This window comes from Microcaecilia unicolor, chromosome 8 (assembly GCF_901765095.1).
Source record: "Microcaecilia unicolor chromosome 8, aMicUni1.1, whole genome shotgun sequence".
In the NCBI taxonomy this organism is placed as follows: domain Eukaryota; kingdom Metazoa; phylum Chordata; class Amphibia; order Gymnophiona; family Siphonopidae; genus Microcaecilia; species Microcaecilia unicolor.
The window spans coordinates 76,624,482-76,749,883 of NC_044038.1; the positions used below are offsets into that span (position 1 = coordinate 76,624,482).

The window sequence follows — 125,402 nt, forward strand, 5'->3', positions numbered from 1 at the left end:
GAAGTGGGAAAGAATTATACAAAAGGAGTTCAGAATGCCTGTCCATCGTATCTGTATACATCCATCTGTTGGTCTGGGGGCAAAATAACTCTCTAAAAACTTAACGGAATGGGAGGAAACTTGGCACATTAGAAAATCCAGCAAAAAGGTACACTGAGTTCAAAAATGGGCAAAACTGGACTAGGGGTTCCAGGAAAATAAGCTTCCCAAAACAATGGTCCCGTGCATTTCTGTTGTAGCAAATCTGGGGGGGGGGGGGGGGGGGTGGAATAGCTCTTCAAAACATTAACAGAATGGGATGAAACTTACCATTTGAGAAAATTTGGCAAAAAGACATATACTGAGGGACTCTATATATGGTGACTAAATTTGCATGCACAAATCAACGTGCATTGCCAATTTGCACGTGTAACTTAATTGATTAATGTGCCAAACAGTGCCAATAATTGGCTACTAACCAATTATTGCCTTAATTGGGATTTACTCACAGATTGTATTTTATAACACTCTGTGCATAAATCCTATAGCATGTAAATTCAAGGGGGCGTGGCCAGGGGCATTCCAGGGGCGTTTCCAGAACTACGTTACGGAATAGACCCCATAGGCGCTTTCAGCAGGTGTAATTGCCAGTGCCTTAAGTTAGGCACCATTTATGCACTTAGGATTAGATTCTATATATCACAACTAAAAAATCAGCACTGCTATGAAATACGCCTAAGCATATTCTATAAAGTACACTTTAATGAAGGCATACCTTATAGAATAAGCCTAAATTTCCATGTGGTGCATATAATACGCTGAGCTTCCAGCCACACAACTAAATTTAGTAAAACTTGGTGTAAATCCCAACACCTGAATTAAGCATGGACCAGGTGTATTCTATAACAAAATGCATAGAATGTAGAAATACCCAAGACCTGCCCATTCCACACCCATGGCCATGCCCCCTTTTCAACTATGTGGCTTAGAATTTACGCAAATCACATTATAACATACGCTTAGACAGTTCTATGTATAATTTTCTAATTAATGCCAATTTGTGTCAATAATTGCTCAAAATTTTCAGCACCAATTTTTGGTGCCACTTATAGAATCTAGTCCATTGAGTTACTATGTAAAAATGAGTCAGATTGCACTAAGGGTTCCATAGAAATAAGCCCCTCTTAAAATGTATCCAACACATTTCTGTAGGAGGAGTTCCAGCTTCTGTAATGTTGAAACTTACATACAGTGAAACATAATAGGGAATTCCTCCTTTCAAACTGCCTCACCACCTTCTCTACTCTTCCTAACCCTAACTCACCCTCCCCATACACAAAGCTGCCCCACCCCTAAAACCACTCTTTTTAACTACCTCAGTATACTGCAATCTGCCCCACTCCCAAAAACTAACATCACAACAACTATTCCGACACTGTTCAAACTGCCCAAACCCCCTAAAACTAAAACTACAACAGCTCCACAACCTGTCAACCTGACTCAACTCTAAATTTACCCATTCCAACTGCCCCATCATCCTGCACACTGTCCCACCCCAAAAAATTACCCCCCACAACTGTCCCCACCTTGCAAACTGCCCCAACTCCAAAAAACTAATGCTTGAAACTTGTCCAAAACCCTAAAAATTGCTCCCTGCAGCTTAGTCACTATCCTGCAAACTACCCCAGCTGCAAAAACTATTCCCACTAATGCCACATCACCCCACAAACTACCCCATCCCCAATATCTATCCCCATAACTGTCCCACCACCCTACAAACTGCCCCAAACCCATAAAATGTCATATCCCAACTGCCCCATCATCCCGCAAGCCACACCACCCATACAAATTACCCTACCACAATTGCACCATCACCATGCAAACTGCCCCACCCCAAAAATACCCCTCCTTGTCCTTCTACATCAAATTGCCCCATTCCAAAAATTACTCATCCCAAAAAATACCCCTCCCTTGCAAAGCTGCCCCACTTTCAAAAACTAGCCCCTGAATCTTTCCCAGCTCCCTGCTAACTACCTCACATTCAAAAATAATCCCATGCAACTGCCCAACCACTTTTATAATTGCATCTACCTCATAAAACTACCCCTGCAATAGCCACACCACTCCAAAAATCATCCCCACTCTCACAAACTACCCTCTGTAACTGCCCCACCCCAAAAAATAAGCTCCCTGCAACTGCTTCTCCATCACACAACCTGCCCCATCTCTCAAAATGACCTTCCATCAACTGCATCACCACCTCGCAAAGTGCCCCAGCATCCTGCAAAGTGCCCCACCCTGAAAAACTATCCCCTGCAACTGTTCCCTTCCCACAACCTGTGCCACCCTATAAACTACTACTTTGTAAACTGCCCCACCCCTAAAATTACCCCCTGCATCTGCCCCACCACCCTGCTAACTGCAACATCCAAAAAATATTTTGCTAACTGTTCCACCTCTAAAAACTAACCCCATATACAGTGGGGGAAATAAGTATTTGATCCCTTGCTGATTTTGTAAGTTTGCCCACTGACAAAGACATGAGCAGCCCATAATTGAAGGGTAGGTTATTGGTAACAGTGAGAGATAGCACATCACAAATTAAATCCGGAAAATCACATTGTGGAAAGTATATGAATTTATTTGCATTCTGCAGAGGGAAATAAGTATTTGATCCCTCTGGCAAACAAGACCTAATACTTGGTGGCAAAACCCTTGTTGGCAAGCACAGCGGTCAGACGTCTTCTGTAGTTGATGATGAGGTTTGCACACATGTCAGGAGGAATTTTGGTCCACTCCTCTTTGCAGATCATCTCTAAATCATTAAGAGTTCTGGGCTGTCGCTTGGCAACTCGCAGCTTCAGCTCCCTCCATAAGTTTTCAATGGGATTAAGGTCTGGTGACTGGCTAGGCCACTCCATGACCCTAATGTGCTTCTTCCTGAGCCACTCCTTTGTTGCCTTGGCTGTATGTTTTGGGTCATTGTCGTGCTGGAAGACCCAGCCACGACCCATTTTTAAGGCCCTGGCGGAGGGAAGGAGGTTGTCACTCAGAATTGTACGGTACATGGCCCCATCCATTCTCCCATTGATGCGGTGAAGTAGTCCTGTGCCCTTAGCAGAGAAACACCCCCAAAACATAACATTTCCACCTCCATGCTTGACAGTGGGGACGGTGTTCTTTGGGTCATAGGCAGCATTTCTCTTCCTCCAAACACGGCGAGTTGAGTTCATGCCAAAGAGCTCAATTTTTGTCTCATCTGACCACAGCACCTTCTCCCAATCACTCTCGGCATCATCCAGGTGTTCACTGGCAAACTTCAGACGGGCCGTCACATGTGCCTTCCGGAGCAGGGGGACCTTGCGGGCACTGCAGGATTGCAATCCGTTATGTCGTAATGTGTTACCAATGGTTTTCGTGGTGACAGTGGTCCCAGCTGCCTTGAGATCATTGACAAGTTCCCCCCTTGTAGTTGTAGGCTGATTTCTAACCTTCCTCATGATCAAGGATACCCCACGAGGTGAGATTTTGCGTGGAGCCCCAGATCTTTGTCGATTGACAGTCATTTTGTACTTCTTCCATTTTCTTACTATGGCACCAACAGTTGTCTCCTTCTCGCCCAGCGTCTTACTGATGGTTTTGTAGCCCATTCCAGCCTTGTGCAGGTGTATGATCTTGTCCCTGACATCCTTAGACAGCTCCTTGCTCTTGGCCATTTTGTAGAGGTTAGAGTCTGACTGATTCACTGAGTCTGTGGACAGGTGTCTTTCATACAGGTGACCATTGCCGACAGCTGTCTGTCATGCAGGTAACGAGTTGATTTGGAGCATCTACCTGGTCTGTAGGGGCCAGATCTCTTACTGGTTGGTGGGGGATCAAATACTTATTTCCCTCTGCAGAATGCAAATAAATTCATATACTTTCCACAATGTGATTTTCCGGATTTAATTTGTGATGTGCTATCTCTCACTGTTACCAATAACCTACCCTTCAATTATGGGCTGCTCATGTCTTTGTCAGTGGGCAAACTTACAAAATCAGCAAGGGATCAAATACTTATTTCCCCCACTGTAATTGTCCTAACCCGAGAAATAACCCACCACACTTTCAACTGCCCCAACCCCCAAACCCACTCCACTAGTACTCTACCATCCTGCAAACTGCCTCTCCTCCCAAAAATATCCCTTTCAACTGCCCCAACCACCAGTTAACACCCCTTGCAAACTGCACCACCCTCCTGAATACAACACATGCAGTGCACACACAGAACACACATTTGAGATACACACACACATGCACATGCAGAAGTATTGGAAAGAATATCATGAGCTATGCTCTGCATGCTTTTTCCACTTGTTATAAGTAATGTACTTTGATAATCCCTCAAGGATCAGAAATCAGGACATAGGCGGACTCATATATGGATGAGGTAAGCTGGAACATTCTCCCAGGGGAGCCTCAAACACAGATTCCAGGAGTCGACAGGCCAATCTCTCACCATTCTACTTTGCTTAATCTCTATTTAAAGTTGTTATTTATAGTGGTTATTTATAAAACATATATATATATTTTTTAATTTTATTTATTTATATATTTGGAAAATGGTAGCTCTACTCCTGCTGCCAGCTCTGCCGTCAAACTGGCTGCAGTGCCAGCAGGCCTGGCAAATTGAGCACAGAGTTTTGGGTAAAATATGAGTGGCAGGAACTAAGCAGGGATACTACACCCTCATCTACCCAATATGATGAAGTACAACTGAGGAAAACAAAATTGCTTGTCCTGGAAAAGGAGAGAGATCTTAAAACTGCCACACTCTGTGACTGGCAGCTATGATTGATCCTGAAATGGAGGAGTAACCTAATGGTCAGGGCAGTGGGCTGACAAACAGGAAAGCCTGGTTCAGATCCTGCTGCTCCTTGTGATTTTACCCTCCAGGTACAAACTTTCATTATGAGTCCTCCAGGACGGGGAAATACCTAGCGTACCTGAAAGTAACATGCCTCAAGCTACAATTGAAAAAGGTGTGAATCCAAATGAATAATCAAAGTCAACAGGAATAACTGTACAGACTAGATGGGATAATTGACCTTTTTCTGCTATCATTTATTATTTTATCATGTTTATTTATTTTATTTAATTATAAAGTATTGATCTTTAAACAAAATGAAGATACACTGCAACTAACTGATTTCTATACGTAGCATTAATCTCTTTTGATGACATCTGGGTGGAGTTTCAAGAGCTCTCCAGGCTTGAACATTTCTGAGTTGTTGGCAGCCATGAGGGCAGACAGGAAATGATTTTTGCCATTCTGTTCCTACATCCTCTTGCTTGACTGACTGCTAGGGATGAGCAGCTAGAAAATATTTGTTTTGTTTTTGTTTCAAGATGATTCTCATTAATATTGTGTGACCTATTTACATACAGGGCCAGATTCTACATATGTAGCCTAAAAATCCATGCGGTAAACCTTTCCGCTATTCTATAAGCTGCGCCTAGATTTAGGCACGGTATATAGAATATGGTTAGTGTATATCCCAGCACCTAAAACTACACGTGTCCACTTAAACCAACAAAAACATGGTGTAAATCCCTGTGTGTAGATTTATGCTCACTGGGCCGTATTCTATAACTATGTGTGTAAATTTTGGAATGCCCTTGAAACACCCATAACCTGCATGCATTAGAATTGTGCACACAAATTCTAATTATTGCCAATTAGTGCTCATTATTGCTTGTTAAGTGCTGTTAAAATCATTGATTAGCTTGTGAAGCCAATTAAGTTACACACATAGTTATAGAATATCCTTGGATTTCAGCGCAGATCTCTAGGCACGCTATATAGAATCTGGAAGTTAGTTCACACGTTTCTTAAAGAGTACACATCAGGGGCATAGCTACGTGGGGCCACAGGGGCCTGGGCCCCCGTAGATTTGGCCCTGGACCCCCCTGCCGATGACCCTCTCAACCCCCCCCCCCCCCCACCATCAACCCACCGTCGCCGTCTGCTACCTTTGCTGGCGGGGGACCCCAACCCCTGCCAGCCAAGGTCCTCTTCTTCTTTTGTTCCGTTTCTGAGTCTGACGTCCTGCACGTACAAAATGCAGAATGTCAGACTCACAGAAACAGAACGAAGCCCTGTAGATCGCAAGGCTTTGTTCTGTTTCTGTGAGTCTGGCGTCCTGCACGTACAACGTGCAAGACGTCAGACTCAGAAACAGAACGAAGGAAGAAAAGAGCCTCGGCTGGCGGGGGATGGGGTCCCCCGCCAGCAAAGGTAGGTGACGGCAATGGCAGGGGAGGGTTGGCGGCAGGAGGGGGGTCAAGAGGGTCGGCGGTGGGGGGGGTCAAAATTGTTGGTGGTGGTGGTGGTGGCAGTGGCGGCGGGGGGGTCAGCAATGGCGGGGGGGTCGCGGCACCGGGGGGGGCTAAAATGTGCCCCCTCACCTCGGGCTCTGGACCCCCCTCCCGCTGAAGTCTGGCTACGCCCCTGGTACACACTATCCCCAGAATCCTATAAATGGGCTAAAAATTGCGCACAAAATTTGGGCATGTGCTCAATTTGCATATGCAATTTAATTGAATAATGAGCCAGTTAGAACTGATAATTGGGTTCAAAGAAGAACAACCAAAATGATAAAGGGAATTGAACTCCTCCCATATGAGGAAAGGCTAAAGACGTTAAGGCTCTTCAGCTTGCAAAAGAGACGGCTGAGGAGAGATATGCCTCGCCTCCACCCACCCTCCTCTCTTCCTTCCCGTTCACATTAATTGATTTGATTTGCTTACTTTATTTATTTTTTGTCTATTAGATTGTAAGCTCTTTGAGCAGGGACTGTCTTTCTTCTATGTTTGTGCAGCGCTGCGTACGCCTTGTAGCACTATAGAAATGCTAAATAGTAGTAGTAGTAGTAGTAGATATGCTTGAGGTCTATAAAATCCTGAGTGGTGAAGAACGAATAGAAGTAAATCTATTTTTCACGCTTCCAAAAAGCACAAAGAGAAGAGGACACTCAATGAAATTACATGGAAATACTTTTAAAACAAATAGGAAGAAATATTTTTCCACTCAAAGAATAGTTAAGCTCTGGAACTCGTTGCCTGAGGATGTGGTAACAGCGATTAGTGTATCTAGGTTTAAAAAGTTCCTGGAGGAAAAGTCCATAGCCTGCTATTGAAACAGACATGGGGAAGCCACTGCTTGCCCTGGGATAGGTAGCATGGAATGGTGCTACTAATTGGGTTTCTGCCAGGTACTTCTGACCTGGATTGGCCACTGTTGGAAGCAGGATACTGGGCTAGATGGACCACTGGTCTGACCCAGTATGGCTACTCTTATGTTCTTATGGGCATTCATTCAAATTTACATGCATAAATTGATGCTGCCTAAAAGTAGTTGTAGATCCTGGCGCTAAGTGCTATTCTATAAATAGCACTTAATTTTCCTCCCGTTTACAAAGCCAAGTGGCAATGCTGACACAGTCCATTGAAAGTGAATGGGCTGTGTCAGCATTACCGTACCAGCAGCCGCTAGCACGGCTTTGTAAACAGGGGGGTTTGAGAGCTTTTATAGAATAGTGCTAAGTCCTATTTTTTGGCGATATTTATTGAATTTTGTCTTATATTCACAATGGAGGGAATTTTATAAATGGCGCTATTCTATAAAGAGTGTGCGCCATATATAGAATAACGTTTAATACAGATCCTGGACTTATGCCTGCTGAAACCTGGTGTAAATGCCGACTTAGGCGTGCTTAGGCAGCATTCAGTAATTGCGCATGTGTAATTTTTTGGAACACCCCTGACATGCTCCTAGCCATGCTCCTTTTCAGATACGCACTATGAGAGTTAGGCGCCAATTGTTATAGAATAGCACACAGCCAGATGTGCACGCAGATCCTAATTGATGCCAATTAACTGCAATAATCAGTTGTTAAGGGTTTGTTAATCAATTAAGATGTGCACACCCAAATTTAGATACACCACTTTGGGCGGCATATATAGAATCCGGGAGGTAATGTGCGTTATGCATCCACAAATCAGCACACCTGTGTGCACATTCAGGCACTATTGGAAAAAAGTGTGCTCTGTGTGCATAAAGTATAATGCACACTCTTTAAGAAAAGTATGCACTATCCCCTGGATTCTTCATAGCATAACCAACATTGCACATGCAAATCCGGTCGTATTGTGGATTTGTATGTACAATTTAATTACTTAACAAGCCAATCAGCTCTGATAATTGCTACTTAACAAGTAATTATTGATTCTAGTTATCATTATTTAGAATTTACATGCACTTGCTAGGTGTACTCTGTAAAGTGTTGACGTAAATTCTAATTTGCACTGCCAAAAAGGGGACGTGGCCATGGACGTCGAATGGGCGGACTGTGGGCATTCCGAAAGTCTACATGCATCGTTATAGAATACACCTGTTCCGCACCTAACTTAGGCGCTGGTATTTATGGAAGCGCCTAGAGTTAGGCGCAGGCATGGCTGCTGGGTGGTTTTCTATAAACCAGCTAGGCATATTCTATAAACCACACCTAAATCTAGGTGCAGTTTACAGAATACACCTAGGCGGAAATATTCTCGGCACTGATTTTTCAGGTGCCATATATAAAATCTAGTCCTATATGCAAATTATTTATTTATTTGTGTGGATTTTGCTCACACCTTTTTCAGTATTAGCTCAAGATGAGTTACATTTTGGTCTCCCATTTCCTCCAGCATAACTAGGTATTTCCCTGTCCCCGTCTACTACGCACTCTTATCAGAAAATGACATTTGTTTCAAATGACAGCCCATCCCTATTGACTGGCATAGGAATTTGTTGTGAATAGGCCACAGGAGAAGGCAGGATCAACAGCAAGAGAACTAGAGCTTTGCCATCAGATCTTTCTTTTTCAGTACTGCATTGCCACTAGTTGGAAGGAACATCAATGGCAGTCCATCCCCTCCCTTCCAAGGCCATCACCTTGGGAAGCAGCACTGTGGCAGACTAAAGAACATCCCATCTACTGTCCCACCTACACCACAGTTTGCAAACAGGAACCTTGATTTACTGATAAACTTTTCTTCCTTAAGCACCAAGTCAGACAGGTTGAACGCTTTGACAATTTAGCCAAATGGAAATCCTTTGCCTCATATTATAAGTTAGATATCTTAGCGGAAAATAAAATAATTTAACTTATCTCAAATTGCCATGCCCCTAACTCAGGCAAAGTTTATAGTATCATATGTGAACTGACATTAGACACTGCTGCATTCCTGACTGTCAGCCCTACTTTTACTGCTAATGACCTAGCAGCAGGGGTGTGCTGGTAAATTTTTAACAACAGGCTCTCTCTCCGGGCATAGCTGGCCCTGAAAGTTTTTTTTTTTTGGGGGGGGGGAATACATGCCTCTCTCTCCCCTCCCTAGTGCGGGCACGCTAGGCATACCTTTGCCGAGCCCCACCAGCCAATAAATGGACTGCCACCATTCTCTGCTGCTTGTTTCTGGCTCTGAGCAGCATGATGGAACCTTCTTGCGCTTGCATGAAAAGTCCCAGCCTGATGCTCAGAGTCAGAAACAAGGAGCAGGGAGCAGCAGCAGTCTGTTTACTTGGCTAGTGGGGCCAGCATCACTGCCAGCAAAGTAAAAGAGAATTCAGGAGGGGGCCCAAGCCCACATTTTGGGAGTCAGTTGTTAAAGTAGTCATGGGGAGGCCTACTTTAAAAACCGGCTCCCAAAATTCTTAAAAACTTAACAAACGGCTCTCGCGAGCCTGTGAGAGCCCGCTCCAGCACACCACTGCCTAGCAGGCCATTTTTCACAAAAGGTAGCTTTGCTTTGAGATACCCTACCATCTCTTCTCCTCCACACTTATCCTCACCCTTCTCCTCCACCGCTAACTCCAGACTCTGTTCCTTTTATCTTGCTGCACCATATGCCTGGAATAGACTCCCTGAGCCAGTACATCAAGCTCCATCTCTGGCCGTCTTCAAATCTAGGCTAAAGGCCCACCTTTTTGATGCTGCTTTTAACTCATATATGGACAAACAGACTCATATATGGAAAAACAAAATATGAAAGTGCAAAACCCTTAAGAGAGAAGCTCCATTGGCTCCCACTTAAGGAACGTACCGCATTCAAGATCTGCACGATTGTACACAAAATCATCCATAGTGATGCCCCAACCTACATGCAAAACCTCGTAGACCTGCCTCCCAGAAATGCCAAAAGATGTTCCCGTAAATTTCTTAATCTACACTTCCCCAGCTGTAAAGGACTAAAATACAAGTTTATACATGCGACCACCTTCTCTTACATGAGCACACAGATATGGAATGCACTACCAACTGATCTGAAAACAATCGACGACATATCTAACTTTCGTAAATCTCTGAAGATGTATCTCTTCAATCAGGCCTACAAAGGAAACCCTTAACTTAACTATGCCACCTCGCCAATACTACCCAGGCCGAAAGTCATCTTTCTATACCTACCTGCTCAGATCTCCCTTACCATCCCTAATCTATACCTACCTGCTTAGAACTTCCTTACCTTCCCTTATCTTTTGCACCACTAAATGTTTCTGAAATCCTGGCATGGCAATGCCATAACAGGGCTCTGTAAGCCACATTGAGCCTGCAAATAGGTGGGAAAATGTGGGGTACAAATGCAATAAATAAATAAATAAACTCCTAACCCTTACTCATTTGTTAAGTACCCGTATTTTATCATTCCCATCTTAGTTATTCCCTTATCTCTTATTTGTCCTGCTTGTCTGTCCTAATTAGATTGTAGAGCAGGGACTGTTTCTTCATGTTCAAGTGTACAGCACTGTGTACATCTTGTAGCGCTATAGAAATTATTAGAAGTAGTAGTAGTAGTATCTCTTCTGCCCCCCACAGACAACTGAACAGCATGCTCTCCTACTTCTGATATTATCAGGCTTATTTTTGAAAGAGAAGGACGCCCATCTTTTGACACAAATCGGAAGATGGGCGTCCTTCTCACAGGGTCGCCCAAATCAGCATAATCGAAAGCTGATTTTGGGTGTCCTCAACTGCTTTCCGTTGCGGAGACGACCAAAGTTCACAGGGGGGTGTCGTAGGCGTAGCAAAGGCAGGACTGGGGCGTGCCTAACACATGCGCGTCCTAGACCCATAATGGAAAAAATAAGGACGTCCCTGACGAACACTTGTACAACTTTACCTGATCTTTTTTTTCTTACTACCAAGCCACAAAAATGTGCCCTAAATGACCAGATGACCACCGGAGGGAATCAGGGATGAACCTCCCATTACTCCCCCAGTGGTCACTAACCCCCTCCCACCCTCATAAAATGTTTTAAAATATTTTTTCCAGCCTCTATGCCAGCCTCAAATATCATACCGAACTCCATGACAGCAGTATGCAGGTCCCTGGAGCAGTTTTAGTGGGTGCAGTGCACTTTAGGCAGGCGGAGCCAGGCCCATCCCCCCTTAGCTGTTACACTTGTGGTGGTAAATGTGAGCCCTTCAAATCCCACCAGAAACCCACTGTACCCACATGTAGGTGCCCCCTTCACCCATAAGGGCTATGGTAGTGGTGTACAGTTGTGGGGAGTGGGTTTGGGGGGCTCAGCACACAAGGTATGCACCTGGGAACAATTTCTGAAGTCCATTGCAGTGCCCCCTAAGTGCCTGGTTGGTGTCTTGGCATGTCAGGGGGACCAGTGTACTACGAATGCTGGCTCCTCCCATGACCAAATGGTTTGGATTTGGTCATTTCTGAGATGGTTTCCATTATCGTTGAAAATCAGGGATGACCATCTCTAAGGTCGACCTAAATTTCATGATTTGGGCGTCCCCGACCGTATTATTGAAATGAAAGATGGATGCCCATCTTGTTTCAATAATATGGGCTTCCCTGCCCCTTCCTGCAAGGACGTCCTCAGGAAAACTTGGGCACCCCTTTTGATTATGCCCCTCTACGTCTGCATTTTCCCCCAACCACCGCTGACATCTCTCATGCACTGCACACACTATGCTGAATCACTTCTCTCCATGATCCACTTCCCTCCTGCTTTGTCAAATGTCTTGTAGAGGTTTTGTTCCCCTTTCTTCACACCAAGTTGCTACCTCTCTGACCCAAGGTCTTTTTCCCTCTATATGGAAATCTTCTTACATACTTCTAAGACTCAAAGATCCAAATATGGGTCCACCTATGATATCTAATTTCTGTCTTATTATCCAATTACTGTATATATCAAAATTGACTGGAAAAAATAGTGCACACCCAATTAGAAGAACATTTAGATAAATCAAACACCCTTTATCCACACCAAATTGGTTTTAGGGGATCTCAGAGTACAGAGACTGTACTTCTAGGGCTCTGTACTAATATTCTGCACAACTTGGTCCAAGACAAGTTAGTTGTGCTCATCTCTTTGGTCCTTAATGCAGCCTTTGATCTAATTGATCCTGAACTTCTACTTGCTTGGCTACATTCTAAAGGTATTCTTGGCGCAGCCCATGCTTGGTTTACCTCTTATCTTGCAGACAGATTGTACACAGTGCGGTGACATGATATGGACTCTGACTCTTATACTCTCCTATGCAGTGTCTCCCAGGGATCAGTATTGGCTCCCACACTCCAAAACATCATCTTGTCACCCTTACTCACCCTTATACAATCTCTCAAGCTTACCCCATTTGCATATGTGGGTGACTTGCTACTCTGTCTGATGATAATGCTATAGAAATATGCTCTCCCAGTTCCAAACTTAACCAGATTGCCGACTGGCTCCGAAGTCATAGATTGAAACTAAACCCTGGAAAATATAGGGCTTTGCTTATGGGTCATGCGATATGCTCATCTTTTTCCTCCGCCATAACTATGGCTGGAATATGCATTCCTTTTGCCCAAACCACTTGGGAAGTGGTTCCAAAACCTGGTCCTGGAGGCACCCCATCCAGTCAAGTTTTCGGGATATCCACAATGAATATTCATGAGAGAGATCTGCATGCAGTGGACGCAGTGCATTCAAATCTCTCTCATGAATATTCATTGTGGATGTCCTGAAAACCTGACTGGTTAGGGGTGCCTCCAGGACCAGATTTGGGAACCACTGCACTAGGGTCTTAGGTGTGACATTTGACTGTAATATGTCCTTCTATCAGCACATATCTAGTATGGTTAAATGCTGTTTTCATAAGCTCAGGTTCATACATCCAATGAGAAATCTTTTTTCTCTGTCTGCTCTCAAAATCCTCATCCATTCTTTAATAACTTCATAATTAGACTACTGCAACTCCTTATTGCAAGACTCTCGATCCCAGGAGGTTTGTCACCTTAGTTAGTACAAAACTCAGCATTACACTTACTTACTTGTGCCCAGAGGTTTGAGTATATTATGTCCCTTTTCCAAGCAGAATAATGGTTACCCATATCTTACTGTATTACTTATAAACTTATGTCTTTTATGATACACCTTTCAGGCATTCCTAAGTACCTGTCATAGTTTCTGTACCTCTTAGATACCTCTGTTCATCACAACTCAGTTGTCTCACTGTCCCTTATCGTCATATGTCCTACAATACTATCTGTAAGAAATTTTAATGTATATCATGTATAAATACAATTGTAAACTTGAAACTTGGAGTGCAGTGGTTGGAGAGAATAAGACAATAAGGAAAGATGAGAGTGGGAGGAGTTGCAAGGAGAGAGGGAAAGGAATGGGTAGTAAGTAGAAGAGGAGGATGTGTGAATGGAATAGGAAAAGATGGAGAAGGGGAGAGGAGAAGAAGATGATAGTGGATGATGTCGAAAGAGAGTAGGGAAAGAAAAGTAAGGTAGGGGAGGAAGGGAGAAGTATATAATTGGGATACTATAGGAGATGGAGAAGGAGAAAAAGGAGGGAAATGGAGATAATGGAGGTAGAGAAAGAGGGGAGGATGTGATAAGCATTGTGAGAGAAGGGGAAGTGGTGATAGGTCAGAGGACAAGGGCATGGTTGAGCTGGAACAGTGGAAAGGGGGAAAAAGTCTTGAGAGAGTAAAACAAGGAAGCACAATGCATGAAGGAGAAGAAATGGAAATAGAAGTTTTAGGGGAGGGGACAGAGAATGTGGGAAGAAAACAGCATGAAGGGAGAGAGAAAAGAATATAGGAAACCAATAGGAGGAAGAGGATGAGGGAAAGAGTGGCATGAGCTGGAGAGAAGGAAGAGGCATAGAGGAAATGGAAAAAGAGGAAAGAGATAATAACAGGCTAGGCTGAGGGAGAGGGAAACAGTAAAAACATGAGCAGACCTAAAAAAAAAAAAAAGGAGGAGAATGGGCAAAAATAAAGGTGAAGAAATGAGGGAAAGACTGGAAAACAAGAACCGTTTGATAAAAAGGTGAGAGATAGAAACAGAGCTCAAAGATGAGCAAGAAAAGAAAGAATAAGCCAAGACAGCAGGAAATCAGACACAAAGGCTGTAAAAAAAAATTTAATTTTGCTGAGAATTGCCTACTTTTTTTTTCTCACACTAATTCAGTTCAGCTCCTGTTTGGCTGCTAGAGTCAAATCAGATTTTTTGGCTGCATTACTTGCCTATTTCTCACTATTGATGCTACCCAGACAAAAGAGAAGGGCCAAGGCAGGGTCAGTGTAAGGGTATTAGACACCTTAACCAAACTTCCAGCCCTGCAACCCTACCCCCAAATATAATTCATCTCTTAAACCCCTCCCTTGATATTTTTATAATCATGATTATCTCAGCATCACCCATTCCAGAATAATCCTGAAACAATTAATTGATGGACATCATGCTCTTAAATATTACACTTTGTTTTGTATGTACATGAGGCAAGGTAATGTAATGACGACAATTTATAAAAGCTATTTACCAGGTCAATGGCTATTTGTCCAGGTAAATGAGTAGTTGAAAATGGCTTCCCTCCATGAATGTAAAATTATGTGCTGATGGTTCTTGGATTGTCTGACTTTCAGGATTTACTGTTTTGCTTTGACTGCAGCAGCTTTTTGCCAGGCTAGGTGGCTGCCCAGTTTGTCTAATGGTTAAGCTGATCCTAGACAAAGTAGCTCATGAAATGGTGCAGAAAATGGCAAAGCTTGAAAAAGCCGTAGTAAACAACGAAGGCACTGCAGGATACTTCTTGATGGTTTTTACTGCAGTGTCCTGCGGTGCCTTTGATGTTTACTACGTCTTTTTCAAGCTTTGTCATTCTCTGCACCATTTTGTGAACTACGTTCGTCCACATTCACATGTGTCTTTCACTCCAGCATTATATGCTTGTACCATATCCTACGCCTGCAAGTGTTTCTACGACCCCTGAGGCAGGCGGGTTGTCCAGCTAAAACACGGTCTCATGTCAGGTCCATATTGGTGCCAATAAAGTTTGTTCCCTGGACAGTTACCTGTGTGGGATCTTCCTACATATACTTCCAGAGCTGTTATTTCTGTTGTCTTCTCTACTTTTTTTGTTGTTGCTGCTGGGATGTATGGCAACGGCGGTAGACATTTGGGATGTGTAGGCCATTATGCAGGGACCTGGAGGAGCTGTAATGGCATTGGGCATATCTGTGGAGGGCAAAATGCCTAGATGTGGTGAAGTGTTGGTGCAGAATGTTGGGGAACAAGACCGATTCTAAGAACAGAAGTCATATTATTACCCAAAGTCTGAGCTGTAGTATGCAATTTAAATCAAAGATTTCCTCTGGTGAAGCCTGCCACAATATCCCTGAAAAGAATATGAAGCATTTTAACATCACTTGAACAGTCTATTCTTTGTTAGTTGATGTAAATAAGGATATGCATAGTACAATGCAGGTCCAAGAGAACAGTTTGGTGACCCAGAGTGAGAATTGCTAAACTGGAAACAGATTATGTCTTAGAGAACAGAGAGGACTGGTTTGAAACAGAAGTGTGGTACATCATAAGAATGAGAGTTTGGAAAACTCAGTGAGGCCATTGAATTTAAGGGTTCTGAATGTTCCCAAAGCTTCTGTACTCTCCGAGACAAAGAAAATTCAGAGGAGGGCCTAACACCAAAAGTAAGGCCTATTTAATCCCCTCAAAAACAAATGAAGGGCCCATGGGAACTGGAGAGAGTGTTTATGTTCAGTCTATGGATAGGACCTAACAAAGATCTGGGTTTTCTAGCCCATTATAAAGCATAAAATTCTACTGCTTTGTCACCTTCTTATCACCATGCATCTCTCCCTGTCTCTCATCCACCCAGCTCTCCCTGTTTCTCACCCTCATCCTGTAAGACTGTCGTTGAAATGCTTTGATGTTTCACCTATATATACTGTTATTTTATCAACATTTGCTTATTTCTGATCTGATGAAGAAGGGTTACCTTTGAAAGCTAATCAAAAAATGTATAAAGTTAGTCCAATAGAAAAGGTATCATCTTATTTTCTTTTCTATGTTTTATTTTATTTCTATTGATTGCATATATTTTCAAAATAAGCAGTCTTTATTTATGGGGTTAAAATATTGATTTTTCCCTGACCAGTGTAAAGAAGCCCAGAACACGAGGAAAATATTCCTGAGTATGTGCCAGGAGCCTCAGTCTCTTAACAGTTACCTGATAGGTTTTCCCTCTAAAACCTTGGTCTTCAGTCCTAGACCTCAAGGGCTACCAACAGGTCAGGGTTTCATGATATACCTAATGAATATACATCGGAGAGATTTGCCTGCCCTACAATGGAGGGCACAGGCAGGAGCATCCTGGGCCGAATTGCACCGTGTGTGACACACCCCCTAATACGTCTGTCCCACCCACTGCACCAGACACTGCAGGGTGAACACTGGACAGGGAGCAATTTTTCTGCCCCTGTATCCCTTGTGCGGCTGCACCACCCATACAGCCCTGGGGATGGCCCTGGGCATAGGCATGCAAATCTTCATGCATTTCAATAGGAATATTCTGAAAACCTGACCAGTTGGTGGCCCTGGGAGTAATGACCAAGGCTCTGAAATGTTGGTGCGCTTTGTGGCCTTAGAGGGTGGTAAGAGTTTCAAGTTTATTAGGGGTTTATACCCCGCCCAACAAATAACAATGCCTGAGCGGCTTAAAAGTAAAAAAGAAAAAGGGAGGAGGTGCAGTATATAACAAGACCGTTGGAATAGGAGGAAGAACTACAATATTGAAAGAAAAGCAGGAAAGAGAATCTACAAAAGGGAGGGGTTGGTGGTTTCCAGGGTGCAACTAGTCCATAGCGTGCAGAAGATTTAGTCTATGTTAATTATAGGCATTATGAAATAAAGTTTCAAAATCAGTTTTAAATTTAGATAAAGAAGATGAGAGACGAAGATGAACCGGTAATTTATTCCAGAGTTTGGGGCCTAGAACTGAGAAAATGGACTGACGTGTACTATCATAACGGATTAATTGGAAAGACAGGACTATAGGCTGGTTTTGTTTTGTTTTGTTGATCGAAGAGTATGAGAAGGACAATATGGGGTGAGAAAACGAGATAAATAACCTGGTTTGCCTGAAGCAATGGTTTTGTAGACAAGATGCAACAGTTTATAGGTTATGTGATGTGACAGTGGAAACCAGAGTTCATGTGGGTTCCAGACTGGAGTAGGTGTAATCGGAGTTATTAGATAGGTTTGTACCTTTCTCTTTGAGGTTTCTGTTTCTGCTTAGGATTTTTTTTCACTACTTCTGTACTTGGCTCTCAAGGGTAGTAGCCAGGTTCAAATCCCACTGCTGCTCCTTGTGATCTTGGACAAGTTCCTTAACCTCCATTGCCTCATGTAGAAACTAAGGGGCCTTTTCACTAAGGTGTGCTAAGCCCTGAAGTGGGCTTAATGTGCCAAAAAGCGCTTACCATAGGACGTTCTAAACTGTCCTGTGGTAATTTATCTGTTTGCACGCAGTAATCGCATGGCAATAATTTTTTCTATTTATTTTTAGGAGGGAGCGTGGCATGGGCAGGGAATGGGTGAAGATTTGGCATTAACCAGCTAGCGCACAGACATTACTGTCACATTACACAGGGGCCCTTAGCACTTCCTAAACAGGAGGCAGTATTGGCTTCTGCATTCATTTTTTCATTAGCCATTCGCTAATGTTAACATTAGCCCATGAGGGTCACAAAAGAGAGGGTAACGGCATACAGAAATCAACAGAAACACAAGAAAAGCAAACACTGGGCCTTCAGGATCAAGAAAAATGTTATCCTTTTATTCAGAAAATGACCCGACACGGGCCGTGTTTCAGCATACAAACATCTGCCTCAGGGGTCAAAAAGATCCTATAGGTATACTCATAGACATATGAGATAAGTCAATCAGGATGTATTTCCCAGAAGCGCTGCGTACGACTGGTAGCGCTATAGAAATGATTTGTAGTAGTAGTAGTAGTAGCAGGGCTTTTTTTTGAGGGGGTACTTGGGGGTACTGAGTACCGGCACCTTTTCCATTGTCTGCTAAAACTGACCCATGGACCCCAAGTTTTAATGAAAGAGCTCAGACTCTACACACCAATTCTACCTTGTCATAGATTCTGTGGCTGGTTGCAGGGGGCCTGGCTATTGTGGGGTGGGTCCCTCAGTGATCACCCCACTTCTGAAGTGTGGCCTAGCATTTGAGTACTGGCACCTTTTTTGATAGAAAAAACTGCACTGAGTAGTAGTAATATGGTGATTGTCCGTACAAGCTCTGAAACGCCGTCTGTAAAAAAAATCCTCTGATAAGCACTCCCCCCCCCCTACATAAATTTCCATGAAGTGCTTTTATAATTAATGATTTTTCTAGAGACGTGAGTGGTGGCCAAGGGTCAGGGTAAGGAAGTGGAGAGGGGAGGGGAGGGGGTGCTCCCATCAAGGAGCTACAGCAAAAGTGTGGGCTGTCAGCTCCAAAGTCTGATTGGTTGTTTTCCAAGTTTTTGCCTTGTGCACTGTGAACCTGTCTATAACTAGGTCTCTCATGTGTCATCAGCTGCCTCATCTCTGAGTCATCCCTAAGCGTTTGTGACTGTGCAGTCATTGCCAGGGCTGGGTGGCACAACTAAGTGAATCATGCAGAAGCAGGAGGGGTTTCTCATTAAAACATTAGAAGCTTCTAGAGTCAGTGGGCAGACAAGGCACAGAAATTGAACATGATGTACCTGTTATCTAATGCTTGGGCACCAGCCAAGGAAGGCATCACTCGCTCAGCTCTGCATCCAGAAACTTGCATTGCTGCCTCGAGCTATTTAAATGTATAGCTGGAGACTGGAGGGAAATAAATCGGAAATGGGAGAGGACAAAGAGAAAATGAGAAATGTCGGTGAAGAGGACACTGTAGAGAAGAAGTGGTGAATGTACAGAGTAAGAAAGTTCTGTGTTTTCATTAAACTCCTTGGCACCAGCTGTTTGGGTGCCTCAAGTCCAAACTCTGTGGCCATATAGATTGTACACAGCCAGTATCAATGTCCTCTGTTGGTGAGATATAAGGATTATGGCACTCCGGACATGTGCCCCAGCATATGAAAGCTCTCAACCGGGGAGCTCCCAGGGCTGCGGCATTCCCTATGGACTAGTGGTACCTGTTCCTATGGAGGTGATCCGTTAGGTCCTCGTCTTGGAAAGTGTCAGTGGTCTGACTGATGTTGATAACTGTGGGCTTGATGAACTGGGAGTGAATCAGTATGTCCTTCTTCCTTCTTTCCCATTGTGGTCTGTTTACATATCAAGCAACTGAATATTGTTTGATGCCCATCATGTTCACCTCTGTGTCGTCCATCCCATTCCTTTATTATGTCAGTTCTCCCCCCTCTTTTATACCTGAATGATATAAACTGTTTAGACATTAATATGATTTGTGGTATATTAAATAAAAATAAAACTTGAAAAGCAAGGAGAATCTGTCACTTAGCTATAGGATTTGGGTTTAGCTGACTTGTATCTCACTGGTATGTTTAAATCATTTTTATTATAGTGAAAGAAGCCATACCAGTAACAGAGCAACATCATATAACATCTGAATATACAAACCAAAGATACAGTATGGTACAATACTCATCACAACTGCTAACATTGCCACTCTACATTCTCTTTTGGTCCCGTCCCCCCCACCTCCTACCATCCCTCCCATTCCAACCCCACCCAACGAAATCAGCATCCCCCCCCCCCCCCCATGCCAATTACATCCTGCTTCTGGCTTTTGAAGGAAGAGTAGGCCTGCACAGAAACTGAAGTCCTCATTTCAAGTCGCTCCACACAACTGAGACACCATATTGGACAGCCAGTGTATATTTTCCTATCCTCTGAGGATTTAGGAGTAACCTAATGGTTACAGCAGAAAGCTGGGAACCAGAGAGCCCAGGTTCAATCCCATGGCAGCTCCTTGTGACCTCAGGCACCAGCAACCTCACCACTTAGCCCCCATAAGCTATTGGGAGGCCTGTTACATGTGCACAGGGGACAGAGATGGGGGGGAGGGGTTACAATACAAGGGTTCCGTTTTCAAAATTACTTTTTGTTCAAGTAACAGGTGCTGCACTGACCAGGACCAATCATTAATTTTCAGCAGCATTAGGAACATAATGATGCTGAAAATTAGCACAGACCACGCTGGCATTATCTGGATAGTGCTGGAACAGTGCAGGAAGTAGCTGCCCTGGGCAGAATGGCAAATTATCCAGATAACAGCGATATTTAGCACCATTATCTAGGTAACTTTAGATCAGCAAAATAGTTACCTGCATGGGGGCCTGACTATTGCTATGGATAACCTCACATGTGGCAGTTTGAGCCAGATATTCAACATCAATAGCAGCCAGTGAAGTCTTTCCAATTAAGAATTCAAAGCTAGATATAAGAAAAAATTTCCCAGAAAGAGGCAAATCTATCTTCTCTATCATTGGCCCCAAACTTTGGAATGCGTTGCCATTTCAGCTTCAGCCAGAGCAAAACATGGAGTTGAAGATCCATTTTTTTCCATCAAATTTATAGGATGCAAGAGTGATTAAAATTACCTTTTTTGTGATTCAGATATGACATTTTGTGATATATTTTGTGTTGATTTTATAAGATTGATTATTGTTGCTTTTTGTCTATTATTATGTATATAAATTGTTCTCCACTTAGAATTTGCAGATAACACGGACTATAAATACATTTTTAATTATTATTTATTAAACCTTTACTTTGAGTGTGATGAGGTATTGGGATTTGATTGATTACAAGAGATGTATGGTTCGTGGTTTATTAGAGGCATCTTATTACAAATAGGGATATCCATCTTAGACAAAGTTATTGCCAGGCAATTAGTGGGCATCTAAACTTAGTAGATGATGGCAGATAGAGACCTGAATGGTCCATCCAGTCTGCCCAACAGTCACATTCATTATCAGTTCATGATTAAACCAAAAATAAATATATATACTTGATCCTAATCTTTCCTTGCCTTTTTCGGGAAACAGACCTTTGCCATGTAGGGGACAGAACTCCAGCTGTGAGGAACTAAGGCCAGTGCCAAGCACACTTCTACAGTCTGTGTCCCGTATATGGCAAGACAGACCAGGGTGGGCTGGAGTGGGGTTTGACGGCAATGCCAGGAGTTGGGATGTAAGGACAGCACCAGGCAGACTTCTATGGTCTGTATCCCAAAAATGGCAACAAAAATATCAGGATCAAGTATACCTATTTTATACCACATTCATTATTGGTTTAATCATGAACTGATATGAATGTGACTTTGGACAGAATGGATGAATTATTCAGATCTTTGCCTGTCATCATCTACTTTACTGTCTGATATTTAAGATCTTTCATAGTGCCAAAGTATATGCTTCAGCTTATCTGTAGACCAGCAGTCAACCGATATCACCTAATACATAATTCTATGTTTTTTTTCCCTTTCCAACTCCTAGAGATATTTCATCTGTAAAAGGGTTTTCCTCTTTATTTTCTTATCAAGCTGCTAGTGCTTGGTCTAATCTGCCTAGTGAGAAAAGGTTCTTACCTAGCTTTGCTATTTTTGAAAAACTATCACTTTTGTTTGGAAAATATCTTCTTCTAAGTCAGCCTTAGGGGCTCCTTTTATTAAACCACAGTAGTGATTCCCGTGTAGCAAATTCAACGAAGGCCATAGGAAATGAATGGGCTTTATTGCATTTGCTGTGCTCGTAAAAGGAGCCCTAGGTTTGCTACTCATATGTCTTTTATCTTGTATTAATCTGTAATTTGCTAGATATATAATCTAGTTTTCTTGTTTATAATTCACTTATAACCATTGAAAGGAATTAGTAGAATATAAAAGACATAACAGTAACTGTATATTACTGTGTTTAAATGTCCACTAACCGCTGAGCGATAAATTTGGCTAAAATGGAAAACTTGTTTGTAGTAAGATGCCTCTACTAAATTTTCTTTCATCTCTTCTAATTGATCAAATGTCAATACCTTGCCATAATCTAATTAGAAGTTTAGGAGTCATTTTGGATTTGTCACTTTCCATTAAACCTTTTCTTAAATATTTCATCTCAACATCTTATTTCAGGTTGCAACTGTGTAAATGACTAAAAATGATTTTTACACCAACTAATTTTAGAAGTTTTACAAGCCTTGATTTTGGTCAGATTAGTTGCTTGCAATTCATTATTCTTGGGCTTACCACCATTAACTACGTTTAAGGCGCTCTAAGCAGTGCAGAAGTTTGCCACCCAGCTCCTAACTGGCTTTTCTTGTTTTGTGCCTTCCCTGTGTTTTTCATTTGGGCGTTTTTGTTCCTTACCTCTATGTCATTTCATCATTTATGGACAGAATGTGCTACTTTTGATTAGTTACAGCTATCAATTTAAAATCTTTATGGTTTAGTCTTAACTGGGTAATTTATCTGTTTGTTGTTAAGATTTATTTAAAATATAAGTATTAGCAAAAATTTCTCTTTCCTTTTAGACATTACTTTTTATTCATATGTGTGCATTTGTATTTATATTCTGAGTCAGTTTTTAATTCATGCTAATGGTTTTTGTACATGTTTATGCATTTTTGTCACATATTCTTCATATATTTTATATTTTTTTATATTTCTCATCTAGGCCACTCCTCCACTCACTTAAACGGTTAGCCCAGACTTCTCCCACATGCTCGGTTTTCACAAGAACTGAGCATGCTAGGGAATCTGGATTCGGTGACTGGAGGCGCACACCACCAACTTAAGCATTACAGAAGCAGCACAAGGAGGAGGGGAGCAGCTTGGTCACTGCATTACTTTGGCTGGCAGAGCTTCAGCATCCCCACCAGCAAAGGTATGTTTAATGCACATGGTGGGGGGGGGGGGGGGGGGAGAATGCATTGCCTCCCCTGTCCACTGCTCCCCCCCCCAAAAAAAAAAAATTGGGAGGCTGGCTATGCCCATGGTTTCAACATATCAAGACAAGACCTATATCATTTTTCTGGGTGGTGCCTCCTACTGGGGAATCTTGTAGCACATGGCTATAGTTTGGGTTCCTTTTCCGTACATGCATCACTTTGCACTTGTTCACATTAACCCCGGATTCTATAGATTATGCCTGAATTTGTACATGGAAATCAAAGTGTATTCTATAACAATACACATAACTTAATTGGTTAACTAGCCAATCAGCACTGTCAATTGGATGATAACAAGCAATCAGCACTAATTGGCATTAATCAAGATTTATACACACAACTCGCTAAGCATATGCTGTAACATGGTGCACTTAAATTCTTAAGTTGCATAGTTAAAAAGGGGCATGGCCCATGGGTGGGCATGGGTGTTTCTAAAATCTATGCGCATTATTATAAAATACACCCACTCTGCATCCAATTTAGGCATCAGGATTTACACCAAGTAAAACATGGTCTAAAAGGCTGTGACTAAATTTGATCGCATGGAGAAATGCTCAGCGTATTCTATTTACCGTGTGGAAATTTAAGCCTCTTCTTTAAAATATAGGCATACTTGATAATACACCTAGGTGTATTTTTTTCCGCACAGCATTTTCAAGCGCCATATATAGAATCTAGCCCTAAATGTCATCTGCCCTTTGGCTGCCTAGTCTCCCAGTCTCAATTGCAATTTTGCACAATCCTCTTGCGATTAAACAACTTTGAATAATTTTCTGTGTTATCAGCAAATTTAATCATTTCACTCATTATTCCTGTTTCCAGATAATTTATAATATGTGAAAAAGCAGCAGTCCTATCACAGATCCCTGGGGAACCCCACTATCTACCCTTCTCCATTGAGAATACTGATCATTTAACCCTACTCTTTAGCTCCCTACTCTTTAGTACATTATCTCCTATTCAAGGACATTTTAAATTTCCTTGTGTCATTCATGAGGTACTTTGTCAACTGTCTTCTGAAAATCCAGATACACTGTATCAGCCGGCTGACATTTAACCATATGTTTAATCACCCCTTCAAATAAATTGTAGCAGATTGGTGAGGTAAGATTGCCCTTGAGTAATCCATGTTGGCTTTGTATTAATCCACATTTAGACAGATACTATTATAAAGCACAAAGTTATTGAGCATATATCATGTTGCTGGCACTGATGTCAGGCTCACTGGTTTATAATTTCTCAGGTCATCTCTGGAACCCTTTTTAAGAATTGGTGTTACATATATTAGGGTACATGTGCTGAACATAGAGTTTAAATATTACTGTCATTTTGTGCCTGAGGCACAACCCAGTGGTGGGTAAGGTGACTTGCCCAAGGTCACAAGGAGCAGCAGTGGGATTTGAACCCATTTCCCTAATTCTCAGCCTGTTGCTCTAACCCTCGGGGTAGTAAGAAGCAGCTCCTTTCTTTTCTTTGTGACATTCCAATGCAAGGTAAAAATGTAATGGATGAATGTTCATATCCCTTGAAAATCTACAGGACAGTAAATGGCAATTTCAGGGTTGAGTAATGTGAATATTTACCACTCATGAACATCTTTAGGACAACAATGGTCAAACACACACTCAGCACATAAAAAAAACTTGCCTGTAATGAAAAAAATCCCAGGAAAATGCTCATTGCAAGATTTGCTGCAGTTTTTTAATTGCATGTGAGATGGTGCTTTATTCAGTTCCTTTACCATTTTCAGCTATGCTGCCTAAGCCTCGTCTCCTCTACTGTACTCACATGGACAGGGCTCCTAGCTCACCATCATGAGGTTTATTTTCAAAGCATTTAGACTTACAAAGTCCCATAGGTTACTATAGGGCTCATTTTCGAAAGAGAAAAAGTCCAAAAAGTGTAATAAAGCAGCATTTGGATGAATTTCTACTCAAAACATCCAAATCAGTATTTTTGAAACCTATTTTGCAGGTGTTTTATCTATCAGTGTGTCCAAATCACAAGGGGGCATTTTGAAGATGAGTTTAGGATGTGCCTAACACAGCCACAATGGAACAAAGCCAAAACGTCTAGGGTGAAAACTTCAATGTTTTGGTCTAGACCTGTTTTTCTACTAAGACACAAAAAGGTGCCCTAAATGACCAGTGGAGTGATTCAGGGATAACCCCCATATTCCCCCAGTGGTCACTGAACTCCTTCCACCCCCCCCCCCCCCCCCAAATGTGAATAAAAATAGTACTCACCAGCCTCTCTGACAGCCTCAGATGTCATAAGCAACTAGCCAGGTCCATTAGAGCAGCATGCAGGTCCCTGGAGTAGCCTAGTGGCAAGCTGCAGTGCACTGTAGGCAGGTGGGCCCAAGCCCATACCTCCCCCTACCTATTACATTTGCTGTGGAAACTGTGCCCCCCCCCTTCCAAAACTCACTAAAAACCAACTCTACTCACATATTGGTGCCCACTTCACCATAAGGGCTAGTCTAGTGGTGTACAATTGGGGGGTAGCAGGTTTTGCAGGGCTCAGCAATCAAGATAAGGGAATAACGGTGAGATATGTACCTGGGAGTCTTTATATAAAGGCCACAGAATGTCCCCTAGGGTGCCCCATTGCTCACCTGTGATGTCTAGGGGACCAGTCTGCTAAAAAATGCTGGCCCCTCCTATATCCCCAATGGCTTTGTGTGTGTGTGTTTTTAAAGTGTGCATTTTTTTTAATGGCCTGAAAAGAAACACACAAAGCACAAAACCTTGTTCAAAATGGTATTTTTGAAGAAAAAAAAAAAAGAGAGACTTTTTTTTTTTAATGGTTACATTTGCTATTTGGATTTGGGGTGTTTAGCGCAAAGTCCAAAGTCTGACTTGGACATCATGTTGAAAATGCCCCTCCATTTTGAAATGTGCCCAGCAGGAGGAGGGACTAGGCCCACATCCCTCCTCTAAGGTAGCAGGGGTTTGGAGGGTTTGCTGCTAGGCCACTAGGGTGATGGAAGGGCCTTGACAGGTTGTTTGTATTTGTGGGGATCCGGGGGTTCACTGGACCCCCAGGGCTGACAGTGACAGCCGGTGTACTAGGCATGCATTCAAAAGTTGTGATTAATGCACAACTTTTGAATTAATGCACCAGGCCCCATCTGCCTGCTTTGTGTTCCCTCATGATCAAAATTAATAGTGTGCATATAATTTGCATGCTATTAACTTCGATCATGAGGGAGTTAGTTTTGGGTGCTGCTGTGGCAGTAAATTGCAGCACTGTTCCATACAGCGCCGGAATTTTGATCAATCGAGGCACAAGTGCTTTAAAAATACACATACATGTCACTCTGGTGAGGAAGGGGTTGCTACAAGATAACATCATATCTTACTTTCTCTAAATAGAGTTCTAAATACATGGGTCCCACCAGATGATCAAAGAAAATCTTAAATCATTAAAATTATTATCGATCTATTTATTTATTTGTATCCCACATTTTCCCACCTATTTGCAGGCTCAATGTGGCTTACATAATACCGTTAAGGCGTTTGCCAGTTCTGGTATGAACAAATACAAGGTGATATTGTGGTAGAATAAGGTTCATGTATGGTAAATACAATGGGGGAATTTAGAAGAAGAGTTAGAAATGTCCATTTCGGTCTTTGGTTTCGTTATGCTGCAGGTGTCCAGGTTTTTATGTTGGGTCGGTGAGGTATGCCTTTCTGAACTAAGCGACATCATACTTTGTCTAAATGGGAGGCTATTTTGGGTGCCTTTTGTAGATCATTGTTTGTTTTAAGCTATGGGTATGGATTAGGAAAGGAGGTGGAATTTTTTTTCCTTCCCCAAGGAAATTGGTTGGGCTTCTGTACTCAAAATTTATGATAAAATAATGAAGTAACGTTTGGGTATTCTTGGGTATTTTAAAGAGAATTACAGCTGTTACTTCTGTTGCATTTGATTATGATGTTGTATTTGACTTTCTTTATCACCTATTTTTTGTTGTCTTTTTATTTAATAAAAACTTCTAAAAAATGAAAAAAAAATGAAAAAAAAAAAGCAGAGGGTGGTGTTGAGAGAGACAAATTGTCCGCCACTAAAGATATCATCCTTTTGCTTTTTTAATCAGCCAGTGTACTGTCCTCCACAATTCGGCAGTTTGTTCCACAACGCTATATTAGTGGCAGAGTTATGTTTTAAAAAGGGCCCTAAGTGTTGGAAAGCAGGAGGCTGGTAAGTGATGTTGGTTTAATTCTAGGAAAGCACTGACAGCCTCCAAGTACCTTCCTTGCTATAGGCTACATGGGATAAAGGATCTAGGTCAGTGACAGCAGAGTGCTACCATGGCTTAGGTGATGCAGGGATATCATTACCTATGTCATTCTAGTATCTGTTTCACCTCTGTTAATCATGGCAGGACTGGGTGTTGTTTTTCTCAGTCATTAGCATCACCTTCTGGACTCAGCTTCTCACTGAGCTGGAATACTGCTACAGCTTAATTCACAGCCCTGGGATAAAAGAGCTTTTCCATAGTATTTCAGCATATGCTGGCCTAGCTCCATGGGTCTCACATTCTCATTCTTTTCTTTTAATAGCTGACCATAGTAACATAGTAAATGATGGCACATAAAGACCTGTACGGTCCATCCAGTCTGCCCAACAAGATAAACTCATTTTACATGGTATGCGATAATTTATATGTATACCCGAGTTTGATTTGTCCTTGCCATTCTCAGGGCTCAGACCATAGAAGTCTGCCCAGCACTCTTCTTGTACTAAAACTTCTGAAGTTAATGTCGAAGCCCCTTAAAATTTGCACTCAAGCCCATCCATTTCTATTCAGTCACAATCAGGGCGTAGACCGTAGAAGTCTGCCCAGCACCGTTTTGGTTCCCAATTACTGGCGTTGCCACCCAATCTTCGGATCCATTCCTTCTAAACAGGATTCCTTTGCATTTATCCCACGCATGTTTGAATTCCATCACCATTTTCATCTCCACCACCTCCCGCGGGAGGGCATTCCATGTATCCTGACATTATTCTAGAGTCTGCCCCCTTCAACCTCAATTCATGTCCTCTAGTTCTACCGCCTTCTCGTCTCCGTAAAAGGTTTGTGGATTAATACCTTTCAAATATTTAAATGTCTGTATCATGTCACCCCTGTTTATCCTTTCCTCCAAGGTATACATGTTCAGGTTGGCAAGTCTCTCCTCATACAGTTTGCAATGCAAATCCCATACCATTTTTGTAACTTTTCTTTGCACCGCTTCCAGTCTTTTTACATCTTTAGCAAGAACCGGCCTCCAAAACAACACAGTACTCCACGTGAGGCCTCACCAATGACTTGTAGAGGGGCATCAACACCTCCTTTCTTCTGCTGGTTATACCCCTCTCCATGCAGCCTAGCATCCTTACTGCCATGGCCGTTGCCTTGTCACATTGTTTCTTCAACTTCATATCCTCGGACACCAACACACCCCAAGGTCTCTCTCCTGAGTCGAGCTTACTAATCTCTTCCCTCCTATCCAGTATCTCTCTTTTGGGTTTCTGCACCCCAAGAGCATCACTCTACACTTCTTAGCATTAAATTTTAACTTAGACTAACACACATACTCAAATATTAATGTCAGTGATAATAATGTGCTCAAGTTCATACCCATTCCTACCATTATATCCCCAAGGGAACATGTGGCAGTGTCACAGATGGAACCATCATCACACATTAGGCGTTCCAAACCCCATACCAGGTATGTACATACACTGTTGCCTTCCACGGCACTATAGTATACCGCTTATGCCTGAAATCACTTACACAGTCTACTAATGCTGTACTATGTTCTTATACAAATGTAACCAGATCAAATAAACATTACGTGATTGGTGATGAAATACGTACTGCGTCTAGGAAGGGTGTAGCCCTGTGGAAGCCTGTTCTGGGTTTGTGACCGTGAGTGAGGATCAAATGTTTGTTTAGTAAGTATTGTGAAACATTTTTTTAGTATTCATGTAAGGGCTCAATGTGAAAGATATATTCTAGCTGTGTGAGGTTTGTTTATAGATTCCCCTTCTGAAGAAGCAATGCGAAACTCGGTCAGGGTTAAGGGCAGTGGTGTGCTGGAGCAGGCGCTCACCGGCTCGCAAGAGCCGGTTGTTACGTTTTTAAGAATTTGGGGAGCCGGTTGTTAAAGTAGGGCCTTCCATGGCTACTTTAACAACTGGCTCCTAAAATGTGGGCTTGGGCCCCCTGCTGAATTATCTTTTACTTTGCTGGTGGGGATGCTGAGCCCTGCCAGCCAAGTAAATAGACTGCTGCTGCTCCCCACTCCTTGTTTCCAGCTCTGAGCAGCAGGCTGGGACTTCTCCAGCATGTGTGAGAAGTTTCAGCATGCTGCTCAGAGCAAGACGTTGGGAGTGGTGGCAGTCCATTTATTGGCTGCAAGCAAAGGTATGCCTAGCGTGCCCGCACAAAGGGAGGGAGGAGAGAGAGGCAAGTGTTGCTCCCCCCCCCCCCCCCCGGCCGGCCACCCCTGGCCCTTCCAACTGCAGAGCTGGCTACGTCCAGAGAAAGAGCCTGTTGTTAAAAATTTACCAGCACACCCCTGGTTAAGGGGATTGTGTGGTATGGAGTAAGTTTGTAAGAGTGATTGAATAAGAAGAGTGTTCACAAGAGGGAGGGAGTGGAGAAGTGACCTAGTGGTTAGGGTGATGGACTCTGGTCCTGGGGAACTGAGTTCAATTCCCACTTCAGGCACAGGCAGCTCCTTGTGACTCTGGGCAAGTCACTTAACCTCCATTGCCTCAGGTACAAATAAGTACCTGTATATAATATCTAAGCTACATTGAGCCTGCCATGAGTGGGTAAGTGCAGGGTACAAATGTAACAAAAAAAAAGTTGCCTCAATATTTATATATACTACTAAGATTATTTAGCACTGAGCAGGTTGTCTCAGCTTATGTTAGTTTCCAAACTTCTATATGGTATACATACAGTGGGGGAAATAAGTATTTGATCCCTTGCTGATTTTGTAAGTTTGCCCACTGACAAAGACATGAGCAGCCCATAATTGAAGGGTAGGTTATTGGTAACAGTGAGAGATAGCACATCACAAATTAAATCCGGAAAATCACATTGTGGAAAGTATATGAATTTATTTGCATTCTGCAGAGGGAAATAAGTATTTGATCCCCCACCAACCAGTAAGAGATCTGGCCCCTACAGACCAGGTAGATGCTCCAAATCAACTCATTACCTGCATGACAGACAGCTGTCGGCAATGGTCACCTGTATGAAAGACACCTGTCCACAGACTCAGTGAATCAGTCAGACTCTAACCTCTACAAAATGGCCAAGAGCAAGGAGCTGTCTAAGGATGTCAGGGACAAGATCATACACCTGCACAAGGCTGGAATGGGCTACAAAACCATCAGTAAGACGCTGGGCGAGAAGGAGACAACTGTTGGTGCCATAGTAAGAAAATGGAAGAAGTACAAAATGACTGTCAATCGACAAAGATCTGGGGCTCCACGCAAAATCTCACCTCGTGGGGTATCCTTGATCATGAGGAAGGTTAGAAATCAGCCTACAACTACAAGGGGGGAACTTGTCAATGATCTCAAGGCAGCTGGGACCACTGTCACCACGAAAACCATTGGTAACACATTACGACATAACGGATTGCAATCCTGCAGTGCCCGCAAGGTCCCCCTGCTCCGGAAGGCACATGTGACGGCCCGTCTGAAGTTTGCCAGTGAACACCTGGATGATGCCGAGAGTGATTGGGAGAAGGTGCTGTGGTCAGATGAGACAAAAATTGAGCTCTATGGCATGAACTCAACTCGCCGTGTTTGGAGGAAGAGAAATGCTGCCTATGACCCAAAGAACACCGTCCCCACTGTCAAGCATGGAGGTGGAAATGTTATGTTTTGGGGGTGTTTCTCTGCTAAGGGCACAGGACTACTTCACCGCATCAATGGGAGAATGGATGGGGCCATGTACCGTACAATTCTGAGTGACAACCTCCTTCCCTCCGCCAGGGCCTTAAAAATGGGTCGTGGCTGGGTCTTCCAGCACGACAATGACCCAAAACATACAGCCAAGGCAACAAAGGAGTGGCTCAGGAAGAAGCACATTAGGGTCATGGAGTGGCCTAGCCAGTCACCAGACCTTAATCCCATTGAAAACTTATGGAGGGAGCTGAAGATGCGAGTTGCCAAGCGACAGCCCAGAACTCTTAATGATTTAGAGATGATCTGCAAAGAGGAGTGGACCAAAATTCCTCCTGACATGTGTGCAAACCTCATCATCAACTACAGAAGACGTCTGACCGCTGTGCTTGCCAACAAGGGTTTTGCCACCAAGTATTAGGTCTTGTTTGCCAGAGGGATTAAATACTTATTTCCCTCTGCAGAATGCAAATAAATTCATATACTTTCCACAATGTGATTTTCCGGATTTAATTTGTGATGTGCTATCTCTCACTGTTACCAATAACCTACCCTTCAATTATGGGCTGCTCATGTCTTTGTCAGTGGGCAAACTTACAAAATCAGCAAGGGATCAAATACTTATTTCCCCCACTGTAGGTATGGGGAGATCTGTTGGGGTGGGTCACAGATAACTCATGAATTAGGTTCAAGTCAACATTAGGTACAATCATTAAAAGCATTTAGGCATTATGTTACATATGTGAATTTATTGATGAACTGTTGAACCACTGTTATTATCTGCAAACTCTTTTTTTTATTTGGGAGCTATCAATCAATCAAATGTTTATTTGATCTGCTTACATTTGTATAAGAACATAGCACAGCATTAGTAGACTGTAAGTGATTGCAGGCATAAGCGGTATACTATAGTGCCGTGGAAGGCAACAGTGTATGTACATACCTGATATGGGATTTGGAACGCCTAATGTGCGATGATGGTTCCATCTGTGACACTGCCACCTGTTCCCTTGGGGATATAATATAATGGTAGGAATGGGTATGAACTGAGCACATTATTAGCACTGACATTAATATTTGAGTATGTGTGTTAGTCTAATTTAAGACTGAGGTAATTTTTGGTGATCATTAAGGAATTGACTCAGTAGTATTATAATTAACTAGTAAAAAAGGCCCGTTTCTCACACAAATGAAACGGGTGCTAGCAAGGTTTTCCTCGGAGTGTGTATGTTTGAGAGAGAGTGTGTACGTGAGAAAGAGAGAGAAAGTGTGTGTGAGAGATGAAGTGTGTGTGAGAAAGAGAATGAGTGAGAAAGGCTACAGAGGAAATTGGAGGGTCATGGGATAGGAGGAAAATTCCTATTGTGGATTAAAAACTGGTTGAAGGATAGGAAACAGAGAGTGGGCTTAAATGGGCAGTATTCACAATGGAGAAGGGTAGTTAGTGGGGTTCCTCAGGGGTCTGTGCTAGGACCGCTGCTTTTTAATATATTTATAAATGATTTAGGGGATGGGAGTAACTAGCGAGGTAATTAAATTTGCTGATGACACAAATTTAAGTTATTCAAAGTCATTAACTCGCGACAGGATTGTGAAAAATTACAGAAGGACCTTACGAGACTGGGAGACTGGGCGGCTAAATGGCAGATGATGTTTAATGTGAGCAAGTGCAAGGTGATGCATGTGGGAAAAAAGAACCCAAATTATAGCTACGTCATGCAAGGTTCCACGTTAGGAGTTACGGACCAAGAAAGGGATCTGGGTGTTGTCGTCGATAATACGCTGAAACCTTCTGCTCAGTGTGTTGCTGCGGCTCGGAAAGCGAATAGAATGTTGGGTATTATTAGGAAAGGTATGGAAAACAGGTGTGAGGATGTTATAATGCCGTTATATCGCTCCATGGTGCGAATGCACCTTGAGTATTGTGTTCAATTCTGGTCCCCGCATCTCAAGAAAGATATAGTGGAATTGGAAAAGGTGCAGCGAAGGGCGACTAAAATGATAGCGGGGATGGGACGACTTCCCTATGAAGAAAGACTAAGGAGGCTAGGGCTTTTCAGCTTGGAGAAGAGACGGCTGAGGGGAGACATGATCGAGGTATATAAAATAACGAGTGGAGTGGAACAGGTGGATGTGAAGCATCTGTTCACGCTTTCCAAAAATACTAGGACTAGGGGGCATGCGATGAAACTACAGTGTAGTACATTTAAAACAAATAGGAGAAATGTTTTCTTCACCCAACGCGTAATTAAACTCTTGAATTCGTTGCCAGACAATGTGGTGAAGGCGGTTGGCTTGGCAGAGTTTAAAAAGGGGTTGGACGGTTTCCTAAAGGACAAGTCCATAAACCGCTACTAAATGGACTTGGGAAAAATCCACAGTTCCAGGAATAACATGCATAGAATGTTTGTACGTTTGGGAAGCTTGCCAGGTGCCCTTGGCCTGGATTGGCCGCTGTTGTGGACAGGATGCTGGGCTCGATTGACCCTTGGTCTTTTCCCAGTGTGGCATTACTTATGTATTTATGTAGAGTGTGTGTGTTAGTGTGAAAGAGAGTGTGTGAGAGACAAAGTGTATGTGTGTGTGAGAGAGAAAAAGAGTGTGTGTGAGACAGAGAGCGAGACTGCATGTGTGAGAGTGTGTGAGACAGAGAGAGAGAGACTGCGTGTGAGACAGAGAGAGACTGTGTGTGTGTGTGTGACAGAGAAATAGAGTGTGATAGAGTGTGTCAGAGAGAGTGTATGTGAGAGACAGAGTGAGTGTGTGTGATAGAGTGTGTCTGTGAGTGTCTGTGACAGAGAGAGAAAGAGTGTGAGACAGAAAGAGAGAGTGTGTGTGTGTGTGAGAGAGAGTGTTATAGATAGAGACACAGAGAGTGTGTCAGAGAGAGAAAGAGTGTGAGACAGAGTGTGTATGTTTTAGAGAGAGTATATGTGTGAGAGTGTGTGTGTTTGATAGAGAACGTTTGTGTGAGAGATAGTGTGTGTGAGAGAGAGAGAGTGTATGTGTGACACAGAGAGTGTGTGTGAGAGAGAAAGAGAGACCCCTATTTTTCAGTTGATAGAGTCTGAGAAACTATATCAGAACATGACTGCAGCCTGTCGACATCTGTTCAATAGTCTTGTAAACCCTGCGAGCTGTATTGGGACGTCAGCGGCGAGTTCTCTTGCGAGATCAGCACTTGCCCGATGTATTTTGAGCAGCACAGTATTCGGAACATCAACGGATAGTTGTGGCGCGAGTTGCTGCCTCGCGGCCATTCTTAGTTTTACTTAGCGCTCATTATCACCTACGGGGTCCGAGTTCCATGACCCCCTCCTTCCCTCCCAGTTCTAGGCCCCCCATCCCTCCGAGTTCCATGCCACCCTCCCTCCCATGTGAATTCCATGCCCCCCTATCTTCGGAGTTCCACACCCCCGTGCCTCCCTCCCTCTCTCTCAGTGGCAGCCCGACCTGCGTTGGCCGCCCTCTTCTTGCAGTCCTGCACCTGCCCCTCGCCTTCCTGGGTGCTGGCTGTAATTTAAAAGTTGTTACACTAAGTCGAGCAGGCAGGGCGCTTCAGCCTGCCTTCCCTTCTGTCTCAGCTGTGCCTCTGGACCCGCCCTCATTTCCTTTTTCCGGAAGGGCGGGACCAGAGCCAGAGCTGAGACAGAAGGGAAGGCAGGCTGAAGCGCCGTGCCTGCTCTACTTTCACTGCTGCTGGTGTACACTGAGGTAAGAACTTTTAAATTACAGCTGGCACGCAGGAAGGCGAGGGGCAGGCACAGGACTGCAAGAAGAGGGCAGCCAACGCAGGTCGGGCTACCACTGAGAGAGAAGGAGGGAGGTGCGGGGGTGTGAAACTCTGAAGACAGGAGGGCATGGAACTCGCATGGGAGGGGAGGGAGGGAGGGGGCGGGCCTGGAACTCAGAGGACAGGGGGCCTGGAATTCAGAGGACAGGGGGGGAGGGAGGGAGCAATTTTCTGTCAATTGACTCCTCACCTCCAACGTTCTTTTGCTGGCTGGTGCTGGTTTTGCTTTCCTCTCATTGATCCGCCCTCTGACGTCATCACGTTCCAATGCGAGCGTGGACCAATGAGAATTGTGTTACGAACTCAGGCATCCAGACGTAGAACATTGGAGGTGCAAATTATTATATAGGATAGTCTTCCAGAAAGATTTCATTGATTAAATTTTAACTGCCAGACCCTCGACCATTCTTCTAACTTTCGCAGATCCCTTCTCATTGTTTCTACTCCCTCCAGGGTATCCACTCTAATGGCTATTTTTGTGTCATCCACAAAAAGGCAAGCCTTTCCTTCCAACCCTTCAGCAATATCTCCCACAAATATATTAAACAGAATAGGCCCCAGAACTGACCCCCAAGGAACACCACTGCTCACCTTCCTTTCCTCCGAGCGGATTCCATTTACCACTACCCTCTGCCACCTGTCGGTCAACCAGTTTCCTATCCAGTTCACCACTTTCGGTCCTAAGTAGAACCCTTTCAGCTTATTCACGAGTCTTCTGTGGGGGACCATATCAAAGGCTTTGCTGAAATCCATGTAGATTACATCTAGCGCACGTCCTTCATCCAGTTCTTTGGTCATCCAGTCAAAGAAGTCAATAAGATTTGTTTGGCAGGATTTTCCTTTGGTAAAACTATGTTGCCTTGGGTCCTGTAACCTGTTGGCCATCTTATACTTCTGTGCTACTGTAAATACAATTGTACAATTGGTAGCCATATTTAAATCAGATCCCTCAAAACATGTAAGAATCCCTTCGGGACCCTCGTTAGCCTCATATGCTCTTAACAGGACCATATCAGCCAGTATACCTGAATGTATCTCACCTTGAGCTACTACTGAAAAAGGAGTGAGCTAAATCCAAATAAAGTATAACATAACAGAACCACGATTAGAACCTTTAAGGAAAGATTAAAAACTTACTGTTTTAAGGTGGCCTTTTTAGAGGACATGAAAGGCCTGAAGCAGCACAGGTCTACGTTTGAAATAACACATCACATCATTTAATTAATTGTTGTCCTGGGTCTTTTAGGGGTCCACTTTACTAAGGTGTGCTGAAATCTGTACTTAGCATGTTCTAAACCAGGATTTTCCCACACGCTAAGCCCAGATTTAACACAGTACTTTTTAAGAGCATTTTCCATTTTTTGAATTTCAGGTCCTGCGCTAATGTTTGGTAATATATAAAGTTAACACAGGAGTCCTTACGCCCTAGCTGGTTAACACTTCCATACCCATTCTCCACCTATGCCATGCTCCTCCAAAAATATTTTTTTAAATAGCTAATGTGCCAGTTAGTGCATCCAAATACTGCAAACATTTTAATGTGCAGTAGCCTGTTTTTCCCACACTACGCATGCGTTAGGGCTTAACACCTCTTTAGTAAAAGGGCCCCTTAATTATTTATGTCATGTTTTATACTATAGTTTCTTAGCTGAATCAGTTGATTTGGTAACTAGCAGGAAGGGTGGTATAAAGTAATTAATAATAAAGTAGTACAGTATAGTAAGTTGGTATAAACCACTTTGGTACAGAATACCCTGCTAGGATGGCTGCAATGATTCTATCCAACCCTATATAAGGTAGAGACCCCTAAGATATGGTATGATTTTAGTGAGGAATTCTTTGTGCTTTCTGTAAGAAGAAGTATTTTTGAGTAGGGACCAGCCCTTAAAGTTATTAGCTTATATTGAATATAGAAGCTTCCCTTGAGTCAACAAGCCAAAGGAGGGGGAAGTACCAAATCAGAGCATGATCAAAGGAGAAAAGATACTGTGGGGAAGTCTTTGTAAAAGAGGGTCTCATAGAGGACTGGTAAAACTCTTACTGAGCTCAGTTGATGAAAATAAATGTACCAGCATGCAGGAAACTACTGACCCTACAAAAGAATCGTGAAAAGGGATCACAGACCCAAATGAAAAGGATGTGTGGTGTATTACAATAGTGGAACCATGTTTTTAGCAGTTTCTGTTTTCAGTAAAATTAAGTTGGAGTACCCCATAACAGTCTTTGAATATTTGTGGTGAAAAGTGAAATCTAAACCTTGGAGGGAAATTTATTCCCCCATAGAGAACCTCCTCCTGGAAAAGTGTGCATGTGTTGAATATAAGCAAAGAAATATTTTGTATACCCTTGGGGCCTACCCTCCAGAAGGGGAATTATAAATGGCACCCAGCAGTGTGGGAGACTTGAGATGTAGCAAGTGTACTGGAGTCTATCGGGGTGTTGAGTTTTGGAGTTGCAGCTGAAGTTCAGGGAAAACCTGCAAAAAAAAAAAATAGTAAACTGTTTTGACTTTTATCTACAGGAAGACAATAGATCAAGTATTGCAAAATAACTGTACAGTCACAGAAAACTGTCACCATTCCTACGTGAGGGAAAAGATGGAGGACAGAGCATATGAAACTGCTAGGAAGAAGAGACTAACTACATGTACCTGATGTCAAGTGTGAGTGACCTCACTGCACCTGAACAAATCTGAAGACGCCAGTGACATGGAATGGGACATGCCAGCAAGAGAGTATGAGGAAACTGTGTAGACATACACAGAAGTTCTCCGCTGGCTTATAATGCCTCTATCGCTTTATGGTGCAATATTGTCTGCAATTCTGGTTGCTGTATCTAAAAAAAAAAATAAATACAGTGGAATTAGAAGTTCAAAGAAGGACGAGTAAAATGATTAAGGGGATGGAACTCCTCATATGGGGACAGGAGGGCTCTTCAGCTTGGGGGAAAAAAAGAGAGTTGAGGGGGGCATTGTGCATGTTTTGGAGGGATTTATATCTATCTATCTATCTATCTATCTATCTATCTATCTATCTATATATATACATATAAAGCCCTAGCTAATGAAATGCTGAGAGGAGAGCCTGGGTTTTGAGCTCAGTGCTGAACCACAGCAGAAAACTGTATCTCTTCATGGCCATCTAGGCCTTGAACCAGGAGAGGAATTGATGTAGGCCAGCTCTGCCACAGGACAAGGAATTTGTCTGGAAGTGCAGATCAGAAAGGGTCTGGCTGCCTTGCAGCCCAGTTGTAACAGTACTTGTAAGTACAGCAACTTTCCAGTTTATTTATTATATTTTATTGTTATTGAAATTTTAAAATTATAATCACATACCAACCACATTGTGATTTTAGAAACAAAAACAGTACAGGAAGTGTAAACTTCCCCACATAAGTTTATTATTTCTTGTTATACCGCCCCTCAGGAAAAGGATCTGGGCAGTTTACAATAAATTAACATTTAAAGCAAGACTTATGTCCATAAACCACTACTAAATGGACTTGGGAAAAATCCACAATTCCAAGATTAAAATGTATAGAATGTACGTTTGGGAAGCTCACCAGGTGCCCTTGGCCTGGATTGGCCGCTGTTGTGGACAGGATGCTGGGCTCGATGGACCCTTAGTCTTTTCCCAGTGTGGCATTACTTATGTACGGTAAGAAAAGGAAAATGGAAAGATAATTACATTAATCAATAGATTAGAGATAGTCTAGATTAGCATGAGGTCATCTACTGTGCAAAGTTCAAATCTGGGACCCTGGCTCCGTCACTTTAGGGTTCTTTTACAAAGGCACACTAGCATTATTAGCACATGCTAAAAATAAGACTGCACTAAATGCTAGAGCTGCCCATATAGTCCTATGAGTGTCTCTAGCATTTAGTGCATGCTAATCCTTAGCTTGCACTAATGCTACTGCACCTTTGTAAAAGACCCCCTTTATGACTAGTCAAATAAAAGCAAAGCCATCTAACATAGGACTTTTAAAAAAATAGGTTTTTAGGTCTATATTTGAATTTCTGGTATGATGTCCTGAAATGCAATTAGCTCAGAAAGTTATTCCACGAGGGTGCTGTAACATGGGAATGGATCTTATCAAATCAAATTTAGTAAAAGGAAGGGTCCATTGAGATATTCAGCTGGGGGCGAGTAGTGCATAAAAGGGACAGTAGGGTTATTAAACATGATAAAAATAAGGGAAAACAGGAATTATATATTTTTATGGACCAGAATTTTATATGGAATTCTAACTGAAATGGGTAACCTGTCTTTCAGCTTTTGACAGAAGCCCAGGGTTTTGCTCCTGAAATTGGTTTAAGAGCTGTGCAAAAGCCCTGAAATAGGCCAGCTGCATTATATAACACTACAGCATGAAGGTACAGAGCACTGGTTTATTGGGGGGGGGGGGGGGGGGGGGGGACATAGAAGGAAACATATCTTTTTAAACCTAAAGGAACACTTTTGGACAATTGATATTATGTGGCTGGAACCCTAATTGATCATCAATAATTACCGCCAAGATCTTTAAAGAATGAACAACCTGATACCTATGTTTACTAAGGTGAGCTATGGGCATGTTTGCATTTAACACATGTAAATGGTTTACACACGTTAAATGCTAATGCGCCCATAGAAATGTATAAGTGCGTTAGCGTTTTAACGTGCCTTAAATTTAAAGGCACATTAGAAACGCTAACACACCTTAGTAAACAAACCCCTGAATTTGTATGCCAGTAATTGAGAGAGGATCTTGCAGTAGAGTTCCTACTTTCTGTGAAATAGAAGGGCCTTGGACATATCGGGGTTAAGTTTTAATTTCTGTGAATTTAGCCAAGTAGCTATGGTATGAAATTTCCTAGTCAATAATGACATGGCATGTGGTAATGAAAGATCAATGATGCACTGTAACTGAATGTCATAAGCATAGAAGAACAAGGTTAACTCCAATGATTGTATTAATGTGGCAAAGGCACTAGGAAGATATTGAATAAAGTTCATGCAAAAAAGTTGAGCCCTATAGTACACCACAAGTGTTAGAACAGGATGGAGATAAAGATTGCCCCAGAATAATAAGGGGCCATTTTTACTAAGGTGCATTAGCGTTTTTAGCACAGGCTAAATGCTAGAAACACCCATAGGAATATATGTCTCTAGCATTTAGCGCACGCTAAAATCTTAGCACGCACTAAAAACGCCAGCGTGCCTTTGTAAAAGACCTCCTACGTAAGTAGGAACAGAATGAAGTAAGAACTGTGCCTATATCTTATAATCTGCTAAATAGCATGATCTACAAAACAGATGAAATATCTTAAGAGATCAGGATCACTACCTTATTTTGGTCTAGATTGGTTGGGATAAAAGGTGACGATACCTATGAGTGGTCTTAGTGCAGTGATTTTGTGAAATCCTGATTGATACGAGTGCACAATGTTGATCTGATAAAAGGAACTGTGAAAGTTCATTCAATACAAAACTAATTTCAGTCAGTAAGTCAGTGACTGACCAATAGTTACTTTCCGCCAAACCTTTCTTGGTATCTGACACTGGGGCAGCTGTTTGCTAATTTTCAGGTATCAGAAATAATGACTAGTTCTAGAGATGATACAAGCAGATTGTGGAGGTATGAAAGAAATAATTGAATAGCTTGCTTAGAATAGATGGAATAGAATTCGCTGGCACAGTAGTAACACCGACAGTTTTTGTGGTTCTTTGAAGATCTGTACAACTACAGATATTAAATAAAGAAAATGTGCTACGAGAAAGCCAGAGGTTTGAAACTAAGTTGCTTAAGGATGAGGAAGGTGTTTTAGAAAATACAATTGAGTGCTGTAACCTATCTTCCGCTCAAAGTAAGACTCTAAAGTCAACAGCTTGAAGGGGCATTGTAGTCTACCAGTGGTATAGGAGCATCTGTTATGGACAGAAGAATACAGAGAGTCTTGCAGAGTTAGGTAGCATGATGATCAGTTTAGATAAATAAGTACTCCTAACAAACTGAAGTATCACTTTGTACATTGAGGCTAATTATTTGGATAGTATTAGGGGATCTGCTCTATAATATTTCCCCACCAACCTTCTTTGTGGCATAATTGAGTCTAGGACAAGTTCATAAAGGAAAAGGCCATAGTCTGCCATCGGTAGCATGAAATCTTACTACTATTTGGGATTCTGTCAGGTACTTGTAACTTGGATTGACCACTGCTTGAAGCAGGATACTGGACTAGATGGACCATCGGTCTGCCCAAGTCTGGCAATTCTCAGTGGTGTGCTGTAGCCGTTTGTTAAGTTTTTATGAATGTTGGGAGGCATTTGTTACAGGAGGCTCCCTGTGGCTCCTTTAACAACCGGCTCCCAACTCCCTTTTACTTTGCTAGGGGGATGCTGAGCCCCCACCAGCCAAACAGGAGTACCACCACTCCCCACTGCTTGTTGCTGGCTCTGAACATGTGCAAGAAGTCCCGGCCTGCCACTCAGAGCCAGAAACAGCAAGGGGTAGCAGTCCATTTATTTGGTTGTCAGGACTTGGCCTCCTTGCCAGCAAAGGTATGCCTAGTGTGCCCGCACTGCGGGAGGGGGGAGAGGAGAGAGAAATGCATTGCCCCTCCTAGTTCAGCCCTGGGCCCTCTCCCCAACATTGCAGGGCTGGCTGTGCCCAGAGAGAGATCCCATCTGGCTATTCTTACATATACATAAGTATTAGCATACTAGGGCTACAAGTCCAGTATCCTGTTTCCAACAGTGGCTAATCCAGATCACAATCCCACAAGAGTAAAAATAGATTTTATGCTGCTTATCCCAGGAAATGAGTAGTGAGTTTTTCCCAAGTTCACCATAAGAATGGTTCACGGACGTTTTAGGAAATATTTTCACCGATTTGTTCTTAAATACGCATCTTAGTAACTTCATTGCATGTCCCCTAGTCTTTGTAGTTTTAGAAAGCGTAACAAGCTATTCAGATCTCTCACTCCACTCATGATTTCATAGAATGCTATCATAGCTCCCCTCTCTCTAACATGAAAAGCTCTAACTTCAAGCCTGATGGTCTATCTAGCCTGCCCAACAATTTAGCCACAACAGCTTTAAATCATGTTATGTCAAGTCAACATATAAAACAGTGTGCCATTATCCCTATCCCTACACTACACCTAAGTGAGCTGACATCATTAACAGTCAAAAAAAAAGGCGGAGGATCCACAAGATCCAATGTGGTAAAACACAAAGACACACTTCTGAACAAAATCATATTAAAAAGGATTTCATTCACTACAATACATAAAAGAGCAAGATGACTAAAACATTTAATGTCCTTAGGCAGATATAGGGCCTCACCCATGACCTCTGCAGGGGCATTAATACCTCCTTTCTTCTGCTGGATATCTCTTTGGTCACAAACTTGTCACACTGTTTTGCCATCTTGAGATCCTCACATTTTCACCCCAAAGTCCCTCTCCTATCAGCTTCTCACCTCTTCATACATTTCTTGGATTTCTACACCCCAAAGCATGTCTGCATTATTAAAATGTGCACTGCCAGGCCTTAGACCATTCTTCTAACGTTTGTAGAACACTTCTTGTGTTGTCCACTCTGTTGCAACTCATCCCAGCCACAAAATGAAAACATATTGAATAGAATCAGATCCAGTACCAATACCTGAAAGTCAGTACTCACCTTTAACTGAGTGAATTCCATTTACCACCACCTTTTGTCATTATGTCTGTCAGCCAGTTTCCAATCCACTTATTCATGAGTCTCCATCTACCTGGCATGCCCCAGGTGCTTCTGCATTGCCCACATCTGTGTCCAACCCTCAGGGCTGGCTCAAGGCATGAGTCAGGAGAGCCACTAGCTCAGGGCACCAAAAGCTTGACTCAGCAGCTCACCTTTCACAGCTATGTGTGTTCTATCACCACTGTGATCTTCTCTGCACCGCCACTGCAGGCTTAAATACGAGACCAGGTAAAGGAGAATTGAGCAACATTCTTGCTGCTGTTCAAGATAGAGCCATACCAGCAGGTGGGCACCAGTTTTAACAGCTGACTCAGAACACCACAATCCCGCAAAGCCAACACTGTTAATCAGGGCTTTTTTTGAGGGGGTACTGAGTAATGGCACCTTTTCCATCATCTGCTAAAATTAACCCATGGACCTCAACTTTTAATGAAAGAGCTTAGGCTCTATACACCAATTCAGCCTTGTCACAGATTCTGTGACTGGTTGCAGGGAGCCTGGCTATTGTGGGGTGGGCCCCTCAGTGATCACCTCACCCCTGAAGGGTGGCCTGGCATTTGAGTACCGGCACCTTTTTCTCTAGAAAAAAATGCACTGCTGTTATTCCTCCCCCCACCCCCACATCATGTCCAGCTTCTACCATCTGTGTCCCTATTCACTTTTCAGGTGCTCAAGCATCTATGCCACCGGCACCCTTATTCTCCTTCCCATACTCCCTAACCTTCCCATAATCCCTAACCTCCCCACCCCAAATCCAGCATCTCCCCATCTGCATCCTTACTCTCCCCTCCCTAATGTCCAGCACACCCCTCCGAATTCTTCAAGTCTAGAATCTCCTTTACCCACCATCTATCAGCAACCCAATACCAAACCTGTAGTTCCCTCACAGCTACCACAGACACAACACAGGAACTGCCTTCAAACACATGCGCTGAAAGCAACACCAAGTCCTTCCCTCCTCTACCACAGACTTCCTATACTATGGGGGGCAGGACCTATCTTTCAGCCTGCATGTCAAAGACAGTCCCTGCATATCGTTTCAGTATTGCAGCTGCTGTACATTCAGGCCCATGATGGGTCACACCTTGAAACCTGTCTGTGAGGTGGGGGTTGAGTACTCTAAGAGGGCTCCGAACATGAAGTGGCGGCTGCTACCACCCTTGCTGGACCCAGAGACCCATTCCAACATTGTTGGTCAATCAGCTTTTCAATTACTGGTTTAAAAAGTCTACTGGCCTAGTCATATAAAAACTGCCTAGCTGCAACCCTCCGACACGCTTCTGCTGTTGTGTAGCTACCCATGTGTCAACTCTATGATTGCCCACTCACTCCAGCACTGCTGCATATGTCTAACCCTTTACCTCAGCCTGCAGCAACCCCTTGACACTTCACCCCCATTCCTACACCTTCTGTACACTGGTTCTCCACAAGATTCACCATTTCCACAGGGCAGGATTAAACCTTCAGTGGGCCCTAGACAAATGAGTTGAGTCCATCACTGTATAGAACTCCCCCAACCAGGCCCACATCAGTGGAGAAGTAGCCGGCTGTTATAGCACTGGACTAAGAATCAGGGTAACCCAGAACAAAGCCCACTGCACCTCCTTTGCCTCATATACAAAAGGATTATGAACCCTCCAGAGATTTAAAAAAAATAAAATAAAAAAGGTACCGTGTCTGAATGTATACTGCTTGGATAGCTTTCAAGCAGTAAAGAAGAATTAAATGAATGTGGTTCTAACTGCAGATCAAAAACAGAAAGAACCGCAGGCTAAGAAGCACTGCTCAGCAACTCCTCCTGCTGACTACAAGATAGCACAAAGGGGAGTGGGGGTGAAGCATAGATCTCTGAATGGCAGTGACACAGGTTCCCCTCCCTACACCCACATACTTTCTCACAGCAGCTAACCTATCAGGGCAAAAAAAAACCTGTCTTCTGGAGCTTCTGAATTAGCACATATGACAGCACTCCTCCTAAATATGTAGACATGTTTATTTTCTCTATTATTTAATCCCTGACCCCCCCTACACACACACACACACACATACAATATCCACTGCCCTTTCAGAAGTCCATCTCAAAAAAGCTTCAGTAGCAGGACACAGAACTTCCTACTGCCTCATCTCTTCCAATGTATAATTTGCTTTCTACTGCTCCTATCTCCACCATTTTCCCAGTGGCTGCATTCAAGTCGACCTGCTTACTTCTGGACCCTTCCTACATGGACTGATTATGGAGACACAAGCGTCATCAGAAACGCTAAAAGGGGCTGACTAATGCTTCAGGACAACTCCATCAGCATGACAACAGATGCATGAGGGCATAAGGCAGCCTCCAATAACCAAAGAGTGACATGTCTACCACGTACACTGAAACCTTACATTTTTCCAGGGAAGCCTGCAAGAATTCAGGCATTAAAAAGTTATTGGGGGAGGCATTCCTCCTAACCAGATAACTTCCACAGACAGGGTCAAACCTGAATAGTGCTGCTAAATCTGGGCAGACTGCCTTGGCACTATCCAGGTTAAGTGGGGCAGTCCAGGGCCAAAATTGGGAGTTACACACTTAGTAAAAGTGGGCAGCAGTTAACTAATTTCTTACGCACAGACATTCAATACATGCCCATATATTTGTACCAAAGAAATAAGGCAGTGATTTCATGTTTGAATGTATGCTTGCTTTCTTACTCATTTACTGGAGCCTGTGTTCTAAGTTGAGGGTGTGTCCTGTTTTCCACAGCTATTGCCATTAATTGCCTTCCTTGCACACAGGCTCTTCCATTCTTACTATCAGCTGTACAAACACATTCCATCTTCTGATTAGTATTGTGTGGAACAATTTTTAACACAAACTAGGGCAAATCAGAGCTGGAAGATATACACAGCAGCCACACCCACAGGCTTTGCCTGAAGTTTTGTCATCCTTACAGCAGGGGTGTAGCCAGACCTCAACTTTTGGGGTCTGGAGCCCCAAAGAAGGGGGGGAGCCACAATTTGTCCCACCTCCCTGTTGCAACCCCCGCCCCACCTCAACCCCACACACCTTGGATGGTGGGGGTCCCCAACCCCCGGCTGCTGAAGCTTTTCTCCAGTGCTGTTCTCCGTGCATTGCCTGCCCTGCTATCTCTCACGTCGTGTGCATGCTCGGTTTTTGTGATGAGAGAGGAAGCAGGGCAGGCAATGCAAGGAAAACAGAGCTAGAGAAAGATTTCAGATGGTGGGGGATTGGGGAACCCCTGCCAGCCAAACCAGGGGCCTCGGATCCAATTTTGGGGGGCCCAGGCCTCCCATAGTTACACCACTGCCTTACAGTACTCCTCCTCGGTGGCTTTCCACCGCAGAAATCATATTCAGAGCCAGGTGTTGGCCTGTGTTAGAATACAGTTAGTTCACAGTTGTGACCAGCAGTACAACACTGCAAAAATGACCATTCCTGGCTACTCCCATGTAAGGCCTGACTCATTGAGGTTTCACGCCTATTCTGCATTTATAGGAAAAGGCCTGTATGAATCAGGCCCTACAGAATCTCAAAACAGTCAAAATGTCTGCAAGGCATCCTTCAGTGTTTTCAGAAGCCAGCTGTAGAGTCCCATAACCCCTGTTTCCAAGAAAACACATTAGACAAAAGATTTCTGTAGATGGATTTTATAGATTTGGTATGTTTATGGAAAATGAGAAATTCTTATCCATTTCCATACTGTAACTGAATCATGTATTTCATGTTTTGTGTGAAATTTCACTTTTTTGTTGAGATGGACAGGGTATGCCTGTGATACTAGCTGCACCTGCTTGTACTAATGAAACACTCCATTCAAATTGAAGCAAAGAGCACCATCTGCTGGTGAAAGTGTAAAGGGCCAAGCTCAGCCTTGAAAACTTCTGGAATGACCAATTCATTGTTGTAGTGGGGACCTGGAATTTGTACAGTTTCTTTGATGGTAAGTTGGCACCACACTACCTAGGTAGTTTTGGCAAATTTTTCACTGCATTCTTTTGAAGTCTTGTACGTTTATTTTTGTTGTTTTTTTTTTAAATTTAAATAGACCCAGCTACAGGTGACAGCAGCTATACCGACTACCTTGTCCATCTCTGTTGTCCCTCATATCGGTGAGCCTGATTTAATCCACCTCTTCAATGGTGGGGCCAGATGATCCTCCCCCCGTGCCACTGCCTGCACCGGGGAAGCCACCAGGCATACCACCAGGCATGCCACCGGGCATACCACCAGGCATTCCACCTGCACCAGCACTCTGGTAGAGTTTGGTGATGATGGGGTTGCAGATGTTCTGAAGTTCCTTCTGCTGATGCTCATATTCATCCTTCTCAGCCATCTGAGGGAGAAAGAGACAACAGTGAGGTCTCCCATAAGGTCTCAGCTTAAAATTCAGCCAGCCATTTAGTACTTGTCATGCCTAGCCCAAGGGTATCCAACAGTCTAAGCAAACTTCAGCCGTGTCTGCCAAACCACCCCATGGGCAGCTCGAGGTCTTACAGATAATTTGCATGTACTGCCTCCGTTGTATGAAAATCCATAATGAATATGGAGGAGTGAAGGAGTAGTGAAGGAGTGGTTAGTGCAGCAGACTTTGATCCTGGGGAACTGGGTTCAATTCCCACTGCAGCTCCTTGCGACTCTGGGCAAGTCACTTAACCCTCCATTGCTCCAGGTACAAATAAGTACCTATATATATTATGTAAATCACTTTGAATGTAGTTGCAAAAACTACAGAAAGCCTCTCTTATGGGAATGGGACTATCTTGAAAAGCCGATTGGCTGGATGTGTCCTGAAGACTGGATTGAAAACCCCTTGTCCAGCTACTCCTGCAATACACTAGTACCTGTCATGCTCAGAATTGCACACCATTTCCTTTTTCACTCCTCACCTGGTTCCTGTCAAGCCAGGAAATGACCTCGTTGCACTTGTCCAGGATTTTCTGTTTGTCCTCAGGGCTGATCTTGTCCTTCAACTTTTCATCCTCCACAGTGGATTTCATGTTAAATGCCAGCGACTCCAGCGAGTTCTTGGCCCCAACTTTCTCCCTCTGGGCATCATCCTCAGCCTTGTAGCGATCAGCTTCCTGCACCATACGCTCAATCTCCTCCTTACTGAGTCGGCCTGTGCAGACAGAAGGATCAACAGGGGAAAGGGGTAGAAAAATGGAAGAGCACAGGAAAGAGGAGAAAGTTGATGGAAGAAATGAACAGACCATATATCAGTTCATGAGCACTAACTCAACTAAGGGTGGCCACAATGTTCTTTAAGGAGGGGGGGGGGGGGGGGGGGGGAATAAGTGTTCTACATTCTAGAATACAAAATTGTCCTGTTTATCAATTTACCCATACCTAGAAAAAAAGTTTCCTTTTCTTACAACATACATGGGAAGATCTTGGATTTTAAAGAGATGTGGTCCAGTACCATCACCTCAATCACTTCTGCTCTCTCCCCTGTACCTTTGGTTTCATCCTCAGTTATTTCTCCAGTTTTATGGAGCCTCCTCCTGACAGGCTGACGGTTTCCTTTTCATCTCCCCTTGGCATAGGTAGATTCCTGTTGGTCTCTCCCATGCCTTGCAATTTCTCTCTTCCTCCAAATTCCTATATTACACCCCCCTCCCCAACCTTCCCCTCCAGGAACTTCTGTGGCCATCTTCATTTAAAACCATCTCCTCTGCCCTCCTGCAAAGGTTTACTTCCCCATGTCCATAGCTTCCTTTCTCATTTCCCTTACCCCCCCCCCCCCCCAAACTACCTTTCCTTTAATTTAAAGACAACCACCTTAATACTTTATCCCCCTCTTCTCACCTGGGACCAGATGCACTAAACTTAATGAGCCAGCAACGTGGTTTTTAAACTGGTTCTAGCCAGTTTAGCGTGCAAGTAGTAAACCGGGACACGCACAAAAAAGGGTTCTCTGAGCCATTTTCCTGTCACAGTAGCAGCTAACGAAAACGGAACTCAAATGAGCTAATTACTATTCTAATGTGAATGTGATGCGATGCACTATCGTTTCCGACCCCATGCACTGTGGAAAACCTAATGGGAGGTCTGACTCTGCACCTCTCACTGGGGCTGCTGTGAGCAGGACCCATGCAGAGCAGGATGCCCATTGCAAAAATCGGAAGAAAAAAAAAACGTCGAAGTGCTCATCAGGGACGTCCTTTACTCAAAAAAAAAAAAAAAAAAAGATACGTCCCTGACGAACACTTCAGCGTTTATTTTTTCCTCCGATTTTGTGATGGTCGTCCTTTTTGGATGTGTTTTTCTTACGTGCCCAAAATGACCACCGCTGGATAGAATTGGAGATCGGGACGTGCGAGGATGTCCAAAGCAAAACTATTTGGATGTCCCTTTCGATTATGCCCCTCCACCAGGTCTCTCAGCCAATTACAGCGCGTTTAGCTGTCACTGGTGTCAGCTAAACGCGCTGTAATTGGCTGAGAGACCTGGTGGAGGGGCATAATCGAAAGGGACGTCCAAATAGTTTTGCTTTGGACGTCCTCGCACGTCCCGATCTCCGATTCTATCCAGCGGTGGTCATTTTGGGCACGTAAGAAAAACACATCCAAAAAGGACGACCATCACAAAATCGGAGGAAAAAATAAACGCTGAAGTGTTCGTCAGGGACATCCTTTTTTCTTTTGAGAGTGACATGTATGAAGCCATCTTTGGCATGCGCAGAGCAGCCAGCATAAGGATTGTGTAAACCCCCTAGTCGTGGAGCGGGTAATTACAATAATTAAAGAAATAAATATATAGGAATGTCACAGTTTCAAATAGGGTTCCCAAATAAACTCCACGCAACCAAGGGATTTGACAAGAAAAAAAAAATTAAATATTTTATTAAATGATAAAATAAATAGAAACACTTGTTGGTTATGTTCCTTAATGTTGGTACCAATTATTAAAGTTTGCTAGTATTGCACAAAAATAGTGCAAGGTGTTAAATACTTTGTGATAGGTTACAAAGGCAATAAGATGTTCAAAACTACAATTACAGTTACCAAGACCCCAACCCCACTGCTGCAATAACATAAAACATCCCAAACATGTACACAACCCCAATTATTGTATTCAGATCTGATATATATATATATTTTTTTTTCAATTTGTCTGCACACAATAATGTTACCAGTGTATCAAATCTTTGCATCGCTGCTCTCTTGCGTTGGGTACCTTGGTCTTCTCCACATTACAATTGGCTGCTCTGCGCATGCTTGGCTGGCCAACTGGCTTCCCCTCCTTAGGAAGGAAATCGCGTGCAAATGAGCTAACAGCGAGCAGCTCATTTGCATGTGATTTTCTTCATGCATGCCCGTTTACCAATTCGCTAAGGGATCGGTAAGGGAAGGGCTCTTTCTGTGGAGTTAGTGCATCTGGCTGCTGGTTGCTTTCAATTTCTTAGGGACAGCTATACTAGCAGAACAGTGGTAAAATGGCATGGTTAAGATATGGTGAAAAAGAGGCAAGCTTCCTTTATAGTCAGGGGGCACAGGAGAGGGGAGGATATCACAGGGAACCTAAAGGAAGGCCATGTATGTGCATAAAGGCAACATGTGCCTCTAAATGCTTTAGGAGCAACCTGTCCTAACATTCCTCAACAAAGCTACTGCCTGCTCTGAGCCCACAAGGAGGAATAAAGGGTCAACTTAATTGTACTTTGTTTCCAAAGTTTGCACTTTTTTTTTTGTCTGGCTACACCTGGCTAGAGGGCAATTTCAGGCACCTAGAGGGGTTAATTTTATGAGGTATGTTTTCCACACAAAAAAAGGAGTTATAACTAAGCACTTGTATACATGTATAAAGAGTAGGTGCACCTCAAGATTGTGCCTAATTTTACCTGATCTGTACATAGATGTTATGGAATAGAATAGTGACATGTATGTTTTATACAGTATCAACCTGTTGCATGAAGTAAATATTCACTGAAATATAAAAAATTGTAACCCCCTGGGGGAAACTGGTATGTAAAAAGTCTGAGCGAGTTTCCCCCAGGGATTATTAGAACATAATTTGATGTTGAATAGAGCTTGAGAGGCATTATGGGAGTGTGTCAGCTTTGTAGGGGGGAGGGGGAGAACAAACCCAACCGATTCATATGTGGTGTCTGTAGTAGTATAACTCTATTGACATATGAGAGAAAAAGTTATACTGTAATGACAGACAGTGGAATGTAACTGGGGGATAGGGCTAGTGCATAATAAAAACATTTGAAATACTGAACACAGGGTCTTTGTTTGCACTAACCCCCCCCCCCCCAACAAGACCCATGGATCTGAGGGGCATCCTGACAGGCATCAGAAACTGACTGCCACAAGTTGATCTCTGCCGAGTAACAGAGGTTGCAGGGCAGGGAGAACGAGCAAGAGAGCAAGTGAGATTTCCCACCCCCAAGGGGGGGGGGGGGGGAATAAAGATAAGGACAGGGACCAGGAATCAGTCCAGTAGCTGGGGAAAAGCTCAGCAGGATGCATACCTGGCAAAGGAGCAGGCAAGCCGCAGCCTTGGATTGTCTTGCTGGGTGGGCTGGGCTTGAGACTGAAGAGCCATCTAATGAGACTGAATTAGAGACATTAATGACCTATCAGTGCCCTGGTCAAAGTCCGAATTGCTGGGTGATATTTATGATACAGTGCTAACATATACAAGACTACTGCCAGCAGTTGTATATTGCTTTTGTAAGGGCTAAGCCTCCACCCCACCCCCTTTATATCCTGTGGCCTCACCCTTGTCATTTGTGATGGTGATCTTGTTCTCCTTGCCAGTGCTCTTGTCCACAGCAGACACATTCAGAATCCCGTTGGCATCAATGTCAAAAGTGACTTCAATCTGGGGCACACCCCGGGGGGCTGGTGGGATCCCTATCAGCTCAAACTTTCCCAGCAGATTATTGTCTTTAGTCATGGCTCTCTCGCCTTCAAAGACCTGTATAAACGTTGGGGGATAGAGGAGGGAGTAGACAGGTTGTTAAGTGAAAGGGTTGAATAGTATCTTCAGATTTCCTTCTTTCCCTGTTCCCCTTTACCTTTTCTTCCACCCTCTCCCCTCAAACTCTTACCTTTACTTCCACCCTCTCCCCCCAAACTCTTACCTGAATGAGCACACCTGGTTGGTTATCAGAGTAGGTGGTGAAGGTCTGGGTTTGCTTGGTGGGAATGGTGGTGTTACGTTTAATGAGGGCTGTCATCACCCCACCAGCCGTCTCAATCCCCAGCGACAGTGGGGTCACGTCCAGGAGCAGGAGGTCCTTCACGTTCTCAGATTTATCTCCAGACAGGATGGCTGCCTGAACAGCTAGAATTAATCACAAGACAGACTCATCAGGGCCTGGATAAAACAAACTCATTGCAGGAGGATTTGGTTAAAAAGAGTTAATGCAGCTGGGTTCAAAAATGTTTTGGCAACTTCCTGGAGGAGAGTCCATAATCCATTAAGGTAGGCTTCGCAGAAGTTGATGCTTATCCAAAGCAACATAGAACCTACAGTTTACAAAGCACATAAAGATCTTACTGTTTTAATAACCATGCTAACAATGATGCAGGATTACTTCTGTATGACGACAGTTTATAGATGTTTATTTTTGCTTCAGTACTCTTGTATTTGTTTATGATTGTTTGCTTTGTTGTAATCCATTTAGGCGGAATGCATATACATTTTGGGAATCTGCAAGGTTCTTGTGACCTAGATTTGCCAGTGTGACAAAGTGGCTAGGCTCAACAGACCTTTCTTCCAATCCAGTATGGAAAATTGTGTTCTTCTGTTCTTATTTGGAGGCCGTTATCACATAGCCAATTGCCTAGGTACATGACCACATAATACACAAGGAAGTGGGAACGGAGAAGGCTAGACAAACCTGAGGAACAATACAATTGAAATGACTTAAAATATGTATAAAAATAACGTAAAAGCCCCCAAAATTGTATAAAACAACACATAATGAAATATACTAAAAATTCAGTACTATACGTTGAAAGTAATGTCAATACTCAAGACTCAATTCAATAATGTACATTAGAAGTATTGAGTATTAACATTACTTTTAATGTATAGTACCTAATTTTTAGTATATTTCATTATGTATTGTTTTATACAATTTTTGGGTATTAATTTTATGTTATTTTATACATATTTTAAGTAATAAATTTCAATTGTATTGTTCCTGAGATTTGTCTAGCCTTCCTCCGTTCCGACTTCCTTGTGTATTATTACTTGTCCTGTGGGACTTTTTTGTTCAGTTACCTTCTGGTTTAAGGTACATGACCACACCAGATCAGGGCTGGACAACCAGGGCAATTACCCTGGGCCCCCATGTCACAAGGGACCCCAAACTTGCAGAAGTTGAAAGAGCCACAGCCTGTAAGCAAGCTAACATCTGCCCTGGGCCCCATCATGTCCAACACCAACCCTGCCCCAGATATTGTCAGCACTCTACAAGATTGCTGTGTAAAGTGATGTTATAATTATCATACACCCTGTTCTTTTGTCTGGATTCCATGTTTACTCAAGGGAAGAGGTATTCCAAGGCAACTTAAGATGTGCATAAAATTAAACGTTTAAGTTTGTTATGTCTCAATTCTAACTCACCCAAGAACATATATAAGAAGGTAGTAACAGAGCCAGGGATTAAAATTTCTGAACAAGGGGAGAAATGGCTTGCCAGGCAGTCCACTGGATATAGATCCATTGGCCAATTCAAAATTCAGGATTTCTACTCTACTATTCCAAAGCTGCCTACTAATAATTTACAAACTCTACAATGACTTCCTGCAGTGGAGAGTAACCAGCATTAGAACATATACATACCAGCCCCATAGGCCACGGCCTCATCTGGGTTGATGCTCTTATTGAGTTCACGGCCATTGAAGAAGTCTTGCAGCAGCTTCTGGATTTTGGGAATGCGGGTGGAGCCTCCCACAAGGACAATGTCATGGACTTGTGATTTGTCCAGCTTGGCATCACGCAGGGACTTCTCCACTGGCTCCAGTGTCCCACGGAAGAGGTCAGCATTGAGTTCCTCGAAACGGGCCCGGGTAATGGAGGTGTAGAAATCTGTGCCTTCATAAAGCGAGTCGATTTCGATGCTTGCCTGGGTGCTGGAGGACAAGGTGCGTTTGGCACGTTCACAGGCTGTGCGTAGTCGCCGCACTGCTCTTTTGTTATCTGTTATGTCCTTTTTGAATTTGCGCTTGAACTCACTCACAAAGTGGTTCACCATGCGGTTATCAAAGTCCTCACCACCCAGGTGAGTGTCCCCAGCAGTGGCCTTCACCTCAAAGATCCCATCCTCAATGGTCAGGATGGAGACATCGAAGGTACCGCCACCCAGGTCAAATATCAGGACATTCCTCTCCCCACCCACCTAAGGGAAGAGAAAGTGGGAAAGGGTAAGATGTAAGCGCAAACAATACTTTATTACACAGAAGGAATGGCTAGGTAGTCTCAGGTGATTCAGAAATGTTACACATGGATATAGTGCTATAAATACACTGCTACCCACCTGCTAAGAGGCTAGCTTTTTAAACTAAAGGTTAATTTTCTGATTAGTTCCTCACTATCCTTCCTCCCCTCTCCTCCATTGGAGTTGGGAATATATTTACCACAGAGAAAGGAAAATAAGTTTCTACTGAAGTCTATTATGTATTCAGGCACAGTAGGTATAAGATACTTGCAGCCTGAGGGCCATTGAATGGGTGTATATTCAGGTCTAGTATGTATTTTTTCTGTTCCTGGAGGGCTCACAATTAAAAAATCATAAACGGTGAAGTGGGATTTGAACATTGGTACCCTGATTCTCAACCTGCTACTCCAAATGTTAAGCAACCTCCCTGCTCTGCATGGAGGTCTGTGGACATTTTATAAGATGGCTTTGATGAAACCAAAGAGGTATTAATCCACAAAAGTCTTATGTATAAACAAAATCGATACTGCAACGTGCAATATTTTTTTTCTTGTAAATAATATCAGAGCACGTTACAATCCCGATGAAGCCGTGGGTGAAATGGGTCCTTATTGGGATTCTGTTAAAAGATAAGTGCTTTTTTTTGCTTGTCTATAAAGAAATGAAGGTAGTCCCTGTTTGCATGAAAGTTTTGCATGTTATATTTTGCACAATAAGGTTTGGGGTTTTTTGGAAGATTATTAGACTTGTCTGTTGGTAATAATTATTCAATTTCTCAGTTCCATTCTAATTGTTATTATACATGGATGACTACAAAATATTACCTTTTTTTCTCGCCTCTCAGTGGCGTCTAAGCGGCACTACTTCTTCAAATTCAATGGTCTTTTTAAAGACCAGTTATGATCATATTTTAAAGACACAATTGCCGATTATGTGTGACACTTGTCAAGACTCCTGAAGCAGGCACGCCTGTGCCGAAACATGGTACCGTGTCAATCACTATCACAAAGTTCTTACTCGTACATTGAGAGTCCTTGGTCTGTTTGGAAGAGCCTGATCCCATTCACATTGCTTGTTTAGACTGACCTTGTTGCATCTAGCATTCATTTCCATATTACATATTGTAATTACTCAATCCTCACTTATTTTATTACTACTTAATGTGTACTATCCTGCATCACTTTTTGTACCATTAGTCACAATAAGTTGTTAGCCACATCAAACCTGATCTATTGGGATAATGTGGGGTATAAATTAAATAAATAAATAAATGATAAAGATTTGTTACAAACCACAGACTGCTAAGGTCTTTTCCTTCATTTTTGTACTTTATAGTACTTACAGCACGTTGATCAAAGGTAAACTCAGTTGGTAGAGGCCACTAGCGCCCGCATTTACCTGTGCAGAATGATCAGAGGGCTCAAGAGCGACAAACAAGCATTCCAGGGAATACCGTAGAGCTCATTTAAATTACATTACAACTCAAAGCTGGCATTAGAGTTAAGCGGAGATCCTCCCTCCTACTCTGACAAGGCAGCCCAGGCTGTCAGTATCAGCTCTGGTGGTCCAGTAGACCCCACATCCAAAACTCAGCCTGGTGGTTCAGTGGGACCCTTGTTCTCACTCCCCCACCCCCACCATGGGTCCAGTGTGACCCGTGACAGGGGGCCCTACATGTTCCCCCCCTCCCCAAAAAAATGTTTTCCCTGGTGGGCTAGTGGTGGAGGGAATTTCTCCATCATATGAAGTTAAACCCTGCCCTGTGTGTTAGTCCCTCCTCCTCCATTGTCAAAGGTACAGGCAAGGGGGTTGGGTTACGGAGGTTCCCTCCACCACTAGTTCATGAGGGAAAACAAGTCGGGCCCCCTGTTGCTGGTCACACTGCCACTGGACCACAAGGCTGATTTTCTGGGGGTGGGGTCCGGGGTCCACTGGACCCCCGGGGCTGTCGATGTCAGCCTGGCTCATCGACAGCCCTGTGCATGTGTTCAAAAGTTGTGCTTAATGCACACCTTTTGAATGCATGTGCCTGCTTTGCTCCCTCATGATGAAAGCAAATAGTGCGCATATCATTTGCATACAATTAGGTTTGATCTTGAGGGAGTTAGGTCAGGGTACTCCTGTGGCAGTAAAACTCCAGCGCGGATCCATGAAGCACTGGAGTTTTGATCACCGGGACATTACTGCTGAAATCAATTGTCCACAATTTGTTAGCATTTTATAAGATAAACATTCCTATGCTGCAACACAGACAACAGTGTCCCTTGTTTTCCCCCGTTCATAATTTGGATATTTCAGCTTGTAAAACAGATGTTCATGCTGGACATTTCCAGCGAATGTCCATCTCAATTATATTAGAACAGGCTGTATCCTAGTCTAAGATACATGCATGTCCATCTGTGACATTGAAATCTTCTCAGTAGCATTTAAGAAAGAATGTCAAGTTCCAGAAACCTGTAGCAGCAACACTAGGACAGGGCTCAACTTGAGATTTTGGTGCCCATTGGCAAGACTGGAGAGTGAGGGTACGGATAAACTGAAGCCCAGGGAATGGGGAGTTTACTTCCCAAAGGTTGGGAAAAGGAGAGTTGATGCTGGGTCAGAGTACTAGGGCAATGTCTGAGCTGGAACTGGTGCACAGCTTTGAAGTTAATAGGATGAAGTTTTTTTTTTTCTTTCCAAGTATTTGGCACCTTCAAAAATATGGTGCCCTGGGCCATTTGTACCTAAATTTGGGTCTGCTGTTGGAGAATTAACAGAAAATGTGGCAATAAAGGACCTCCCTCCCCCCTCCCCCCACCCAACTTCTTATAAGAGAAAAGGCAAAGAAATGTAGTCCCTTATTTAGATCAGTTTCCCAAGTCAGTCCTGGCATACCCCCCTTGTCAGGTACTCAGGATATCCACAATGGATATGCATGAAAGATTTACACATAATGGAGGCAGTGTATGCAAATCAATTATATGTATATTCACTGTGGATATCCCAAGTATCTGACTGGCAAGGGGGTAACTCTAGGACAAACTTAAGGAACGGTTTACACTATTTTTTGATAATTTGAGATTCAGACCAAAAAGAGGAAAAAAAAATTTTGAGTCTCAATTATTGTGGGCTACGACATTAGCCCTCACTTTAATATAATGCTGAAAAACTATCACTTACCCAGATAGTGCTAGCTGAGCTCGTTTAGCTTGTACAAATGTAAGGTGGGGGTGTTCATAGGGTAGATGCATGGGCAAGAACATTTACATACACACAAAATATTGTTACATTTCATGCTTAAATTACTGCAATGAAGCGCACTCACGTCTGCTTTGACTTGGTGTTAACTCGGTGTGCCTAAATGTAGGCATGTTGATGCAAATTTGATATGATTCTTAGTGTTCAAATTTCATTTTAGAATTAGTGTGCAGCCATCTAGGCACCTAAATTGTTATAGGCGTGTTAATCATTTACGTGCCTACAATATCCTTATAGGTGCCTACATGGTTAGCGTGCACTCTAAGTGTAGGCACGCTAAAAACACTAATGCACCTTAGTAAACAGGGCTCCTAAATTGTAGCACCTAGTTACAGAATTGCCCCCCCCCCCAGATTAAAAAAATATATATATTTTCATATTCAAATTGCATTATCAATTTAAAATGTATAAGAACCAGATTTGTTCAAAAATGGAATTGCCTCCTATGCTTTAGCAATGATAGTACTAAGTAAAACTTTAGAAAAGTGTTTTTTTTTTTTTTTATTGTAAGTTTTTCTTCAGTTGGAGCACTCAACAGTGGTAGCAGAAGGTGTTTCAAGCAATGTTGAAAGCTATTAAAGAGTATTCTAAGTGAGGTCTCCTGACAAAGAAACGTTACAACACGGCCAGTGTTGAGACCGAGAGACAGTTCATAAAGCAGGAGGGTTAATTCCAAACTAAAAGCACAGGAAGATTTTAATTTGTCTAAGAGACTAAATGATTTTCAAGCAAAAGGGATTTGACAAGTCCTTTGAGACAGGGAATTAACAGAGATCTGAGCAGTACAAATAAGCGGAACTTTTTTTTCAGCAGAAGATGGAAGTGTACTGTCTGCAAGAGAGAGACAACTAGCGTTCTGCATAATTGATCTCGATACAGAGGGAAAGGCTTTTTACTCAGTCCAAAACCAAGCCAAATGACCCTTTATTGCTTCTATTGTTGAGAGGAGAAACTTCAGAGTTTCAAAAGGCTATCAGAAAAAAGCCCAGATCTATGAAACAGGAGGTTCCCCCTCCCTCCCCACAAGCAAGAGGCTGGAAGACCAGTGGATCTCCAGACCCCACTAACAAGTTTCGCTTGTGGACTCCCCCCTCCCCCCCGACACAGGGGCATGGGGGGCTGGAGGTCTGGTGGAGTAGCACATCCTTCCAATGCTGCCTCCAAAAATGTCCTCCTGTGTCTCCGAGGAGGAGGGAAGGGGGGGAAAGAAGGCCACTAGGCAAATTTACTTTGGGGGGGGGGGGGGGTTAAGGGGGCTGGAGGTCCACCAGACCTCCAGCCCCTTGTGTGCAGGTGGGGTGCAGGAACCTGCAAGCAAATGCATGCTGGACAGGGCTCCCCATTCCTCCTCAATGTTTGGCAAACCCCAACACAAGCTCTGACCTGGCGAAGAGTTTGCTGCGGGAGCAGCCCCAATATTTGGCAATCTGCCCACTGAGCATTGGGGAGGAATAGTAAATGCTCTGTTTAGCATGCATTTGCATGCTACTTGAAGTCAAAGCCAGCAAGCCCGTTGTTTCACCGCTCACAGGCTCTGACCATAGGGTGGGAGCAAATGCAGGCGCTAGTGTGGTGCAACTAGCCTCTAGCACCCACATTTGCTTCTGATTATCAGCCCCTTAAAATGCAGTTGAACCAGCACATTCTATTTGTTGAAGCCATAGAGTTGATTAAAGTGGTTTGTACCTGTAAGGCCCGACAGTACTACTGACATTTCTAGGGTATAGAAGCGAGCCTTGCAGTAGTGCGAGCTCCTTGTTTCAGTATTTGGAAGACGCAGATGTGCTTGCTTATTTTTCACTTTTCATTTTGTACTTGCTGAAAAATAAACAGTATGCCTATAGAAACCTCTTCCATTATCTCTACTGCAATAGCTGAATAAGTGAATTAGCTGCAGTTAATCATCTGCTGGATTTTTGCCAGAAAGAATTGTGGTAAGGATTTTGTGTTTGTGCTTCTAAAACCCTGTACTGCTCTCTCTGAACTCTGTGGTCACCTGTAGCAGCTCAGCAGTTAGCAACACAGTGTTTTATTTAATAAAATTGGAAGTTTTTGGAATCATCAATTGGTTTGGAGGATGAATAAGGAGGTTGCCAGCAAAATGGTGCATCTGTGGAGAAAGTCATTCATGTAGCTGAAAGTCTGTTCCATCTAGACAGTAAGCTATCCCTGTCCAGCAAAGACAGAATAGAGCGGTTAACAAGTTTTCAGAAAGGAGAGGTGAATAGTTTAACAATAAACTGTTATATTTCTCCATGACCAATCAAACCCAGTTGTCTTGGATGTGCTTGGAATCCAACTGGGTTCTATTAGTCTTATATACCACCTCTACCCTTAAAAAGGGGTCCCAAAGTGGCTTACAACAAAAAGTAGATGCAATACCTGGAGAACCAAAGAGAACTCTTGCAACATTCAGGTATCTGTGAAATACATAGTAACATAATAAGTGACAGCAGATAAAGACCTGAACGGTCCATCCAGTCTGTCCACCAGTCTCATTCATTCTCAATTCAAGATTAAAATCAACAATGATCGTGATATTACATACGTGATCATGTGTCTTCCTTTGTTGTTTCAGGGACATAAACAGTAGAAGTCTGTCCGGCTCTTTATGATCCAACTACCGGAATTGCCGTCAAGCCCACTCCAGCCTTTCCAAATCAGTCTTGTCATTTGTAGGACAGACTGTAAAAGTCTGCCCCACACTGTCCTCATGTTTCACATTACTGGAGTTTGTCAAAGCTCTCTACAGCCCATCCTAATCCAGATTTCTATATGTGGGACTCAGACCGTACAAGCCAACCCAGCCCAGCACCAGCCTTAGTTGATACAGAGTTGCCATCTAAAAACCACTTCCCATGCAAACATATATGCAACCCTTAAGTTTTTTTTTAATACAATTAATTCATTTTCTAATTAGATATCCCCCGTGTTCATCCCACGCCATCTTGAATTCCACCACACAGTTTTCTTCACCGCCTCCCTCAGGAGGGCATTCCGGGCAACCACCCTCTCCATGAAAAAGAATTTGACATTAAGTCTACCACCCCACAACCCCTAGTTAAAAATATTTTTAAAACATAAAAAACATGAATCGGCAAATCTAATAACCGGAGTATTCCAAAGTGAAGCCACCTTATAAGAAAAAGGAATACTGTAACATTCTCTTTTATCAAACACCTTTAAAAGAAGGAAACAAGCTTAAAAATTCTTGATCGTCTAGCAGGAAAAGCTTACCATTAGTAAGCTACAATGGTCAAAAAAATCTTCAGAATATCCTCGCAAAAAATTTTAAAAACAGAACATGAAATGTTTTTAATCTATTCTTTTGTTAACTGGGAGCCCATGTAGCGGTGAGACATGATCAAATCTATATTTCTGAAAGATCATGCAGGCAGCTGTGTTCTGGTCTAACTAATCTTTTTTGCAAGCCCAATGAAATGCGAGCATACGAGTTGAGGTAGTGCAGATATGACAGGAAGAACTAGTTACATTTTATGTGCCTCAAACTGGCATTACAATAATCTTTACTTAGAAAAGAATATTTATCTTTATCTACCTATGCTTATTATACGTTGAGCCTGTGTACTAAGCTTTCCATCCCCGTCTTCCAACACACAAAAAGGAGGGTCATTTGCAAGGGGATTTCTGCAGGTAAAGGAGCCCTTTACCAGTAAAAATAGCCAGTTATAAAAATGCCACCTCCCCCTACCAGAAATGTAGGTGAACTACTAAAAAGCACTATAGCTTGTACCTGTTTGAGATGTTAAAGGCAGGTTGGAGAGGTTTACATTTATGTGCACACTGGTGAAAATAAGTGTGGTGTGGTGTGTAATTTAATCCAGACATTTGTGCACCTCCAAACACAGATGTAAACACATTAATAGTTTTCCTGGAGTAGCAGTAGAATTCCAAAATTTGTAAAAGTCAACACCAAGGCCAGTGCAAGGTGACATCCCCCTCCCCCCCCCCCATCCCTGCAACCTATAAATTGGCATCCTCTTCCCTCATTCTTAATAGGTTATACACACCATTGTTCACATGATGTACCCTTGTACAAATCTCCAATCAAAATAGTAGCAACCATGTTTATAAAGTTATTGTAATTTGTTGATTGTCTAGCCACATACACTCAAATGTCATTTTTAGACAGATTCTTATATCATGCACCCCAAACATTTCCATGCTTCCCACACCTATACTGCACACTTTCCATAGATGCATGCCCTTCCCACACCTCTGCAACTATAACATCCACAAACCTTTACTCCTCTCTAGTGTACTTACCAAATCCACATGCACACATTCAACTTCTCCCCACTAATAACACTTCTGTTCCCAAACATTCTGATTCTCATAGTCTCACGTCCCTCACACACTTCTGCCAACACTCACTAGCTAATTTCCACATTCCCCCACGCCCAGTCATCTTCAGTAGTTTTAAGTTGGGCTGCTTTGGGTACAAAGAGCAAAAGGTCATCTGGCATTTTCCTACATGGGGGCCACAATACTGTCCATTGTGTGCCAATATCCACCCCCACCAGAACACCTGGCTTTGGCCACAAGTACGGAACAGATATTTTCCTCTTCAGATGAAAATATGTGACCACAAACTAGAAGTGCTAATGGAGACAAAAATTAAGTTGAAATCCTAAAAAAGGTGTCAGGCTCAGCATTCAGGGCAACAGAGAAATAAGAAATGCATTTCCTTCTGTACGGTACAAAATATGGATAGATGGGAGGTGCCACAGTGAGGTGCTCAAATTTACATCTCCTGTAGCTCATTGTTTCACTCTGTTCTTGAGAGCCAGAGCCATGTGAGAAGCCTGAATGTGTTCAGAAGTGCTTCATTCTCCTGTATACGGCAACACAAAATGAAGACAAGACAAAACTTCTAAAATATCTTAAGGTCAAAAGAAGTGGGGAAAGCATATACAGCTTGGCTTGAATTGCTTCTAACCTGTGTCTGTTCTCTGTAGTTAAGGACTAAGTTGTGTGTGGGGGTGTGGTTATGGTCATGTACATAGATACATGTACACACCATTGTTCAATTCCTTATATAGCACCTGCAAGACTAAAAGGTAATCAAAACAATGTAAATTCAAGTACAATGGATATACATTTCCATCCCTCGAGGGCTCACAATCTAAGATGCATAATAACATAGCAGATGACAGCAGATAAAGACCTATATGGTCCATCCAGCCTGCCCAACAAGATATAAACTCATTACATATGGTATGAAGTGATGCGATATTTCATACGTATACTTGATCTTGGATCTGTCCTTGCCATTTTCAGGGCACAGACCGTAGAAGTCTGCCGAACTCTGGCCTTGTTCTAAATTTCTGAAGTTGAAGCCCATGAAAAGCTCCACTGCAGCCCATCTAAATATATTCAGCTATGATCAAAGCACAAACTGTAAAAGTCTCACCCAGCACTGCCTTTGCTTCCCAATTAGTGGTGTTGCTACCTAACCTCCACTAAGCTTCTTCAGATCCATTCCTTCAAGACTCCTTCGTTTTTATCCCATGCATTTTTGAATTCCATTATTATTTGCATCTCCACCACTTCCCGCAGAAGGGCATTCCAGGTACCTACCACCTTCTCAGTGGGGAAAAAAATACTTCTTGACATTATTTCTGAGTCAGCCCCCTTTCAAACTCAATTCATGTCCTCTAGTTTTACCACCTTCCAGTCTCTGGAAAATGTTTTGTCTATGGATTTATACCTTTCAAATATTTTGAACATCTATATCATATCACCCTGGTTTCTCCTTTCCTCCAAGTTATACATGTTTAGGTCAGCACATCTCTCCTCATACGTCTTGCTATGCAAACCCTATACCATTTTTGTCACTTTTCTTAAAACCGCTTTACATCCTTAGCATCCTTAGCATGATATGGCCTCCAAAACTGAACACAATACACCAAGTGAGGCCTCACCAATGACTCATACAGGGGCATCAACACCTCCTTTCTTCTGCTGGTTATACCTCTTTATGCAGCCTAGCATCCTTCTGGCCGCAGCCTCCTTGTTGCAATGTTGCGTCACCCTGATATCCTTGGACACCATCACCCCCAGGTCTCTCCTGAGACAAGCTTACCAACTCTCCCCTCTATCTTGTACATCTGTTTTGTATTTCTGCACTTCCTGGCATTAAATTTAACTGCCAGACACTTGACCATTCTTCCAATGTTTGGAGATCCCTTCTCATGGCGTCCACTCCCTCCAGGATATCCCTCTATTGACTATCTTTGTGTCATCTGCAAAAAGGCAAACGTTTCCTTCTAACCCTTCAGCAATGTCACTCACAAATATACTAAACAGAATCAGACCCAGAACTAACCCCTGAGGCACTCCACTACTCACTTTCCTTTCCTCCGAGAGGATTCCATTTACCACCACCCTCTATCACCTGTCAACCAGTTTCCAATCCAGTTCACCACTTTGGATCCTAAGTTCAGCCCTCTCAGCTTATTCATCAGTCTTCTGTGAAGGACCGTATCAAAGGCTTTGGTGAAATTCAAGTAAATTATATCTAGCGCGTGTCGTTCATCCAGTTCTTTGGTCACCCATTCAATCAAATTATTTTGGCAGGGTTTTCTTTGATGAAAACTTGGTGCCTCAGATCCTGCAATCTGTTGGCTTCTAGAAAGTCAACTATCCTTTCCTTCAGCAACTACTCCATTGTTTTTCCTACCACCGACGTGAGGCTTACCACTTCCTCCCAGTCTCCTCTTTTGTTAAGAGGGTCCATATCAGCTCATCTCCAATCCCATGGAACCACTGTTTCTACAGATCTATTGAATAAATACTTAAGAGATCCTGCCAGAACATCTGAGCTCTCTCAGTACCCTGGGATGAATCTCATCTGGCCACACAGCTTTGTTTATGAACACTTTCTTCTGTGAATGGTCAATATCCACTCCATTCCCAGATATTCCCTCAGCAGCAGACTGCAGTCCTTCTACAAGACTTTCTTCCATGAACACCAAAGTGAAGTATCTGTTTAGCACCTTTGCTTTATCCTCATCACTCTCCACATAGCTATTCTCACCATCTTTCAGTCTTACAATTCCATTTCTATCTTTTCTCCTTTCCCCAATATACCTGAAAAAGTTATTTTCACCTCTTTGCATCTTTAGGAGTAGCCTAGTGGTTAGTGCAGTGGATTTTGATCCTGGGGAACTGAGTTCGATTCCCACTGCAGCTCCTTGTGACTGTGGGCAAGTCACTTAACCCTCCATTGCCCCTGGTACAAATAAGTACCTGAATATATGTAAACCGCTTTGAATGTAGTTGCAAAAACCTCAGAAAGGTGGTATATCAAGTCCCATTTCCCCTTTCACCATTTTTTCTTCTGCCGGCACTTTCATTAGCCATATTTCTCTTTCTCTCTTTGCTTCTTTGAGTTTAATCTCTACTCTTTTCCGTGATCCCCTCGTTTCTTCTGTATTTCATGAACGAACCTCTTTTGCCCTTATTTTTTCAGCCACTTGTTTGGAGAACCATACAGGCTTCTTGTTTTTCTCGGGTTTTATGTATTTTATTTTTATTTTCCTTGTGTAAAGATCAATTGCCATATTTATAGCAGTTTTCAGCTTGTACCACTGTGCTTCCATTTCTGCGATGCTTACCCCTACCATCAGCTCCTTCTTTAGGTATTCCCCCATGTTACCAAAATTAGTACTTTTGAGTTTTGTGCGTCCACGCTCCGCTTTTGCTCTTATAATCAAACCATATCGTGTGATGATCATAATTACCTAGGTGGGCATCCACACAGACATTGGAAACACTTACTCCATTTGTGAGCACTAGATCCATCGTCAACCCTTCCCTCGTGAGTTCTGTCACTATTTGTCTGAGCAAGGCACTTTGACAGGCATCCACAATCTTTCTGCTTTTTCCGATTCTGCTGACAGGACGTTCCAATCCACATCAGGCAAGTTGAAATCTCCCAACAACCCTTTCATACCAAACTTATGAATATCTTCTATCCAATCCTTGTCCAACTTCTCTATTTGAGCGGAGTCTGTAGATAACACCCGTATAGATATTGGTTCCATCTTTTCTTTCCAGGATGATGGATATAGCCTCTTCCTTTCCCCAGGCTCTATGCATTTCAGCCGCTCTGATTGTTTTTCGCATACAGTGCCACTCCACCTCTTCATTCCTCCCTATCCTTCCTAAAAAGATTGTATCCCAGAATGGTCTCATCCCATTCATGGGAATCACTTAACCATGTCTCCGCCTGTAATAGCAACAATATCCCAATTTCTCCTCAAACATCAGGGTTTGCAAATCTTGAAGCTTTTTAGACTACAAGCATTTGTGATTGTTGCTTTCCATGTGCTATGTGAGTTTGGATGGTTTTCTATATTTAGATGACCTTTGCCTCTGCCATCATGTTTTTTTCTGGGTGTTACAGTTCATTACCCTGTCTGAATTTGTCCAAGGATCGTTTTTCCTGTCACAGAAAGATGTAGCCCATCATTACAGTACAGCCTATTTTTCCATGTACTACCCCATCCTCCTATGTACGTAAAACCTTCCAAGCTACATCCATTCACTTCTCAGACAATTATTTTGTTCCAGACATTTGCCCCCTTATGTATAGTTCTTTCAAAACCAAGGAACCACTTATCTCCTGCCAGTCCAGACTGATCTATGGTAAGAATGGTGGATCATCATGGAAGAATGGAGAGGACATAAGAGAAGAGAAAGAGAAAAAAAAAAGAGAAGGGGGAACATGTAACAGGGCATTTAGGACTGGGTGGGTGAGAGAAAAAGGTTGAGGTGTGACAGCAAGCAGGGATAAGCACACCTCCTATTCCGCTATTACCTCCCTTGGAGGAACCTAATAAAAAGGACATTGACTTAGATTTATCTGTTATTTTGTAAGTTAGATAAGTCACCTGACTACTGTAGGAAGTGCAAGAGTACTCTAAATAGGGGCAATTTTACATAGTGGAAAGCCTATGCAGGAAGTCCAAGAAGGCCACTATTTAAGCCTATTTTAAATAAGGACATGTGAACAAGCAATTCTACAAGTGAAGTAATCAAAAGTATAACAAAAGCAGCTACAATTTTATAATAGCTTTTGGACCAACAGTGTATATAAGCTCATAAAAACAAACCCCCCATTTACTAAGCTGTGCTAGCAACTGAAACGCAGCATTAGCGCACAGAAGCCACTCGGTTAGTAAATGGGGGGGGGAGGGGGGAAGTGTTCAAGCTCCTTAGCTACTTTAATCATAGGTTCATAACACATAGAGGAAAGAAAAAAGCCCTTTTTGTTCTATGTGCACTCAAACAGAAAATTTCACTTGTCTTCACAATAGGGAAATCTCTTCTGTTAAGAAATGTCCAGTGTATAAATGCCAGATACTGTTTTGAGCTGTGTGCTTGGAAGCTCGAAAGATTTTCCCTGAAGCAAAGCTTACAGCTCAAAACACAGTATTGTATTAGGCACTTTTACACAGGACACTGTTGCAACAGAGGCAATTTCCCTGTGAAAGCTAGAAAGGTTATACTGGAGAAATATCTGCTTAAGAAGGTGGCTTCACAGACATGCAGTGGTCTTCCCTGAAAATGTACAAATTTTGTGAAAGGACCAAATGCAAACTCCAACTAAATGGAATCCCACCAATCCTGGGCACCTTTTTAGGCCTTACAAATAGAGTTGGGGCTTTAGTCACTTAGCACAATATTCAGCATTAGTGAGCTTTATTTGGACACTTAAGTACCCACACAAATTGCTAATCTAAATCTGACCAGGCCCAAGTTGTGGGGTCAGATTTAAATAGATCCTCAGTCATTTTGCTGCTTAGGCATGGCCAAATATTCAAAAAAATAAAAAAAGTTGTCCAGTTTTATTTGGCTGCCAACATCAACCCATCCTCTCTACATTAAAGAGCACCAAATCAATAATCTGTGTAAGAGATGCACATTTAGACCTTTAGCCCCTGCCCTGCTGGGGTAATTGCCCGGAGAGAGCAGAATTGTCACCTTTTTATCCAGTCCATAGGCTATAGCAGCTGCTGTAGGTTCATTGATAATACGGAGCACATTGAGGCCAGAAATGGTCCCTGCATCCTTGGTGGCCTGGCGTTGGGAGTCATTGAAGTAGGCTGGCACTGTTACAACAGCATTGGTGATGGTCTGAGAGAAGGGAAGAAAGTGAGGCATGAGAAAAAGCCAGAAGCTTGTACACCCCCTGATCTAACAATGATTCTAAGTCTTACTCTTATCAAGGATCCTTTGAAATGAAGGTAATACAGAGCCTGTTGACAAACTAGGTTATCTACATCAATGATTCTCAACCCTTTTCTGGGAGGCATACCTAGTCAGTCAGATTTTCAGAATACAGTAAATGTGCATAAAGAGTATGCAAGTCTCTCATGCATATTTCTTTTACTTGAAAATGTTGAAAAAAACCAAATGGCTAAGAGTGCTTCCAGGACAGGAATAAGAAGCACCAATCTATGTAACAGACTCTAAGTCAAACTCACTCATTGGTCTTCCAGTGCTGCTGTTTCTGGCCACTAGGGGTCATCATAACAGTGGCTGTGGGAGCTAGCTTAAAAACCTGATGTAGTATTCGACTGACTCCCAGGGCCTAAGAATGCCTGAGGCTCCAGCCAAGTGCAGAACACAGAAAACACAACCACTGGAGAAGAAATTCTGAGTATCCAAACATTCTCTTCCACTCCTGTCCTCACCTTCCCCAGGTAGGCCTCAGAGCACTCTTTCATCTTGGTAAGCACCATAGAGGAAATCTCCTCTGCATAGAAGGTCTTGGTCTCTCCTTTGTACTCCACCTGGACCTTGGGTCGCCCACCATCGTTAATGACACAGAACGGCCAATGCTTCATGTCAGTTTGGACAACAGGATCGTCAAAGCGTCGGCCAATGAGCCGCTTGGCATCTGTGGAAATATGGTTCAGGTCTCATGGACTACCCATATGTGATCACATAGGCCCAGTCTCTATTGCCATGTGAAAGTCTGGGCAAGCATCGAAAAAGGTATGCATTGGTTCAGACACAGAATATAAAAATGGAGGAATAGCTAAGGATTAAAGATTTCATTCTAGATAATGTTCAATAAGCTATGGCAGTGGTTCCCAAACCTGGCCCTGGAGGCATCCCAGCCAGTCAGGATTTTGGGATATCCACAATGAATATTCATGACAGATATCTGCATGTACTGTCTCCATTGCATGCAAATCTCTCATGAATATTCATTGTGGATATCCCAAAAACCTGACTGGCTGGGATACCTCCAGGACCAGGTTTGGGAACCAATGAGCTATGCTATCAAAGAAAGTTAGAAAGCCAATGTTCAACTCTTGCAGATTTCTTTTCTAAAATACCACCTTAGAAGTTTTTGCCGCAGACCTGTATTGTCAATGACTGGTTGATTTTTCCATGGAAATTTACCTCTAATTTCAGTTTTTAACCACACCGAGGCACTGCATTCATATTTCACCTTGTTACACAAAACCTTTGCTAGAGATTGCAATTCCCTATACAGAAAAACTATTTGAAAATTCTGGGTAGAAACTATTTATAGCAAAAAGGTCACTTTTTTCATGCATGCTTAAACTGGGTAGAAGGTGTCTGGAGAAGTGTAGCTGACCCTGGAGCTAGATTCTGCCTTGGATGCATACGAGCAATACCAGACTCACCGAACACAGTGTTAACAGGGTTCATGGCCACCTGGTTCTTGGCAGCATCTCCAATCAGCCGCTCTGTGTCAGTGAAGGCCACATAGCTGGGTGTGGTCCTGTTGCCTTGGTCATTGGCAATGATCTCCACTTTGCCATGTTGGAAGACCCCAACACAAGAGTAGGTGGTGCCTAGGTCAATCCCTACTGCTGGACCTTTCGACATGGTGTCTGGAACAGAGATATATAATGGAATAGACGTTTTCACAGTGCAAGGGCAAAGTGCTAAGCTAATAGTCACACACATGCATATATACTTCCATACCCATGTAATAACACAGGCACTCACATATTCTATAAGTGATGCCCAAAGTTAGGTATGCAGTTTATAGAATAGGGTCAGTTACACATTGCGTAAACTAATTGGCCTAGTTGGCAATAACTCAATAATTGACCTTGAGTGCTAATTGGCACAAATTAGCAATTGTGTGTAATCTATGCCCTATTCTATAAAACAGCGTGCAATCCCAAAGAAGGCATGCCTAGCATTTAGTCGCCACTTTATAGAATATTTACATTTACACAAGTAACAGCACGAGCATTTACGCCAGCTAGGCACGAAAATGTTGACTCAAGCAACTCTGCGCAGAACTGCAGTTACAGAATTCACACTTAGCCCCCTGTATCCCAGTGCCTAAAAAAAGGGCACTATTCACTGAATCTACCACAATGTATACTGATACATTAGCACACAGGTGCAGGCTCACCTTAGGGGTGTGTAGCTCAAAAATTTGTTTTTTTTTTTTTTTTTTTGGGGGGGGGTTGTCTCATTTAGGAGGGCACACTTTCCAACACGGGGAGAAAAGCCCAAATATGTTTGTTTCCTCTTATCTGAGGCAAAACACAACAAGAGAAGTGTTACCAACATATCCCATGTCATTTCAAACAAGTGCACCTCCCTAATATTTATACTTACTCCAAGGACAAAATCTATTCAGCATTTTCCTCAGATACATATTTACAGCAGCACATATTTACACCAAGTCGTGTCACGTGTTAAACAAGCATGCAGAAATGTAATAATCCCACACCCTACCTCTGCATTGTATGCACTCAGCTGTTTCACTGGGTGATTTCTTATAAAGTTGTGTCTGCCAGACCCTGGAATTTTCCTCCCTTCTCTCCCCACTGTGTCCCATATTTCCAGTCAAATTATCAATGGCTGACAGAGCTATGTTGCAAAAATCACCTTTTCCTTTGCCAAATTAAAACATGCCCTTAAGGCGATCCCATGCCATGGAGTAAGATGTTAGGAACACAAATTGGCTGTAGCCTCTTTTCTAGAAGCAACTGAAACTGGCTCCCCTTCAAAGGGTGTGGCTTTCTACATCCACCCTTTGCAGAAGATATGTCAACAAGTCCTTGACTGCAATGTGGCTCACTGCTCTGCTCTAATTTGCTGAATTTACTGTAGGGTGACAGTGATGCACAAAGTACAGGCTGTGCTCTGGCTGTTACTTATGTCAACGAGTATTCCAATAGCTGACCAGCTCCAGAAAGAACACTTTGAGTTTCCTATTCCACATGATTTCTGCAGCAGCCAAGCAAACAAAGTCATGATCTGTAAGATGATCAGGTGTAAAATGTGGATTACAAACTTGGCCTAAAAAGTTCTAAAAATAAAGCTAGATATTTAGAAGTTTTTTCCACTAGTTGCTGAAATGAGACATGGTCATCTGATAGAATATGTGATTACAAACACATAGTTACCAAGTTATCCAGTCTCAAGAGATGATAGTTTTGCTAGCCCTGGCATTGATATCATATCCCCAAAGCAATATAGAATTTTTAGTCCCCAATTATGCCCATGAAATCAATGCACAAAGTCCCATAATACAGTGCTTCTAAAACCTAGCCAGTCAGTTTTTCAGATTACCACAATATGCACAAGATAGATCTGTAATATATGTACAGAGTGGGGTATCTGCATCTCATCTCATCGTTATTCATTCTGGTAATCTTGGAAACCCGACTGGCTGGGTGTGCATCCAGGAGGTTGACAACACATGCCATAATACCATGATTGAGATGTTTAGAGATCCAGGACTGGGCTACAATTTCCTTCCTGGATCTGGGTAATGGCAGCTCTGTACACCAGTGCCTGCATTAACCACCCTGTAAGTGTTAACCTGTCATTAGATTCCTATGGTGATATATCAGTGTTTGCTTTGTACCATGTTTACACTGGCAGCACTATATTGAAAAAAATAAAAGCGCACTGATGCTACTAGTGGAAAGGTTTAACATCTGTTTCACCTGAAGGCTCAGGTGGTGCTCCGCCTTTTTAAAAATGACCACTGACATACTTTTTGTGCTGATTTACTCTTGCTGTTTTCCCCTAGTTTTGTTCCCTGGTGTTGTATATTAAACAACTGTATTTCTATAGCACTACTGGACATGCAGTTCTCTACATTGCGTAGACAGGTGCATATTTAAATACCTCAGTGGCACATACAGGAGGTGAGCCTTTTTCAAATGATGGAAAAACACGGGAACGAGAGGGCACAAGATGAAATTAAAAGGAAACAGCCTTAGGAAGAATCTAAGAAAATACTCTTTCATGGAAAGGGTGGTGAACACATGGAATGGCCTCCCAGTGGAGGTAGTGGAGACAAGCATTGTCAGAATTTTATAAAAATGTAGGACAGGCAAGTGAGATCCCTTAGGAAAAGGAGTTAGTGGTTACTGAGGATGGGCCAAGTTGGCCCTCATCTGCCATCATGTTTTTAGGTTTCAATCTTAATACTTATTACCAATGTCCCTCCCCTCAAAGGGTTTACAATCCTAGGGACTGATAAAGAAACCTAGCATTAGAACCATGCGCCGATGCCTTAGCACATGATATCCTAATGCAAGAACAATGGCAAAGTTTGCTCCCCGCTAGAGTAACAAAGTTTTGCACACTGGACCCGTTTGCATAGTATCCAGCTTATAATCGAACGAGAAAAACGCCCAAGTTCCGACCTAAATCGGGAGATGGACGATTATCTCACAAAAACGAATAAAGCGGTATAATCGAAAGCCGATTTTTGGGCGTTTTCAACTGCACTCCGTCGCGGATGCGGACAAAGTTTATGGGGGCGTGTCAGAGGTGTGGCGAAGGCGGAACTGGGGCGTGGTTATCTGCCGAACAAAGATGGGCGCATTTCAGCGATAATGGGAAGAAAGTATGCGTTTTTAGCTAGAATTTAGGACACTTTTCCTGGACCCTGTTTTTTCACGCATAAGGCCCCAAAAAGTGCCCTAAATGACCAGATGACCACTGGAGGGAATCGGGGATGACCTCCCCTGACTCCCCCAGTGGTACCTAACCCCCTCCCACCACAAAAAAATGATGTTTAACACATTTTTATTTTCACCCTCAAATGTCATACCCAGCTCCCTGGCAGCAGTATGCAGGTCACTGGAGGAGTTGTTAGGGGGTGCAGTGGACTTCAGGCAGGTGGATCCAGGCCCATCCCCCCCTACCTGTTACAATTGTGCTGCTTAATGCTTATTAGTCGTCCAACCCCCCCAAACCCACTATACCCACATGTAGGTGCCCCCCTTCACCCCTTAGGGCTATAGTAATGGTGTAGACTTGTGGGCAGTGGGTTTTGAGGGGGATTTGGGGGGCTCAACACACAAGGGAAGGGTGCTATGCACCTGGGAGCTCTTTGACCTTTTTTTTTGTTTTTGTAAAAGTGCCCCCTAGGGTGCCCGGTTGATGTCCTGGCATGTGAGGGGGACCAGTGCACTACGAATCCTGGCCCCTCCCACGAATAAATGTCTTGGATTTATTCGTTTTTGAGCTGGGAGCTTTCATTTTCTATTATCGCTGAAAAACAAAAACGCCCAGCTCACACATTGTTGAATAAAACATGGGCGTCTATTTTTTTCGAAAATACGGTTCTGTCCGCCCCTTCACTGACCCGTTCTCGGAGATAAACGCCCATGGAGATAGGCGTTTTCGTTCAATTATGCCCCTCTATGTGTGCTAGGTTCAATTCCCACTGCAGCTCCTTGTGAGACTGGGCAAGTCACTTTGCTGTATCTTTACATTAATACGTAAACCACTTTGATTGAAACCACAGATCAAGTCTCATCCCTTTTCCCTTTATGGGAGGATGCACCAATGTGTGTATATAGGTCTGAGCTAGTAGCTGCTATATCTTACATACAAATTAGTATCTGGTGTTATATGTGCTAGAGTGTTTATTTTGTGCATAAAAAAGGTTCCATGCATGTGTATTTCAGCATATGTGTTTTATTTTTTTTTTTGTTACATTCGTACCCGTGCTTTCCCACTCATGGCAGGCTCAATGTGGCTTACATGGGGCAATGGAGGGTTAAGTAACTTGCCCAGAGTCACAAGGAGCTGCCAGTGCCTGAAGTGGGAATTGAACTCAGTTCCTCAGCACCAAAGTCTACCACCCTAACCACTAGGCCACTCCATGCACATGGCACTCAGTGATGCAATTTTTTGTGTTCAGACCTGTGTGCGCATGCAACTCTCAGTCCAGCACTGTGCTCTTTGTTCTAGTACGCCTCCCCCTCAGCTCTTTCACCTATGCATTTTATGAAATCCAAAAAATGGTTGTGAGTCTTGTATGCACTCAGTAAAGAGAAACAGGCATGAAATCCTTATTAAAACTGACCACAGAACAAGCTAACCTTTTATTCCACCTTAGACCTTGAGCCAAGGGCCACAGTGCTTAGGTCAGCTTTTTAATCTTCTGTGCACTTAGCTGCTCAATTTAGATACAAATAGCTTCATTAGCATGGATTTAAATGTGTTGTGCATAAAGCCTTACATAGACACATTTGTACATTGTGTGCTAAAAAAAACAAGCACACAACTGCACTGACCACTAAGTGGCTATATGAAGCAATGGAGAGAAGGCAACATGCCCTCACTGGACAGGAAAAACTGTTCCTGGCACAAGATGATTGGAATATACACAAAATAATGGGAGCTTATCTACTGATGACAACCAGTCACTGTCAGTGCAGGAGGAAAAAGCCTCAAGAAGCTCACTGATGTTAGAAACACTTGGAGCAGGGCTGCTTCATCATTGGCTAGAAAAGACAAAAAAAGCTCCTATAGTGCAGTTTGACAACAAAAATGCCACTTACAAAACTATCTAAGCTCTAGTGTATTAAAGATATTTAGACTTAGCTTAGGTGTGTCTTCCTCAGTTCCTCTCTTCCACTGAGCTAGCTAGGCAAGCTGATTGGAACCCATGTCTCTATTTCTCACATCATTTAAAATAAAGTTAAAGTATACCTTTTACACTTAAAATTTTATTCCCTCCCCTCCCAAGTCACTCCACAGTTTTTATAAGTCATTTTGTTTTCCAAGCAGGGGGTTCTCTATTTCCACCACAATCTGCTTTCTTCTGCTGCATTAACATCAATGAGCTCCATCCAACATATCATTTAAACAACAAATACATTTTTAATGTTCACTACACCACTCCTGCAAGTAGATAACTAATATCAGAGTAAGGGCTCTACCCCATCCGATTGCCCTGTTGCATCTTTAAAGCATTAACCTGGGAAAAAAATTTAGTTCTAGCTTAGAAAAAGCCAAAAGCTGATAGGCATCTCATTATGCCCGTTTACAGGACAAACCCTTAATTTCTTCACAGAGATGTGTTACAATAAACTTGTTCCTAATTATCTTCAATCATTTATCTTAACATAGTTTTATAATTCATGGAACCTGCTACATGCATTATAATGCAACAGATGAGAATCAATACAATGCATTAAAAAATATACACAGCATTGTTGTCAGCTTCATCATTGCTCAACTGTCTCCCAGATGGTTCTACCAACATGGTTTACAAAAGACATCTCCTGTCCTGTAACACAGCACAAAGACCTGTTGCATCCATTCAGTCTGCTCTGCTGTTTGTCTCCATTGCTCTAAGCTGATGACTGCATGACTTCCCAGCTACCAGGCCTGTTTTGTCTTCCTCCCTTTTTGGTCCTGTACCATTCTGTGTTCATTAGGCACTAGTTACCAAAACTTAACAAATACCCATCATCAGCCACTGTGCAGGGCCACAGCAAGGATGCTGTAGACAAATTGCCCTGTGCCCCTCCATTGAGATTTGATGGTATGATCATGGAGTGAGTGTGACTATCACCATGCCTCCCAGAAAAATCCTGTAAATATCTGGACACTAGTCCAACATTCAAAGCTTCTGTTGTCAAGTGTAAATCCCACAGCAATGTCTTGATGCAGTCTGTTGGGAGTTAAAACTAAATAAAAGGTGTTTTTTTTAAATAAGTTCCAACAGTAATAAGTAATAAGTTCCACTCTCTATCTCTGTTGATAACACCCTCATCGTCCCCGTCTCATCTGCCCGCAACCTCGGGGTCATCTTTGACTCCTCCCTCTCCTTCTCTGCGCATATCCAGCAGATAGCCAAGACCTGTCGCTTCTTCCTCTATAACATCAGCAAAATTCGCCCCTTCCTGTCTGAGCACACCACCCGAACTCTCATCCATTCTCTCATTACCTCTCGCCTTGACTACTGCAACCTACTCCTCACTGGCCTCCCATTTTGCCACCTATCCCCCCTTCAGTCCATTCAAAACTCTGCTGCATGTCTTATCTTCCGCCTGAACCGGCACACTCATATCACCCCTCTCCTCAAGTCACTTCACTGGCTTCCGATCAGGTACCACATACAGTTCAAGCTTCTCCTTTTAACCTACAAATGCACTCGATCTACAGCCCCTCCCTACCTCTCTAACCTCATCTCCCCTTACATTCCTACCTGTAACCTCCGTTCTCAAGACAAATCCCTCCTGTCAGTACCCTTCTCCACCACCGCCAACTCCAGGCTCCGCCCTTTCTGCCTCACCTCACCCCATGCCATGCCTGGAATAATCTCCCTGAGCCCATATGCCAGGCCCCCTTCCTGCCCATCTTCAAAGCCTTGCTCAAAGCCCACCTCTTCAATGTCACCTTCGGCACCTAACCTTCATACCTCTATTCAGGAAACCTGGAATGCCCCTACTTGACATTTCGCCCTTTAGATTGTAAGCTCCTTGGAGCAGGGACTGTCCTTTATGTCAATTTATGTTAATCTTACAGCGCTGCATAACCCTAGTAGCGCTCTAGAAATGTTAAGTAGTAGTAGTAATATAGTGTGGATCTAAACATCACATTTGGACATTCAGCGAAATGATATATCAGCTATAAAAGACTACACGACAGATGAATATACAAAGAAAGTATGTATAACCATTATTTTGGTCTTGAAAAAAAGTTATGTCCTGTGTTTATGTAACTGTTGAATTATTTTGAAGATTTGAATTTGACCTATGCTTGTACTTAGGACAGTTTATGAACACTGAATAGTATGAGCACCATCACTTCAGTCTGAGGTGTTTTATCTCCCATTTATGATCAATATCTTTCCAAATTATTAGGACTTGAACCAATTAGGTATCACTAACTACACTTTATGATGGCAGAATTTGACCTTCTAAATATTATCCATCCTTTGTGTGCAGAGCTGGCTGTAACTAGCCAACTGCCTAGGGCAGCAGAATGTTGTGACAAAACAGCCAGGTGCAGCATGACAGAGACCCCCCCCCCCAGTGGGGGAGAATGAAGTTGGTCGAGTGGGGCAGTAGGAACCTGGACTATAGCTTCTCACTGCTCTTATCTCAAGCACATCACGAGCATACTCAAAAATGTATGGTCATGAGGTGACCCTGTAACCATGCATTTTGAATGTTTACATGTTGCCAGCCTTAAGGAAGAGCAGCAAATTAAGTTAGGGTAAACGATGCAGGCACAAGCCTAGGAGGTGCCAAGTACCCTTGCACCAACCCTATCCTTATGGGTAAAATGCATGCCAAATGGCTGTTTCATAGTGTTTTGCTTCATCAGAAACTGTCACTTAGGCAACTGCCTGCCTAGTGATTAAACCAGTCCTCCTAGCTGCCTTTTACTCAATCTTACTATTATCATCCCAGCACATGCTTAAGTTATCAACTGTGGTTTTCTACCCTCTCCCCTAGTAAGCGAGTATGGCAGACTTAAGTCTCTTTATACTTTGAGTCCCCTCTAATGATAGTGTGGCCCTGAATTTCTTTTGAATTTTTCTTTCAATTAAGTATTGGAAAGATCCTGTTATATGCCCCATCCCCAACTTTGCTCCTGGGCAAACATTTTGAGTGAAATCATTTATTTAAAGAAGTTTGTTTTGCAGGTCATATGTAATTTTGTTAGCTTAAATTCGATTTTCATTTGGAAGCTCAGTTTCTGAATCACTCATTGTCCTTTTGAAGGTACAGGTCTCCAGAACCATAGGTGGGGTCTCTAGTATTCTACAGAAGAGCAGTTAGCACCAGAAGCGGAGGCAGGTTGATGGTGCGGGGGGAGCGAGAGTGGACTTCCGCCGGCACACATTTTCAATGCAACACGTTGAGAAAAAAAATAGGTGCCAGCAGAACTCCAATTTGGGGAAGTGGCTGCTCCCCTGACACCCAACCCTAGCTATGCCACTGAGTACCTCCTTTTTGCTGGATCTGCAAATGAGAAGATTAATAAATATATGAAATGGGTGCGATAGCTTTGCCAGTTCACCCCCCCCCCCCCCTCCTTCCAAAAAAACAACCCATACAGAGTTTGGAGCCTCTGTTCCAACATTTCAGAATGAAGCAGAAGTGTGAAACCTTAAAATAGAAGTGAAATGTATCAGTGAGTTCTAGATATGTGCATGGAACAATGGTTACAGTTGAAGCCTTGACTGGCACTAGTGCTATGTTTTGAACTTGTGTGCAATTTTGACTAGCAACCTTTAGGTTATCATTACTCCTAGACCCTTTGTTTAAAGCTACCAGCTTGTCCTCCTACTGATGTGTTGCCAACAGATTTCTGTGCCTGAGCTGCAGATTTTCACTGGAATCAGACGGACATCACTTACCCATGTCCCTGATCTACCACTTGTTACTTCTTTGTAGATATAACCTTTGTGAAAGCATGTTCTGTGATCTACTTGTGCTCAAACTCTTCAGCAGCATTTTCACAGCTTTAGCCACTTTTTTTTTAAACTGACAAGTCAGTTAGCCCCCTGCCTGTCCCCATTCTTGTAAAATGAAGGTGCACCCACTCTCCTTCACTTGGAACCTCTGTCGATCCGTTGTCTTGGAGAAAAACTAACTTGTCCTATATGGGGAATAGTTAGCACTTGCTTACTGGCTGTATCTTACATCAGGGCTCGTTTTAGAATAAATATTAGCACCCCTCCTCCGTTGATGTGACCACTGCATCACATCCCTCCTCTCCTATCCTTATCCATATCCCACCCCTCTTCTCATTTTACCTCTACCCCAATGAAATGGCACAATGAAAGCAGGGTACTCTATGAATCCAGTCACGCCACCCAGCTGTCCCTGCCTCAGATACACCATAAGAAGTTCCCATTGTCATCTATTTTTTTTTAATTTAAGGTACTACCTCCTCTTACTTGCAGATGTACATAGTACTGTACAGGGAACAGTTACTGCGCCTTGGAGCTTACAATGTATCAAGACATAGGAGACAATTCTGTCATATGGACACCTCCTTTCAGGTGCTCTGATGCCACACAGTGGGCCTTCTTTATAATATCTGGACATCCCAATTATTATAGAATACTGCATAACCCAGTATCATCATTCCTAATATTTAGGCACCCACACTTAAAGCAGCCTCTGAGCTGGGTGTCTAAATGTGGCAAGGGCATGAGTTAAGTTACTGTATTCTATAACTTGTGCATGACAGCCCCCCCCCCCCCCCCCCTTGCAATTAGATGCACCTTTACAGAATAGCCCGTACTCTGCTGCCACTTCCACACCTAAGTGGCATGGAAATGTGGGTGCCCTGTTACAACAGAATTAGGGGGACAATTAAACAAAGGGGTTTTACCAATTTGATATCTTCTCCTCAGCTTGGGGTTCTGCCCATCTACCAGCCCATGGTTTTTTGTTTCCTGTTAGTTCTACCTGCATTTTTTTTTTTTACTTGAAAAATAATTACTCCTTTGCTCTTACAGTCTCATTCTCGTTCCTTAGTTAATTTACCTGACAGAGGCACGTGTTACCCTGTAAGGCAGCAGTAAGACAGTACGGAAGAGGCATCTATACCCTTCATATCTACAATTCTTGACAGGGCATCAACACCATTGCTCATCCGTTTGAGGTCAACTCTCAAGTCTAGGACGGCAGTCTTACGCCCCTGTTTACTAAGCTGCGCTAGCAGCTGTTACATGGCAATGCAGACACAGTGAATGGGCTGTATCAGCATTAGCATGCAGCTTAGTAAATTGTGTGTGGGAGGGGGTTAATTTGGGTCAGAGTTAATATTGAAACTTTCATGATCACTAGTCCCTAACATTTACCTTGCCTACAAGTCATTTGGCCTCTTCTACTAACCTAAAGGCATCATCATTCACCTTTAATTCTGTATACCCAAGTGGACTAAGATGGCATACACACTACAGCCATTTGTCACTTCCAAATCCAATGTACACTCTCCTTCCGTCTCCCCCCTCCCAAGATGGGATTTACCACCATTCCTGAGAAACATCTAAGACACCCAGGACTTTGTTTCACAAATAACAGATGTGAAAGTCTCTCAACATCAGCTTGCAGTGGCAATCACCTACAAGTGGCATTTCCAAAAACTTGATATACCGCCATTCACAAACTAATAGCAAGGTGGTTTACAAAAGCAAGACTCAGAGGAGTCAAGGTAAAAACAAAACAAAAAGCAAAGAATCAGAGTCTTAAGTATTAAATGCCTGTTATAAAAGCTGGGTTTTAAGGGGTATATATATATTTTTTTTTTTTAAACATGGTATATGAAGGTTCAGACTAATTGCAGATGTAACATGTTCAAGTGTTGGTGCTCCATACAAGAATGTTGCCCCTCTAGTAATGTTTAAGCATAAAACAGAGGGAGGAGGGAGACATAATAGTACTTATTGATAGAAACAAGAGGGTACGAGATGGGCAAAGTGCCTGTAATAAATTTCAAATGCAATCAGAGGCAGGGGATTGTAAACCTTCATTTACCGATGTTAACCATTTAAAGTGAATATACTCAAAGATGGGTAACCAATGTTCAGCTTTCAGGAAAGGTGTCACACAGTCAAATTGGTGTTATGTAGGAATTTGACCACAGTGGACTGTTCAAATTCATTTAAGAGACGTTAGTACAGACCTCAGAGAATTACAGAAATCTAAATGAGCAATAACCAATGACAAAATAAGTCAACTAATACAGGGTCCAAGGAGATAAGGTTTGCATGACCAAATGCATTGAAGAGCAAAAGAGGAGGCTTGAACTATCAATATGCTGCTTTAAGGTTAATTGACCATCCTGATGCCTATGTCTGAATCCACTTCTTCCCTGTGCTGAAAGTCTGCAAATTTTCCCCTCTAGAGGCCTTCCTTCCAGAACAACTAACAGTAATATTCTCCCTGTTTCTTTGAAATCTTAGTAGCCACTATTGTGTCCCTAGTGCCTAGTTACAGCTCTGCATTGATACCCATGGTGGGAAAGCTGTCTATGCCATCTCCCCCCCCCCCCCCCTACACACACTCCTGAATTTTTGCTCCCCTCTGATCACCAGTCCCTTCTCCCTAAAGCTCAGCTGTTAGAAAAAGGAGAAAAGTTGCACACTTCCTGTCCAAGACATTTTTACAAAGAGTTTTCCATACTCCTTGAAAGCACACCCTTAGTCATTTTTTGTCCTCAAGAGCTTCACACCCTGTGTAGCTTCACCTCTCACCCTTACCTGCCCCAATATAAATAGCTACTCCCCTTTCTCCCACTCTCCCCACCCTGTCCCAATTCTGTAGAAGACTTGGAGGTGGCTACCCAGAGCATCAAGCATCCAGTCTTCATGTCAACAACTACAGTTACACCTGCTTCTGATATGTGGAGGAGCAGCCTAGTGGTTAGGGTGGTGGACTTTGGTCCTGGGGAACTGAGGAACTGAGTTCAATTCCCACTTCAGGCACAGGCAGCTTCTTGTGACTCTGAGCAAGTCACTTAACCCTCCATTGCCCCATGTAAGCCACATTGTGCCTGCCATGAGTGGGAAAGTGCAGGGTACAAATGTAACAAAAAAAAAAAAAAGTCAGCAATTCTGTTAGTAAGATTCCTGTTGCGTTTCCTAAAGCCTCAGTTCTCTCTGCCCACAACCATCTTGTAACTAAAGGTTTTTTTTGTCTCCACCACCTCCCCTGGAAGGCTGTTCCATATTCACCACCAGGATGCTAAAGTTATATCACCCCTTGTTCTAGGATACTTGCCTCTTGTGCAAAAGGATTTGAATCCCTCTAATCTAAACCCTACCTGCCTCTTAAAATGATGTTTGGGTCCTTAAAGTCTTCTCATAAGGCCTGAGGCAGATCCTGCATCATTTTAGTAACTCCTCCCTAAGCTGCTGCTTCCACATTAATACTTTCCAAGATGCTCTACCACCCTCCTGCTCTTGTCATTAAATGTGATTATAAGCCTCAAATCAGGAGACAAAAATAACTTCAGATTTAAAGCATACAACTGTTGGGAGAAGTGATATGTGCATTAACCCTAAGCTCAACAGTTATAGTGAAAGGTAAAGTCCACACCCATTTCCTCAGGAGCCACAGAATACTTGTTTATAAGGAGCTTAAACCAATTCTCCGGCCATACCCTGAAGCTCTATTTACTGGGCAAAATATTGACAGGGCCATGGCTTCAATATCATCCCCCACCCCATCGAACAAGCTATGCAGTTAGCTAATTAATTTGTGCATACTGTCAAGTCACTGCAGTAATTGCTCCTACACTTGTGTGTAAATTCACAGTCACTGCTTAGCACATTTTTAGGTCTATTACCTGTCCAAGATCCCTGCCCAGCTCACTGTTACGATTTGATTTTATACTACAAACTGATTTGAATGATTGTCAGGTATAGCAGTACACATTTTTTAAGAATAAAAGGTTTTCTGACCCTTTTGCAACTGGTCCATAGCCAATTCATTGGCTCCTAGGAATACCCCAAGGTGACATGAATGAGAGATGAATAGATTAGTTAGTCACTACAAGCTGGAACAGTAGGAAGGCACCAAACTTCCCACTGCTTTCTCTACCTATCCCTATAAGCTGGGACACCAGGAAGGCAAAGTTCCCCTCCCCTAACCCTGGAGTTTCAAGAGTTTTTCCTCTCTTGTAGATGACTGCCATCTCTAAAAATTTCTTACTACAAAGGCCTCTGGTGTCTTCAATCGGTATGGGTGCTCTCCTTAATAAGTGGAGAAGGCATTTTGCAGAGAGAAGCAGGACATGGCAGGTATGCTTTTCAGTTCTTTAACTCACTCCAGAGTGTCTGCAAGTCTGGCATTTTCTCATTACCCCAGAGGGCTGAACACAAAGCTTTCAGAAACTGTCATTCCCCATAAACTCTGCACCTACTTCACTTGACTACCCCCAAAATACATGATGCGACAAAAGGAACTTATCTGTTCCATATTATGTAGGCAGAAATAGAGAATCTTAAAAAGATGGAATGGAGGAGTGGCCTGTTAGGGTGGTGGACTTTGGTCCTGAGGAACTGAGTTCGATTCCCACTTCAGACACAGGCAGCTCCTTGTGACTCTGGGCAAGTCACTTAACCCTCCATTGCCCCACATAAGCCGCATTGAGCCTGCCATGAGTGGGAAAGCGCGGGGTACAAATGTAACATATATCATAAAACAAGGCAGACAGGCGCTAAAAGTCACACAACACAAAATATTAACCAAGACTCAACAAAGAGGAAGGAAAGAAGGCCAGAGGGGGATTAAAGGAAAGAATGAGGCGCGCTACGGGAGAAAAAGTGCAGGTCGCGTCCTTCGCCAGGTCAACCTTAACAGGTTGGTCCATTCCTTGTTTTGCTCTTTAGTATGCAAGAAGTTTGGCGTTCTGATTTTACCTTCGCGACCCCCCCCCCCCCCCCCCAAAAAAAAAAAGTGTGTTTCCATACATGGAACGCGTCACAACAGGACTGGTATCAGAATGTTGACTAGCAAAAAGAAATAGTTAAACTTTGATGGGGGAGGGGGGGAAGAGAGACGGTAGTAAGAGAAGCGTCAAGGCAAGAAAAAGCAACTTCTTTATTTCCAGGTTCCTACACCCCACATACATTCTACATGCAACTATTGCCTCAGTGTATTTGATTAGCATGGGGGGGGGGGGGGTACCTCCTTAGAAGAGTACCATTATTAGCACATCCCTTATAAGGAAGCACCCAACACAGCCAGCCGTGGCTCAAGCTATACCCAGTGTTTGCAAGGCTCTCACCTCCTTTCCCAACCCCCCTACCAACGACACTACTGTCTCCCCCCAGTCAGAACTTCCCACAGCTAAGAAGCTCCCATCTCACGCACTAGCTAGTAGTTGCGCACACACACACACAAAACAGCTGGCAGTCCCTTCCAGCCTGTAAGAACTAATGCCATCTCCCCCCCCCCCCCCCGTTCCTAACTATGACAAATACAGGCAAATGAGCAAAAGGCAAGCAGTCCCTTCCTGCCTGTAAGAACTAATGCCACCCCCCGCCCCAATTCAGAACTATAGCAAACGCGGGCAAATGAGCAAAAGGCAAGCTAGTAAACGCCAGTACCTTTCCCGCAGACAGAAAGTACTACCTAAGGGGCTACGTTGAAAAGCCCAATGTGCGAGTCTTTTGCACCCCTCCCACTCACCCGCTCCTGGCAAGCAAGAGGTACCCTCGCGCTCTCTCTTTAAATATATGGCGAGAGAGAGAAGCGCGCGCAGCCGCCGCACAGCTGGAGCGTGACAGTTTGCAGAAGGTTCTGGATCTGGCACCCAGCCTCTGCTCCCAGTCCCAGCCGCTACTCGTCCAATCGCGCGCGGCCGAGGCGGACTGTCAGCGCCTGGCACGGGCTCAGGGAGCTGTCTCCACCCCACTCCGCTTCCTAGATTACGAGATGTTCTGGGGTTTTCTAAATGTAAACCCAAACTGGGGAAGTGTGATTTCAGCTGCTAATTATATATAGGGGAAGGGGAGGTCATTTTAAAACTTTCAAAATGTCAAATGCTGTGCTGGTGAAAGACTCAGTAATTAATACGGTACAGGTTTCTAACTTGAAAACAGGGTGTGGACTTGGAGAGGTAGGATGACTCCAGAAAGAAGCAGCAACCACAGCTCCCCAGTATTTTGCGTACACTTCGCACTCACTTGTAAATATCAGGAAACGTAGGGGGTCTTTTACTAAAGCTTAGTTCAAGTTATCTGCAGCAGGGCCCATTTTATTCTTATGGGCCCTGCTGCAGATAACTTGAGCTAAGCTTTAGTAAAAGACCCCATTATTGAGTTAGCTACCCGGTTCTAGGAGGGAGATTTTGGATTGGTCCTAGTTTCTGACACCCCCCCCCCCCCCCCCCCCCATGTAGCATTATAAGACCTGCAGCGCTGATTTCAATAGGTAGAATTAAGAGACTAGAAAACCCACACTGCATTGTGCTGCAACTTCAAAATCAGGACTGCTGGCAAAAAAAAGTTCTCACCTGGCACTAGGCAAATTGGCAGCCTTGACCCCCTTCTCCCCTTTTCTGGTCTTTGGCGTGTTCTTCTTACACGTTTGTACCAACTGCTTACATGTTTTCATATAAGGTAATAGAAATAGACAAAAACAGGAGAATTATACTTTTTTTCTATTAGACTGATAATATTTTATGAAACATTAAAGTCCAATAAAAAGTGTCTTATTTTCCTGTTGTGCTTATTTCTGTTTATTGCCTTTAAAATGAAGCGCAGCAGCTACACTACTTTATCCATATTCACATGTAGCAATTTTGTTTGGGGAAATCTTGAAAATGAAAACTCTCATTAATGCCCTTGCCCCGCTTTAAAAGCATCGCCTTCCCTACAGCCATGTCTCAGAAAGCACACTATACAGCCTGAGGGAAAAGGCAGCTCTCTTCTTTAATATTGCTCAATTCCAGAGTAGGGCTGCTGCTAGCCCGTGCCCGTAATCTGTGTGCCAGGATTCAGAATGGCACTCTTTTCTTGCAGGCACTACTCCCAGAAAGGCTGACACTTTCCTATGTTTGAGCTGCAGGGCGTCCCGTACATTACTGTTGTTTTTAGATCACAGGACTGTGAAAAAATGTGCAAGAGTTAACACTGCAGTGCACAAATTCGTTGCAAGCAGTGTTGAAGGGCACCAGGCACCAGCAAGGAAAGCAGGGAGGAGGTGTAGGGGTTGTCATAGTCAGACTTAATGTGGTGTGTGGTGATTATAGGAGGAAGGGCTGGACATGGGCACAAGTGCAGGCTGGGATTGGGGAAGGAGGATGTTAAGAGGCTGGGGAAGAGGACGGAGGTGTTTGGGTAGGACGTGTTTGTTGAGTTTATTTTAGGGCTGGGAAACAAAAGCGGAGACTGCTCTGTCTGGGGTACTGTGTTTGTCAGGGTGCTGCTGCTCAGCTGACCTGACGTAGGGCTCCCTTTAATGGAAGGAGAGAAGGGAAGAGATTGTACCGTACAGCTGAGCAACTGGTGTGGTTGGGCAGATTGGATACACAATATTGTTTATATATCTGCCATCAGGTTTGAAGCCAACCCACATTTTCGGAAAGATGGGTGCCCCCTTTGCAGCTTCTTCTTAAGTGATCTCCTCCCCAGTGGCCTACTTCATTTGATTAGGGATGGCTCCACCTATAGCCCCGAACTCCTAAATCTTCTGAGCAGCAAACCCTGCTTCTGGTCTGGAGTGGACACTGAGCATTTGTGATTATTGTCCCCCCCCCCCCCCCCCCACACACACACACACACACACACACACACACACACTGTCAGTGCCAGCCTGCTCAATGGTGCTGATCTGAGTGCCAGGGAGGAGGAACGCGGGGCGCGGAGGTCCTTTTAACGTGGGAGGGGAGGGATGATCAGTCTTCTCAACATTGACAAGCTGCTCTCCACTGTATAATACACTTTAAGCCTTGTGCTGGCTGGCTGGTTGTTCTCCTTTAACGGACAGAATGTGGGAGGAGTAAGAGGAAGGCAGGCCTTGTATGTATTCGTAGCAAAAACATCACTTTCCGCCTTTCCGGTTGAATGTTGCAAACCAGAGACAGGGGTACCGCGCTGGAATCCCCCAGGTAATTGCCCATATTATAGAAACTATTGACAGTAGCTCCCTCCCCCCCCCCCCCCCCCCCCCATTAATGTGCCAGGAGGTGCATCGCTTTTCCAGATGTTAATGATATTATGTTTACCAGTATCCTGCTATTGTTTTTTGACGATGTAGCTTTTTTGTATATGTTTTACAATGATATAAACTTTGTAACTGTCTAAATAAACTGGAATTATCCAGAGACACAGAGAGGCATTTTCGAAAGAAGTCCAAGTCAGAATTGGGAAGTCCTCGTAACATCCAAAAAGGTCTATCAGCCATTTTTGAACACGAAAAACGTTGGAATTTTCAGTTTGAAAATGAGTGGGACTTTCTTGGCTGTTCATTTTGGATGTTTTCAGCACACTTCCCAAAATGAAGGGCCCTGTTTACTAAGCCGCGCTGTAGGCGCACTATCGTTTTTAGCATGCACTAAAAATTAGCACCCTTAGGAACATATGGGTGTCTCTAACAGCAAACGCAAAAAACGCTAGCGAGCCTTAGTAAACAGGGCCTGAAATGGCCAAAATATGAGCGCCAGGTGTCGCTGCAAAGCAGAGGAGCAGTCTAGTGGTCAGTGCAGTGGACTTTAACGGGACCCAGGTACAAATCTCACCTTTATTCATTTACTAGTAAAAAAGGCCCGTTTCTGGATCAAATGAAACGGGCGCTAGCAAGGTTTTCCTCCCCAACACCCCCTCCCTCCCTACCCACCAGTTCGTCGTTCTGAAGCCACTGACGCCATAGGTCCGCACCTCGTGAACGCACTTTCATCAGCTTTTTGGTTGTGAAGACACTGACGCCATTGCCCCGCCCTCGATGCGTGACGCCATTGCTCCGCCCTTGATGTCATCACGTTTGACGTGAGGGCGGGGCCCAGCGACATGGTGCTTTTGGTGGCTTCACCACCACGAACCCTTCGTTACGGAAATGACGTCAATGTTCTCAGAACGTTGAGGGTGAGTTTTATATACGGAAGTGACGACCATGTCCTCAGAACGTTGAGGGTGAGTTTTATTATATTAGATATGTTATTGTGAGCCACGCAGGAACAGATAAAAACCTACTGTACCTATAGGTACACCACTTCAATAGCCATCACACTTGCAGGTCTATCTTATAAATTCAGGTACAGTAGGTACTCCCAGGAGGGCTCACATGTAACCCCGGGCACACCTCCAGCTCAGCTTCCGCCAGGGTTTCGCTCATCTCTGGGGACTGGTGTCACACAAACGATACTTCTGCACACACACAGCTCCCACGGGCTGGATCACTCGAGCTAGGCGCAGGCCAGAGCTGGAATAAATCTGGTAGGCTGAACGTTCTCTTTTTTTGCGCGCACTCACTCAAAAGATTAGTCTGCAGTCTCAATGTTGAACTTCAGCTTGCTTTACTAATAGTAACTTGGAAAAACAGTTCATAAACTTGTCAACTTGGTTTGTACAATTCAGGATATTTTTCTTAGATGGTCAGCTTCCATTTGATTCAAACTCACAGTTCAGCTCTAATTTTTCTATCTTAAATCTCCTCTATTTGCAAATCAGAACATAGTTAATAATCTCCTCTTCATTAAACTCTCAGTCCACGATCATCTCCGCATAGTCTCTTCAGGTACTCTGTCCCATCCTGGAACAGGGATCATTCACACTTGCAAAGGAAGTCCTGCACGCCTGCTCCCATTTCTCCTACCTGGGGTGTATTGTTCCCCCCAAGCCTTCCTTGTCATGGCCACGTTGAGAACACTCTGCAGGCAGGGGCTACCAATCACCACACACTGCAGACTTCTCCTGCCTTGGTAACCAGGACTTCCTCCTCAGTGCTGCAAGTCTTGGCAGGGGTGGACAATCAAAGACCAGAATCTTCTGCATTCAATGTCTTTTATTACTCCTTGGATTATACATATTGCTGCTCTATTAGGAGTAACCATAATACCTGAAGCTGTCATACAGCCTAGTATCCACTGTCACTTTCACTTCTTAGGGGGAGTGGAGGGGGTCAGTAACCACCGGTAGATTAAAGAGGGGTTAGGCTTTAATCCCTCCAGGTGTCAAATAGGGCACATATTAATATGTACCCTGGATGGGATTGAAACAGGTCTAGATAAAAACGTCCTTTTTTTTAAGCCTTTTATGTTTCTTCCCTTTCCATTACCACTGAAAGACGTTCTAATTTTGTGCCCTCCCTAGTCCTGCCCAAAATATGCTTCCAAACATTTCCCCTTGCTATTTGGATGAACTGTAGTGTAAAACATCCAAAATCTGTCTTTTGAAAATCGTGATTTGGACGTTTCTGACAGATGGACTTTTCTTTTTTGGGCCATTTTGAGATGTCCATCTGCTTTGAAAATGAGCACCAAAGGCAACTGAAGTCTACCTCAATAGGCACTTGTACCTCTGGTCTCTGAATTGCGTACTGCAATCTTTATTTTTGTTATCAGTGTATTTCCTTTGGCGTAACTCAAGGCGTATATATAAGATAACAATAAAAAGAAGCTTAAAAGATCATAAAAATGTAATTTAATGATAATAAAGAATAACAACTTAAAAGTTAATGGGAACAATGTGAATCTAATAACTCCATACAGCTAAAATTAGTTAAAAAATCACGTATAACCATCTCATAAATACTTCTATAAATAAAGGCTAATAAATAAGAAAGAAGGTGTTACATCTTAATAATTAGGGTAGCTAATAAATTATGTGTATTTGCCTTCCAAATCATTTATGGATTGACACCAAATTGCATGCTTCCTTTGATTGATATTCCTGCTCGTAATTCCATCCGAGGATTCAGGGACTTCCTACTTCTTCACTACCACAACTGTAAGAAAATTATAGTAAATCAGTTCTTTCAGCTGACTTTTTGTATCAATCTACTAAGGGCCCTTTTTACCAATCAGCGGCAAAAAGGAGCCAGCACTGGTGTCGGCACATGTTTTACACGCACGCCGAGGACCCATTTTACCACAGCTGATAAAAGGGAAGTCTCATTTTCCTATAGGAAATGGCCGGGCAGCAAGTAAAGCACTTGCCGCGTGGCCATTGAGGGGGGGGGGATCCCTTACCGCCACTGGCTTAATACGTTGCTTGACTAACTCAGAACAGAACCAGAAAATGTAAGTGAATCATGATAATTTGGGGTGTACGGGTAATGTTAATTGGTGATCACATGGTAACAGGCTGTAGAATTTTACAGTTTGTAACCAAGATCTGAGCTGGCTAACATCTTAAGGTAATTCGATAACCGTGTACCTATAAATAGTGTGACCTTGGGGTCTGATACCTGGAACGATTGATCGTCTAACATTATTTTGTTTCCTTGTTTCAGTAAGTAGTAGGAAGGCATAGGAGCAAGCTCCATTCAATATTTTACCAGCTGTAATTGAACGTGGGAGCAGGCTCCGCCCACTACTTACGTAATTTTTACACAGACAGCTAGTGGCGCACTGCTACTCGACGCGCAGCCTTAGTGTGCACCTTTGTGTAGCAGCTTTGAGTGGTTTTTAGTCTTTTATTGGAGGAACTTGGAATCAAGAACTGCAAGTACGTTAGTTTATTTTTGTTTTATTATAATGTTTTTTGGATGCAGATGTTTAGTCAAAATGCATTGGTTTTATATGCTTTTGATTTTATTCTTGGGCTTGGGTAGTTTAGAGGGGTCAGTGGAAGAGAAGATTAACTATGATCATGCAGTTTCTATTCCTGTAATAGCTTAGGTCGCTCAACTGCAAAACACTATGCACAACATTGTGCAAAAACACACTCAGAACCTTACTGAACCATAACACTAGGCAGACCCTAATACACCAATATACCACCCATACGGAAAATGCAGACCGTCAACAATATAAAACAAGGGATCATGATATCACAATTCTCATGTAGAGCCATTGAACATCCTTTTAGGGTGGATAGTGTTCACAATGAGATCCTTTTATTAACGACCTTATGTAGATCCTTCAAGAGGTAGTGTGTCATGATTTAGGCTCTAAAACCCTTTCTGATGTTTTGGTGCCACCTCAGTGGCACCACACAGGCCAATACACAATCTCTCCACTGCAAAACACTATACACAAACTTGTGCAAAAACACACTCATAACCTTATCAAACCATAATAGCACTAATTCCATGGACAGGACGAGCTACAACCTTATGCATGGAAAGGCAGCACTGTAATTACACTGGACTCTAAAACACCTAGTGAAACAACCTAGTGAAACAAAAAAAAACCAAAAAGGGCTGCAAATACTACACGCTAGCAGAATACTGCACCTTGATCACACATGAAATACACATGACACAACAGATATGAAGGCAAAATACTGAACTGGAAAGTTACCTCAAGAAGTCGGACTCAGCATGCAGCAATACTAGAAAAATTTAAACTTGCATGCAAAATATCATGCACATTTCCAAAAGCTGACATATTCCAATTAATAAATTATGAATAAAAAATGTTTTCTACCTTTGCTGTCTGAGCATTTATTTTTTCTATTCGTGTCTTCTGTTTTATGCAGTGTCTTCTTTCAATTTGATATTTTTTCTCTCACCATGTCCTTTTTCAAGATCTTATTTCCATTTTGTTTCTTCATGATGCCCAACTCCTTTCTTTTCCTTTCTCTCCTCTCCTATATCTGTCTCTGACACTAATCTTTGTTTCTCATCTATGTTTTTATCCCTCCTCCAGTCCTCAGTCTCCCTCCACTTACCTCTCTAGTCCTCCCATTTTCATGTCTCTCATTATTTGTCAGCCTCCTATTCCCTTGTCTTTCAGCTACTTTTTAGTTCCCCATTTCCACTCTTTGTGCTCATCCTCTTCCTAGACTCATCTACATTCATCTGCCTCTCATCCCTTCACACCCCTTATCTACACTCCTACCCCACTTTTACTTCCCCATTTCTAACCTCTCACACCTCCAACAATGACTTCTCACTTTTGTTTGTTTCTTACCCTCTTAATAGCCCTCTGCCTCCTTCTTTTCATCCCTGTGTAATCAGAGGTGGGAAAAAAAAAGTTACTGTCCTTCTGATGGCTGCAATTTATTTTGAAGGATGGCTAGCAAGAGAGAGAACCCTGGGAGCACAACTGGCTTTGGGGGTTGCTCTCTCTGTAGCTGTGTGGTTGAGGTGGAAGCCAGCAGAAGACTGTCAGCACGAAGAGAAGGTAGTGAAGGCAACAGCCACAAAACAAAAAGTGACCATGGCAGCGACGTCAATCATGACAGGCTCGCCTCCAGCTTCTCCCTTCACACAGTGTCCCGCCTTCGCGGAAACAGGAAATGCATCATCGCAGAAGGCGGGACACTGTGTGAAGGGAGAAGCTGGAGCTGGAGGCGAGCCTGTAGTGCCTTTTTCTTGATTGACGTCGCTGCCACAGAAAGTAAAAGATTAAAACGCGCAGGGGGGGAGGGAGGAGGAAGAGGAGGGCTGCCGATCGGGAAGCCAGCGAGGCAGCGAGAGTGGGAAGGAAGGAGGGAGAGCTATCTGACAAAAACACTGCATTTGTGAGGGCAGCAGCCAAAGGAAGTCCACGATTGGGCTGGGGAGGCTTAGCCTCCCCAAGCCTCATATATGGGGCGCCTATGGGCATAGTGACGAAACAACTCTCTGAATACCTAAATAAACACTCAATTTTACATGAATCTCAATCAGGATTTCTGTCAAATCACAGCACCGAAACTGTACTAGTGTCCGCAATGAACTCATTCAAACAAGCAATTGCAACTGGTAACAACATACTCCTCCTACAGTTCGACATGTCCAACACCTTTGACATGGTTAATCATGGAATATTACTACATATACTAGAATACTTTGGAGTAGGAAGTACAGTTCTCAAATGGTTCAAAGGATTCCTGACCACAAGATCTTACCAAGTAACAATGAACGCGGACATACCACCCCCATGGATACCTGAATGTGGAGTTCCCCAGGGATCCCCCCTATCACCAACTCTCTTCAACCTAATGATGATACCTTTAGCCAAACTTCTAGCCAATCAAAACCTTAATCCCTACATGTACGCAGACGATGTCACGATTTACATCCCGTTCAAACAAGATCTAAATGAAATTACCAACAAAATCAACCAAAGCCTCCAAATCATGTTCCTGGGCGGATGCATTCCAGCTGAAACTCAATGCAGAAAAAACACAGTGTCTTGTACTTACCTCACAACAAAACAACTACTCCACCATAACCACACCATACTGCTCTCTCCCCGTTGCACAAAATTTGAAAATTTTAGTTTAGGGAAGTTTGAGTGCTTATCTCCTTAAGTTTGGTTCCTAGAGTTTTAGAATATTGGTCTTGAGATATCTGTTTATTCCAAGACATTTTACGATGAGTTCACTCCCAGTTCTTGAGGACCATCAACAGGTCAGGTTTTCAGGATATCCCTAATGTTTGTTAGCTAGTTAATACTTATAATTATCAAAATTCTAATTACGTAAGAATAGCCATACTGGGTCAGACCAATGGTCCATCTAGCCCAGCATCCTGCTTCCAGCAGTGGCCAATCCAGGTCACAAATACCCGACAGAATCCCAATTAGTAGCACCATTCCATGCTACCAATCTCAGGGTAAGCAGTGGCTTCTCTCATGTCCATCAGACTATGGACGTTTCCTCCAGGAACGTCAAAACCTTTTTAAAATCCAGATACGCTAACTGCTGTTACCACATCCTCTGGCAACGAGTTCCAGAGCTTAACTATTCTTTGAGTGAAAAAATATTTCCTCCTATTTGTTTTCAAAGTATTTCCATGCAATTTCATTGAGTGTCCCCTGGTCTTTGTACTTTTTGAATGAGTGAAAAATCGATTCACCTCCACCCGCTCCACACCACTCAGGATTTTGTAGACCTCAATCATATCCCCCCCTCAGCTGTCTCTTTTCCAAGCTGAGTAGCCTTATTTAGCCTTTCCTCAGATAGGAGCAGTTCCATCCCCTCTATCATTTTGGTTGCTCTTCTTTGAACCTTTTCTAATTCTGCTATAGATCTTTTCTGAGATACGGCAACCAGAATTGAACGTAATATTCAAGGTGAGGTCGCACCATGGAGCAATACAGAGGCATTATAATATTTTTGATCTTATTTTGCATCCCTCGCCTAATAATTCCTTACATCCTGTTTGCTTTTTTGGCCACCGTCACACACTGGACAGAAGTTGAGTAACAGATATATAAGGACAATATAGCTTGGATTGTGAGTTGAACGTGAACATATCAGTTGCAGGGTTTCAATCATTTACAAGCACAACAGAAGTTTAATGTTGAAGAACCAATCAGCAATTTTGTCTTCATATCTGTTTGGAACACATTTTAATCTGTGACACATTAGTGAATTGGGTGAAACCCCCTCTGGAACTTAAAATGAGAATGAAACGATACGCTTAAGTTATTCTGCATACAGAAAAGTACCAGTTTATCATCATTGCTTATAAGCATTTTGTTTGAAGGTTAATGAACTTCTGGTGCAATGATTGTCATCAGGTTACCATAACATCCCAGAGAGGGATTATGGGAATGTACTGAGCACCTCACAATATAGTACATATAGAATGGTCATTTATTATATTTTCTAACCAAGGGTAATATTAGTGTTTGTAAACATTATTTTTTAAGTTGAATTAAAGTGGATTTTAAGAATTCAGTGGTCAATTAGAATTTTGATAATGAATATGCATGAGAGAAATTTGTAAACAGTGGAGGTTGTAGACACGCAAATGTCTTTCATGCATATTCATTAGGGATATATGTGGCCCTTGTGGACTGGGAGTGAAGACTAAAGAATTAAGATGTCTTGCAATGCCGAGTCTTCATCTTTGTGTTGGTATTTCATGGTGTGTTTGTAATATTTCCTTTCACAAACTAAAATAAAATTGTTTGTGCACCTTAACCAGAATTATTTCCTTGAAAGCAAATTAAGAAACTTAGGGCCCTGTTTATTAAGGTGTGCTAGCGTTTTTAGCATACGCTAACTGTGTAGATGCCCATAGGAATATTATGGGCACCCACAGGGTTAGTACGTGCTGATATTTAGATTGTAAGCTCATCTGAGCAGGGACCATCCTTCTTTGTTAAATTGTACAGCGCTACGTAACCCTAGTAGTGCTCTAGAAATGTTAAGTAGTAGTAGTATAACGCTAGTGCGCCGCTAGCGCAGCTTAGTAAACAGGGCCCTTTATTACAAAACCAGGTTAGGTTTGGTAAGATAAGCATTGCTCAAATTGGCTGCTCACTTAAGTCTTGGTGACACCAGCTTACAATGCACTGCAAGACAAACCAAAGAAATTCAGTTTTCACTCATTTTTTTACATATTTAGGGAGTAATTTTATAAAGCTTTTTCCACATGTAAATAATATTTTACACACAAAAAGGTCTCATAAAACTGTGGGGGAATATGCAAAAGCAGGGGCGGAGCCAGAAATTCTGGCACCCCTCCTCCCCAGAGTTGCAGCTACCATAATCACCACTATCCTACCTCCACTGCTCACTGTGCAGGAAGAAACTCCAGTGCAAGTCTCAAGACGTGCACCGGAGATCCTTCCTGCACTGCACTGCTTAAAAATAAAGAGTCACCACATGGTTCAGGCAGGGCTGGCACAACAGAGGTAAGAGTGTTGCCATGCTTACCACACTTATCATGTGTGCCAGCTCTGGTAAAAAGTAAGTGTGTGGAAAAAATACAACTGCTTTTACTAAAACTGTGTGTAGGTGTTCCCCAGGGCGTAGATTGGATGGAGTGAGGAGCACAGTTATGATGTCCACAGGTATTTCATAAACTACACGTGTACACACAATAGTGATCATGCACAGATTTACACCTTCAGATTTCTACTCAGGCTTAGGTACCATTGTATCTTTATAAAACAGCCAACCAGAACGAGGCTATTAAAAGACAGGATATACGAGACAGCTTGCTGTAAATTTAGGCTCTTACTGTGAAGAAACAAGTGCCTGGAAGTTTTTGAAAGCTGATCTCATTTGGCACTTTGAGGTTTAGGTCAGCTAGGGTTTATTATGTGTGCAGTTCATCATAAAAGCCATATCCTTTATCTGTCCATCACACAGCCATATCCATTACCCACCCATATAATTATGATTCATGTAAACACTGGTAGTAGAAAACAGAAGGTGAGACATTCTCATTATGCAGTATCTAATTAAAGTCATTAAGATCACCATCTTTTGTTCTGATTTTTAATTTTGTTCCTAAAGAGCCGATTAGTGTTCGTAGAATTTTTGAAACCTCTTCCCTCTTAACTGCTTGTACTGTCAAGGACTGAGGCCAAATTGATTAGCCCTAGAACTGCATTTGGATGCCACATTGATCCATGTAAAGTGTGAACACTACAAACAGCTGAAGAAGGGATCATCAGAGCCCCTTGCAGTCATCATACTATTAAGTGTAAAGCATAAATATAGCATGAACAGATGAAGCAGCATGAGTCAAGATTCCAGAATTCTCCTAGAACTTTGTGGTTCTTTTATACATGCACTGACCCTTGATATAGAAAAGCTATAGGACCAGGTACCTGTTACGTCTGTTTTTCTTCTTCCAGAGACACCATGAGTGACCTGAAAATCCAAGGGCAGGACCTGACTGAGATGAGTTCCTTGATCCAGTCCACTGTGGTGATGGAAGTGACCAAGCAAGTTCAGGCTCTCCTGACATCACTGGAGACCACTACACTGAATATTGCCATCACCGGAGAATCTGGAACTGGAAAGTCAACCTTCATCAATGCCATCCGAGGTCTGAGTGATGAGGATGTGGGAGCAGCAGTGACTGGGGTGACTGAGAGCACCAGAGAGCCGAATTGTTACCAGCACCCAAAGATATCCACTGTTCAATTATGGGATTTGCCTGGCATTGGGACCCCCAGTTTCCAGGCTGACCGGTACCTGGAGCAGGTGGGCTTTGAGAGGTATGACTTTTTTATCATCTTGAGTTCAGAACGCTTCAGAGAAAACAATGCATATCTGGCCAGAAGCATCAGAGCAGTGAACAAGAAGTTCTACTTTGTACGTTCTAAAATCGACCTGGACATAAGGGCCTGCCAGAGGAACAGAAATTTTAATGAAGAGAGAGTCCTTGCAGAAATACGAGCAAATTGTATCCATTGTTTGGAGAAGGAAGGGGTGGAGGCCCCTAAAGTCTTTCTGCTGTCCAGCTTTGAGCTTCATAAGTATGATTTTCACAAGTTGCAAGACACGCTGGTCCAAGAACTTAATGGCCAAAAGAAACATGTGTTGCTACTGTCTCTCCCAAATATCACAGTAGAGATGATTGAAAAGAAGAAGGAGTCCTTGAAAAGGCATATCTGGAAGAAGGCTCTCTTAGCCTGCCTCATCTCCGCTCTGCCCACATTTCCTGTACACTACAATGCACCATTGCTGATGGAGACCTTGGCTTCCTACCAGAAGAACTTTGGCCTGGATGATGAGTCCATCAGCACTCTGGCTTTGAGAGTCAATAAATCTCCTTGTAGCCTGAAGAAGCAGATCACTTCATCCTTGGGCAAGGATATTTCTGATCACTCTGTACAGTCAGCCCTCAGAATGGCTGCACTGTGTGGTCATGCCAGTGTGAGCCTGGTGGAGCGTCATGTGCCATTGTTGGGCAACCTTGTAGCTGGTGGTATCTCCTTTGTGGCCATTTATATTCTACTTAGCAGCTCTTTGGACAGTTTTGCCCAGGATGCCCAGAAGGTCCTGAAAGCAGCCTACAGAACAGAAAAAGAAGATAAGTTGGAAGCCTACTACAGCCAGGAGATTGACTTTCTCTATGACTAATTTCTAGCTGCATGATGTTGCATTCCATTCCTGATTTTTCTAATACCTCCTGCATATTCTGTAAGACAACTAGGGACCAGGATGCTCACGCCAGATTAGCTCTAATATAGCTTGAGAGCATTCTATGAACTATTAAATGTATAGGATTTGGCATTTTACAGTGTGTGGACCTTTTACACAGGCAGAGAGTATGCTGAAACACGGCTGTGTCAGGATATCATGAGTGCCTTAATTCTTATTAGATAATACAATAAAACTTTGAACCAAGATGATTTCCTGAGTTGTTTGTCTTTTCCTCCCTTTGGTTGTCACTGCTGTTTTTCTTTGTAAGAGTCTGAAAACCAGGGCTGGAGCCTGGAAAAAACATGGAGGCACTTTGGTAGTATTGCACTTATTGGACTTCCAAGCTGAAGGAGGGAAGATTTTTTAGTTGATAAATATGACATTTAAAGAGCCAGCACCTGGTCCCAAAGCTTGTGTGCACATTTGTCATTGGGGAAACAAAGAGCCTACCAAAACATAAAACTTCTTTGTTCCACACCAGCTCTTCCCTCCAAGATTCAAGTTAGAAGTATCTGAGTAAAGTACTGCTGGCAAGCAACTCACTTCTACTACAAAGCACCATTGCTAATGAGTCCCAAAAGAAGCTGCAGACTCATGGTGCAGGTTTATTCTTACCCTGGGACACTTTGAGGCTCATTTTCAAAGCACTTAGCCTCCCAAAGTTCCATAGAAACCTATGGAACTTAGCCTCCCAAAGTGCTTTGAAAATATGCCTCTTTGTATCAACAGCGTCAGAAGCATGACCATAAATTAAGGAACATGGTATGTGGTTTAAATAGGGGAGAAAATATAAACAAACATACTAAAACACCTACCAAATAATTACTTGATTTTGATTGGATCCTCAGACGGTGAGCCAAATGTTCACATTTAACATTAGCATAACACCAGATTCTTCATTGATCCAAACTCATTTTACATACAGTGGGGGAAATAAGTATTTGATCCCTTGCTGATTTTGTAAGTTTGCCCACTGACAAAGACATGAGCAGCCCATAATTGAAGGGTAGGTTATTGGTAACAGTGAGAGATAGCACATCACAAATTAAATCCGGAAAATCACATTGTGGAAAGTATATGAATTTATTTGCATTCTGCAGAGGGAAATAAGTATTTGATCCCTCTGGCAAACAAGACCTAATACTTGGTGGCAAAACCCTTGTTGGCAAGCACAGCGGTCAGACGTCTTCTGTAGTTGATGATGAGGTTTGCACACATGTCAGGAGGAATTTTGGTCCACTCCTCTTTGCAGATCATCTCTAAATCATTAAGAGTTCTGGGCTGTCGCTTGGCAACTCGCAGCTTCAGCTCCCTCCATAAGTTTTCAATGGGATTAAGGTCTGGTGACTGGCTAGGCCACTCCATGACCCTAATGTGCTTCTTCCTGAGCCACTCCTTTGTTGCCTTGGCTGTATGTTTTGGGTCATTGTCGTGCTGGAAGACCCAGCCACGACCCATTTTTAAGGCCCTGGCGGAGGGAAGGAGGTTGTCACTCAGAATTGTACGGTACATGGCCCCATCCATTCTCCCATTGATGCGGTGAAGTAGTCCTGTGCCCTTAGCAGAGAAACACCCCCAAAACATAACATTTCCACCTCCATGCTTGACAGTGGGGACGGTGTTCTTTGGGTCTTAGGCAGCATTTCTCTTCCTCCAAACACGGCGAGTTGAGTTCATGCCAAAGAGCTCAATTTTTGTCTCATCTGACCACAGCACCTTCTCCCAATCACTCTCGGCATCATCCAGGTGTTCACTGGCAAACTTCAGACGGGCCGTCACATGTGCCTTCCTGAGCAGGGGGACCTTGCGGGCACTGCAGGATTGCAATCCGTTATGTCATAATGTGTTACCAATGGTTTTCGTGGTGACAGTGGTCCCAGCTGCCTTGAGATCATTGACAAGTTCCCCCCCTTGTAGTTGTAGGCTGATTTCTAACCTTCCTCATGATCAAGGATACCCCACGAGGTGAGATTTTGCGTGGAGCCCCAGATCTTTGTCGATTGACAGTCATTTTGTACTTCTTCCATTTTCTTACTATGGCACCAACAGTTGTCTCCTTCTCGCCCAGCGTCTTACTGATGGTTTTGTAGCCCATTCCAGCCTTGTGCAGGTGTATGATCTTGTCCCTGACATCCTTAGACAGCTCCTTGCTCTTGGCCATTTGTAGAGGTTAGAGTCTGACTGATTCACTGAGTCTGTGGACAGGTGTCTTTCATACAGGTGACCATTGCCGACAGCTGTCTGTCATGCAGGTAACGAGTTGATTTGGAGCATCTACCTGGTCTGTAGGGGCCAGATCTCTTACTGGTTGGTGGGGGATCAAATACTTATTTCCCTCTGCAGAATGCAAATAAATTCATATACTTTCCACAATGTGATTTTCCGGATTTAATTTGTGATGTGCTATCTCTCACTGTTACCAATAACCTACCCTTCAATTATGGGCTGCTCATGTCTTTGTCAGTGGGCAAACTTACAAAATCAGCAAGGGATCAAATACTTATTTCCCCCACTGTATGTCTTAATGCTTGTGTTTCAAAAAATCTCTTCATAAATTTATCAACGACTCAAAGAGGTCATTTTACTTAAGTGTGCTAATGAATTAAAAAACTAGATATAAAACAACTCATAATTAACCAGTAGACTGTATGCTAAAAGAAATGTTTCATGTGTTTAGTTTTTTATGCTTTGTTTTATATTTTTTGTATGACATGCTCACGTATGTTTTTCGAGTTCAATCGTGACCCCTGAGGCAGGCGGTTTTTGCCGCCGAAACACAGACTGTGTCTGGTCCTACTGGTACTGTGAATAAAGTAATATTAAGCTACATGTCCTGTGATGGATCGTCGTTTTGACCAGCCTCTACTTCTGCTTGTGCTGCTTTCCTGTAGAGGTTCTTCCTGAAAACAATTCATGTGCAGTGAAATAGGGTAACGATCAGATATTGTGCTGGGCAGTATGCACCATTCTGTGCACAGTAACATAGTAAATGACGGCAGAAAAAGACCTGCACGGTCTACCCAGTCTGCCCATATGTGCTACTTTTTGTGTATACCTTACCTTGATTTGTACCTGTCCTTTTCAGGGCACAGACCGTGTAAGTCTGCCCAGCGCTATCCCCACCTCCCAACCACCAGCCCCGCCTCCCACCACCGGCTGTGGCACAGACCGTATAAGTCTGCCCAGCACTATCCCCGCCTCCCGCCACCAGCTCTGCCACCCAATCTCGGCCAAGCTCCTTAGGATCCATTCCTTCTGAACAGGATTCCTTTATGTTTATCCCACGCGTGCTTGAATTCTGTTACCGTTTTCATTTCCACCACCTCCCGCGGGAGGGCATTCCAAGCATCCACTACTCTCTCCGTGAAAAAATACTTCCTGACATTTTTCTTGAGTCTGCCCCCCTTCAATCTCATTTCATGTCCTCTCGTTCTACCTCCGCATCTCCGGAAAAGGTTCGTTTGCGGATTAATACTTTTCAAATATTTGAACGACTGTATCATATCACTCCTGTTTCTCCTTTCTTCCAGAGTATACATGTTCAGGTCATCAATTCTCTCCTTAATACGTCTTGTAACGCAAATCCCTTACCATTCTCGTAGCTTTTCTTTGCACTGCTTCTATTCTTTTTACATCCTTCGTAAGGTACGGCCTCCAAAACTGCACAATACTCTTAAGTGGGGCCTCACCAACGACTTATACAGGGGCATCAACACCCCCTTTCTTCTGCTGGTCACACCTCTCTCTATACAGCCTAACAACCTTCTAGCTACGGCCACCGCCTTGTCACACTGTTTCGTCGCCTTCAGATCCTCAGATACTATCACCCCAAGATCCCTCTCCCCGCCTAACACATACGTCTCCCATGGATTTCTATTCCCTAAGTGCATCACTTTGCATTTCTTCGCATTGAATTTTAATTGCCAAACCTTAGACCATTCTTCTAGCTTCCTCAGATCCTTTTTCATGTTTTCCGCTCCCTCCCAGGTGTCCACTTTGTTACAGATCTTAGTATCATCCGCAAATAGGCAAACTTTACCTTCTAACCCTTCGGCAATGTCACTCACAAATATATTGAACAGAATCGGTCCCAGCACCGATCCTTGAGGAACACCTTTCCCTCCTCCGATCGAATTCCATTCACCACCACCCTCTGGCTTCTGTCCGTCAACCAGTTCCTAATCCAGTTCACCACTTCGGGTCCTATTGTAAATATAGAGAAGAAAAGAAGCTTTTACCTTGCCCCCCCCCCCCTCTTTCCTGGGAAGGGGGCATCTTGCAGAGAGCAGGGAGACACAGTGAGGCAGCCATGGGCATAATTATATATAAGAAGCCATATTAATTGGTGTTTAAAAGCTTGATGCTTGAATTCAACTTTTTCAGTTCTGCAAGTGATGGAGGAATGTCATCTGGTTTAGATTACGTTTGCCAAGCTTAAAGGTTAGAAAGGTCAGTGAGAAATGAAACTCTGTCCTTTGTGAATGATGGATTGTTAATGCTAGCACATCTGTATACTATTAAATCTTGAGGGGATACTATTATGAATGAACAAAGCATGAGCCAGACATGCTGTAGTTTAAAAGTAGTTTAAAGCTGAAATAATTTTAGAAGTTCTTGATATGTAGATTTTGTTATAAGGAGATAGCTTAGATATAGATATAGAGACCATTATAAGTATGTAGAATATGTCCTTATAAGGATGCTTACTTTAGAATATGCTGTATTCTGTGTAAATTAATAATTCTGTGTGGAATGTCTGTTCAACTCTCTGTCTGACTTTCTGAGTAGGGCTGCAGTGAAAAGATCAGCATATGGTTTGACTTAGCCATAGTTCTGGCTGGTTTGATGTATGAAGCTGATAGGTGAAAAGAGGTCAGGACTAGTCAACTCTCTTCTCCTTGATTAATTATAGGTAAATGTAGGAATGGGTCTTGAAAGTAATAACTGATATGTATGTTATTAAGTAAGACTGGCCCTTGACCCCTTAATGAATGCCAGAGTTCAGTTAGTAGTTAGTATGAACCAGACTAGGAATATGAGAATAATTAATGTCAGATTGGCCCCTTCGCCCCTCAATGAACCTAAGTTAATCATAATAAAATGTAAGAGACTGGGAGCCACAATGTCTGGTTTGAGAGGCTCCAGGTCATAGGTCAGTTTGAGAAATATCAAACCTATGTAACTGATATTTTTAAAGTAATGATTGGCTGAGGCAAGGTAACCAATCTATTCTTTACCATCTGGAAAGTAAGGGGGGCTAGGAGGGGGCTTAGGACTGTATTTAAGTGGGAGTAGAAGCAGCTTACGTCAGAAGAAAGAGAGCAGAAGGAACAGACAGAAGAGGGAGAGACAGCAGAAGGAGAGAAGCAGCTGAGACAGAAGCCACAAAGACACAGAGAGCTGAGAAAGAGAAGAAGAGACTTAATGCTGATGTCCTGCTTTGTTTGCTGGCAAATAAAGAAGATTTCTCCCTCATTCTGGTGTGTGCTGCTTGACTCCTGAAGTACCACAGATTCTGCTAACAATAGGGGTAATTCATGCATCCATTCCTGCAACAATTCTTGGTGGCAGCGGTGGGATTTCGAACCCTGCAGCGATTTCTGGCACCCAACTGACTGGAGAACATTCGCCGGGTATGTATTCTGTATTCTGTATTGTAATCCTAGCTAGGAAACTGTAAACCAGCCCCTCAAAAATTGAAGGAAGGGGAGTCTGATCAACTCTCAGCGAAGACCTTAGTAGCTTTTAGTCTAGTGGAGATTAGAAGCGAAACCGCTTGAGCTTATCTGTATCTGAGAAATTTGAAATTGTTGGGTGGGATTTTTTGTGCAGAATGTGTGATGCATGAATGAATGTTAAATGAGTGCGGACTTCTTATAACTGCGTTTCCAATTAACGCGAGTTCAATTGGCCAGTGACAGAAGGAAGCGATTGTTGTCTGTCTTACCTTGTGTCTCGAGAGTGTGGACCCCTTACTGCACTCTCAAAAACTCCCTCCCTTTTGTGTGTTGTAACTGTAAGCATTATGGGAGGGAAATCGTCTAGACAAATTGATACTCCCCTAGATTGTATGCTTAAGAATTTCAAGAAAGGATTTTTAATTAATGATTATGGACAGACTTTAAGCTCAAGTACTCTAAGAACCTTGTGTGAAGTTGAGTGGCCATCTATGGGAGTGGGGTGGCCCCCTGGTGGCAGCTTAGATATTGAAGTAATCCGGAAGGTCTACAGCATAATTGTAGGAGAACCAGAATATTCTGAACAACTCCCCTATATAGATTCCTGGGACAGCCTTGTGACTGACCCTCCCTCTTGGTTGAAAACTTATATGGGATCCCCGTAAATTCATGTTAGGGCCGTGTTCAAAGAAGATTAGAAAATCTAAATTGGAAGAGGGAAAGAGCCCCAGGAAGCCTACCACCAATCGGTGGCTTCCGCCCCTACCCTGCCCGAAAAACCCATACTCTCTGATGACCCCTCAGATCTTGAGCCACCACCTATGGCCCATTGTTGGGGTTCCGTGCCACCCCCAGAGATCCACGCCGCCCAGCCCAAGCCTCTCCAGCACAGGCTTCTCCGGATAGCTTCTCTTCTGTGCAAACCCCGTCACATCCTAGGGTGGACCTTTCATCCAACCTCTACCCTCCTTTGCCACATTCTCCCCTGTTAACCTCCCAAGACCCGCTTTGGGCTGCACCCCCTGACTCCTCAACTCCCGACAGCCCAGCCTTTCCCTCTAGTACCCCTACCCACTCATTAGGGGCCCGGCATCCCTTTCAATGGACTGAATCACCTGTGACCACCTCTCAGTCTATGAGTACCCCTCCCCATCCCTCAGGGGTTCAACACACCTCCACTGAATGGGTTAGACCTGTTGCAATCACCTTTGAGCATGATAGGAGGGTAGCTCCTAGCTCTACCTCAGGTTCCATTCCCACCTCCTCGAGAGTTCTGCCCCTGCGTCAGGTAACCACCACTCGACCGGATCCTAATAATGAGGGTCAGGTTATGCAGGCACAGGCCTACCAGTATGTACCCTTCACAACCACCGATCTCCTGAATTGGAAGACGCATTACCCCTCTTATACTGAAAAGCCTCAGGCAGTGGTGGACCTAGTGGCTAGCATTATGGCCACCCATAACCCAACCTGGACTGATTGTCAACAACTTCTCCTGACCCTCTTCACAACTGAGGAGAGGCGGAAGATTTGCAAAATGCTGAGGCCATCACGCGAGCGCGTGCCCCCGAGGGACACAGAACCTAGAGGAATGGGTTAGAGCTCGGTTCCCTCGCGCAGCTCCAGCTTGGGATCCAAATAATGGGCAGCACTATGAACTGTTGTCTGGCTATTGCCGGGACTTGCTGGAAGGTATGAGGGAAAGGCATAAAGAGGCCCATTAATCTGGCAAATGTCTCTGAATTCTCCAAGGGGCAACTGAATCCCCTGGGGCCTTTTTAGAGCGACTAATTGAAGCCTACAGAACATACACCCCATTTGACCCTGAGGCACTAGAAACCAGAGAATGGTGAATAGCGCATTGGTGGCCCAGAGTATGCCAGATATCCGGAAGAAGTTGCAGCGTCAGGAGGGATTCGCAGGGATGAATACCACCCAGCTAATGAGATCGCAACCAAGGTTTTCATTAATAGGGATCAGGAGGTGCGCCGAGAGGCTGACCGGAAGATGCAGAAGAAGGCCGACCTTTTAGCGGCAGCCATTACTAATTCCACCCTTAACCGAGGTCGACCTCTAGCTAATGGGAAGCCAAAGTGGGACCCCGGACCACCAGCCAGGCCCCGAGATTCCTTCAATCAATCCCGGCCAAGGGGGGAGAATCCCAGACCAAGATTGAGAGGGACCAGTGTGCCTACTGTAAGGAAAGAGGGCACTGGAAAGATGAATGCCCCCAGAGGCGCCAGGGACTGAGAAGGGGACCAGGAGATCGAGGAAGCCGAGGCCGAGTTCGAGAGGGAAGATATGAGCCTGCTGAATCTGACATCATTGGGATAGCCGAGATGGCAGAATGGGACGAATAGGACAGACCGGGTTCCTACAAACTGGGCTCCCAGGAACCTATGGTCAAGTTAACTATAGGGAGCCGCTCAATTCCATTCATGATTGATACAGGAGCTGAACATTCTGTTGTGACGGAGCGATTAGCGCCTGTGTCTGGAAAAACTGTCCGAGTGGTGGGAGCCACGGGGGTGCAGAACCGGAGGCCCTTTCTGACGACCCGTAGATGCCAATTAGGCTCACACACAGTCACTCATGAATTCCTGTATATGCCAGACTGTCCAATCCCTTTGTTAGGTCGAGACCTGCTGTCCAGGCTTAGGGCCCAAATTTCCTTTGACTCTGATAGCCAGACTTCAGTCTCCTTTCAGCCCCCGACATCCAGCCCTAAGGGTATATTGAGTTTCTGCTGCCCCCTTGAAGAAGAATGGCGGCTGCATCAGTCGCATGGCCAAGTTGACCTACCCCTGGCAGACAGCTTTCAGGTCAGTGGGGTATGGGCAGAAGATAATCCCCCAGGGTTGGCCCGAAATATTCCTCCTGTCCATGTAGATTTACTTCCAAGTGCCCGGCCAATCCATCTTCGCCAATACCCAATTCCCCGAAAGGCTCTGGAAGGGATTCAAGCACATCTGAATCGTTTGTTATCCCATGGAATTATTCGTCCTTGTCAGTCTCCATGGAATACGCCACTGTTGCCAGTTCAGAAGCCAGGGACTGAGGACTACCGGCCAGTCCAAGACTTACGAGTGGTCAACAAATCTACTATCTCATACACCCTGTAGTGCCTAATCCATATGTCCTGCTAGGATTGATACCTTCTGGAGCTACCCATTTCACGACACTAGATTTAAAAGATGCCTTCTTTTGTATTCGGGTGGCCCCGCCAGTCAACTGCTTTTTGCCTTTCAATGGGAAAACCCAGTAACAGGAAGGAAGCTTCAGTATACATGGACCCGCCTGCCACAGGGGTTCAAGAACTCCCCCACCATTTTTGGGACAGCCTAGGACAAGATCTTAAGACTTTTAAATCTGAGCCTTCCAGGCGAGTTTTACTCCAGTATGTAGATGACCTCCTGATTGCAGCAGTGACTCAGGAAGAGTGTTTGAGGCTACCAGAGAATTGCTGGAGCTACTCTTGGATGCAGGCTATAAGGTTCACGCTCAAAGGCCCAACTTGTCAGTCAGAAGTGAAGTATCTGGGCTTTTGCATTTCCCAGGGAAGTCGGAGACTGGATGTCAGTAGGAAGCAAGCAGTTGCTGCAATTCCCCAACCCAAGTCCAGAAGGGAAGTTAGAGAATTTCTGGGAGCAGCCGGATTCTGCAGAATTTGGATTCCAAATTTTGCATTGATGGCGAAACCCCTTTACCAGGCCACAAAGGGGGGTGAAAAGGAACCATTTGAATGGGGACCTACTGCTCAACAATCCTTCATTGCTATTAAGAAAGCCCTACTCCAAGCCCCTGCGTTAGGTCTTCCTGATGTGGAGAAACCTTTCTCACTGTATGTCCATGAGCGACAGGGGGTTGCTCTGGGTGTGCTGACCCAGATGATGGGATCCTGGCAGAGGCCTGTTGCATACCTGTCTAAACAGCTGGATGGAGTGGCTAAAGGATGGCCAGCCTGCATGAGGGCTATTGCAGCAACAGCCTTACTGGTCCAGGAAGCTGATAAGCTGACCTTGGGGCAAGAACTGGTTGTTAAAGTCCCCCATGCAGTTCTCACCCTCATGGAGTATAAGGGCAACCACTGGTTTACAAATAACCGCATGGTTAAGTACCAAGCCAGTTTGTGTGAGAATCCACGGATACACCTGGAAACAGTGGCTACATTCAATCCTGCCACTCTTTTGCCAGCATCTGAGGGACCACCGGATCATGACTGTATCCAAACCATGGATGAAGTGTACTCCAGTCGACCAGATCTCAAAGATGTTCTGTGGAGGGACCCAGATGTAATTTATTTCACAGATGGAAGCAGTTACGTGGAGAACTCCAAGCGATTGGCAGGCTATGCTGTGGTGACAGAGGACAAGGTGATAGAAGCAAGAGCCTTGCCCCAAGGAACTTCAGCCCAGAAAGCAGAACTTGTGGCCCTCATACGAGCTCTGGAGCTAGCAGCAGGACTGGTAACCAACATTTATACTGATTCCAAGTATGCCTTCACAACTCTACATGCTCATGGAGCTTTGTATAAGGAAAAGGGACTCATAAATGCCACAGGCCAACCTGTTAAGTATGGACCTGAAATACTTCAGCTGCTAGAGGCTGTTTGGGCCCCTAAGAAGGTAGCTGTCATTCACTGCAGGGGACACCAAAGGATAGATACTCCAGTGGCCCGAGGGAACCGTCATGCTGATCGGGTGGCCAAGGAAGCTGCTCGAGGACCCTCAGCAAGTACTGTGACTCCCCTGTTCCAAATTCGACTGCAAGAATGGACACCTATGTATACCCAAATGGAAGAGAAATGGGCTCAAGAGGAAGGTGCAGTAAGGAGACCTGATGGCTGGTTACATCTCCCTGATACCAGAGTTCTGGTGCCACGCCACCTAGCTTGGCCTGTAGTGTCTCAAGCTCATGACCTGTCACATTTAGGAAAAACAGCACTAGCTCGCCTACTCAGTCGAGTAGTGGTGCTGGAAGGATTGGATAGTCTGGTTGCCACTGCCTCTGCCCGATGTACTCTCTGTGCTCAGAATAATGCTCGTCAGGGACCCCGTATTCCACCAGGAGTTCAGTCCAGAGGATTAACACCCTTTGAGTCTCTAGTTATAGACTTCACAGAAATGCCCAGGAGCGGTAGGCTCCGATACCTCTTGGTCATGGTCTGTACCTTTTCTGGGTGGGTGGAAGCATATCCTACAGTTACTGAGAAAGCCACAGAAGTAGCTCGAGCCCTCCTTAGGGATGTCATCCCCAGGTATGGACTGCCCCTTGCCATAGGTTCAGATAATGGTCCCGCCTTTGTTGAAGCTACACTTCAGGCCCTGTCCCGCGCATTGCGCATTACTTGGAAATTGCATTGTGCCTACCGTCCCCAGAGTTCAGGGCAGGTTGAGCGGGCAAACAGAACCTTGAAAAATAGCCTAGCAAAGATTTGTCAGGAAACCCAACTGAAATGGCCACAGGCACTGCCACTAGCCCTCTTCCGCCTCCGATGCACCCCAACTAAAGGAACAGCCCTCTCTCCCTTTGAAATTGTGTATGGGAAGCCCCCAGCTATTTTGCAGGGAATTAAGGGAGACATAGGGATTTTAGGGTCTGCCCAGGTGCAGGAGCAGGTAGCCCTCTTGGGCAGGATAATTTCTGAGCTTCAGTCTTATGTGAGAGAAATAAACCCTGTCCCCTTCCAGGCTCAGGTACATTCCTTCCTGCCAGGGGATAGAGTTTGGGTGAAAGACTGGAGGCTCCAGCCTTTGGGGCCCCGATGGAAAGGACCTTTTACTGTTTTGCTTTCTACCCCTACAGCTGTGAAGGTTGCAGGGATAACTCCATGGGTCCATTGGTCTCGAATTAAGTCTGCTGACCAGACTGAGCCCAGCACGGATCAGACGGAGCCTAGACAGTGGAGAGCAGAAAGTGATCCAGCGGAGCCATTGAAGTTGCGCTTGACCCGAACCAAAGAATCTACTAGCTGAAAAGAAGGGTCAACTGCATACTGCAGGAGCTGCTGAACTTCGGCTTCACACTGAGACTCTTTCTTGTTCTGATTCTGGCTTTCTTGGAATTTGAGAGCTTGATCCTTGTCAGTTGAGGGTTTATCCCAACTGGTATAAGAACTCAAAGACTGAGAACATTATATGAGAATAATCTGTGATTAGCACAGACTGTTGAAATATTATTGCTTAATTAGTTGCTGTATTTGTTTTAGATTAGGAAGAAAGAAAATGTTAGTAGTTTGGATGCTTTTGTTGTTTTCTACCCCTTGCCTCCTTTTTCCTAATACCCCAACTCGCTCTAACCTTTGGTTACACTCAGTCCAGGAACTAATTAGCCAGGCAAAGATTACTTCCCCTTGTATTGTGTGTTCCCGATTTTCTCCTTATACTACAGATGTCCCAGCTGTTCCTGTTCCTGTGCAGCTCCCAGCTCTTATACCTCCCTACTTTTCGAGTTCAGGCCCTTGGAGCCAGGATTATACTTGGTGGTCCTTTTATAATGCTACTTCCCCCTCTGAATCTTCTCTAAGGCCAGTCTTTACGTCTCCCTATCCAGCTTCTGGAGTGTTTTGTTTAACAAGAAGCATCTCAACTGTTCTTCCCATTCCTTGTAACTATACTAATGTTCTCCCAGAAAAAGGGGAATCTGTGTGGGTAGTCTCTCCAGGTACTCCTATGTGCCCTACTACCATACCTGCAGATTATGACCAAGGTGATTATCTGGCTCCTAACCTTACTACTGAGAAGACTATAGTGTCCCGGCCTATTTTCTACTTTCATAAGTCCCCGGGGTATGAAAGGGTTGCAACATATGAGCAGTCTGTCACAATTGGGGATTGGCACCTATGGTGTACAAAGTCTCCATTTCTTCTTAGTTCCCCCTGGGATAGGGGCTCGCATTATGGGCATCCTAGTGTCCATCCTGTGCCAACATTTATTGGGAACTTTCCTCGCCCTCTCCTTGGTCATTACTGGCTTTGTGATAATGTCCTCCACATGATTCTTCCCCCCACATATGAATTTTGTGTATTGGTAACTTTGAATTATTTTCCTAAAGTTATTCCTCTCCTCAGGCCACCATCCCCGCACCGCTCTAAGCGAGAGGCCTTGTCCTTACCTTCCTCCGTTGCCACAGAGGATGAGGCGATTGAATTAGCTCTCCAGTATATTAACTCTACTTATCCTCTGACTAAAAAGAGACTTGTAGCCCTTTCTGCTACGGCCTGGATTCCAATTGGGGGTCCGGTAGCGGGTATTACTGAACTGGGCATGGCTACCCGGAGACTTCAGTCTCTACTCCATGTTTTAGTTCATGAGCTGAATGTGGTAGTCAATGCATTGCAGGATCAAATTAATGAATTAAGTATAGTTTCTCGGTATAACCGTATGGGTCTTGACTATCTCTTTGCAGCCCAGGGTGGCCTCTGCACAGTGCTAAATTCTTCAGAGTGCTGTACTATTGTCATAAATAGGACGCATGTAGTTAGGCATGCTATGGATAAAGTCCTACAGTTGGCCAGTCTTAATGTGGAGGATTACCAAGGAGGATTAGACCTTACCTCCTGGTGGTGGTCATTGACCTCCTGGATACGTCCCTTGTTCATTTCCCTAATAGTCTTAGTTTTAGCAGGGTTGTTGTTTTGTTTCCTGGCCTCATGTGCTTCGGCAGTATGCCGTCGAACCTTAACAAGTAGAGTAATGGTGATTCACAAGCCTATTCTTAGTTAGGATCACTATAATCTCCAGAGTTTGAGTTGTGAGACTTAACTCTGCATAAGCTGATTTTAGTCTCAAAGGGGGGAATGAGGCAGCCATGGGCATAATTATATATAAGAAGCCATATTAATTGGTGTTTAAAAGCTTGGTGCTTGAATTCAACTTTTTCAGTTCTGCAAGTGATGGAGGAATGTCATCTGGTTTAGATTACGTTTGCCAAGCTAAAGGTGAGAAATGAAACTCTGTCCTTTGTGAATGATGGATTGTTAATGCTAGCACATCTGTATACTATTAAATCTTGAGGGGATACTATTATGAATGAACAAAGCATGAGCCAGACATGCTGTAGTTTAAAAGTAGTTTAAAGCTGAAATAATTTTAGAAGTTCTTGATATGTAGATTTTGTTATAAGGAGATAGCTTAGATATAGATATAGAGACCATTATAAGTATGTAGAATATGTCTTATAAGGATGCTTACTTTAGAATATGCTGTATTCTGTGTAAATTAATAATTCTGTGTGGAATGTCTGTTCAACTCTCTGTCTGACTTTCTGAGTAGGGCTGCAGTGAAAAGATCAGCATATGGTTTGACTTAGCCATAGTTCTGGCTGGTTTGATGTATGAAGCTGATAGGTGAAAAGAGGTCAGGACTAGTCAACTCTCTTCTCCTTGATTAATTATAGGTAAATGTAGGAATGGGTCTTGAAAGTAATAACTGATATGTATGTTATTAAGTAAGACTGGCCCTTGACCCCTTAATGAATGCCAGAGTTCAGTTAGTAGTTAGTATGAACCAGACTAGGAATATGAGAATAATTAATGTCAGATTGGCCCCTTCGCCCCTCAATGAACCTAAGTTAATCATAATAAAATGTAAGAGACTGGGAGCCACAATGTCTGGTTTGAGAGGCTCCAGGTCATAGGTCAGTTTGAGAAATATCAAACCTATGTAACTGATATTTTTAAAGTAATGATTGGCTGAGGCAAGGTAACCAATCTATTCTTTACCATCTGGAAAGTAAGGGGGGCTAGGAGGGGGCTTAGGACTGTATTTAAGTGGGAGTAGAAGCAGCTTACGTCAGAAGGAACAGACAGAAGAAAGAGAGCAGAAGGAACAGACAGAAGAGGGAGAGACAGCAGAAGGAGAGAAGCAGCTGAGGCAGAAGCCACAAAGACACAGAGAGCTGAGAAAGAGAAGAAGAGACTTAATGCTGATGTCCTGCTTTGTTTGCTGGCAAATAAAGAAGATTTCTCCCTCATTCTGGTGTGTGCTGCTTGACTCCTGAAGTACCACAGATTCTGCTAACAATAGGGGTAATTCATGCATCCATTCCTGCAACAACAGAGGACAAGCTGAGAGCCAGCAACAATACTAGCACCTTTTGTTAGAATGTTTAGAGTGTTTAAAATGCTCCAGCACGGTTGTACAAAGAACTCAGATGTCCATGGCTGCTAGATGTGTGTGTATAAGTTTCAACAGTTTGTAACTGTGAGAGAAGGGCAGACTTGTTACAGAGCTCCCGATTGGCTGTCTGAGAGCACAGTACAAGGCTCCTGATTTGCTGGCTAAGGTACCCAAAGCAAGCTGGGAACTAGGGGAGGGACAGTGTGTGAGATAGCCAATAGGAGCCAGGATCTGCTAAGAGGCACGAATTTGGACCAATGAGGTGGTAGGAGGCAGTCTGATCCTTAGATTGGCGCGAATTTTGAGCCAATCCAGGGGGCAGGAGGAGTGGAACAAAGAAAAAAAAGTTTTACAGTACAGCAGAGGCTGCCTGGGAACAAAGGAGGCACTAGAAGGCAATCGAGGCTACAGACAAAGAAAGGTGGCTGAAAGCATGGCCTGAGACAAGAAATCGGACTCAGGCAGAGAGGGGCATGCTCAGGCAGGCTGGATGAGGATAAGATCCAATCAAGACACGAAGAGGCAGCTGCAGGCTGATAGAGGACCCACTGATGAGCTCCAGATGAAGAGAGAGCTGGTGAGTCCTGAAGGAAATACGGGCACCCAGGCAGAGAGAGCAGCAGAGGGGAAAGAGAAGGGGGTCTGGAGTGTGTTGGGAGCAGTGCAGAGCTGAAGAGAGAGAGAGCAGCTTGGTGAGGTCCCTGAATCCCAGAAGTCCCCCCAGGGCATCCCTCTGTGTGAGTGTTTGCCTGTCCAGAGAGGAGAAAGCCGGCTGTGAGACTGTCCTGTAAAGAAGAGGCTTATGGGAAGCAGCCCCACAAGAAGAGACAGAGAGACAGCCCCCCCCCCTTGCACTGAGTGCCCAGACAAGAAAAGAAACTGTGCTTTTTGAGTGCCTGCCTCAGGAGGGATCTAGCCCAGAAGCTTGCTGGTTTGAGCATCCACAAAGAGAGAGAGAAGAGGCATCCCCCTGCACTGAGTGGCCAGACTAAAAGTGAACACTGTGTTTTTTGTTTATGCCTGCCTCCGGGGATCCAGACAAAAGCCTGCCTTGGAGAACAGCTGCCATGCCTAAGCCTTGAGTCCTGTGAGTGCCTGCCTCTAGGGGAGTTAGTGTAGCCGTCCATCAATGAGATTTGGGGTGGTATAACAGAACAAACAAAAGGGGTCATGTTTTGTGTGGGTTAGATAGGAGTTTCCCCTGCTTATCTGTTTTATTTGAAGTTAGTTAGTCCACCAGTTCCACAGAAAGTCAAGGTTTTCCTGTTTTGAGTTTTTTTGAGTCAGAATAGTAGGTATCAGGAGTCCCTGGACCAGTGGACTGACCTCCCCAACCGAAGAGGCGTGGAAGTGAAGAAGACTAAGGTACCCAACGCAAGAAAGCAGCAATGCTAGCGAAGATTTGATATACCGGTAATAATATTGTGTGCACACAAATTGAAAACTATATATATATCAGATCTGAGTACACTAATTAATGCTATGTACATGTGTGGGATGTTTTGGGTTACTGCAGATGTGGAGTTGGGGTCTTGATAGCTGTGATCCTTGATAACTGTGATTCTTGGTGACTGTAATTGTAGTTTAAAAGTTTTTATTGCCTTTATTTCCTTTGTAACTTATCTCAAAGCATTTAACATCTTGCACTGAGTTTACTTAATACCATCAACCTGTAAAAATTGGTACCAACATTTAAGAAACATAACCAACAAGTGTTTCTATTTACTTTACCCTCTATCCCTTTTACCCTTTAATAAAACCTTTAATATTTTTTTCTTGCTAAATCCCTTGGTTGTGTGGAGTTTATTTGGGAACCCTATTTAAAACTGTGACACTCATATATTTATTTCTTCCATTATTCAAATTTACCTGCTCCACGACTAGGGGGTTTACACTATCTCCAGCCCATCCAGTTTATTTAAGAGCCTCCTGTGGGGAACCGTGTCAAAAGCTTTGCTGAAATCTAAGTAGATTACGTCCATAGCTCGTCCCTGATTCAATTCTCCTGTCACCCAATCAAACAACTCAATGAGATTCGTTTGGCACGATTTCCCTTTGGTAAAACCATGTTGTCTCGGATCTTGCAACTTATTGGCTTCCAGGAAATTCACTATCCTTTCCTTCAGCATCGCTTCCATTACTTTTCCAATAACCGAAGTGAGGCTTACCGGCCTGTAGTTTCCAGCTTCTTCCCTATCACCACTTTTGTGAAGAGGGACCACCTCCGCTGTTCTCCAATCCCTCGGAACCTCTCCCGTCTGCAAGGATATATTAAACAAATCTTTAAGAGGACCCGCCAGAACCTCTCTGAGCTCCCTCAGTATTCTGGGGTGGATCCCGTCCGGCCCCATGGCTTTGTCCACCTTTAGCTTTCCAAGTTGTTGATACACACTCTCTTCCGTGAACGGCGCTCTATCCACCTCATTTTCAGGTGTACTTTTGCCAGTCTCTCTCGGTCCTTCCCAGGGTTTTCTTCAGTGAAAACAGAACAAAAGTATCTATTTAGCAAATGTGCTTTTTTCTTCATCATTATCCACATAGCGGTTCGCAGTATCTTTTAGTCTCACAATTCCCTTTTTAATCATTCTCCTTTCACTAATATACCTGAAGAAATTTTTGTCACCCCTTCTTACATTTCTAGCCATTTGTTCTTCCGCTTTCGCCAGATGTATCTCTCTCTTGGCTTCTTTCAGTTTCATCCGGTATTCCTCCTCGTGTTCCTTTTCTTGAGTTTTTTTGTATTTCTGGAACGCCAGCTCTTTAGCCTTTATTTTCTCAGCCACTTGCTTGGAGAACCATATCGGTTTCCTTTTTCTCTTGCTTTTATTTACTTTCCTTACATAAAGATTTGTGGCCCTATTTATAGCTTCTTTCAGCCTGGACCACTGTCCTTCCACTTCTCGTATTTCCTGCCAGCCCATCATCTCCTTCTTCCGGTATTCCCCCATTTCACTAAAGTCAGCACGCTTGAAATCCAGAACTTTGAGTTTTGAGTGGCCGCTCTCCACTTTAGCTGGGATTATTTGCACCCAAGCAGCCCCTGCAGTGCAAAGGGGCCCAGGAAAGGAGAGGGGGGCCCCCTTGCAGCCATTCCAGTTTCTTCTGACGTAGATCTCACCAGCTCTGAAGCCTTTTCACATTCACATTTGGGTTTTGTTTGATATACTGTTTAATCAAATATATATCAAAGCAGTTTGCAATAGAGATAAAATAAGGAAAAGGAGATAGATACAAAAGTGGACTAGGTTACAAAAATATTAATATAATATTACAAAAAGTATACCCCCGTTTACTAAACCGTATGCTAATGCTGACACAGCCACGCTGCAGCAGCTAGTGCAGCTTAGAAAATAGGGGGGATAGTAAGCAAGGGATATAAATATTAAGTTTAAAGACACAAAAAGGAGCAGAGCGTAAAAAGAGAAAAGGCAAGACTAACGAGACCTAACAGCACCAATGGCTGCATAATCAAGATGTTTAAAATTGGTTTGAAAATACCTGGTTTAAAAAAAAAACTTTAGAGCAATTTTTAAATCTTTCAAAGATTGTTCCAGTATTTTGGATCATTTTCAGTATTTTGCTTGGGGTCCTTCATTTGAACTTCCAGTGATCACACACAAAAGTTTAGCAATAAGCATCGATGAACTTAAAAATCAATTCAGCCTGCTAGGAGTAGAGTCTGATGTCTGCCTAATGGTTAGAGCAGAGGCCAAAAATCAGGGAAGCCAGGTTCAACTCCTACTGCTGCTCCTTGTGGTTTTGGGCAAGTCAATTTAACCCTCCATTTCTCAGGTACAAATGTGAAGGGTGATTCTGTAATACGTGCCACATTTACCACGCCACTCGAGGATGTAAATGGAGAAAAGTGCAACTTAAACACACAAGACCCCCTAAGCGCTTTTCTGTAAGGGCGCATGTTTAAGTGGCACAGCACATAACTGCTAGGATGGCATATATGTGGGCAGAGCATGGGTTGGATATGGGCGTGTCTCCCACATTCATGTGCCATACAGGCCAAACGAATTTTGGTTTGGTGCCAATACCAGCTCAAAATCCATGTTTTGGTTTTGGCCAAAAATGCTTGTGCATTTTGGTTGGAACCAAAATATTTGCACAGCCCCCACTCCCTCCCAACTTTGCCTCCCCTGACCACAAAGAGCACACCATCCCCCTCAGCATTCGCCCTCTTGAAACACCCCTCCCTCCCAGTGGCAGCCCCTTCTTGGGCCTACCTTATCGATAGGTAGTGGGGCAGAATCGTCTCCATCTCTCCTTCGCATGCTGACAGAAAGGACTTAACAAGGATCTGGGGTTCCTAGCCCATTATAAACCATAAAGCTGTATGTCTCTGTTGATCACCCTCCCCTCACCTATCCACACCCATCCTGTTAGGATATCAATGGTATGCTTTGATGTCCCCATGCATACCTCCTACCCACCCCCATCCTCCCACCCTGTCAGACTGTCATAGTAATGTTTGAATGTTTTCACTTATATACACTGTCAGCTAGCACATTTGCTTATTTCCAATCTGACGAAGAAGGGCAACCTTCGAAAGCTAATCAAGAAATGTATTAACTTATGTCCAATAAAAAAGGTATCATCTTATTTTCTTTTCCACGTTTATTTTGTTTGATTTCTATTGATAACCTTAAGAGTGGACTAACACGGCTAGCACACTCCTCTACTGAAACCGAGCAACCACTTTTGGTTGCAATTCAATTTCGGCAGAAACCTGAAGATCCTGTTTTCAACCAAGCCCTAGTATGTAACTTACAGAATACTGTTAGCTGCGTGCATTTTTTGCTACAATTTAGGCATGTTCATTTACACCTGCTATAAACCTGGCATACACAGATGTATCGTGATTTAGTAAATCATGATAATTTCTGCAAGATAGTTGCCATTTCTGTGAAAGTTTATTATGTGTGCAAATGAGTATCTTAAACTTTCAAACAAAATGTTATACACATTGCCACCACAGAGAATGTTATACATTTTTAGCTGTGGGAACGTATATAAAATGTGGACAATGATGACACATTCATACACCTGCTATTACTTAAGGAGCCACATAGCCCCCAACCAGGGTAGCCACATCCCAGTTGGCTAGCTGAGGTAAAATCAACCCCTTACCCAATTGCAGCCCAAGAAATACTAAAACAAACCTCAATCAACCCTCACCCTCTTGAAAAATATTGCCAAGTGGTCATGATCAGTAGGGGCAGAAGTGGTCCCCATTTACTCTTGCCCTGGTGAAATGGGTGCACCTTGGAAAAGGCTTTTTAAAAAGGAGCAGGGTTGTTAATAGGGGTTCCTTTGGTAATTTTTGAGGTAGTTACTGGTTTGGAGGGTTGTTCTTTACCTCCACTTAGCCAACAAAGATTTGGCCACACTGGGGGAGAATGGTGGCACTGTCAACAGGATTATGCAGTTCCTTTAGAAATTAGTGGGAAGCCCATCTCGCACCAGATAACATAACTACAACTCAGTGAGGTGTGCTTCGATTTTTCACAAGCAAGTGTCCATGAAGCAATTTTTGCAACCATAAATGGTTTACATGAGTTTGCATCATAAAAACTAATTTATAGTGATTTTGCATTCACTGGACTACATGCTAACATTCACTACCAAACTGCCTACTTTAAAAAAAGTTCACATTGAAGTTTTTGTGCATTTTACCAGGCAAAATTCCTTTGTGAAAAAATTTCACAATATAGCTGGGGTTCTCAAGTCAGTCCTCAGGACACACCATTTTTACTACTAATTTCTATAGTGCAACTAGATGTACGCAGCGCTGAACATGAAGAGACAGTCCCTGTTCAACAGAGCTTACAATCTAATTAGGACAGACACCACAGGACATACGGAAATTACTAAGATGGGAATGATAAAACGTGGTGCTGAACAAGTGAGTAAGGGTTAGGAGTTAAAAGCAGCATCAAAAAGGTGGGCTTTTAGTCTAGGTCTGAAGACGGCCAGAGATTTTATTTATTTGCTGCACTTGTAACCCACATTTTCCCACCTATTTGCAGGCTCAATGTAGCTTACAAAATGTTACAACCACATATACACATTATAGAAAAAGAATTTCAGAATAAAGATACAGTTAGGAGCATAAGAATATCATAGCAATCATATTAACGGAATAATAATTTTACAATTGTTACAAATAAGAGTGCATGAGTAAATCATGTAGGATTGGAAGCGGATTAATAGATAAACATAACATAATGCTATCAGGACAAGATATAAAGTTCAGTCATGAGGATGTAATTAAGATGAACAAATAGGAGGGTTCGGTAATAGTTGTAATTGGAGTAATTTTGGAGTCAGATCGTTATGGGGAATCTTTTTTGTACATCTTTATGAATAAGTAAGTCTTTAGTAATTTTCGGAAGATTCTCAAGTCGTGTGTTATTTTTATAGCGATTGGTAATTCATTCCATAGTTGTGTGCAGATGCATGAGAAACTGGATGTATGTATAGATTTGTATTTAAGTCCTCTGCAGTTGGGATAGTGAAGGTTTAAGCAGGAGCGTGATGAATTTTTGTTATTTCTCTCTGGTAAGTCAATTAGATCTGACATGTAGGATGGGGTATCTCCATAAATGATCTTATGAACTAAGGTACATATCTTGAATGTAATACAATCCTTCAGTGGGAGCCAATGCAGCCTTTCTCTAAGGGGTCTGGCACTTTCATATTTCGCCTTACCGAAAATCAATCTGGCTGCGGTGTTCTGTGCTGTCTGGAGTTTCTTGATGGTTTGTACCTTGCATCCCGCATATAAGGAATTACAATAGTCCAAATGGCTCAGAACTAATGATTGCACCAGTCTCTCTTGGGAAGAAAGGTCTTGCTCTTCTAAGCCTCCACATTGCATAGAACATTTTCTTTATAACATTTTTTACATGGCAGTCTAGATTAAGATTGCGATCAATTGTTATGCCTAGGAGTTTCAGGGTGTCCGCAACAGGGAGAGTGTGGTTTGGTGTGTTTATATTGGGGATAATTGATTTTATTATACTGCGATGATAGTATTAGGCATTGTGTCTTTTCTGTATTCAGCTTTAGTTGGAAAGCGTCTGCCCATGAGTTCATAATTTGGAAGCTGCAATTTATTTTGTCTGCAATTTCTGATAAGTTGTTTTTGAACAAAATATATATCGTCACATCATCAGCATAAATATATGGATTTAGGCCCTGGTTGGATAATGCTTTGGCCAATGGTAAGATCATTAGGTTGAAGAGAATCAGTGAAAGCGGAGATCCTTGAGGTACACCACATTCAGGCCTCCATGGTGATGATATGATCGATTTAGATATTACCCGGTATGTTCTTGTTGTTAGGAAACTATGAAACCAGCAAATAGGTGGGAAAATGTGGGATACAAAAGCAATAAAATAAATAAATAAATAAATAAATTCAATACAGTTCCTCCTATTCCAAAATATTCTAGAATGTTTAATAGAATATCATGGTTGACCATGTCGAATTGTAATAGAAGGACATTATTACCAGTTGCAATAATATGTTTGAATTTGGTTGTGTTATTAGGACTGTTTCGGTGCTGTGATTAGCACGGAATCCAGATTGGGATGTATGTAGTACTGAGAAATTGTTCAAGTAGTCTGTAAGTTGTTTACCAGACTTTCCATTAACTTGACTACCAGAGGGATGGATGCCACTGGACGATAATTAGTTATATCATTTAGCTTTTTCTTCTGGTCTTTGGGAATTGGTGTAAGTAAAATGTTGCCTTTATCCGTGGGAAATAAACCATGTTGAAGCATGTGATTTAGGTATGAGGTGAGATCCGCTATGAAACACTGAGGGGGAGATTTCATTAAGTAGCTGGGGCATGCATCCAGTTTACAGTGGGATTTGGAGAATTTGTTGATCATTTGGGCGACAGTATCTTCCGTTAATAAATGGAAATTTGTCCATATTCGATCTGCTGGATATTCATTGGCTGCCGGATCTAAGTAGTTGATGAATTTTACATAGTCGAAGGAGTTAGTTGGTAAGGTGGATCTTAGTTTGATGATTTTCTCATTAAAGTAAGTAGCTAGATCGTCTGCTGACGGCCGGGGTATCCATATTAGTTAAGGTGACTGGTATAGTGTCTAAAAGATTATGTACAAATTGGAATAATTTATGTAGGCCTTTGTTGTTTTGCCCTATTTTGGAATTGTAATATGACCTTTTAGATTGTCTGATGGAATATTTATATTTCCTTGACATTAGTTTCCATGCAGTGAAAGTTTGATCATCTTTCTTTTTATTCCATGCACGTTCGAGTCTTCTTGTTTGGGTTTTTAGTTTTTTCAGGTCATCGTTAAACCAAGGAAGTGATTTGTTTCTTCGTGATGATCCTATTTGTATTGGCGCTATTGAGTCAAGTGTATTCTTGCATCTCATGTCCCAGTTAAGAAGGTATTGGTAGGACTCTATTTGTGTTGACCAATCATTCTTGTAGAACTGTTGCCAGAATAATGCCGGATCGATGTGACCTCTAGTGGTGAAAGTTTTTTGTTCTTGTTTCTGGATTAGGTTTTTTATTTGTACCGGCTTAGGAAGTTTATTCCAGGCATATGGTACAGCAAGATAAAAGGAACGGAGTCTGGAGTTAGCAACAGAGGAGAAGGGTACAGATAAGAGAGATTTACCCAGAATGAGTTCTCAGTGAGGAATGTAGGGAAAGATAAGAGTGGAGAGGTACTGAGGAGCTGCAGAGCGAATGCACTTGTAAATCAATAAGAGGAGTTTGAACTGTATATGGAAAGGGATAGGGAGCCAATGAAGTGACTTGAGGAGAGGGCTAATATGAGCATAGTGCCACTGGCGGAATATAAGTTGTGCAGTAGAATTTTGAACAGATTGAAGGGGAGAGAGATGGCTTAGTGAGAGACCTGTGAGAAGCAAGTTGAAATAGTCTAAGCGAGGGGTGATAAGTGTGGATTCTGGTAGTGTGCTCTGAGAGGAAAGGATGAATTTTGGTGATATTATAGACAAAGAAATTACAGGTTTTAGTAGTCTGTTGAATATGTGCAGAGAAGGAGAGAGAGGAGTCGAAGATGACCCCAAGGTTACGAGCTGATAAGACAGGGAGGATGAGAGTGTTATCCACAGAGATAGAGAATTGGGGAACAAGAGAGGTTGGTTTAGGAGGAAAGATAAGAAGCTCAGTCTTGGTCATGTTTAGTTTCAGATGGCGGTGAGACATTTTTTAAAATCTTTCTTATGCGTATTGATTGTGAGTATCCTACTACTACTACTACTACTATTTAGCATTTCTATAGCGCTACAAGGCGTACGCAGTGCTGCACAAACATAGAAGAAAGACAGTCCCTGCTCAAAGAGCTTACAATCTAATAGACAAAAAATAAAGTAATCAAATCAATTAATGTGTACAGGAAGGAGGAGAGGAGGGTAGGTGGAGGCGAGTGGTTACAAGTGGTTACGAGTCAAAAGCAATGTTAAAGAGGTGGGCTTTCAGTTTAGATTTAAAGGTGGCCAAGGATGGGGCAAGACGTAGGGGCTCAGGAAGTTTATTCCAGGCGTAGGGTGCAGCAAGACAGAAGGTGCGAAGTCTGGAAGTAGTGGAGAAGGGAACAGATAAGGATTTATCCATGGAGCGGAGTGCACGGGAAGGGGTGTAGGGAAGGACGAGTGTGGAGAGATACTGGGGAGCAGCAGAGTGAGTACATTTATAGGTTAGTAGAAGAAGTTTGAACAGGATGCGAAAATGGATAGGGAGCCAGTGAAGCGACTTGAGGAGAGGGGTACTATGAGTAAAGTTACCCTGGCGGAAGACAAGACGGGCAGCAGAGTTTTGAACTGATTGGAGATGGGAGAGGTGACTAAGTGGGAGGCCAGCAAGAAGCAGATTGCAGTAGTCTAAACGAGAGGTGACAAGGGGCGGATTTTACGGATGTTGTAAAGAAAGAAACGACAGGTCTTGGCGATCTGCTGGATATGAGCAGAGAAGGAGAGAGAAGAGTCAAAGATGACCCCAAGGTTTCGAGCTGAGGAAACAGGGAGTATGAGAGAGCCATCAACTGAAATAGAAAACGGGGGGAGTGGGGAGGTGGGTTTGGGGGGAAAAATGAGAAGCTCGGTTTTGGTCATGTTTAATTTCAGGTGGCGTTGAGACATCCAGACAGCAATGTCAGACAAGCACGCTGAAACTTTGGTTTGAATGCAAGGTGAGATATCAGGGGTAGAAAGGTAGATTTGGGAGTCATCAGCATAGAGATGGTAGGCAAAGCCATGGGATGAGATTAATGAACCAAGGGAAGAAGTGTAGATAGAAAAGAGGAGGGGACCAAGAACAGAACCCTGAGATACGCCGACAGGCAGAGGGATAGAAGTAGAAGAGGATCCACCAGAGTGAACACTGAAGGTGCGGATGGAGAGGTAGGAAGAGAACCAGGAAAGGACAGAGCCCTGGAATCCAAGTGAGGACAGGGTATCGAGGAGTATGCTGTGATCGACAGTGTCAAAAGCAGCGGAAAGATCAAGAAGAATGAGGATGGAATAGAGACTTCTGGATTTAGCCAGGTCATTGGAGACTTTAATAAGCGCAGTTTCGGTTGAGTGGAGAGGGCGAAAACCAGTCCCTAGGACTGACTTGAGAACCCCTGCAGTATAGTGTATCAGTCTGAAAGCAAGGACCGAACCAGGTGAAGCTCCTTCTAGCACAGTTCTTCTTAACCTTTCTTCTATTGCGACACTTGACAGACAATGTTCATGTATGTGACACACCAAACACTAAAATTCACAGCTGAACAAAGCACACCTAAATGTTTCATTGTTTAATTATGTTTAGAATGAATTTGCCTATCGCATATCAAAAGGTTGTGTGCAACACATCAAACCCAGATTCCTCACTTGTCATACAAGAAAACATATATTCAAATTCTAGTGTCACCTCAGTAACAGCAACACAAAATTCCTCCACTGCCAGATATTGTGAAGCAACACAAAAAACCTGCAAATATGCTATTCAGAAACTATATAGCAAACAGCGAGAACTGCAACATGTTCAGTTGGGACTGGAGGTACTAGGTAGCAGTTATTATTGGGGTAGTGGGGAAACAGAAATAGGGCCCAGGCACAGGGATTTCAAGAACCTGACTCTCAAGATAGCTGGTCTTCCCAGCTTGCAGGTAGTGATGGTTGTAAAGGAAACTCAAGCTTGTTGTCTACACTAATTTTTTTGTGACACACCTCCCATCTTTTGGGGACTCACTGGCTGAGAACCACTGTGCTAGCAGGATTAAGAGGTTTGCTTCCATCCTGCCCTTTATACTTAAAAACAAGCTCCCACAAGGCAGGCTGTACTCTGGTTGTACTTCATGGGGAAACCTCTTATCTGTGTTGGGGTCAATTCAATACAGTACATATATTCCAGTCTCCAAGCAACAAAGGAATAAATGAAAAGTCAGGTAGAACTTTCTCTTCATGATAAAATGTGGTCTATTCAGTGTTTAGACTGTAGAGATTTACCAGCACAAACTGAACTGGAATAATCTTTTGACCTTGCGGGTGCGAGAAAGCTTCATCTGTCACCACAGAAACAGTTTTGTGAACGAGCATACGTGCCCCTCTATGTTTGGAGTCAAAGGAATAAAACACCTGTTCTGCTCAATCTGATGTTAACTTCTGATGCTATCAGTTAGGGATAGATATTCAGCTGGTGGCGGTCAAAGGATTTTTGGCTGCTGCCAGCAATATTGCTGGGTCACAGAGATGGACTGAGAGTGGTCTGGGCCCCGGGCAATGAAGACCATTGGGCCCCCCCAGTCCTGCTGCCTCCCATGCTTGTTGAAGAAGGAAGTGATGTCAGAAGGGGCAGGCCACGGCAGAGGGAAGTTCCAGCATTAGCAGTAGATGGCCGATTTAGCTGCTGGTGCCCCTGCCTGTGAAGAGAGGGTTCAGGAATGGGAGCGCAGGAGAGAGAGGAGAAGAGGACGTCCTGGTCCCAGTCCTGATTCTGGAGGGAAGCACTGGGTCCCTCACCCATAACCCTGGGCCCTCAGACACTACCTGGTTGCCCGTATGGTCGGTCCACCCCTGCTGGGTCAGGTCCAGACACCAGTACCGAATATCCAGGTTTGTGCAGCCAGCTATCACTTATCTGGTTACGTGCAATATTCAGCACTTAACCACATAAGGAGAACCGCATAAAGATAGGACTGTGTTTTAAGCTGTCCCATTTATGTGGTTAAGCACTGAATATCAGTACTTAACTGCATAGGTGCTGAGTCTGCCCCTCGACCAGTGCCATAGCCACAGGGGTCCTGGGCCCCCCTCCCACTTTGGGTTCATGTCCCCTTCAAACTCAAGCCCTTCCAGCTGAAGGAAGCCGGCGGGGTACTCCAGCCACTAATGCCAGCACTTCTGTGCATGCTCAGTTCATGCATTATACTGAGCAAGCTCTGGAACGAGGGGACATAGGATGAAGGTAAAAGGGGATGCACTCAGAAGTAACCTGAGGAAATACTTCTTCATGGAAAATGCAGTGAATTCGTGGAACAGCCTCCCAGTGGAGGTGGTGGAGATGAAAACAGTATCTGACTTCAAGAGACCTTGGGAGCGATAGGGAGAGTAGATGTCATGGATGGCTCTGTTATTCTTGTCAGGAAGTGTGATGCATCAAGTTGAATAAGTCATAGCTATGTGAGTTTTCAATAAACTGAAGCATGTTTGCTCTGAAGAAGGATTTTGCAAGATTATTTTATCTGGAAATACAGGTTATTTCTCAATGGAAACAACATAAATACAGGACCCATTCTGAGAAACAAAGCAATCAAGGCCTCTAATACAATGTCCATATGTCTCTAGTCTTCTGGAGCCACAGAGGATTTCATGTTTTTTTTCTTCACCTTCTGGACACACACTGTGGTTTTGAGACAATGGCATTTTCTTGTGTTTGAACAGTTGCCTTTGTGGCCACAAGGCCATTTGCAGACAGGAGAATGACATTCTACACCTTTCTGGCACCTGCAGATCCCAGGAGAAACACAGACCCCACCTTGATGGCACTTCATGTCACAGGCCTGATCACACAGCTCTCCTACAAAGCCTGAGGCACAGACACAGGTCTCTGTGCCATCAACAAAGGTGCACTTCCCATGTTGACAGTTCTTCTGGCAGCTGTTCAACTGGCAGTACTTTCCTCCATAACCCAAGCGGCAATTGCAGGTGTTTTTCTGGATGCACGTACCCCCATGCCGACATTTTGGCGTGCAGAGGAAGGTGGTTTCACAGTCTTCATCCGCATCCTCCTCACTGGAGCAGGAGCAATTGACATTAGTGCTACAGGATCTTGGGCAGTTAGACTGGCATGGTGTAGATGAGGTTTGGCTGCCTGTTAAGGCGGTAGTGTCCAGAGAAGAGGTAGGCCTAACAGATATTGTTTCACCTGGTTGGGGATGCAGCACAGCTGCATCAAGAGAGAGGCAGCAAAGGCAGAGGAGCAGCAGGATCCTTTTCCACA

At 43.4% G+C, this 125,402-nt stretch overlaps 2 protein-coding genes across 4 annotated transcripts; one reads left to right on the forward strand and one right to left on the reverse strand.

The window, feature by feature from the left end:
* Positions 1 to 46,339: 46,339 nt before the first annotated feature.
* Positions 46,340 to 83,903, reverse strand: LOC115475428 (heat shock cognate 71 kDa protein-like). 2 transcript variants are annotated; one of them, XM_030211140.1, is made up of 9 exons: positions 83,800 to 83,903; positions 69,037 to 69,246; positions 68,071 to 68,276; positions 67,358 to 67,510; positions 53,512 to 54,067; positions 51,800 to 52,002; positions 51,435 to 51,633; positions 47,595 to 47,827; positions 46,340 to 47,041 (listed from the first exon to the last, which is right to left on the reverse strand). In XM_030211140.1, the coding sequence occupies exons 2-9, from the start codon at positions 69,239 to 69,241 to the stop codon at positions 46,829 to 46,831; spliced, it is 1,968 nt and encodes a 655-aa protein (XP_030067000.1). In that variant the 5' UTR covers positions 69,242 to 69,246; positions 83,800 to 83,903; the 3' UTR covers positions 46,340 to 46,828. The 2 variants fall into 2 exon arrangements, with proteins under 2 accessions (XP_030067000.1, XP_030066999.1); XM_030211139.1 differs by having other exon boundaries at positions 83,718 to 83,873.
* Positions 83,904 to 85,945: 2,042 nt separating this feature from the next.
* Positions 85,946 to 97,371, forward strand: LOC115476596 (interferon-inducible GTPase 5-like). 2 transcript variants are annotated; one of them, XM_030213052.1, is made up of 2 exons: positions 85,946 to 86,221; positions 95,801 to 97,371. In XM_030213052.1, exons 1-2 carry the CDS (start codon positions 86,178 to 86,180, stop codon positions 97,032 to 97,034), a joined length of 1,278 nt encoding a protein of 425 aa, XP_030068912.1. In that variant the 5' UTR covers positions 85,946 to 86,177; the 3' UTR covers positions 97,035 to 97,371. The 2 variants fall into 2 exon arrangements, with proteins under 2 accessions (XP_030068912.1, XP_030068913.1); XM_030213053.1 differs by having other exon boundaries at positions 85,946 to 86,213; positions 95,796 to 97,371.
* Positions 97,372 to 125,402: the final 28,031 nt, after the last annotated feature.

What these genes read in the sequence shown, in the direction of transcription:
- LOC115475428 (XM_030211140.1), bottom strand. Translation starts at nt 69,241, where the DNA reads ATGTCGAAAGGTCCAGCAGTAGGGATTGACCTAGGCACCACCTACTCT. An exon ending in CCCTGTTAACACTGTGTTCG is followed by an intron (nt 68,277 to 69,036) that starts GTGAGTCTGGTA and finishes ATATTTCCACAG; the next exon opens with ATGCCAAGCGGCTCATTGGC. An exon ending in CTGAGGCCTACCTGGGGAAG is followed by an intron (nt 67,511 to 68,070) that starts GTGAGGACAGGA and finishes CCCTTCTCTCAG; the next exon opens with ACCATCACCAATGCTGTTGT.
- LOC115476596 (XM_030213052.1), top strand. Translation starts at nt 86,178, where the DNA reads ATGTTGCAAACCAGAGACAGGGGTACCGCGCTGGAATCCCCCAG. An exon ending in ACCGCGCTGGAATCCCCCAG is followed by an intron (nt 86,222 to 95,800) that starts GTAATTGCCCAT and finishes TTCTTCTTCCAG; the next exon opens with AGACACCATGAGTGACCTGA.